The sequence below is a fragment of the Littorina saxatilis genome, linkage group LG12 (genome assembly GCF_037325665.1).
Source record: "Littorina saxatilis isolate snail1 linkage group LG12, US_GU_Lsax_2.0, whole genome shotgun sequence".
NCBI lineage: Eukaryota > Metazoa > Mollusca > Gastropoda > Littorinimorpha > Littorinidae > Littorina > Littorina saxatilis.
In genome coordinates, this window is record NC_090256.1 from 36,833,374 (window position 1) to 36,977,552 (window position 144,179).

Sequence of the window (144,179 nt, forward strand, 5' to 3'; positions counted from 1 at the left end):
GAAGCTTGCTGCACATAAGAAGCTTTGGCACTGAATGTTTGGTATAACGGTTTCGAACATGTCTTCGCGAAGTCCATTTCGGACTCAAAGGACAGCTTTTATAATCATCGCGCAACTTGTGTTTCTTGTACGTTTGCTATCACCAGCGTTGTGAGTTGCCATGTCCCGAGGAAAACGAATGTTCCTGTGGGAAGGTGTGTGTGATGCAGAGCTAAGCCGCCTATCCCCCCTTCGCGTGTTGTCATCCTCGCCACAGGCTTAGCATCTTCTGCTTGCGTGACACAAGTGTTTTTTGGGGTTTTTTTTCAGGGTGTTTGTCCCCATTTGTCTCTGCCTTGCTGTTTATATTCTGCCTGTAGTATAGTGTGTGGACAGAGTGTGGTTGTTTGGGGAAAGGTTGGGAGGAGGGGGACCGGGGGATAAGAGAGAGAGAGAGAGAGAGAGAGAGAGAGAGAGAGAGAGAGAGAGAGAGAGACAAGACAAGACTAGACAAGACAAAATCTTTATTATCGAGGATAATAGATAAGCAAGAATATTGCTTTTTTACATCCAGCCCTCAGAGATATATCAGAGAGAGAGAGAGAGAGAGAGAGAGAGAGAGAGAGAGAGAGAGAGAGAGAGAGAGAGAGAGAGAGAGAGAGCTCAGAACTGTATTACACAAGGATAAAGGTTTAAGGCATAGCCTGGTCTTCCAACCTGTCCTTTTAACATACTGTCATCAGACGACAAGTCTAAAACAAAAACAAACAAAAAACAAAATATGGCAGCAATGCATCGTTATACGGGGCCATGAATAGGCAGTTTAGTTTCAAGAAGAAGGGAGAGGGGGCAATGAAGAGAGAGAGGAAGAGAGAGAGAGAGAGAGAGAGAGAGAGAGAGAGAGAGAGAGAGAGAGAGAGAGAGAGAGAGAGAGAGAGAGAGAGAGAGAGAGAGAGAGAGAGATTTCATTTTAGTGAAACAAATATCGAAACTACTATTATGCACGCGCACTCACAGACATACACAGACAGACACAGACAAGACAGGTACACAGACATAGACAGACACAGACAGACACAAACACAGACACAGACACACATACACACACACACACACACACACACACACACACACATACACACACACACACACACACACACACACACTCTCTCTCTCTCTCTCTCTCTCTCTCTGCCTCCCTCTCTCTCTCTCTCTTTCTCTCTCTGCCTCCCTCTTTCTCTCTCTCTCTTTCTCACACCATCATGCCTACCCCAGCCCCCCCCCCCCCCCCCCTGTGAAAAAAAGCGTCGATCTAAACTGAGAGTTGATATCCGGTTCCTAGCGCGAAGGGTTATTATGAGTTATTTCTAATATGCTGACTGTTAGCAAATGATAACAAGACATGTTGAGAAAAAAGATATCAAGCATAAGCCTTTTAGGCGAATGCTGATATCGTTTGTGAGACATGTCTGTTATCATTTGCTAACAGTCAGCATATTAGAAATAACGGTTTTATTACCGTTTAATTCGACCAAAAGAAATTTCGAAGCGACCCCGCGACAAAACTCGCTTTTCGGTATTTTTTTAGATAAAGAGAGTATTATCTGACAGCATTTGAAGTGTCATTCTTTAGAATAAATCACGCTGATATTGTTGAATTACATTTTTACTTTGTCTTGTTAATTTTTGCGTGATAAACAAAAAGGGTCCCTGCCTGAACGTTATAACATTTAGAGGGTCACCTAGAATCCGTCCTGATTGGTCAAAAAGCCATATGGGGCACTGAATTGGTAATAAAAGTTCATTGTGATTCGCCATGATTACACACTTTCTCATGCATTTGGCAAAATAATCAACTTCCAGCTTCCGTGCCACATACAGCTGAGCAAGTGAGAAATCTGAACAGGTTTCTGTTATGATGAACAAAGCATCGTTCGTGGCTTACAAGTGATTGCTGTTGACAGATTCGTGAAGTACCGTAATACTAAGAAAGGGAAGGAAAACAAATGCGCCGATCAGTTGAGTGACAAATCGTTACCACATGGGTTTGTTCCACATTACATAGCATTACCATTGGATTACAGCTGTCTTGGTCACAAACTCGCGAAAGTAATGATTATGTTTGTCTGTGTATTGCTTTGTGTTGCTTGTTGATTAGATGTCAGTGTGGCGAGACACGCCAGTAGGATTTAGAGAGAGAGAGGAGCATTTAGTCACAGTAATGCAAATCCAAATGACATGGCAATACTCCATTCGTTTCAGGTTACTACTAAGTTCTGTAGATCCGGCCTCAAAGAAGATATTTGTTTTTGTAATTAATAAATAATCAAACATGCTTTTTGTTTGAAAAGTATCAACACACATAACGCTTGGAGACAAAACACAACTGCAGTCGCTTTGTTTGTTTGTTTGTTTGTTTGCTTAACGCCCAGCCGACCACGAAGGGCCATATCAGGGCGGTGTCGCTTTGTATAAGTGGTCTGATAATTTTTTCAGTGTTGCGGAAAAGTTCTTCGATGTATCTCAACGTCCGCATGCCTTCAAAACCAGATCGGCCCACTGTAGGTGACGCCGATGACGGTCATGGTAAGGAGGGGAGATAATCTCAATGAGGCTCTGACTAACATGGTGGAGTTATCACCCGAAGAGCTGCTTAACTCCCGTAGTTGACGCAGTAGCTTGCACATAACTGTTGTGATCCCGTCCCAAAGTATCTCACACATTATGTATTCGTTCCCCAATGTGTCGTCATTAACACATTAACGTAAATCCCTCGAAATCATAGATCTATGTTTAACATAACCTATTCATGATATACATCTGTTGTAATATGCTTCTAATTTTGATCCGTGTCCTCCTAAACTGACGCTAGTTTGTATGCACAGTATGGTTTTGACTGTGCACTGAAAACACTCATTTTTTTCTGCTTCAAAATGGAATTTTAGTTTGCGCACTTCCTGGCATACGCCCTCTAATAGTACTTTATAAATTTATGTAGCGGTGTGTTATTTGTTGGAGTATCATGTGTATACATAAGTGTGTACACACATTTCAGGTGGGTTCTGATGTTCCTGATGTAACCTTGCGGTTTGGGAGCATTTCTGGTTCTCGTATTTTGTTTGAGGTTCAGTTAAAGTTCTGTTTTGTTGTAGGATCACTTCTGGTTCTAAGGAGTTCAACATGATCATATGATCTGAGTGCATGCGGAGCAAACTTAGTTTACCAATTTTTCATCGCTTCAATGACATGCTCTGTTTCAATGCATATATTGGAGTGTAAACGTGTTTGCCGATTGCCTACGTTGTTAACGTTTACCGCTAAATTATTTCCGTGTATGTGTATTGTTCATTTTGTTTTCTTTAATCGATTTTTTTTAATTTCGGTTCTGGCATACTGTTTGGAATTTTCTGGTACATGTATAACATAAAATGCCAGAGTTCAGCAGTATATACTTGTTTAATATTTTGCACACACTAACCTTTTGTTGCTAACGTTTTTGTTCGCATACTCTTTTTTAACACCATTTTCTCTTATTACGTATTTTTACATTTCACTTCTTCCAAAATAGACTCTGCTACTTGACATATACTTATATACATGCATATGCTATTAGAAAACGAAAACAAGAGACACAAAAAACACCAAACAAGTAGGCAAACACACAAACAAACAAACAAACAAGCATATAAATCGCCTGAATAGCTGCAGTTTTCATTGACAAATGATTCCATTACGTCTTATATTCTTCATCTTCATGTTTTTGAAACTACTCTGAGATTGATCACTGCGGATGGTAGGGTGTAGAACCAACAATACTAACATACTTTCTTCTTGATATTGACTGATGTGTACTTCTTTTAGTATTATATTACCTGAGCATTTGTTGTGTATGCCCCTTTTTGAATTTGGTATTAACATTCAACAAATGTCCTAGTCTTGCCCAGATGTGTATGCATAGCATTTATTTGTTATTTTCTTCTTTTCTTTTACTTGGGTATTAACCTGGGTTTTTTTACACAATCACTAACATATCTGGTTCTTACCCAAATGCTTTGTATACATTTTCAGCACACGTGGTGTCAAATATTCACATTTTATTTGCTCTTGTTAGTTGATATTGAACTCCTCTAAGCATTGTGATTTTCAAGTTGCAGCTCGTTTACAACGACGGAGTCTCGCTGTAGCAATTTTGTTTAATCTTAAAAACATTGAGGGAAAAAAAGCGATAATTCGAACTTTGCGACGAATACTAAACGTTTTACAAACTTTAAGCTATCTTTTTTGTATAGAATTTTTTTATGTACGAACGTAGGTTTTACAATAACTAAATGTTTTTGTAAAAATGATTTTTTCCCGATGATGTTCGCTTTTCATGGCAAAAATGAAAAACTAAGCTATAATTGTTCCTAATGATGTTTGCTTTTCATGGCTAAAATGTAAAAGTAACTTTATGTGGCGTAAGATGTATTTGGAGAGAGGTTGTTTTTAATTAGTTATTACGGAATGTTGTTACCTTCATTAGGTTAAATGATTATTGTTCAATGTTCTGTGTCTTCAGATTTGCTTGCCACTCCAATTAGAAGCGCATGCAGCATACTTCTCTTTCTTGTATTTGTATGAACACGTTTAAATCTTGATGTGTGTTACAAACGTGAACATTTGGGATTACATTGAATGACCTTTTTTTTCATAATATCTGGAACTTGGTAAAAGAAACAAGGCTGAATAAAACTTAGTTGAAGATGTGGAGGAGACAACTTTCTGCACTATTTATATTCATATTAGAATAACAACGCGTTTTGATGCTCAGTTGATGTAGTTTGCTTTTTGTGCAATCTGTATTTTGCGATGAACATTCAGAGTTTCAAAATCCAAAGTCCAAATCTGGAGTCAAACATTCTAGCCTTTTTGTTTTAAACTAAACACCAGACTCTTAGGCCTTTATGTATGGTTGCTACTTTGAGAACAATCATTGTGTTCCAGCACTAGTATCCCCCTCCTGTCAATGAGAACGGGATAGTCGGCTGTATAGTTTTGTTTAAACCACCACAGGTAATGCTGTGAAAAGCTGAACACAAACTTAATTCAAGTTGCCGAAAACGTTGCCGTCATGCTGTGAAAAGCAGAATACACATGTATTTCAAGTTTCCCAAAACGTTGCCGTCGATTTCTACACAAAAGCTGAGTAAACGCATATCCTTGAAGAACAAAACTCTTAACTGTGGCTTTCTTGCTATCCGACAGGCTCCATCGGGGACCCTTCCTACGACCCGTCCAAGAACGTGCAGGACCTGATTAGGGGCGTCAAGTCCCCCAAGTACAAGACGCGCCATGTCTTCTGTGAGATGGATCTCCTCAAGGGACGTGGAGAGGCTTTGGAGTGGCGAGAGTGCGCCAGGTTTGTGTGACAAGCAGTCCCAGACTGTTGTTTGGTTTTACTTCTGTGTTCTTGTTCACAGGCATGCTGTTTTATTATCTGGACCCTCAGACGTTTTTTTGGTTTTACTTCTATGTTCTTGTTCACAGGCATGCTGTTTTATTATCTGGACCCTCAGACGTTTGTTTGGTTTTATTTCTGTGTTCTTGTTCACAGGCATGATGTTTTATTATCTGGACCCTCAGACGTTTGTTTGGTTTTATTTCTGTGTTCTTGTTCACAGGCATGATGTTTTATTATCTGGACCCTCAGACGTTTTTTTGGTTTTTCTTCTGTGTTCTTGTTCACAGGCATGATGTTTTATTATCTGGACCCTCAGGCGTGTTTTTGGTTTTACTTCTGTGTTCTTGTTCACAGGCATGATGTTTTATTATCTGGACCCTCAGACGTTTTTTTGGGTTTTTCTTCTGTGTTCTTGTTCACAGGCATGATGTTTTATTATCTGGACCCTCAGACGTGTTTTTGGTTTTACTTCTGTGTTCTTGTTCACAGGCATGATGTTTTATTATCTGGACCCTCAGACGTTTTTTTGGTTTTACTTCTGTGTTCTTGTTCACAGGCATGATGTTTTATTATCTGGACCCTCAGACGTGTTTTTGGTTTTACTTCTATGTTCTTGTTCACGGGCATGATGTTTTATTATCTGGACCCTCAGACGTTTGTTTGGTTTTACTTCTGTGTTCTTGTTCACAGGCATGATGTTTTATTATCTGGACCCTCAGACGTTTGTTTGGTTTTACTTCTATGTTCTTGTTCACAGGCATGCTGTTTTATTATCTGGACCCTCAGACGTTTGTTTGGTTTTACTTCTATGTTCTTGTTCACAGGCATGCTGTTTTATTATCTGGACCCTCAGATGTTTGTTTGGCTTTACTTCTGTGTTCTAGTTTGTTTGTTTGTTTGTTTGCTTAACGAAGTGTGATATCAGGGCGGTGCTGCTTTGACATTTAACGTGCGCCACACACAAGACAGAAGTCGCAGCACAGGCTTCATGTCTCACCCAGTCACATTATTCTGACACCGGACCAACGAGTCCTAGCACTAACCCCATAATGCCAGACGCCAGGCGGAGCAGCCACTAGATTGCCAATTTTAAAGTCTTATGTATGACCCGGCCGGGGTTCGAACCCACGACCTCCCGCTCACTGGGCGGACGCCTTACCACTAGGCCACCGTGTTGCGGTTGTGTTCTTGTTCACAGGCATGATGTTTTATTATCTGGTAGTAACTGTGGCGAGAGTGCGCACTGTTTGTGTGACATACAACCCTCAGACGTTTGTTTGGGCTTACTTCTGTGTTCTTGTTCACAGACACGCTGCATAACAGTGGAATCCCTTTTAAGACCCCCCGAATTTTAAGACCTCCCCCCTCCCCCGTTTATGACCTTGCTTTTTCACACTTCCTGTGGGCGGGGATGTAGCTCAGTCGGTAGCGCGCTGGATTTGTATCCAGTTGGCCGCTGTCAGCGTGAGTTCGTCCCCACGTTCGGCGAGAGATTTATTTCTCAGAGTCAACTTTGTGTGCAGACTGACTCTCCTCGGTGTCCGAACACCCCCGTGTGTACACGCAAGCACAAGACCAAGTGCGCACAAAAAAGATCCTGTAATCCATGTCAGAGTTCGGTGGGTTATAGAAACACGAAAATACCCAGCATGCTTCCTCCGAAAACGGCGTATGGTTGCCTAAATGGCGGGGTAAAAAACGGTCATACACGTAAAATTCCACTCGTGCAAAAAACACGAGTGTACGTGGGAGTTTCAGCCCACGAACGCAGAAGAAGAAGAAGAAGAAGACTTCCTGTTCCTAACCTCTGTAAATGAACCCCCATTTTATGACTCCCTCCTTTTTAAGACCTTAATTTCTAAAATATTTCGAGGTCTTTAAAGGGGGGTTGCACTGTACGCTCGTAGTATCTGAAAGTAACTGTGGCGAGAGCGTGTATTGCCTTTTTGACAAGCAGCCCCACATTGTTCTTCTGTTTAATTTCTGTTATGTGTTTCTACCTACAGGCTTTATAAATAGATAAGAAATAATTGTAGCTGAGTAGTGTTTTCAACTGCAGTGAGATTACTCAGCGATGTTTGGCGTTGGCGTTCTTGCCGTCTCTCGAGATGGATCTCTCATTGGTACAGAGATTGTAACTGTCAAAAGTCAACCGCTGAATTGGCTACACCTTTTATCAGCAAATTAGGATTGTACCCCCGTTGTTGATAACCTTACGTGTGTTATTGCATAAAAGGATGCATATCTTGACGAGCACAACTCCGTCAAACTATCGTCCACTATAGCAGCCTCGTGTTCTTACTGTATGGTGTTTTAGTGGTCATCATTGAGCGTTTCGAAACCATCGTTCTGTGCTCGTGTTTAATGACTAAAGCATTCGTCAGTTTACATCAAGTCAATTAAAACCAGGTTTCCAAGCAGAAACCATTCCTTACGTGGGTGATGGGCGGAGTTTTTAACATACAGGAACCCGTTTTACCGAACTTTGTCAACAGTTCTCCACATGGAACTAACAATTTGATTATCGACTCCTTTATATTTCAGATGGGTGAAGTACGAGGAGGTGGTGGAAGAGGGCGGTAAGCGGTGGTCCAAGCCTCACGTTGCCTCCCTTTCTCTCCATCACATGCTGGAGTTTCGCAAGGCCTTCCAGGAATCTGCCTTCCTCGTTGACCAGGAATGCTACTCCCTGTCCCAAGCCGTCGGTGAGTAGCTTTATCTCACCCCCTTCCTTCCCCTGTTGAATTTATCAAACACTCTATCAACTACTTTGTCTATCTTCTACAGTTTAAAGGGGAACGTTCACAAACCCAATTACCGAAAATGTAGAAGGTGACAATAATGATCAGCTTGCGGACATGTGCGTAAGTGGAAGAAAGGTCAATAAAGCTTTCTGTAAACGGCTAATATCTGTTTTATGTGTTCAGTCTTACGACAGCTGGCCTATTTTATCTGCACTGTTTGCAGACACGTTCATGAAGAGATGGGTGGAGAAGAGACATTAGCCTCCAAAGAAGCTATCTATACACGACTACTACCCGTTTTATACAGGGCCGGATCCAGGGGGGGGGGGGGGGTTCCTGTTGCCAGGACACCCCCCCTGGCCTGACCATGTACCCCCTCCAAGGGTACAAAAAAAAATATATATATTAAAAAAATACTCATGACAAATACTCCCAGAATGCGCCAGATTGCACATATGTGACCCTCCACCACGAAATGAGTCGCATGTCACCTCGCGCGGTTCTGCGCTAGGCTTAATATAAGTCCGGGGAGTGTCTGGTAACAGTGTGACGGTCACCTTAGTCACAGGCTTATAACTCAAACAGTTTTCGCTCTTTTCTAAAACGGGTTTCACCACTGGATAGAGCATAAAAAACTCTATAGGAAAATGTAAAAATATGAAAATCATGCAAAGGTGACATGCGACTCATTTCGTGGTGGAGGGTCACATATTTTAATCTAGATTTCTAAAATGTTACGGGGGGTCATGCCCCCGGACCCCCCTAGTAGGTTCGGGTGCTTTGCACCCTCAACTAATGTACCCCTAACACTTTTGGGAACCACCCCCCCCCCCCCCCCCCTCAACGTACTTAGGTCAGGCCCTGTTATGTGTTGCGTCTTTCGACTTTCGTCTTGCGTCGTTCAAACTAAAAACATTACAATGTTTGAAAGACCAATATGTACAGATGTGGTTTTCCGATTTAAATTACAGTGAGATGTTTTATAATTATCGGCTTTACAAACAGACATTTATGTTCGAAAATTATTTAAGAGTACTACCACACAATTTAGGAATAATATTTTTGCGCTTTAGAACGCTAAACCACAAGACAGGAAGATTTATAAATATAATACAGAAGGAAAGAGTGTGTACAAAGTGCAATAATGGCGATATTGGTGACGAATTCCACTATGTGTTTAACTGCAGCTTCTTTAACGAATTAAGACAAAAATGTATCCCACTCAAGTATCGAAAAAATCCAAATGTAATAAAATTTCAACTTTTATTTTCAACAACAAATAAAAAAATTATTGTTAAATTTAATTCACTTGATAAAAGGTATTTCAAAAGAATTTCAAACAGGTGTTGATAGGGAAAAAAAATTAATAATAATGATTTAGACAGCTGATGGTACGGTTCTTTATTCCCACGTAATGTTACACAGGAATAAACGAGAACGATTATTTTGGAGATTTGATTTCCACATTGTAAAACAAGTTATTTTATTTTTTATTTTTTTCAACGAAACTAGTTTATGTGTATATATTGATGGAACAACCATGCATTCCTCTCTTTATTGTTCTTGTATTTTTTTGTATTTTTGTAAATTTTTTTCATGTACCCCCATGGGGTTTCTAGAAATAAAAAAAAATAAAAATTTGACTTTGACTTGACAGCTGACCTATTTCATCCACACTGTGTGCAGACAAGTTCATCGAGAGCTGGGTGGAGAAGGGGCAGCTGAACCCGATGAAGCGCCAGTACCTGAAGAACGTCATGCTCATCAATCACCGTCATCGCCACGAAAAGGGCCGGCCCGAGGACAAGAGGAAGAACCGTAAGTTGCTTTAATAATAATACTAATAATGAGAGCTTATATAGCGCGAACCACAGTGAACTGTGCTCTCCGCGCTTTACATAAACAAATTATTAACTATGAATAAAAACCATACTATTTAAACATCAAATACATATATATACATTCTAACAAAAATAACGTAACAATAAACGTACAGCAACACATTCTCTTCTTATGGACTATACCATGCAATAGATGCACAACTGAGCAATTTTGTTCAGAAAATTACAGATAACAATGCAGCATACACTCATCCTTCTTCTTCTTCTTCTTCTTCTGCGTTCGTGGGCTGAAACTCCCACGTACACTCGTGTTTTTTGCACGAGTGGAATTTTACGTGTATGACCGTTTTTTACCCCGCCACTTAGGCAGCCATACGCCGTTTTCGGAGGAAGCATGCTGGGTATTTTCGTGTTTCTATAACCCACCGAACTCTGACATGGATTACAGGATCTTTATCGTGCGCACTTGGTCTTGTGCTTGCGTGTACACACGGGGGGGGGGGGGGGGGGGGGGTGGTGTTCGGACACCGAGGAGAGTCTGCACGCAAAGTTGACTCTGAGAAATAAATCTCTCGCCGAACGTGGGGACGAACTCATGCTGGCAGCGGCCAACTGGATACAAATCCAGCGCGCTACCGACTGAGCTACACCCCCGCCCATACAATCATCCAAAACACATCAATAATAAACGTTCCCATTACCTACCCTTCAAGATTTGTGATTTCGCATTATAAACGGAGCACAACAAGCGAAGCTAGCGCATACACGTGGTCTGAAAATGCAATATAATATCTCAGTGATGAGACTTCTCAGTATTTATACTGAATTCCGTATTTTTGAAGGTCCCAGGGGTCATTCTCGAGATTCGTGCAAATCCGTTGAGAAAATATTAGGGTATATATAGATGTTATAAGGTACGGGTCAAATGGAAAGAAGGCACTGACATTGCATGTGACAACTGTAAAGCATGTGACCAAAGTGAAAGACCAGCTTACCAACCAGTCAGTTGGCACATTTGGCTCGATGCTAAGACAATCTCTCTCTCTCTCTCTCTCTCTCTCTCTCTCTTTCTTTCTCTCTCTCATATTTTATTTTTGTTTCTTTTCAGTTTCATTATCGTCTATTTTTCTGCACTGTTTTAATTTTGTTGTTGTTGGAGGGTTGGGTAGGGTGGGTTTTTTTTTTCTCCGAATTTTAAATTTAGGTATGTTTTAACGGTTTTTATTGCATTTTGTTGTTTTTAGTAGAATTTTCATGATTTCAGTATTTTTCAACTTTCTGTTGTCTCATGTCTGATATCTGATTTGGCGGACGATAAGGGGATCTGTAGAAGGGGAAAGGAAGTAAGTTGGGTTTAGTGAGACAGTTGATGGCGCGTTTGCAGTTTGTTGACCGTTTGCTTACCTCGCATCTGACTGTCACCCGTTATTTGTTAGAAAGGAAACGAAATTGTATCGGTCTTGAATAGCCAAATCGGTCGAAGGGACATGAACAACGTATACAACGAACCAACCAACCCACCCTTTTATGTGTCTAACTGCTGTTCCACACACAAACAAACACACACATACACACACACGTAAACACTGACGCATCTACGCACGCACGCTCGCACGCACGCACGCACGCACGCACACACGCACGCACGCACACACACACAACACACACACACACACACTTACTATGTGTGTGACTGTAACTAAGCAAGTGAGACCTGTAAACTGAAGAAACAGCGAGTATCACGTGCATTTTGTGACCTCTATTGTGTTGTGCACTGGACAGAGTTGGGCTCCGAGGCCTCCCTGAACAAGGTGAACAGTGCCATCAGCTTGTCGTCTCACTTTGGTAGCGAGTTGTCTCTGGAGAGCATGGACAGTGACCAGGCAAGCACCAAGAAGGTACGTGCACCCGGTCCTACTGTCAGGAATGACACGCTTTTTATTCATGAATATATAAAGTACTTTGTCTTTTCTTTATATTTGGATCCTGCATCTACTTTGCATCCCGAGCCTTGCACGTCTTCAGGTCTTATCTCTCAAAACTACTTCCGTCTGATCTAAACAATACCGCATGACTACTTTATTTATTTATTTATTTTATTTATTTATTTATTTATTTATGTATTTATGTATGTATGTAAGTATGTATGTATGTATGTATGTATGTATGTATGCATGTATGTATGTATGTATTTATTTATTTTATTTTATTTTTTATTTTTTTATTGATTGATTGATTGATTGATTGATTCATCATTTGCGTAAGCGCGTGTACCCGTGGTTTGTTAGAATGCGCCGTGCGGCCCGGGTCCTCCGTCTTCAGCATTCGGGGTTTTCTGTCGGGGTTACCTCACCCTTAGCTCATGGCCCGTACGTCCTACCCTGAGAGCACAGGGGGGAGGATTTGCCGGGATCCCACCCGGAGCTAGGGTTTTAATGCGCCGTTAATCGCATTAGATGAGTCCCATCAATGGACGATGGAGCATTTCAAAGGGGGAAGCAGTGCCGCCTGCTACCCCACTCCGCCCTGGTAGGAAACACCGCCAGTTTGGTCCGCGGCCGCAAGCGGCTGATCTCCATATCTGAAGACCGTTCCCCTATCCGCCACCCGGACAAACAGAGATGACTACCACACAATGTCCAGAGAGCAGCAAGTCAACCTCATCAGGCTGCGTACTGGCCACAACAGGCTCAATGCTCACATGAACCGAAAGTTCAAGCTGGCGCCATCACCAACCTGTGCCTGCGGTCAAGAAGACCAAACAGCGGAACACATCTTACAGCGATGTCCCTTACTAGATGAGGAACGAAAAGAAGTGTGGCCGTCACCAACTCCCTTGCAGACCAAACTATACGGCAGTCGACAGGAGTTGGAGAAAACGACATTTATCACCAGTGCTGGACTGATCGTGTAACCTCTGCAAACGCCAAGAAGAAGAAGAAGAAGATTGATTGATTGATTGATTGATTGATTGATTGATTTATGTTAACACGAAACACTTTTGTATACGCCTGCTCCATGCTCACATCTCTTTCCACTGCTGGGATTTCCTGAATGGTTTCCAATGTGAAAACGCGTAACTTCTATACATGCATGCGAAAGACTGTCTCTGCTGACGTCTACATTTTAGTTGTGGTGGTTTTTTTCTCAGGGCCGGTATATGCAGGAGTCAAGTTTAGATACTTTTGTCCTGGTTAAACTGCATTGAGGGTATTATAGTTTACCCCGGAATAAAGTCTCCTTCCTCGATTCTTGCATACTGGCCCCTGCCTCCATCGAAACAACTCTGTTCCAGTTGAAAGCTAGCCTTCAGTCTATTATGCTACGTTTTCTCCGTTCTTTTTTTAACGGAATCCCCTACTTTTTGAAATAGTCCTTTGCTGTTCTTTCGTATAGTATGTGATGCATCCTCTCTTTATCTCTCCTAATTGTGCTGTGCAGCAAATATGCAACGTTACATTTTATTTTTATGAACATGACATACAAGAGCTTACCGCCTCGTTGGGTTTCCAGTACACAACTAGCATTACGGAAGTTTTGACTGTTCCATCTTTCTAATGTTGAAATTTGGAACAGCTGAACGAGGGTTTGATCCTCCAAAAATTGCAAGAAGCTCAACACACAAACAAGTTTCGGACAGCGAAGCACAACAACACACACGTAACCGATGTCGTTAGGCCAAAGAACTTGGTATAACGCGCAATGAACACCTCCAAGGAGAAACATCATCCAAGTACTGCGTGACCCATCTTGCTCACATTGACTATTGCAGCAGCTGAACGAACGCTTCCTGAGGAAGATCCCCAAGGGCGCGGAAGCCTGCAACATCATGGTGGGCGAGCTGGAGGACCTTGACGTGGGTCTGGTGGGCTTCATGCGTCTCAACGACGCCCGTGAACTGGGAGGCATCTCCGAGGTGCCCCTACCCACCCGCTTCGTCATCTTCGTCCTGGGACCTAAGGACTCGGAGGTCCATCTGAAGGAGATGGGTCGCTGCATTGCTACCATGATGGTGGATGAGGTGAGTGTTGTGTTTATGGTGGCGGTGTTGATGGTGCTTCCATCATCGTAGTCCTCATCGGTGTTGTTACTGTCGTCGTGGTCTTGTTGGTGTTGGTGGTGGGTCGCTGCATTGCTACCATGATGGTGGATGAGGTGAGTGTTGTGTGTGTTGTGTTTATGGTGGCGGTGTTGATGATGCTTCCATCATCGTAGTCCTCTTCGGTGTTGTTAATGTCGTCGTGGTCTTGTTGGTGTTGGTGGTGGGTCGTTGCATTGCTAACATGATGGTGGATGAAGTGAGTGTTGTGTGTGTTGTGTTGTAGCTGGTGGCGGTGTTCCTGTTGATTTCATCGTTGTTACTGTCGTCGTGGTCTTGTTGTTGTTGGTGGTGGTGGTGGTGGTGGTGAAAGCTGCCAGCGTACAGAAATACTTTTGTTTTTCACTGCATCTCATAATGATTTTGTCCAGGTCCAACTGTCGTGATAGATGGTGTTTGTTGTTGTTGTTGTTGGTGGTGGTGTTGTTGTTGTGAACGACATATTGACAACGGTATCGGTGGCACTATTATTGTTGTTTTGTTGAGGGGGAAGGGGGTAGGGGAGCCGAGACATGCAATACTACCATCCTCCACAACTGCCTCCTCCTCTCCTCCTCCCCTCACCCAGGACAGTTTCCCCCCGTGATTATTGCCCTCCACCCCTCTCTGTTTCATGTGTTACTATACTGTATGTTGCTGTGCATTCAAGACATGCATACCTACGTTAAATGACTAATGACTGAATGACTATTGCCCCCGTACAGATTTTCCGCGAGGTGGCCTACAAGGCGAGGAGTGTTGGCGACATCGTGGCCGGTGTTGATGAGTTCATGGAGCAGACGACAGTGCTGCCCCCTGGCGAGTGGGACCCTAAGATCAGGCTGGAGCCCCCCACCAAGGTTCCCTCCCAGGTAGGTCACATCCCTGTCATCGTGGAAATAGCTCATGCATCGCCTCATGTGTAGTACGTGCTGTTGCTGTAATCAAATTCATTCAATGAAAGTACGTACGTGTGTGCTTAGGCGAGATGAGAAATAAGGACCACTTTGACGGAAAATGTGGACTCATTGAAATCGATTGAACTTACGAGCGTATGCCCTTCGCTACAACTCTGCGTCGGTTTTGCGGGTCGATTTTGAACATCTTCAGTACCAAAATCAATGTATATATTATGTGCGTGTTTACGGGAGATGAGAAAGGGAGTTTTTTTTGGTATGAGTTATACATGTATGTGCTTTGAATTTGTGATTCTTACAATAAATGTTTACTGATTTTTTTTTTAAGTGAGTGTATGGGGTGAAGGTGCGTGAGTACTGGGCTATGATTTGTACGTGATGTTATCTTTGTGTACGAGCCAAATGACAGGTTTCTGTGTGTGTCAAATTCATATAATAATTTTGTTTTCAATAGAATTGAATTGAATTGAATTGAATTGAACAGAATTTAATTTAATTTAATTTGATTTAATTTAATTTAATTTAATCTAATTTAATTTGATTTAATTTAAGTTAAGTAAAGTTGATAATTGAATTAAATCGATTTGAATTGAATGGAATGGAACGGAATGGAATTGAATTAGACTGAATTGAATTGAGTTGAATTATTTTGATTTGAAATGAAATTAATTGAATTGAGTGGAATGGAATGGAATGGAATGGAATGACATGGAATGGAATAGAATTGAATACACTACTAACTCCATTGACAGATAATTCGATTCAACGTACGAACGTTTTACTGCAGTCCTCCGTCAGTTTGGTGTGTCTATTAATTTTGTTCACGTGTAGAGTACCAAAGTCCACGTGTTTATGTGTGTGTTTGCAGGAAATGAGGAAGACAGACTCCATGGCGGACCTGATGAAAAGGAAACACGGCGATGATGACTCTCACGACAATCACGATGACCCTGATCTCCTGATGAGCTGTCGGTAAGTGATTCACACACATCTTGGTCAAGTTTTAAACACAGGTTTTGCGGTGCTAGAGTATGGTTGTGGCACAAATGTTGATAATAATAATAGTAATAGTAATAATACTAATGACAGCTTATATAGCGCGAACCACAGTAATATATGCCCTCCGCGCTTTACATATTAACAATGAATAAAAACATACTATTTAACATAACATCAAATACATATACATTCTAGCAAAATAACGTAACAATAAACGTTTGATGCTTCTTCGATATACCCACAGTTGCCAGGAGACTGGTTTCACAAAAGTCTTACGTGCACTTGTTGTTTTTATTAAGATAGTTTTAACGTCCCTTTGTTTCTCTCTCGGGCATGCATTGGTCAACTAATTTGACTTAGAAAAAAAAGAAGACCAAAAAGCACTGTACTCACGTTAAAATGACGAACACGGAACAAATAACGGCGAGTACAGTGCTTTTTGGACTTTTTGTTGTTCGCTCTCACGTGCAGTCGCCATTGTTTATTTGCTTTAGAAAAAAAATTCAAAACCAGATAGACTGCTAACGTTCCAAAATTCAGAATCAAAAAAACAAGAACGGTAGGTAATCAGAACGTTTGTTTTGTCAATAATAAAGGTTCTAATTTGACTGAAAAACGTACCACCAGCCTAATGCTTCACGTGCTGTTTGTTGCAGGCCTTTAGCCGGGCTGTTTGCGGACATCAAGCGGAAAATCCCTTTCTACGCCAGTGACTTCAAGGACGCCATCCACATCCAGTGTCTTCCCGCCACGCTCTTCATCTTCCTCGCCACCCTCACCAACAACGTCACCTTCGGCGCTCTGCTGGGCCAGGGCACCGGCAACTACATGGTGCGTATCTGCCTCATGATGATAAATGTTGTTTAACGCCCTCACGGTTAAACCATTCGGGGCGTGTTCCCGGGTGTTACCCCCGACTTTAGGACACTTTTTGATTGCAATTTATGTTCCTTTTATGGCCAAGGGCGTCATTTTTAATTTCCCTATATGGTAAAAGGTGGTATAAAGCTTTGAAAAAACCGCAGAAACCATTGTGTAATTTCTATTTAGATGATTTGGCTGGGCTTCGCCTCCGAAGGTGATTGCAGTGCTTCACAGATGCACTTGGCTATACTTATCTTACATATTTAAAACTATGTCGTTGCAGGGTGTGATGGAGTGTGTGTTCGCGGGCGCAGTGTCCAGTATCGTGTTCGCGCTGTTCGCCGGTCAGCCGCTGAACATCCTGGGCAGCACTGGACCCATGTTGGTGCTGGAACAGATCATCTTCGACCTGTGCAAGTATGTTCTTCTTTCTTATTCCGGGATGGGTGTGCGAACGGGTAAAGGAATGTTATGTGAGTTCGAGCGAGAGAGAGAGAGAGAGAGAGAGAGAGAGAGAGAGAGAGAGGGGGGGGGAGGGAAAGAAGGAAGGAGGGAGGGGAGAGAGAGGGGGAGGAAGGGAAGGATAGAGAGATACTGAGAGAGAGGAAAAAAGGGGAGGGAGCGAGCGAGAGAGAGACGAACACAGAGAAAGACAGACAGACAGGTCGATCCTTCACGGCAATCGGTCAAATAGATGACATTGCTTAGTAGCAATTACAGGTATCATTGTAGAAAGAGTCAGTCAAATGGACAAAGAACCGGGAGGTCTGACTGGCTTCGGATATCGCTCGCGGTATTTCCAAATACCAACGGGTAAAATTTGCGGTAATTTCAAACGAACGCTATCCCTGCGTCCCCTTCTTTCAAGGGATATTTAGATTTGACCGATGTTGGGCAAGTTCTTGCGAATTTGACCAATCCGAATAATCTCGGGAATCCACTGTACCTTAATCTAAACGTACACGGCACGATTTGCTTGAACACGCACCACAAATGTGTTAATTAATTAAATCAAAGTGCTCGAAAGCGCTACATAGCTCTACCTCTCTCGGGTGTTGGAAATAACAAGTAGTCAATGATGAGTGGACATCACCAAAACAGAGGGCTTTTTCTTTGCCAATGCCACGACATTTAATAAAGCTTTGAGTTTGATAACACATCTTTTTGCAAAGGGAAAGCAGTCCACCCGCGCGGTAGCATTATTTGTAACGCATAATCTTATGTGATATAACTTTGGAAGCGATCTGAGGGCCTTTTTTCCATTAGGTATTATCCCTTCAAACGCAAAAGCAGAGCAATGGTGACTGCGCGTGAGAGCGAGAGATAATAAGACAAAACAATACTGTACTCACGTGTTTAATGAAAATACGGTACTCACGTGTTAAACGAAGACACACGTTTAGCACGTGAGTACAGTAATTTTATTTATCCGTCAAACACAACTTTTCTATAACCCGCTCTTTCCCCCCACAGGGACAACGGCTGGGACTTTCTGTCCATCCGCTTCTGGGTGGGCATCTGGACCACGGCCATGCTGCTCTTCATGGTGGTTTTTAACCTGAGCGCCCTGGTGAGGTACCTCACCCGCTTCACCGAGGAGAGCTTCGCCTGCCTCATTGCCCTCATCTTCATCGTGGAGGCCTTCAAGAAGCTTGCCGAGATCGCTGACGACCAGCCCATGAGGCTCCATGCGGATGAGAACGTGGTAAGGCAGCGCAAGAGAGAGAGAGAGAGAGAGAGAGAGAGAGAGAGAGAGAGAGGGGGGGAGAGAGAGAGAGGGGGGAGAGAGAGAGGTAAAGAGAGAGAGAGGGGGAGAGAGAGAAAGGGAGACTGCTAGAGAGGGAGAGGTAAAGAGAGAGAGGGAGGGAGAGAGATAAAAAAGGAGGGAGAGAGAAAGGGGTGGGAGATGGAAGGAGCAGGAGCAAGAGAGAGGAGACAGAGACAGAGAGAGAGTGATAGAGAGAAAGTGAGGGAGAGAGAGAGAATGAGAGTGAGAGAGAGAGTGAGTAAAGGAGAGTGTGTGCGAGAGAGTTAGAGAGAGAGAGAGAGAGAGAGAGAGAGAGAGAGAGAGAGAGAGAGAAAATGAGGGAGAGAAACTGAGAGTGAGATAGAGAGAGAGAGCGAGGGAGAGAGAGAGGGAGAGAGAGGTATGGAGAGAAAAAGAGGGAGAGAGAGTGAGGGAGAGAGACAGAGAGACGAAGGGAGAGAGAGGGAGAGGGAAGAGAGAGAAAGAAGGGGAAAGATGGAAGGAGAGAGAGGGGAGAGAGAAACAGAGAGAGAGAGAGAGAGAGAGAGAGAGAGAGAGAGAGAGAGAGAGAGAGAGAGAGAGAGAGAGAGAGAGAGAGAATTCTGCAAACGACGAACGAAATAAATTGAGTTTAACGTGTTGGCACAGCATAGGTAGTCTTCCGCACTCCTGGCATGTTCCTCTGCCAGCTTGACCCATCTTGGCCTTCAGACTTGATTTTCTTCCTGACCCGGCATTCCCTTCTCACCCACCCCCTATCTTTGTTCACCTCCAGGTGTACTTCCCACACTGCTACTGCGCGCCTAACACCACTACCAACGGTAGCACCACCACCATGGCCACAACGACGCTTGCCGCCGGAGTGACCACCACCACGATGGGACCCCTGGTTATTGACGGGGTCAGCTTCGCCAACGCCACTAAGGACAACTGCCAGTCCGTGATGGCGGGACTGTGGGATTGCAGCAACCAGTACATCCCGGACGTCTTCCTCATGTCCTGCATTCTTTTCTTCGTCACCTTCGGCATCGCTCTCTTCCTCGTGCGCTTCAGGAACTGGCCCTGCTTCCCCACCTTTGTGAGTCAAATGAGGGCCCAATCAGGCAATCCTTAAATCAAGGGCAAATAAAACATAGGAAAGCTGTGCGGGGGAGCACGAACCGAAAGTTGTTGCCACCCAAACGGGAGAGAACAAACCGCGGGTTCTGATTGGTTGAAATCACAACACATCTCAGTTTCAACCAATCCAACACTTACGGGTGGCTCCCGTTTAGTTGGAAACTTTGTCGTGCACGTACCTCGGCCCATGTTTTAGTTGTTTCTGTAGATAATATGTACTGAGGAGAATTTCTTGCATTTATGCTTTTTCGTTAAATATTTTAGCGTTTTCAACCGTGAAATCATTTTCTGACTCACAACTCAGAAAATTAGACTGTAACCTGCACAAACACAAAAATCAATACCAGATACAACATAATTGAATATCATTATGTGGCGTCTCCCCTTAAAGGCATAATACTTTCCGTGAACACAGTTCGGATCACCTTCCAAGATCTTGCCATAGCTATTTCATTCCACATCGACTAATATCTAAAAATTAACCTCCCGGGTGCTCTCTGTGCAAAGTGAGGATTTTTTTTTAATGAAATCACTTTCCTTAAAAGTCACCACTGGAATTTTCTAAGTTTATCTCAGATAGTAACGATGATTTGTTTGACATGTGCGTGCAGGTTCGTCAGATCATCGGTGACTTCGCCATTCTCATCGCTATCCTCGTCTGTGTTGGTATCGACGTTGCCGTTGGAATACCTACCCCCAAGCTGACGGTGCCTTCAGAGTTCAAGGTATTGCCTCGGCATTTTCCTTCAGTATCTGTACATAGTTGTTTTATGTTACAGTGGAACTTCTTTTTTTTTTTAGACCGCCCAATTTAAAAAAAATTCCTTTTTAAGACCTTGTTTTTTCAGATTTGTTTATTATCACTTTTTACTCAACCCCTGATTTATAACTCCCTTTTTATATTTAGTCAAGTTTTGACTAAATATTTTAACATCGAGGGGGAATCGAAACGAGGGTCGTGGTGTATGTGCGTGTGTGTGTGCGTGCGTGCGTGTGTGCGTGTGTGTGTGTGTGTGTGTAGAGCGATTCAGACTAAACTACTGGACCGATCTTTATGAAATTTCACATGAGAGTTCCTGGGTATGAAATCCCCGAACGTTTTTTTCATTTTTTTGATAAATGTCTTTGATGACGTCATATCCGGCTTTTCGTGAAAGTTGAGGCGGCACTGTCACGCCCTCATTTTTCAACCAAATTGGTTGAAATTTTCGTCAAGTAATCTTCGACAAAGCCCGGGGTTCGGTATTGCATTTCAGCTTGGTGGCTTAAAAATTAATTAATGACTTTGGTCATTAAAAATCTGAAAATTGTAAAAAAAAATAAAAATTTATAAAACGATCCAAATTTACGTTTATCTTATTCTCCATCATTTGCTGATTCCAAAAACATATAAATATGTTATATTCGGATTAAAAACAAGCTCTGAAAATTAAATATATAAAAATTATTATCAAAATTAAATTGTCCAAATCTATTTAAAAACACTTTCATCTTATTCCTTGTCGGTTCCTGATTCCAAAAACATATAGATATGATATGTTTGGATTAAAAACACGCTCAGAAAGTTAAAACAAAGAGAAGTACAGAAAAGCGTGCTATCCTTCTTAGCGCAACTACTACCCCGCTCTTCTTGTCAATTTCACTGCCTATGCCGTGAGCGGTGGACTACGAGTATACGGTCTTGCTGCGTTGCATTGCGTTCAGTTTCATTCTGTGAGTTCGACAGCTACTTGACTAAATATTGTATTTTCGCCTTACGCGACTTGTTTTACATTTAGTCAAGTTTTAACGTAGAGGGGGGAATCGAGACGAGGGTCGTGGTGTATGTGTGTCTGTGTGTGTGTGTAGAGCGATTCAGACTAAACTACTGGACCGATCTTTATGAAATTTGACATGAGAGTTCCTGGGTATGATATCCTCAGACGTTTTTTTCATTTTTTTGATAAATGTCTTTGATGACGTCATATCCGGCTTTTCGTGAAAGTTGAGGCGGCACTGTCACGCCCTCATTTTTCAACCAAACTGGTTCAAATTTTGGTCGGGTAATGTTTGACGAAGGCCGGACTTCGGTATTGCATTTCAGCTTGGTGGCTTACAAATTAATTAATGACTTTGGTCATTAAAAATCTGAAAATTATAAAAAAACAACTTTTTTTATAAAACGATCCAAATTTACGTTCATCTTATTTTTCATCATTTTCTGATTCCAAAAACATATAAATATGTTATATTCGGATTAAAAACAAGCTCTGAAAATTAAAAATATAAAAATTATTATTAAAATAACATTTCCGAAATCGATTTAAAAACAATTTCATCTTATTCCTTGTGGGTTCCTGATTCCAAAAACATATAGATGTGATATGTTTGGATTAAAAACACGCTCAGAAAGTTAAAAAGAATAGAGATAAAGAAAAGCGTGCTATCCTTCTCAGCGCAACTACTACTCCGCTCTTCTTGTCAATTTCACAGCCTTTGCATCGAGCGGTGGACTGACTGCTAAAAATGCAGTGAGTTCAGTTTCATTCTGTTAGATCAACAACTTGACTAAATGTTGTAATTTCGCCTTACGCGACTTGTTTTTCTTCTGGTTAATTTTATGTTCCCTTATGTTTTGGCCTCCAGTTTTTGTCCTCCTGTAGATGAGAAATGGAACTGGTGTAGTGGTTAGAGTCGAGCTCTCATCTCTTATTAGCTGACGCCATCGTCGCTCAAGGTGTACACAAATCGTGTACCAGTTATTTTTTCTTCTGGACACTGTCCAATCCATCCATCTGTACATTGCTACCTGACCCTGTTAGGGGCTCTGAAAAAAAGCAAAGGCTTTGAGAGGAAGAAGATAAACATTCCCCTCAAAATGTCTAAAAGAGAGAAGTAGAGGGAAACCGACCTAATCTGCTCTGTTGTCCCTCCACCACCGACCTAATCTGCTCTGTTGTCCCTCTACCACCGACCTAATCTGCTCTGTTGTCCCTCTACCACCGACCTAATCTGCTCTGTTGTCCCTCTACCACCGACCTAATCTGCTCTGTTGTCCCTCTACCACCGACCTAATCTGCTCTGTTGTCCCTCTACCACCGAACTAATCTGCTCTGTTGTTCCTCTACCACCGACCTAATCTGCTCTGTTGTTCCTCTACCACCGACCTAATATGCTCTGTTGTCCCTCTACCACCGACCTAATCTGCTCTGTTGTTCCTCTACCACCAACCTAATCTGCCCCTGTTGTCCCTATACCACCGACCTAATCTGCCCCTGTTGTTCCTCTACCACCGACCTAATCTGCTCTGTTGTTCCTCTACCACCGACCTAGTCTGCTCTGTTGTTCCTCTACCACCGACCTAATCTGCTCTGTTGTTCCTCTACCACCGACCTAATCTGCCCCTGTTGTTCCTCTACCACCGACCTAATCTGCCCCTGTTGTTCCTCTACCACCGACCTAATCTGCCCCTGTTGTTCCTCTACCACCAACCTAATCTGCCCCTGTTGTTCCTCTACCACCGACCTAATCTGCCCCTGTTGTCCCTCTACCACCGACCTAATCTGCCCCTGTTGTTCCTCTACCACCGACCTAATCTGCCCCTGTTGTTCCTCTACCACCGACCTAATCTGCCCCTGTTGTTCCCCTACCACCGACCTAATCTGCCCCTGTTGTTCCTCTACCACCGACCTAATCTGCCCCTGTTGTTCCTCTACCACCGACCTAATCTGCCCCTGTTGTCCCTCTACCACCGACCTAATCTGCCCCTGTTGTTCCTCTACCACCGACCTAATCTGCTCTGTTGTTCCTCTACCACCGACCTAATCTGCCCCTGTTGTTCCTCTACCACCGACCTAATCTGCCCCTGTTGTCCCTCTACCACCGACCTAATCTGCTCTGTTGTCCCTCTACCACCGACCTAATCTTCTCTGTTGTTTCTCTACCACCGACCTAATCTGCCCCTGTTGTCCCTCTACCACCGACCTAATCTGCCCCTGTTGTTCCTCTACCACCGACCTAATCTGCTCTGTTGTTTCTCTACCACCGACCTAATCTGCTCTGTTGTTCCTCTACCACTGACCTAATCTGCTCTGGTGTTCCTCTACCACCGACCTAGTCTGCTCTGTTGTTCCTCTACCACCGACCTAATCTGCTCTGTTGTTCCTCTACCACCGACCTAATCTGCTCTCTTGTTCCTCTACCACCGACCTAATCTGCTCTGGTGTTCCTCTACCACCGACCTAATCTGCTCTGTTGTTCCTCTACCACCGACCTAATCTGCTCTTGTGTTCCTCTACCACCGACCTAATCTGCTCTGTTGTCCGTCTACCACCGACCTAATCTGCTCTGTTGTCCGTCTACAGCCAACCCTGTCCGAGGAACGCGGGTGGTTGGTTGAGCCCATCAAGTCCGGCAACCCATGGTGGTTGTACCTGGCTGCTGGATTACCGGCCCTGCTGGCCACCATCCTTATCTTCATGGACCAGCAAATCACCGCCGTCATCGTTAACCGCGCGGAGCATAAGCTTGTGGTGAGCTTGTGAACTTAGCTGTGGATATAGAGTGTTTAAAAGAGGTTTAATATTGGTTTGTGAGTCAGCGGGAGCAAACATATTTGCTTCTGAAAGGTTGCTTTTAACTTGGCTGTGAATGCAGAGTGTTTGATAGTGGTTTGAACGTTAGTGGTGAGTTGCTTTGACCTTAGCTGTGGATATAGAGTGTTTGAAAGAGGTCTGATATTGGTTTGCGCGTCAACGATAGCAAAACTATTTGCTTGTGGTGGGTTGCTTTTAACTAAGCTGTGAATGCAGAGTGTTTGATAGTGGTTGAACGTTAGTGCGAGTTGCGTTGGCCATAGCTGTGGAGTGTAGAGTATTTAAAAAAAGGTTTGATAATGGTTTGCGCGTGAGCGAGAGAATTTGCTGGTGGTGAATTGCTTTTGACTTGGCTTTGAATGCAGAGTGTTTGATAGTGGTTTGAACGTTAGTGAGGGTTAATTTGACCTAAGCTGTGGAGTGTAGCGTGTTTGAAAGAGGTTTGATATTGGTTTGAGCGTCAGCGAGTGCAAACATATTTGCTTGTGGTGGGTTGCTTTTCACTTAGCTGTGAATGCAGAGTGTTTGATGGTTGTTTGAACGTGAGCGAGAGTTGCTGTTTACGTGGCTGTAAATGCAGAGCGTTTGATGGTGGTTTGAACGTTAGCGAGCATTTGCTGGTTTAACTTGGCTGTGAATGCAGAGTGTTTGATGGTGGTTAGAACGTGAACGAGAGTTGCTGTTACCGTGGCTGTGAGTGTAGAGAGTTTGGTAGTGGTTTGAACTTTAGTGAGAGTTGCTGTCGACGTGGTTGTGAATGCTGACTGTTTGATAGTGGTTAAACGTTAGCGAGAGTTGATGTTTACGCGGCTGTGAATGTAGAACGTTTGGTAGTTGTTTGAACGTTAGTGAGAGGTTTTTTTTACGTGGCTGTGAAAGTAGAGTGTTTGATATTGGTTTGAACGTTAGGGAGAGTTGCTGTTTACGCGGCTGTGAATGTAGAACTAGAACGTTTGGTAGTTGTTTGAACGTGAGCAAGAGGTGCTGTGAGTGTAGAGTGTTTAATAGTGGTTAAACGTTGATGAGAGTTGTTGTTTACGTTGCTGTGAATGCAGAGCGTTTGATATTGGTTTGAACGTGAGCAAGAGGTGCTGTTTACGTGGCTGTGAATGCAGAGTGTTTGATGGTGGTTTGAACGTGAGCGAGAGTTGCTGTTTACGTTGCTGTGAATGTAGAGTGTTTGATATTGGTTTGAACGTTAGTGAGAGTTGCTGTTTACGTGGCTGTGAATGCAGAGTATTTGATTGTGGTTTGAACGTTAGCGAGAGTTGCTGTTTACGTGGCTGTGAATGCAGAGTGTTTGATGGTGGTTTGAACGTTAGCGAGAGTTGCTGTTTACGTGGCTGTGAATGCAGAGTGTTTGATATTGGTTTGAACGTTAGTGAGGGTTAATTTGACCTAAGCTGTGGGGTGTAGCGTGTTTGAAAGAGGTTTGATATTGGTTTGAGCGTCAGCGAGTGCAAACATATTTGCTTGTGGTGGGTTGCTTTTCACTTAGCTGTGAATGCAGAGTGTTTGATGGTTGTTTGAACGTGAGCGAGAGTTGCTGTTTACGTGGCTCTAAATGCAGAGCGTTTGATGGTGGTTTGAACGTTAGCGAGCATTTGCTGGTTTAACTTGGCTGTGGCTTGTGGTTTGAACGTTAGCAAGAGTTGCTGTTTACTTGGCTGTGAATTCAGAGTGTTTGATAGTGGTTTGAACGTCAGCAAGAGTTGCTGTTGACGTGGCTGTGAATGCAGAGTGTTTGATAGTGGTTTGAACGTTAGTGAGAGTTGCTGTTTACGTGGCTGTGAATGCAGAGTGTTTGATGGTGGTTTGAACGTGAGCGAGAGTTGCTGTTTACGTGGCTGTGAATGCAGAGTGTTTGATGGTGGTTTGAACGTTAGCGAGAGTTGCTGTTTACTTGGCTGTGAATGCAGAGTGTTTGATGGTGGTTTGAACGTGAGCGAGAGTTGCTGTTTACGTTGCTGTGAATGTAGAGTGTTTGATATTGGTTTGAACGTTAGTGAGAGTTGCTGTTTACGTGGCTGTGAATGCAGAGTGTTTGATGGTGGTTTGAACGTGAGCGAGAGTTGCTGTTTACGTGGCTGTGAATGCAGACGAGTTTGAACGTGAGCGAGAGTTGCTGTTTACGTGGCTGTGAATGCAGAGTGTTTGATAGTTGTTTGAACGTGAGCAAGAGTTGCTGTTTACGTGGCTGTGAATGCAGAGTGTTTAATAGTGGGTTGAACGTTGGTGAGAGTTGCTGTTTACGTGTCTGTGAATGCAGATTTTTTTAGATTTTTTATATATATAGTGGTTTGAACGTTGACTAGAGTTGCTTTTTACGTGGCTGTTAATGTAGAGTGTTTGATAGTGGTTGAACGTAGCGCTTTTTGTTTGTTTTGGCGGGGAATCCCCATGGACCACTCTACATAGCCGGGTTCGCCTTCTGCTAACGGTAACATTAAAGAAAGATACTTGCTGGAATAGTACATGCATTTCTCGTTTTTCTCCACTTGCAGAAAGGTAAAGGGTACCATCTGGACCTGCTGGTCGTGGCAATACTGGTGGCAGTACATTCGCTGCTGGGTCTGCCATGGTACGTGGCCGCCACTGTCAACGCCATTGCTCACGTCAACTCCCTCAAGAAGGAGTCTGAGTGCACCGCCCCTGGCGAGAAACCCACTTTCCTCGGATGCAGGTCTGTGCCTTTTTTGTGTCTGTGTGAAGTCGACTTTGCGAAGCTGGCTGCACGAAACTTTCAAACAGAATTTTTGGTAAAATGACTTAAAGACGCAAAGTCTTTGTGAAATCAACTTTGGGCTCCATTTAGGACCCCTTTAATTCATTTTGTGTGTGTTGTGTTTTGCTTCGGGTTTTTCATTTTGTTTGACGATTTTGTTAATTATGATGTTAATTTCTGTAAATAAGTTTTGTAAATAATTTCTGTAACTAGTTTCTGTAATTAAATTCTGTAATTTATTTCATGTCTTTTTAGTGTGTGTCTTTTTGTTTGTGAACTTTTATTCATTGTTTCTTTACTGGTAATTTTTGGTATTGAGTGAGTTGGATTGGATTGGATGAGGCTGGGTCAGATTGCATTGAATGGGGTTGGATCAGATTGGATGGGGCTTGGCTTGCTGGGATTGGATTGGATTAGATTGGATTGGACTAGATGCGATTCGATTCGATAGGATGAAGTTTATTCTACTGCAAAATGTTTCAAGGAGGACTTAAATGTATTGACCGAATAAAGGACGTAGCTGTACAGTTTTAATTTTATTTATGGTTGTTGTTTTTGGTAAATGTAGTTCATATACTGTGCACCAAAATGTAGAGATGTTTAATAACGTCTGTACACGGAAGAATTACTTTCAGCCTCTAAGATATTGAGTGCACTCTTTTAACCTTTCATTGAGTATAACAGGTGGAGGTCTCATTATTTTGGTCGCTGGGAATGTTAGAGACATCAACTTCACTTTGGCCAGCTTAAAGAGGGTGATGCCCATCTCCCATCCCTCAATTCCTACACATTCCTTAATAGGTCCAGATACCAATTTGCAGCTTTTTGTTCCCTTTGCACAAATGTGACCCTCCACTACGAAATGAGTCGCATGTCACCTCGCGCGGTTCTGCGCTAGGCTTAATATAAGTCCGGGGAGTGTCTGGTAACAGTGTGAGGGTCACCTTAGTCACAGGCTTATATATAACTCAAACAGTTTTCGCTCTTTTTTAAAACGGTTTTCACCACTGAATAGAGCATAAAAAACTCTTTAAGAAAATGTACAAATATGAAAATCATGCAAAGGTGACATGCGACTCATTCCGTGGTGGAGGGTCACAAATGTGTGCCTTTCATGTTGCGGAGAACCAGTCTTGATGATCCGAGTTTCATATTACAGGGAGCAGCGCGTGACCGCCCTGTTTGTTGGAATCCTCAGTGCTGCTGCTGTCTTCATCACCAATGTCCTGCAGGTAACTTCCTCTCCATCACATAACATCTACCTCCCCCCCCCCCCCCCCCATCTCTCTCTGTCTTTGTTTCTGTCTTTGTGTGTGTGTGTGTGTGTGTGTGTGTGTGTGTGTGTGTGTGTGTGTGTGTGTGTGTGTGTGTGTGTGTGTGTGTGTGTGTGTGTGTGTTCTGTTGAAAGTTCTCATTTTACTTTTCGTTTCATGTGTATTTTGTAGATTTTCAAAAATCATCTGTAAGCGAGTACCGTGAGGTCTTAATGCTAACATCGTTAGGTCAAAATGTTTTCCAGTTCGACCCAGTTCGAGAGTTATATTTTCGAACATTGTCTATTATCAAAATGTGATGTTCATGGACAATACCAACACAGCTAGCGCTGCACGTTTATTAAAGCTGTCTTCCTTCTCGTTCAAGCGACATGTACGTCACTGCAAATCGGTCGTCATTTACAAGGGGTGAGACATATTCAAGAAACTCATCAGCCTGGCGACTTTTTATGAAGAGTGGGCACTTTGTTTTTGCTTGATTTATTTTTTTAATGACACCTAGGCTAATCTGCAAAATGAATCCGCCCCCAAGGCAAAAACAAACAAGTCGCGTAAGGCGAAAATACAATATTTAGTCAAGTAGCTGTCGAACTCACAGAATGAAACTGAACGCAATGCCATTTTTCAGCAAGACCGTATACTCGTAGCATCGTCAGTCCACCGCTCATGGCAAAGGCAGTGAAATTGACAAGAAGAGCGGGGTAGTAGTTGCGCTAAGAAGGATAGCACGCTTTTCTGTACCTCTCTTTGTTTTAACTTTCTGAGCGTGTTTTTAATCCAAACATATCATATCTATATGTTTTTGGAATCAGGAACCGACAAGGAATAAGATGAAAGTGTTTTTAAATTGATTTCGACAATTTAATTTTGATAATAATTTTTATATATTTAATTTTCAGAGCTTGTTTTTAATCCGAATATAACATATTTATATGTTTTTGGAATCAGCAAATAATGGAGAATAAGATAAACGTAAATTTGGATCGTTTTATTAAAAAATTTTTTTTTTTACAATTTTCCGATTTTTAATGACCAAAGTCATCAATTAATTTTTAAGCCACCAAGCTGAAATGCAATACCGAAGTCCGGGCTTCGTCGAAGATTACTTGACCAAAATTTCAACCAATTTGGTTGAAAAATGAGAGCGTGACAGTGCCGCCTCAACTTTCACGAAAAGCCGGATATGACGTCATCAAATACATTTATCAAAAAAATGAAAAAAACGTTCGGGGATATCAATCCCAGGAACTCTCATGTAAAATTTCATAAAGATCGGTCCAGTAGTTTGGTCTGAATCGCTCTACACACACACACAGACAGACACACACACACACACATACACACACACACACACACACATACACCACGACCCTCGTCTCGATTCCCCCCTCTACGTTAAAATATTTAGTCAAAACTTGACTAAATATAAAAACAAAAAAACAAAACAAAACAAAACACCCACTCTGTATGACATTGTTTGTGTATGGTTGCAGGTAATTCCCATGCCAGTGCTGTACGGTGTCTTCTTCTACATGGGTTGGTCTGCCTTGGGAGGCATGCAGGTGAGACTTCTTGTCGGACTTCTCAGTGTACAGTGGAATCCCCCTTTGAAGATCCACAATTTAAGACTCCATCCCTTTTAAGACCCTGTTTTCTAAGATGTTCTGTTCATAATGGCTTCCATTTTAAGACTCCGTTCTTTTTAAGACCCGATCTTCTAATATTGTTTGAGGTCTTGAAAGTTTTTTTTCATGTATGCCGTTTCATCTTCAGACACAGTTTTGTCCTAGTACATTAATCTTCCATCGTCAACTGCTGATGGCGGTTTTAATATGACTCATCTTGTACAGTTGGGCGGATGGTCCAACAGGCAGGGTTACGTTTTAAATATTTAAAAGCAATCAAATCATACTTGAGCTAGTGCGTAAGAAGATGAGCTGTTGAGGACAATGAGTACTGTCTTGTGTTAAAACGACTTGTTTCTTGATTTTGCGGTTCGATTCCTGTTCATGTAAAATGTTCGCAAATCAAGTAAAATAATCGTCAAATGTATTCTCTAAAAGAGCCTCACACTGTCTATATATAATTATATATGAGATCGTTTAACAACAAAAAACACACACACAAAAAGACAGATATATATATCTGTCTTTTTGTGTGTGTGTTTTTTGTTGTTGAAAGATCTCATTTTACTTTTCGCTTCACTGATGTGTATTAAAACAAAAAAAATATGTTCTTCTGAACTCCCGTGCTTTACAATTGAAGCAAAGAGCTACTCCGAGACACGACAAATCTGTCATTTTCACCTGACATTCGTTTTACAGTTCATCGACCGCCTGCTCCTGGTCTTTATGCCCGTCAAGTACCAGCCTGACTACATTTACCTGCGTCACGTGCCCCTGTGGCGCGTGCATCTCTACACCTTCATCCAGATGCTGTGTCTGGCTGGACTGTGGGTGGTCAAGTCCATCAAGTCCATCTCCATAGTCTTCCCGCTGCTGGTCAGTCATGGTCGCTTTGTCCTTGTTGTTGGTGGTGGCGTTGGTGGAGATGATGTTGGTGGAGATGATGTTGCTGTGATGATGGTGTTGTCTTTACCATCGCCATCGTCATTCTGGCTTCATGATTTTGTGTTGTTTTTCCTGTTGTTGTTGTTGTAGTCGTTGTTGTTGTTGTTGTTGTTGTTGTTGTTGTTGTCAATTTCATGTTGTTCTCCTTCTTCTTCTTCTTGCTGTTACTTTTGTTGTACAGTCGTTGTGGTTGCTGTTGTTCCTGCTATTATTCATGTTGTTTTTGTCAACTTTTTTTGCTTGTTGTTGGTTGTCTCCCTTAAAGCTGCTCCTGTTGCTTGGTTGATTGATGATCGTGTTTCTGAAAACGGACCTGAATTGGAGAACAATTGTAATGCGTGAAAGAACAGAAGACTTTGTAAATATTGTAAACACTGACCATGTTTATAGCTGTCAATCCAAACCTTTTTTCAGTGATGAACTCTGAAGACTTTATCCTTTGACTGCCGGAAGAAATAACTTTAAAGATTGAGAGAGAAAAACATAGCATGCAAAGTATAACAATTAGACCAAATCTGAGAAAATGACCTCCAGGGGAGGCAGTCATCTTGCTGCACTTCACAAAGCAATATACGGCGGCGGCTTCCCTTTTCAGAGTATTGATTTGTTCCATCATGTCAAAAAACGTACACTTTCTACCCCACCTATGTTGACCAAGTTTTTTTTTAGCCGAGACCAGCTGTGCTGCAGCAGGTCACTCAGAATTGTAGTAACTGTGTAGAAACTGTGTATCAACACGATGGAATGCAGGCGTTAAATCGACGTTTACAGGAAGCGACTGTGTGTACGGATATATCCGTACCAGGTCAGATAGAGCCATGTGAGTGGGTACGGATATATCCGTACCTGGGAGACAATGAGTTAAATGTATTGTGGCAGTCAAGGGGTTATTGCACTTTTGTACCGTCACAGTCTTATTTCATGAACTACCTGTTACATACACGACTCACCTGACTAGGCCTCACAAAGCGTTTTTCCCCTCTATTGCAGGTTGTGTTCACGGGTGTGGTGAGAAAGATCATTGAGTGCATCTTCACCCAGAAGGAGCTGATGTACATTGACGGTCTGCTCCCTGGCAAAACCCCAGACGATCACAAGAAGACAGACAGCACGGTAAGCTATAGATACTACTACAGTCTACACTCTTTCTTATATGACATCGGGTTTCAGGTCTGGACCTTGTGTATGAGAGGGAGGGGCTTTCAAAATAAGGCAGGGGTACAGGGACTGGCCAGGCGGGAGGTCTGCTGGGGGGGGGGGGGGGGGGGCGCTGGAGGGGTGAGGTTAAGTTTGGTTTTGAAATGTAGTTTGAAAGGTTTTTTTTTGTTTGTTTCTTGTAACATAAAAAAAACACCTTAATACGGCTTCCTGTGTGATAACAAACTTACGAGAGTTTGTTTTTCAAACACTGAACACTGATGTAGGTTTTTCAAACACTGAACACTGATGTAGGTGAACAGGTAATACGGTAAGATAAACATTAAACTCTAACTGTGGTTTGTCTACAAGGCTGTGGGTACACCTTGTGAGGGATCAGGGATTAATGCTATCATGTGCTTTTAATGCCAATCATCCTAGAAAGTAAAGTTTCTACGTGAGTGTCAGTGTCTGTGTCTCGGTCTATTTTATTTATGTATGCATATTGTATGCACTCGGCCATCGCCAGATCCTTAAAAGAATGGTGTTGCTGTCTTTTAACTGCAGACTCCAGATGATGACGTCGAGCCCGTAAAATCTGTGGAGAATGGCAAGAACGGGAAGGCATCTTTCTTCCTGCAGGACGAACACAGCGACAACGGCCGCAACACCTACATCAACAGCGGCTTCGACACCAAGCTGTGAAGCGTTGACCAGAACACGTACGGCAGTGACATTGACTTAACAGGCAGATACAAAAACTGCCAGGCCAAAAAAACGCAACTGCTGCAATTTGAATTACAGTCCACTGGTTTATAATTAAGGCGAATCCATGGCTTCCAGAACTGTTTGGGGATTTTTATACAGTCTTGTATGTAAATAAAAACTTGTTTTTATATTTGTGGAATCGGGGTGAAGTGACGACTCTTAACGTTCACTTCACTTCACTTCCGATGTTTATGAATGAACAGTTAACTTTTGTTTGTAACGCACTCACAGTAAAGTAAAAGAAAAGGATCGGTCACTCTTTCAAGCGGTCGTGGGTGCACTTGGGATATGTTATATGCAGTTCTTTCTGAATATGTCAATGTCAGTCAAAGTTCAAGCACTAAGTCTAAGACTCTATTTTAGTCCGGCGCCAGTTGGGCTTGATGGAATAAAAACAAGTTGCGTAAGGCGAAAGTACTACATTTAGTCAAGCTGTGGAACTCACAGAATGAAACTGAACGCACTGCATTTTTTCACAATGACAGTAGTCCGCCACTCGTGCAAAACGCAGTGAAACTGACGAGCCTGTTTAGCGCGGTAGTGGTTTCGCTGTGCTGCATAGCACGCTTTACTGCACCTCTCTTCGTTTGAACTTTCTGAGCGTGTTTTTAATCCAAACATATTATATCTATATGTTTTTGGAATCAGGAACCGACAAGGAATAAGATGGAATTGTTTTTAAATCGATTTCGGAAATTTAATTTTAATCATAATTTTTATATTTTCAGAGCTTGCTTTTAATCCGAATATAACATATTTATATGTTTTTGGAATCAGAAAATGATGAAGAATAAGATGAACGTAGTTTTGGATCGTTTTATAAAAAAATAATTTTAATTACAATTTTCAGATTTTTAATGACCAAAGTCATTAATTAATTTTTAAGTCTCCAAGCTGAAATGCAATACCAAAGTCCGGCCTTCGTCGAAGATTGCTTTGCCAAAATTTCAATCAATTTGATTGAAAAATGAGGGTGTGACAGTGCCGCCTCAACTTTTACAAAAAGCCGGATATGACGTCATCAAAGACATTTATCGAAAAAATGAAAAAAAGTGTCCGGGGATATCATTCCCAGGAACTCTCATGTACAATTTCATAAAGATCGGTCCAGTAGTTTACTCTGAATCGCTCTACACACACACACACGCACAGACAGACAGACAGACACACACACACACACACACACACACACACACACACACACACATACACCACGACCCTCGTCTCGATTCCCCCTCTATGTTAAAACATTTATAGTCAAAACTTGACTAAATGTAAAAACTACCAATAACATTTCTGTGCGGTTAGCGTGATTGTAACGTTGTGTCATAAAACCATTAGCAGAAAAGTTGTCCTTTGTGATTTACTTTTTTGATAAAAATTAGATGCCGAGATTTTACTCGGTTTTTTTGCCATTTGTCTTTAAATGAGATTCCTGGACGGAAAGATGTGAACAGTATGTGCTGTTGATTTCTAGGGGACGTCTTCTGAGCTAATAGCAATTAAGGACATATTTATCTGCTAATCACAAAATAGATATTGTGGGCATTTACAGAAATGGGAATAAGTTTAAAACAAAGTTATTTTCTGTACAAATATTCATGAATAGTTTGGTTATGACTTGAACATTTTGGTCTTTCATTTTTGTATTTTTACTTGTTTATTTTTATGTTTATACAATTTTCTGTATTACAAGTGTACCCCAAACTAAATTGCTCATGCGGTAAAGATTTGCCTGGCTATGTGATATTGAAACGGTTAAATCAGGAAAAGAAATGTTATATCTATGAAAAGTTGACATGTTATATTTGTTTTTGTCTTTTCGGCTGTTGCTGTACATAGAGCTTGAGCTATTATGTTGATCCCGTTTCAAATCTCTTCAAAACATGTTTGAGTAATGCGGAATAACGTGCTTCAAATTGTGCATTAAAGCAGGATTTTTACTCTATGTCAAGCAACATTTTAACAAATGGGTTCCATTGACAAAACCTAAAGTTTGATGGTAATGCAACTACGAGCTTGCCCATTTCGAGACATTTGGAAAAAAAATATAAATTGTTTGCTTTTGACACTATAAGTATTTAAACTGATTTGTCAGTCTGACTTTGTGTTTTTGTGTGTGTCAGAAAACGATAGACGATAGGCGCTGTTACCATGATTTTGAACAAATTCTTAAAAGGGCAGTGTCTACGCACCTGAAATACCATTAATGCATTGTAAATAGCATTTATTCTGTTTGTTCTTCCTTGTGATTTTTTCTCTCGCTTTTTATATAATTGGTAGGTGTTCTCTCTTTTAAAACACAATTGCATTTCAATGTTTTAGCCAAAATGTATGCGAATTTTACCCAGCATATCCTCTGATTATTGCGTCTAAAAACCATGACTCATTGGATTAAAGAAGGCAAAAGTCGTAATTGCCAGCAATGTTCTGTGGCACATTACCGGTGAAGAGAACTCTAGGGACTGCTTTTCTGCAGTTAACTTTTACGAATTTTCACTGACCAAGAGCCAGTTGTAGCTGAGCAATGCGCTCAGGGAAATTCATTTGTCAGATTTTGTTGTTTGTTTGTTGCAATGCTAGTTATCCTTTGAATTACAAAAGATAATTGTGGTTTTGGATTACAATGCAATCTAATAAACGGTGGATACAATGTGATATGTAATATCATCCCATCTCGATCTGTGTTTTACAAATACAGCAATAGTAATATTTCTTCTGCATTTTGTGTGTGCGTTTGTATATTTTTGACAGTGTAACATCCGTCAGCTAAAAAACTATGCACTATCCTTTACTGTCCTTGTTGCTTGTCTTTCTCGAGGCTGTCCTGAATTTGGACGAGACATTCTCTGCATCGTCAAGTTCAGTTAATTAAAGAATAGATTTCATGGCTGGCTCACATATGATGTTGGAAAATCAATTTACTTTGCGCAAGCAGTGTCTGCAACACGTCCAGTTCGTGTTGTTTGTTTAAATTGCAAAACTTGCAGATGCAACAGATCGAGTTACCATAGCTATGAACGGCTTAAATATTCGACGTTTCTAGACCTAACAAAACACGACAGTATATTTGAGTAAACAGTGTTCTTTGCACGCAGATTTGGACTTGTTTTCTGCTGGGCGCCACGTTTTCAACGGGCTGTGCAGACTTTCACATACAGACTAACCCAAGGTCTGAAACTATCACACTGTCTGTATTTGCTTGTGAATCTCTACAGCACGCTTGACGGCATTGGAGGCAAAAGGAACTGCATGTACTATCTTTGATATGATTATGACACTAAGTTCACCGACAGTAAAATAGTTCATGATGTGACAGTTAATTTTGCACCTAGCAAATGAAATACGTAAGCCAATTCCAAAATGAAGAAGTAAATTGATAAATAAAACTCAGTTCAAACGATTTTTGATATGCGGTTTTTTTATTCAGTAACTGTGGTTAAACCTTTGGTTCATAAACGTTCGATCCTGCCTCTCTTTTCTTACAATTGTATATAGTTCTTAATTAACAATGGGTGGGCTAAGTGGGGGACTGTACGGATTATTATGGTTTAGTTTTGTATTCACCATTATTAGCCCATCTTTACTACAAAGGGCATATGAAGGATATATCCTTGGTTTGTATTTGTTATTTGTTATTATTTTGTGTTCTGATGAGAGGAAATGCTTTGCAGATGATGTACAGAAAACTGAAAATGCATGCACTTGTGTGCATGGGCGTGTGTGGAGTGCGTGTGTGTAAGAGTGTATTTTATGTGGATATGTTGTCAATACGAAGCAAGACAATAGAGCAAGGAGCTTGAAGTAATCGTCTACGAAGTATTTACACCCTGATGATAAACTAGCGCTTGTGCAGTCTTGTTCTTAGCAATAAAGAACAGGACTTGAAGACCACACCAACATTCTCAACCCCATCAATTAGGAAAGTCCATTGGCAAAACGTGTCCATGTTTCTACACTGCTTTTAAAGCATTTATGCTATATTGTACCAGATAATTATTACCTGGTGACTTCACTATGAAGTATAGATTATCATTGATCATGCATGCTATATGCATTATAGAACTATAGGGAACTCGTCTTCATACCGCTGATACTCAAGACTATGGTCGATCCTGACAAGGATCATTAATTGTTTCATGGGTGAACTGAGTGTTACAAAACACGAAAAGGAAGAGAAAAAAAGAATTAACCGGGTTTTCACTTCAGAAAAAAAGAAGACGGTGAGAAAATTACGCAATGGAAATGAAAGATTATGTTCCTGGTTTAAAACTTGTCAATTTATGCAACTATCCATTATCGTTTTATTGTCATTTGAATTGAAGTTTAACCATGTCATTTGATGATATTTTGTATTCCGGAAATAAAGACCAATATGTATTAATTTAAGCAAAGTTTGTTTCTGTGGTGGATGGTTTTTTTCTCATTTGCGAATTGACGGAAGAATGAGCACAACAGTCTAAGAGAGAGAGAGAGAGAGAGAGAGAGAGAGAGAGAGAGAGAGAGAGAGATTGTGTGTGTGTGTGTGCGTGCGTGTGTGCGTGTGTGCGTACGTACGTACGTGTGTGTGTGTGTACGCATGTTCGCGCACTTTTGGCTGAAGAAAATGGCACACCATCGACATTCAATCACATAGTGCATGCCGATCTTAGCGAAGGAAGGACATCCGGTCGACTCTTACTCTCTCCGAGACTAGTGCTCTCTCTTTCTGTGTCTTGAAAGCTATAATATAGTGTCTAGTGCCAGTGACAGGGCGTGTGGTTATTGAACTCATTCAGAGGCAGTGGTCGCAAAACGGGTGCACTTTCGCTATTGTTTGACCAGAAAAGACCACAAATAAATCTCTACTGTCTATCAAATCAACGACCAGATTGGGAATTCGTTTTAAAGAAAAATTGCCTGATGTGCGATACTGTTATTACAACCCAAAACAACAGTTGTAACTTTTCTGTTTGTTAAAACAAATCCGAAACCGTTAGACTTCTACCGTAAAAACAAAACAAAAAAACTAATGCTTAATCAATGGAATGTGATAATAACTGACACACCGACACAGGCACTACTTGTTCGCTGATCTTCTTCTTCAGCGTTCCAGAATTTTCTGGTTACGTGCGAGCTCGTTTTCCCATTTTGGGTTCCCCACACTACACTCTGAGAGCATAGTCAGCTTCACTCCGCTTTTGTTGAGTAGGCATGCTGGGTATTTTCGTGTTTCCATAACCCACCGAACTCCGACATGGATTACAGGATCTTCTCCCGTGCACACTTGGTCTTGTGCTTGCGTGATAGGGGGGTTAAGTCACTAGCAGGTCTGCACATAAGTTGACCTGGGAGATCAGAAAAATGTATTTTTTACAAGTAAAATGACTATTTCTAAGAATACTCACCTCAATTTAACTAATAGGAGTTACCTTACTTACGAGTGCTAGACTGAGAAGCGTCCTATGTTACCAGTACTAGACTGTAAACAAGGTCGCTAACTCTAGATTTCCGTCGGTATACCATTTAGGGGAGTAGTCTCCCTTTGTCGGTAGTACCTCTCTGCGCATGTGCCAATGCCCATAATCCCCAGTTTCAATTCGAAGCTATTAAGTCAATAGCGGGGTTGGTGGGAGGGTCTCTGGTTAAATTGAGGTGAGTATTCTTAGAAATAGTCATTTTACTTGTAAAAAATACATATTTCTTTCGAATACATCACCTCAATTTAACTAATAGGAGAATAGATAACAGGCTGGAGGGTTGACTTTCGATCGGTAATCTAGTGTCACCTCACCCGACTCAGCCCATTTGTCCGGAATCCCCCCTGTAAAATCGGGGGAAGAAAAGGATAGATCATCGGACTGAGAAGCAAGAAATCCTGAGTCGGGCGAGTGGCAAGTTGCATTGTTGCCACTGTGTCAACTTGCTCCAGAAAGGGACAATCGAAAGAAAGTCCCACCTGTCAATGTAGAGCTGGTTTCTACTCGATGGTCGTTACTATTCCTCTGATCACTTGTCTTAATCAATGTTGGGTTATGGTTATGACTTGCCATTATGCGCCTTGAGCGACCCAACTCCCCAGCAACGTAAAGTTCTGCAGGTGGATCAGGTGAACGACCTAAAAGATGAGGAATGGTCAGAGATAACAATTCCTCTAATACCTTGAACTTATCACCAAGGTGCGTCTCTGCGACTGATCCTCCATTTAAGGGAGATTGACAGAGTTTCCAGAGATCCTGTAGAATTCTGGTCTGAGGCACCACTTTCCATGGCAAACAATTGTGCCAGTCGCATGAATGAATATATATATCCTCTCTGAATTTACCTCTCTAATGAGGATGGTAGGCACAGATACCAGTGTAAATTCAGGCTGACTTAGCTGTTCCTCCTGCGTGACAGGAAGTAAGCGCAAGTGCGCTCAGCAGTACGGTCACTGTCTGCACCTTTCCTGTGCCTGTCTCAACGCATGTGGGGGCTATAAGCCTACCCTTAATGGTTATAGGTACCATTTGTCCTAGAATAGCCAGTGAAAGACAGCCAGCTGTATTGCCTTTACCCAAGGGGAAAACCTGCTTCTTACTTTGAAATTCCACACTTATAGCGTGAGGGGGTCCCCAGTGACCATGGGCATCTCTGAGCCCTTATTGGCTGAATGACCGCTCTTGTCTTACTCAAGAGGGTGCCATGTCTGGCATGCAACTCACTGAGAGGTCCCATTTGTGATTTCAGCAGGACCGTTTTCTGGCTTGATCAGCCAGGTCCTTGATCTAGGTTTTCTGTAAACATGGTTGTAGGTGGCATCTGCTGGGTTGTCTGCCCAGCATAGGTTTTGTGGGTTCTGGGACACTCCAGATTTCTGTAGAGCTCACAAGTTCTTAGATGACTATGCAGTGATGTTCTCCGGCCTATGGCCGAAGGTGCACTATCTTGGGCTGATGCAAAGTTCTGCCCCCTGGTAGTTGAACTCACAAAGATGTCTTATGTTGTGATCTCAGTAGTACTTCTGCCTAGATCACCCAAGTCCATATCTGGATTATCAGTAGGCGTGGCTGCGGGCGGCAAGTGTTGCATTGTCTGACCAGCATAGCTTTGTGAGCTCTGGGGCACTTCAGCTGTTTGTGGAGCTGAGCTCTAGGGTGACTATGCAGAGTTGTTTTCAGGCCCCTGCCTGAGGCAGGAGGTGTACTCTCTTGGTCTGATGCATAGTTCTGACTTGACAAAGGTCTTAGTCAGCACCCGAGTTGCCACGTTTCTCGCCCAAAAACGACGCGTAGCCGTAGACTGGGAGTGAGTGAGATAGGCTGGTGTGGTATTCCTGGCTCCAGCTAGGATCTCACTGTGTCTCTACCTCAGGCTCTTCGAGCGAGGGAGAAAAGGCTGGTGTGGTATTCCTGGCTCCAGCTAGGATCTCACTGTGTCTCTACCTCAAGCTCTTAGAGTGACACAACTTATACTCACCCAATAACCTTGTGTCACCGTAGACTGGGAGCGAGGGAGATAGCCTTGTGTGGTATTCCTAGCTCCTGCTAGGATCTCACTGTGTCTCTTTCCTCCAGCTCCTTTAGCTTTTGAGTCCAGGCATCTGAGAGTCTACATATGGATGGGATGGACACATTCACCCACTGTCAAAGGTATTGCCGCACTCATTATGCCTTTCGGGGGAGGAATACCTCTAGGTCTTATCTCTGTGGTCCAGGGATCTTAGAGCGCCAGTTGTAAGAGGCAAACGAAGCTTGTCCAATTCAAGGTTCGGTTGGAAGGGGTGGCTGAGCCTTCCCAAATCCAAGTGTGTCTGTGGCCGTACCCAATACCCCTAAAGGTAGAGGAAGCTCTTCTTGTTCCAGGAAAATTTGACTCAATGATGGAGGGATGTATGGTTTACCCAGTCCAAGATGTCTGGCAGCACTAATCAATCCGCATGGGCTGAGAGGTCCTCCTTGATCTATGAAATCTGGCCCATGGATCTCATAGTGCGGATGGCTGGCCAGACCTCAGACTATCTCTCAGTGTCCTTCCTGGAAAGTCCATGGAAAAACGGGCGGAGTCACCTCGGGAGACATTCCCTCTTTAGTCAAGTCTGTCCGTCTCTGAAGCATGACGTAGGTTGAGTGCTGTCCCTGTTGAAGGGTTTTTCCTTGACTTGGTTTGTTTGCTTAACGCCCAGCCGACCACGAAGCGCCATATCAGGGCGGTTCTTGACTTGGTCCAAGGATGATAACCATGAGGTTTTGTAGCCTAAGGACTGCCTACCCTGGGGTAGGTTGTCTTCCAAAAGCTGCTGATCATCTCAGGGGCACCTGCCCAGTGATCTTAAACGGCCCATCCCTTCTCTAGGACGTCTACTGTCGTCTCTCCTGTTGATGCTTCTGCCAGAGTTGTTACCATTATCAGTCGAGATGTGACCTGTTACAGGTGTCGGACATCCTCTGTTGAGTGTCGACTGTACAATCTGACATTTCTATCATCATCCCCTGGCTGATGCGGGTGTCAGATGACATTCAGGAAGAAGGGGCAACTCTTACAAGTTGTTACGCTGAGTCCGTCCACAGGTCATGAAAGCATTCTGTACTTGACGATCTCAGAGCACTTCTTCCCCCGTCTCTGCGTTATCTCCAACAGCTCCCCGCCTTGTGATGTAGCCTGAACATGCTCACCCGTGTTGCCCGACGCTTGTATGGTAAGATTCTTGGGCCTGTTGAACAAGCTCCACTCCAAGTGTGAGTGATCTTCAGAGTCGTTTCCTCAGGCAAATGTCTTGAGACACTTTGATTCCTCTTATCTTGGTACGCAGTGTCTGTCTTGTAGCTGTGTATCCGAAGGAGACATCTAGAGACCTCAAGAGCTTGCAGTATGCATGGAAACTGATGTGACTACTATACCCTGTTCAGTTGTCCACCGCTGTTTGACTGGTGATCTGTATGCAGATTGCAGGTGCCATCTTGTTACTGGTAGGGCGGCTCCCCGGTGTGAAGGTTGTAGCCTCTAACCATTAGCTCTCCATTCCAGGTGATGAAGATAACTAGGAGGCTCTAGGCATTCTCCTCACACTCCCAGACTTCTGTGTAGCCGGGCACTGCTGAATATGGTCAGGCGTGAAGTGTTGGTCTAGTTCCAAGAGCGTTAAACATTAGGTCTTCCTCAGTCCGTCAGGAGGTGGTAGACAGGCAAAGGGGGGCGGGAGCTGTCCTTCCGGTGCTGAAGCATCGCTACAGGCAGTTTGCAGCACTGAATACTGGTAGTCAAAATGCATGAAGCCACCATCATGATGGGGAACCCTGGCAAAGATAGTGGTGGGAGGGGCCCAGTCCTGTCAACAGCCGTGTTTCGGGGTCACCTCAAGGGAGAGGTTGCAGACGAGGCTGTAGCTACCTCAGGGAGATTCTACTCATGTTACGCCCAGTGGACGTCTTGCCTGACAGCTGGAGGGTCTGTCATAAGCTGTCGCAACGATCCTGGGAGTTATCAGGGCGAAAAGGAAGCCTGTCTCTTCCTGTGCTTACTGGAGGTATTCCCCCAGAGCGCCCGACATTGTCTGTTTGGTAATGTCTACGTATATATAAATACATGTCAATATGACTTAATTCCCCCTCGTACTGATAACGGCATGGATGTGCCAAGAGTTTATCCAGTACCTTTCTCATGAGAGTAGCCGCTCTGTCTAGGAGGCATAGTTAATTGTGTGTTGTAACAACATCCGTTTAGCAAATATGTTATATTTTCCATAATATGAAATGATAAACATTGTATCCCTTGTATGAACCTGACTAGAGCCAGTGTTATTTAAGGGCGGCCTCTTATTGTTAGGTCCTGTTGTCTACTTCTGAGAACCTAGTCGTAGGATTAGGTGACAACAGTAGAGATGTGGCCTTGTTAAAGGTCAAAGGCTTAGGTTTTGCCTACGAACCAGGAATAAGTAGAGGCATGACAACATTATAGGAAGCTCCCCTGTGAGTATTATTCAGAGCCTTGCTCGATCTTGCATGTTGTGAAAACTCAGCTGAGTGTAATACTCATGTGTTAACAACCAAGTTTATTCATGCCCCTAAGGCATGGTTTCAACTGTATATTATTCATAACATGTCATTCAAGTGTAATGTACATCAATTGTGCACTGGAACAGAACATAAGTATATATGTGTGCCTGTTCTAATTGAATTTGAAGAGCTGTCTCCTGGCACACAGGTATCAACAGATTTTAGCTGAGTGTAAATCTCAAAGTGTAAACACTTGAGTTTATCCATAAGTTAAATCTTTTACCACTCAGATAGCTGATTTAAACACTCCATGAAAATGGAATTTGTAACATCAACTGACTTCTTTGATACCCTTTGCCAAGAAAAAAGGATTATATCCCAATAAAGATGTCCCATCTGTGTTTGCATACACTTTAATTCTTCCTTGTCAATTAAAAAAAAAAATTTTTTTAATTTTTTTTTAATATATATTTATATATATATATAATGTGTATGTATGCACGCATACAAGTTTACAAGTTAATCAAGTTAAGTTGGCAAGGAAAGTATTCTTTATCCAATTTGAAGAAGTACCACCACGTGGTCTCTGTGAGTCCACCATGATCATCTGATAAAAATACCAAAACCATAATCTGCCAACCGCAGAAAACATCGTTTCCCAGAAACATAGGAGAGAGAATTACTTGCCTTTCTCTGAGAGTAAAGGAAGTTCCCTCCGTAATATTCCCGGAGGCGCATATCTCAATCTCAGTGTTTGGTTTTCTTTCCAAGCGGGCGAGGTTTGTTGTTGTTATTCTTCGATACAACCCGCTTTCAGTTCTATCAGCGTTCAAGCGTACTGCGGTCCGTATCTACGCTGCCCGCAAAAGTCATCGCAGTTTGTAATGACCGAAGTATTCATACGCCATATGTAACATTCGCGGGCGCTCTGTGCCTTCAGTTCAATCAGCGTTCAAGCGTACTGCGTTCCGTATCTACGCTGCCCGCAAGAGTCATCGCAGTTTGTAATTCATACGCCGTATGTAACCTTCGCGGGCGCTCGGTACTTTGTACGCCTAAAAATTCGGATCAGAAATGCGCTTCCGGTCGGGATAACGCGCATGGTAAACCTCGCTGTAGTTGATAAAAAGCTGTTAAAACGCAAAAAACTTCCGGGTAATTTCGAAGTTGAAGGTCTTGTTCGTATTCCTACATTGATGTGTAGGGTGACCTGCCGTTGCTTTCCATTGAAAGCGGCAAGGTAAGTTATCGTTCGCGGAGTTCTATTGCGCCAATGAAACCGGTCCAACCGCTGTAAATATCTGTTCGACATTCGTAACGACTGAGTAAAGAATAGTTGTCGTTCAATTGCATGTTCACTAGTTAAAAAAGACAAGTAACGGAGCCTGTTAGGCTCTGTGTGTCAACAAGGTATCATTGATGATTGAAGTACCTTCTACTTATGACCAAGTAACTTTGTTACATTTTTAAGCCGTTTCACTTTCATTTTCACGGTTCGTTACGTTGTTCAACGTGATGAATCATTGAATGTATACGGGCGTAGTAATCGCCCTTAAAAAGGAAAGCCCAAACCGTGATTGAAGGTGAATGTTGTAGTTCCTGTGAAGGAAGTCTTCTTAGACGGGAAAGGTCTAAATACACGTCTAGCTCCCCGTAGCAAGAAATTGAAACTGGGGATTATGGGCATTGGCACATGCGCAGAGAGGTACTACCGACAAAGGGAGACTACTCCCCTAAATGGTATACCGACGGAAATCTAGAGTTAGCGACCTTGTTTACAGTCTAGTACTGGTAACATAGGACGCTTCTCAGTCTAGCACTCGTAAGTAAGGTAACTCCTATTAGTTAAATTGAGGTGATGTATTCGAAAGAAAAATCGCCACTCTTAGCCCACCAGGCGGCAGCGACCGGGATTCGAACTCCCGACCTCCCGTCTTACCACCACGCCACTGAGCCCGTCGTTCGCTCATCAAAGAGGACCGACAAACAAACGTGAAAAAATGTTTTGGTGCCCAGTTTTTCCATTAGTTTGTGCTAAAATGTATTTTTAAAATGGTACAGGCATGGCCGGGGAGGTCGCGTTCAAGGCATAACGAGGAAAATCCTCAAGGTCCATCGAGTATTTTTTTGAATCAGTGCATAGAGATTATTCCTTACGACTTTTCCCACCTTCTCACAGAGAAGTCAACAAATGTAAGAACCTGTTTTTTGATGCCAAGTTTTTCGTTAGTTTGTTATTTATTTTTAAATTGGTACAGACGTGCACAGACGGGTTTGTGGCTGGGGAGGTTCTTTTTCAAGACATAACGAGGAATATCTTCTTGGTTCATTGAATCCCTACACAAAGATTGCATTTCTTTAGATTCTCCCCATCTTGATGTAGAGAAGTAAATGCCAACTGAGCCCCTTTTTTCCAGTCACATATTCATTGTCTCATTATTATCGGTCTGTCTGTCCACTGCAAGGTTATAAGGTTGACGTACTCGCGATTGCTTCATTTTGTCTATTAATTCACTGTGTTCCATAAACCAACATTTCTTGTTTTCTTTTTTAAATCGCTACAATATGTGTTACTCTGCGTGTGTGCGGAGAGAGAGAGAGAGAGAGAGAGAGAGAGAGAGAGAGAGAGAGAGAGAGAGATTATACTGTATTAAAAGATGTTTGAACAAAATTGTTGTGCCTGAACTATGAACAGGCAGAAAGAAAAACAAGTCGCGTAAGGCAAAAATACAACATTTAGTCAAGCTCAGTCGAACTCACAGAATGAAACTGAACGCGCTGCATTTTCGTGAAATTGACAATCCAGAAAAGCGCGGTAGCGGTAGCGCTGAGGAGGATAGCACGCATTTCTATATCTCTATTCTTTTTAACTTTCTGAACGTGTTTTTAATCCAAACATATCATATCTATATGTTTTTGGAATCAGGAACGGACAAGGAATAAGATTTCAATCGATTTCGGAAATTTAATTTTAATCATAATTGTTATATTTTTAATTTTCAGAGTTTGTTTTTAATCCGAATATAAAATATTTATATGTTTTTGGAATCAAAAAATGATGAAGAATAAGATAAACGTAATTTTGGATCGTTTTATAAAAAAATATTTTTAATTACAATTTTCAGATTTTTAATGACCAAAGTCATAAATTAATTTTTAAGCCTCCAAGCTGAAATTCAATACCAAAGTCCGGCCTTCGTCGAAGATTGCTTGGCCAAAATTTCAATCAATTTTATTGAAAAATGAGGGTGTGACAGTGCCGCCTCAACTTTTACAAAATGCCGGATATGACGTCATCAGACATTTATCGAAAAAATAAAAAAAACGTCTGGGGATATCATATCCAAGAACTCTCATGAAAAATTTCATAAAGATCGGTCCAGTAGTTTACTCTGAATCGCTCTACACACACACACAGACAGACAGACAGACAGACACACACACACACATACACCACAACCCTCGTCTCGATTCCCCCTCTATGTTAAAACATTTAGTCAAAACTTGACTGAATGTAAAAACAAGATATGCTCAAGTCACAAACACACACACAATTACCTCCCTTACACCGAAGAAGTATTCACACAAGAATAAAACATTTACCATTTATTCAAACTCACATAAGTTTTATACATCAGAAGATACACACTTCAACAGCAATTATAACAAGTTACAAGGACAGTTTGAAGTACATGTAAGCTGGATTTTTGTTCATTTCAGCAAAGTAACTGTGGTTCTAACAATTAAGCCTAAAACAGCAGTCATGAAAATAAAAAAAATCATTTTTGTTTATGAAAGTCAATGCTACTGCTCAACAGTCTACAACCTTCTGAATGTATTTTCAGGTGAGTAGAATCACTCTTCACAAAATTTACAATAAAAAATAGGTTTAAACTTGATGAGTTGTCATTTAGATGTTTCTGTGATATCCACCTTTATCAGTCAAAATGTTGAGAAAGGAGGAATTACATCAGATCGAGACATAACCCGAGAACATGCAGAAAGAAAAAATAATGTTTATGGAAGTCTATTTTTTCCATACAGATATTTCATTCACAGATAATTGTTTTCAGGGAGGAATTACAGACATTTCTGGATTAAAAAGCAACAACTTACTATTGCTTTTATTCTCCTTTATGTTCAAAATGTTATGCACACAAAAAGGAAAGTCATATTAACAATTCAAATGCAGGAATTTTACCGAAAATGTCACCTACCAAACACAATTCATGTCAAGTCCATGGGGTACATGAATTAAAGTACACATGTTCTATCTGAAACAAGGAGTTCATATACATTTTATGTTTTGACATGAATTCCATCAATGTTTACAATACATGTTCCATTTGAAATAATGACTTATCATACAGATTTCATTTTGTCTCAATCAAAACCCAGCCTAAACACATCATCCAACACAGCACAGGACACATGATGTCCTTGCCCACAAGACACTTCCTGTCATCCACTCACAAGCTTGTACTCAATAAATGTAGCTCATAAATTCGCCATGGCTGACTGCCAGGCAGTGGAACCTGCTATTTTAATAGCAGGTTCTGCTCGTCAATCTGTGTTTCTTAACGTCATGCAGTGATCTGTGAAAGGGGCAACACTGGAAACAGACTCAACAATTAAGGCATCCAGGTAGACACACACCAGTTGCTGCCCCTTATTAAAGCATTCTTACACTCTTCCTATGACACATTTAAAAAAGTAGATACAAATCCTGCGCAGGCATACAATTACCGTATTTAACGGATTACAAGACGCACCGTTTTATAAGCTGCACCCCCGACTTTAACAAAAAAAATTGGGACGAGCCACGTATAGGCCGCGTCACTATATTAGCCGCCGTCGAAAAAAATATAATCACATCGTGTGAATCAATCAAAACAACCAGGCAAACGAAAGTATGGCCGTTATTTGGCAAAATCGGCTCCGAGAATAAACAAGTGAAACAAAGAAGAAAAGTGAAAAAGTTTGAAGAAAAATATCACACACACAATTTGTAACCAACACACACATGTAGTCCCGCCCGGAATAAGCTTTTTTGGGATGATTTACGACTTTTGCGCACATTTCGAGCAGGCGAAAACACAACATGGCGGCTCTCGCTCCTCCAACTACTGCGAGACACAAAAAAACAAAATCTCGAGCGCGCGAGATCCTGATACATCCGGTGTTTCTCTGTACGCTATCTTGTCACGACGACTTGTTCACAAACGAAGATTCGCGAAAGAAAGAGAAAAGCGCCGAGTCTTGAGTAGAGAGCTAATAAAGTACCGGTAATTGCTAATCGAGCGAAATAAAAATCCGCGGCGACTTCCATTAGGTGAATGCTATTCAAGTTTAGGTAACGTTTTAGCCGCATCTTTTTATAAGCCGCAATGCGATTTTTTTTTTAAAAAGGCGCGGCTTGTAGTCCGTCAAATACGGTAAGTTTATTTATTGGCACGAAAATTAAGGAAAGAATCAAGTTTAAGAAAAATAGCATGTTTTTTCCAGGAGTGGTCCTAATGATTTGTTTGTTTGTTTGTTTGTTTGCTTAACGCCCAGCCGACCACGAAGGGCCATATCAGGGCGGTGCTGCTTTGACATATACAAGACAGAAGTCGCAGCACAGGCTTCATGTCTCACCCAGTCACATTATTCTGACACCGGACCAACCAGTCCTAGCACTAACCCCATAATGCCAGATGCCAGGCGGAGCAGCCACTAGATTGCCAATTTTAAAGTCTTAGGTATGACCCAGCCGGGGTTCGAACCCGCGACCTCCCGATCACGGGGCGGACGCCTTACCACTAGGCCAACCGTGCCGGCGGTCCTAATGATAATCTATGACCATGCTAGTACTTCTTCAAAGACAGAATTACATAAGAATATGACAAGAACAATAAAACAAGTAAAAAGAGAGAAAAAAACAGCAACAAAACCACAGAAAATTCTCACTGATTTTAAGATTTTTACAATGAGATTTCTTTTACTTTGCTGATCAACTTTTTCAATACACAAAAGAATATCTTATTCACACAAAGCTAAATCCAGAACAAAAAGAAGAAATAGAAGACCAAAGACAAAAACACATTTTTACAAACATTCACTTTATCTGTGCACACAATCAACCTTTACAAAGTACTGGCATAGGTTTGTCAACGTGTTCATGGACATGCATACAGACATAACAATGTTAAGCACACGTCCGCATTCAGTCAATTCGTCATCTTACTTACATTACTACATTACATTACCCTTCACCTTCTAGTATATCTATATAACATATTGTTTGTCTATACAGAAAACAGGGCAACTTTAACACGCAATCCACATGAGCATCATTAATCTATTGTAAATATAAAACTCTATGACCAGCCACCCATAACATCACACCTGTACACTAATAGCTAACGCATGATTTACATCTAAAGTGAACAAAAATAATCATTTCATCAACAAATCATCACTAAAGTTTAATTTTGTATAAATTCAGAAAAATCTTAGTAGATCATGATTCTCATTTATGGTCAAATTTTTTTAGTGTGGTCATGCACATCATACTTACAAAAGCATGAAGAAATTACAAGCAGCGCACATTCAAGAAGTGAAATGATGTACTTTTAGAGGAGTTTACACTATGATCCAGTAACTATCAAGAGCTTCCGATTCTCCCTGAAAACGAACACAAGAAATGCAATTATCTTCAGCACCTGCAGATTCGCAATATGGTCGACAGGCATGAACAAATCACAGAAAGACTGTGACGGTACTCTTAACACCACCAATTTTTTTTTATGTGCATGCATGTTTTTTTTCAGTAATAATTGATACAGCATGAACATTCAATAAACTCCAAAAGATTGCAGAGCACATCATCACTTAATCAAAAAAATTTCATGAATTCATACAAGGTCATTTAGCCTGAACACTATGTAATCAAAGTCACGTTATTCTACAATTGAAATTCAATCAAGTTGGCATTTTAATGAAACAGATCCTGTGATTGGTCAGAATGCCCCAACTCACTAAAAATGACTGGTCATGAATTGTCGATAACCACTCGCTAAAAAAGCCATTAACCACCTGCTGGCAAGGCGCATTGATACAACCTCAGCTAGTCTCGGTTAGCTTTGAGGGTCATTTTACAAGCAGGAAATATGAAGGCCAACGAAATACCGAGACCATAAGGTATGACGTCGAATAAGTGACGTAAGTTGATGCATGAATTCTTCCGGACTACGTCAGTCAATTCCAAAGATCGCTTTTGTGATGACAAGAATTTGTTTTAAAGTTTGCTGTCCAGAAACCCGTCAAAAAAGAAGGGAAAATGTATGTGAAAGAAATCAAAACAGGAACAGAGTGATACGATAGGAATACAGAGACATATTTCTTGACCTTTGCAGGTAGGTGGACTGAAAGTAGTGTGTGAACAGAACAGAACCAATTCTGTCTGTTTACCATCGCATGAAAGCAGGACAGAGATCGTTGTCAGATTGAATTACTATAACATTAACATGCTTCCATTTGAAACTTCTCTGTCTTCATCGTGAATTGACGACCTCTCAAAGTCTAATTGAAGCCCTCCGTCGCTTCGCTCCGTCGGGCTTCAATTAGCTTTGGTCGGGCGTCAATCCACGATGACGAACTCGAAGTTTCAAATGGAAGCATGTTAATGTGTAAATGTACAATGATTTCCTAATCGACCTCCTAAACCAACCCTGCCACCTCTAAGAAACATCAAACAATTTTGTACACAAACTTTTTGAAAGAAAACTTGTTGAAATATAGAGCTTACTATTTTTCCAATATGTTTATAGACATACATGTATTAATAATTTTTATGCCAAGGAATACTTTTTGAGCATCAATTAAATGTGCTATCAGTAATCATGTGTCTGTGATAAGACAAATTGAAACAAAAAAGAATTATCTGTCAGTGCAACTTACATACATGAGCAAAAATACTGGAAAAGGGAGATCACTCATTCTCTTTGAACCTAAATACATGAATGTTATTTGAAGCCAGCATAATAGTTTCAGCCAACCAATGGGATGTCAAAATCATGAAAATGTGATGTCAAGAATTATTTCACAAACAATGATCGAGCAGCTAAGGCCTAGTATCTAATCCAATGTTGTGCGCCTGCACTCTGACCCAAACGACAGATTACGCTTTCTCAATCACTTGTATTATTCCACTTCACTTCTAGTCTCGAATGAATGATCTCCCCTTTATAGTATGCAAACTATAGACTCCACAATCAGTTACACACAACAAAATGAAACTCTTTCAATTTAATGTCATCAAATCTGAAGAAACAACATGACTAGCCAAGCATGTATTTTCTTTTATAATATTTTTGGCTCATCAAATATTTTCCTTCGTAAAAAAAATCTAAAAACAAGGTCATTATCACAAACTTTCTCTCCTATTCATGACTTGCAGGACCCCGTGACCCAGCATAATTAACAGACCCAAGGTGAAGGTTTGTTGGGTGCAAATGAACTTCCAGTTAAAAACATGTGGACAACACATGTGGAAACCTAACTACAAGATGGATTGCTTCACAGGACTGATCAGCACATAGAAGGCCAATTCGCCGTAACTTAGCTGCAGCTACTCATTTTGCGAAAAGAAATCCTCGTGAAAACGTTCTCTCACAAAATTCTCACATCCTACACTGCGTGGGAAACATTTTACCTGTTCCGATTTTTCTTTCCGCAGAGACAATGAGAGTTTCACAATCACTTTCAGCAATTACGTCCCTTTGTTTAAAAACATGATGTAATGATTAATTTGACGCGGTCGTGCTACACTTTTCTGAATTCTTGTAAAAAACACGGAAGTTTGTTTTCCCCCAACAAAGGGGAAAGCCGAGACAAATAATGGCGAGAACCATGCGCTAAGTCCGATACCCTCCTGCAAGTCATGAATTCTCTTGCACTGGTGAAGAGAAACACATCTATCCCTGCCCACCATTCTTGCACATAAACGACTAACATTTGATTTGCAGATTGTACGTAACAAATGTTCTCACAGAAATATCTCTGAACTTTTTATGCAAAAATAGATTTCAAATTTCAATCACCCACTATTCATACCAATGGAGAAAAAAAGCAATCGAAATCGGATATTGTTCTCAAACTCTACTCTATTCCTCACAGAATCTGCTTCCACTGGTAATAACTCAGAATCAATCAGTATACAAACTGAAGTTATATTAAACAATAAATCTCTGACCATAATTTCATCACAAACAATAGCCACCACAGTCACCGTCCAGCATGTACACACACACAGATCATGAACCAGTGTCACTGTCAGACAAGAATTCTCTCACACCACCAGACAATGGAACACACACGAACGCCCCGACTTAAAGGCGCTGCACAACGTCAATTCATTGTGGAATAATATCATCAGGCATCGTCACCTCCTGCGTATATGGCTTGTGATCCACTCCAGGCCCTGATACAGCCTGCACACAAAAGAGAGACAAAAACTTCAATCAATCAATCAATATGAGGCTTATATCGCGCGTATTCCGTGGGTACAGTTCTAAGCGCAGGGATTTATTTTTTTATTTTTTACATTTTTATTTTATGCAATTTATATCGCGCACATATTCAAGACGCAGGGATTTATTTATGCCGTGTGAGATGGAATTTTTTTACACAATACATCACGCATTCACATCGGCCAGCAGATCGCAGCCATTTTGGCGCATATCCTACTTTTCACGGCCAATTATTCCAAGTCACACGGGTATTTTGGTGGACATTTTTATCTATGCCTATACAATTTTGCCAGGAAAGACCCTTTTGTCAATCGTGGGATCTTTAACGTGCACACCCCAATGTAGTGTAAACGAAGGGACCTCGGTTTTTCCTCTCATCCGAAAGACTAGCACTTGAACCCACCACCTAGGTTAGGAAAGGGGGGAGAAAATTGCTAACGCCCTGACGCAGGGTTGAACTTGCAACCTCTCGCTTCCGAGCGCAAGTCAAAGGCAAGTACAGTGGAACCACCCAACATTTAAGACCTTGCTTCTAATGTTCTGCTCATAACGTCTTTAACTTTGGCTCCCTTTTGAGACCTTATCTTCACAATTTCTTTTCCAGGGATCTCTACAACTACCAGACAAACGGGGACCCCAACGTACTCACAAACCAGGAATCTTCAAATGAGGACAACTTCCCAATCCTGTGAGAAGAAGTTTGTTTTTGTTTGTTCGTTCATGGGCTGAAACTCCCACGGCTTTTACGTGTATGACCGTTTTTACCCCGCCATTTAGGCAGCCATACGCCACTTTCGGAGGAAGCATGCTGGGTATTTTCGTGTTTCTATAACCCACCGAACTCTGACATGGATTACAGGATCTTTTTCGTGCGCACTTGGTCTTGTGCTTGTGTGTACACACAGGGGTGTTCGGACACCGAGGAGAGTCTGCACACAAAGTTGACTCTGAGAAATAAATCTCTCGCCGAACGTGGGGACGAACTGGATACAAATCCAGCACGCTACCGACTGAGCTACATCCCCGCCCGTGAGAAGAAGTTAAAGCAGCAATACGATCCATCAAGGAAGGGAAAGCTCCAGGAGTAGACAACATCCCTGCTGAGCTGATAAAACATGGAGGAGAGACAGTTATTGATATCCTTACAAGAATCTGCAACTCGATCTGGCAGACTGGAGAGTGGCCAACAACTTGGACTTATTGTCACTCTTCCAAAGAAAGGCAATCTACAGCAATGCCAGAATTATAGAACCATCAGTCTCATCAGCCATGCCAGCAAAGTAATGCTGAAAGTGCTGCTGAACAGGTTGAAACCACAAGCAGGAGAAATCATAGCTGAAGAACAAGCTGGTGTCCACAGCGGAAGAAGCACCACAGAACAGATATTCAATCTGAGTGTTCTGTGCGAAAAATACAGCCAACACCAACAAAACGTCTACCACGTCTTTAATGACTACAAAAAGGCGTTTGACAGGGTGTGGCATGACGCACGATGGGCCACAATAAAGAAGTACAACATGGGCCAGAGGCTGGTTCAAACCATCAAACATCTGTACGAAAAATCCAGCAGCGCAGTACTTGTACAAGGCACAGTGGGAGACTGGTTCTGCACATCGGTTGGAGTCCGACAAGGCTGTCTCCTGTCACCAACACTGTTCAACATCTTCCTCGAGCGTATCATGACGGATGCTCTTGAAGACCACTCTGGCACAGTCAGTATCGGAGGTCAGGTCATCACAAACCTTTGGTTCGCCGACGACATTGAAGAAGTGAGTGAAGAAGAACTTGCTAACCTGGTAAGCACCCTGGACGCAACATCCACCGAATGCGGGATGGAGATCAGCGCAGATAAAACAAAGCTGATGACAAACAACAAAGAGCCAATTAAGGTGAAAATCACAGTCGGCGCAGAAGAACTAGCAACTGTGGAGCTAGCGGTTTACTAATCTCTGGGCCATCATCAGCGAAGAAGGATCGAAGACCGAAATCCTGGCAAGAACTGCACAAACAGCAGCAGCAATGACAAAATTAAAACTAATCTGGGAGAGACAAGAACATCAGTCTATCATCCAAACTGAAGCTACTCCGTGCGCTGGTTCTTTTGATTTTCCTGTATGCATGCGAGTCATGGACCCTCACAGCAGAACTGCAAAAGAAGATCCAAGCTGTGGAAATGAGATGCTTCCGAAAAATCCTTGGCATCTCCTACAAAGAACACATAACCAACGAGGAAGTCCGCAGACGTTGATCACTTTGAAGACCTGTTGATCACCGTAAAGAGGAGGAAACTGAGATGGTATGGCCATGTTACAAGAACAGACAGGCTCTCCAAGACCATCCTCCAGGGCACGGTTCGCGGGAAGAGGAGACAGGGAAGACAGAAGAAAAGATGGACAGACAACATTACAGAATGGACAGGGAAAAGTTTCGCGACAACCCAGAACATCGCTCACAACCGGCACAGGTAGAAACAGCTGGTGCAGCGCTCGTCAGTGCAGTGCCCCTACGACCCCGGCGGGTTACAGGATCAGTGAGCAGTGAGTGAGATCTCCTTTGTAAGCATCTTTACGATCAACTTAATTTCTGTCTGCAGAATCAAATCCTTACCCTTCTCCAGTAAGGCCGCAGCAGGCCTGTATGTGCCAGACGTGATCCTTGACGGACGTGAGGTTGAGCTGCTGGGAGATTTCTGCGGCAGACATGCAGCCCTTGATGTCCTGCTTGTTGGCAAACACCAGCAGCGCAGCTTTACGCAGTTCCTGAAATCACACAATGCCGTCTGTTATACCAGAGAAATGCACCAGGGTCATTAAAACCAAACCTGAGGCCATAATCAAGATAGCTGTGCGGAAGAGACATCACATACTGAAAGAAGAATGACAAATTTCAGCTTCATTCTGTTTGAAGTTGAAGCTCACATGGGGCCAAATGCAAACATTGTTAATCACAGAAGCTGGACATGAATAAAATCTTTAATACCGGCACAGAAATAACATCCAGGTACATCCAGTGTAGAAAAGTTCAGATACTACACTTCCTCTTTCTTTATTTGGTGTTTAACGTAGTTTTCAACCACGAAGGTTATATCGCGACGGGGAAAGGGGGGGAGATGGGATAGAGCCACTTGTTAATTGTTTCTTGTTCACAAAAGCATTAATCAAAAAATTGCTCCAGGGGCTTGCAACGTAGTACAATATATGACCTTACTGGGAGAATGCAAGTTTCCAGTACAAAGGACTTAACATTTACTTCCTCTTTACTAACCTTCGCTGGGCAAGATGGATTCATTGTTAGACCTAACAAGAAATTATTACTGCATTCACAAAACATGCCAGTGGCAGGATTGAATGATTTTTGAATGCATGGAGATAAGTACAGCAGACTTCCACTAACTCGCGGTCCACTAAATCGCAAAGACCTCTTGGACCCCGAAAAAAACAGGACCGACCTTTTTAAAAAAAATTACAAAATTAGTGACGTGAAGGCCAAAAAATAGTACAGATCATAAAAAAATTGTCTATTATAACCATGCTATCTCTCTCTGGGTCTGATGGCCTTTGATCATGCAGTAAATTGTCATTTCATCTTATCAGTCTCTCTCTCTTTCTCTCCCTCAGTCTCTCCAAATAGTGTTCTACGTCTGTGTGTGTTTTCAGGTTGTGTACATTACGGGTTGATCGAGACCTGCGAACAAAAGAAAAACAAACCTTTCACGCGCACGTGCCCCACTCAGTCAAGAAATTCCATGCCACGATCGGTATTGTCAAATTGGCCACGTGCCTATAGAGGTTAAGTGTCTGACCAGTCAGTATGGCCAGTCAGACGTGCAGTTGAACACTCGAGTCCAGCTAATTGCGATCTCTGCTAGACGGTCCGGGAGGCCACAGGCACCAATCAAGTGCTTAAACTGCGCTTCAGTCTTCTGCAATCTAGTCAGGCATGCAATTAAACACTCGAGTCCCGCTAATCGCGATCTCAGCTAGACGCCCCGGATTTTCTACAGGCGCCATGAAGTGCTTCAGCTTCTTGCGTTTCCAAACGAAATAAAATAATGTGGTAATTCACCATGGCTTGCGTTCTGTTCATTGTCGGTTAGTGTGTGTGTGTGCAGCAGTGAGTCGCTATACAGCCTGTTCCAAAAGAAACGCAACCAACCTGTTTGCAAAATCAAAGTGCAAAATTTATTTTGCAAATAATATTTCATGAAGTTACATACGTGACGACATAGGGACAACTCAAGTTTCAACTGAGCTGGCAATACAGTAGAAAATAGCAGTGACTTCTTCAGCTGGACTGACGGCAGAATGCCTCGTTTGTCTAAAAACGAAAGAGAGCGTGCTATTGGCATGCTTGCCGCTGGCCAAACGGGCCAAGCAGTCAGTCAGGTCATGAAAAGATTTGGAAATGTACCAAAAATGAAATATGTAACTTCATGAAATATTATTTGCAAAAGAAACGCTGGTGGAGGACACATCCGTTATTAAACGCAGAAAAGACAGCTGCGTCAGAAAAGGGACATAAATTGTGCTTCAATTGTCATTGTTTTCCACTTTTATTGTTAAACCTGTTTTGTTCCACATGTTGTGATTTGGAAATGTACCAAAAATGAAATATGTAACTTCATGAAATATTATTTGCGGAATAAATTTTGCACTTTGATTTTGGAAACAGGTTGGTTGCGTTTCTTTTGGAACAGGCTGTACACGTACGGTGTACGTCTGTGTCTGATTAACTTGTAAGTTTGTGACGACGTATGAGTCGGAGAAAAAAGAAAACAAATCGTCATCTGCTGATAAAAGAAAAAGTGTCATCGCAGTTAATCTTTTGAGAACTTAGATGACAACAGAAGCGTCACACTTGCGAGAAACGCAGTAACACATACACACACGCACATACACACATGCACGCACTCACACGGCAAACGCACACACGCCAACGTGACGCTCACAGGCTTTTTGTGACCAACAAGGGAAATAACCGCGTTTTTTTCTGACTCAGAAGAGAACGTGGTTTCTTCCCTTTAATTGGACCCCAAACTGCATCGCGAATCGGATATATCGCGATCAAAAATCTTTGGACCCCAAGTTAGTGGAAGTCTGCTGTACTGGCTTTATCGGCATGGTCCAGATGCTAGTACTGTTACTTGTGAAAACAAAATGAAAAAGACCTTTGCTGTTGAAAATAAAAATATGTCTGGGAATTCATTTCAAGAAAAATGTTGATTCTTCTGATTCTTCCTCACAACACCCCATGGTTTTCTTTGGAAACAGCAGAGTAATTCTAACAGAGAACAGCTGCATCCCACTTACCTCTGTCGCCAGCATTTTGCACAGTTCCTCTTTGGTAATGGAGAGTCTCTCCCTGTCTGTACTGTCAATGACTAGGATGATGAACTGTAAAAGAAAAGTGATAACACTAACAGTCGAAGCAGCCGACAATCTCTGACCGAAACGATACAGAACAATCTCTGTCAAAATGAAAGGCTTACTTTTGTCCTTTTTTGTGTGTGCAAAAGCTGTCTTTCAGTAAAGTTAAGTCTGCTTCTTACCCAGCCATCAAGTACACAATCCAATCAAACCTTATCACAAGTGAATGAAATACTACAAGTTAACATCACTGTTCATTGGCTCTATCGATGCCTGTTTTTAACTGCTTCCTTCCCTTCATATGATAAACCGTCCATAGATCGTCGTTCTCCAGAACTAACTCCTCAGTATGTTATCGAGAATAGAGGATTTTGGGAAATCCTTTCATGCAATGACGTCAGCGCCTTTCGGCAATTGGTCAATGCATTTTATATCAATAATGTCAGTCTCGCTTGAAATTATCGCTACTTGATATTGCAGTGTTGTTGCCAGGCCTCGGTCTTCGGTCTCTGATGCATTCTTTTCTGATTTGACGCATTGGACCTAGACTTGTCCGGTCGATGGACCAAAAGTTTTTACGTTTCGGTGGTCAACTGACCGATACATATTCGTACAAGGCAGACAAGGTCTGCAATGAATGGAATGGGAGTTGCAAAGTTGGAAAACAAACCCCGATCGAAATGCTCATGTTCGCTACAAGTGAAAATGCACTTGGTGCCGAGTCCGTGTTTGTCGTCATTGACACTCGAGGCTGCGCTTATGGAAATACCCGATCCAGCCAGTGTACCTATTTACCGAAAACGACGCAAACAGCGGAAAGTTCATCAATATAATACTACAGCATGGTAATGCGAAGATCAGGCAGAATCCCTACATTCGCACACAGGGCACTGTATTGGAAAGGGTAGGCCAGGAATGCCAGGCTCTTTTTCCTCGCAAAGTTTATGAACAATTAAAACTAGGAAGCAACATCAGATAATAAAGTGTTATCATTGTTCAATGGCTTTGTCATTTTTACGTAAAAAGATAGATTTAACTCCGGACTGTAAGTTATTTTGCATTGCATGTATCAAAGGTATGGCGGTACAATTTGGACCTATTGTTTTTTAAAAGCCAGGACATTTGGACCTATTGTTTTTTTTTAGGGAGGTCCAAATGACCTATTGTCTTCTTAGGCTGGCAACAACACTGATATTGCTTTCCAAACTTATACGAAGTGACCGGGAGCGTACGGTCAGTTACTGAACTAGCCCCGAACAGTGAGATATAGAGAACAGTACACAAATACGAATGGAGAGACTCGGAAACTCGAGTCACTAAGTCGTTGCCACGCTCGAGAACTGAAGTGTAATATTTCAAGTTAAAATCTCCCTCGACTACAGTGCGACAAAATAGCTCAGATGGTAGAGTGCCCGATTGACGGTGCGCTAAACCTTACTTTTGTGGTCCAGGGTTCGATCCGCTTCGACGGCAATAATATATTTTTGGGGGTGGGAACTCGTAATTCTTGTATTTTATTCATTTGCTTCATTCCAAACGTTTTAGATGATGTAATGGATTGAAATAGTCAAAAAGTTGCATAATTATTGAGTACTTCCAACGCGACAATTTCCCCAGACTGAATTTCCCATTATGTTTTATTTTAGTAACCTCAGCTTTGGTGAAAATGTAATGCCCTATAGGTAACACTGCAACTACATGTAAATGATGAGACTGACAAGAAAACGTACAAATCCCAAATACGAACGGGGAACCGACTAGTCAACAAATGCCGCTCGTTCGATAACCCCGGCAGGCACATGGAAGATATGGTTGCAGTTCAAGTATTTGTTTTCACAGGTTGAGGTCAAGAGCCTTCGTGCCGGGTTGGTATACTACGTTTGCTTGCAGATCCGGGGTCTTTAGTTCGAGTTCTATACTTGGCAAGTCTTTTGTAAAACATCTTTTCTCAGTTTTTCAAATTTTTCTTAACTCTATATACTTGAATTTGTTTTTGTTATCTCAAAGATTTTGAGTGGTGTATTGAAAATCGAATATAGGGCATGAGTGCCATTAAACAGCTTTCCCACAATTACCATATTCTATTTTCAGTGAGGGATATCCCCAAAGAAAGGTCAAAGGGTGTTTTTTATAGCCCCATGAAATCTGCGGAACGCATGCCAGGGCAAAAGGTTGTGATGCACGTGTTACAACAGGGTCCTGGCTATGAACATCGCTCACTAGCTTGTGTTTAAAGGTTGACACTCTGACATAATTATGCACAGTAGCAACATGCCCCCACGAAGAAAACTGAGCAATTTGAATAGAGGAAGGGCTATAGGATGGCTACAAGACGGTGTTGCTGCCATGCAAGTGGCCCAGAGGCTTGCAGTGGCTCCCTCTGTCATCATCAGACTAAAACAGAGATTCCACGCACCTGTAAGAGTGCAGGAGCGACAACGTTCTGGTCGGCCCAGAGTCACCACACAAAGAGAGAATCGCTTCATTCAGAGGCAGGCCATGCAACAAAGAATGGCCACGGCAAACAACATTAGGCAACGCCTACAAGCTACCACCAACACTGTTGTTAGTGGTCAGACGATCCGAAACCGCTTACACAACTTTGGCTTGCGTGCAAGGCGTCCAGTCCGAGGAACAACCCTGACTGCTAATCACCGAGCAGCTCACCGATTCTGGTGCACTCAACATGTGAGGTGGTAACGTCAGCAGTGGGCTCAGGTGTTGTTTACAGATGAGTCCCACTTTTGCTTGGAACCTGCTGATGGTCGCATCCGAGTGTGGAGGCATCGCGGAGAGCGCTTCCCAGAAGGCGCTGTGCTGGAACGGCAGCGTTTTGGCGGAGGCTCTGTGATGGTCTGGGGAGGGATCAGCACACGTCTAAGGACACCTCTGTACCATGTAGTGGGCAACTTGACCGGTGTCCGCTACCAGAATGAGATCCTCCAACCCCTGGTCGTTCCAGCCCTCCAAGCGATCGGCCCTCGTGCGATTCTTCAGGATGACAACGCACCTCCCCATCGCTCTGCAGCTGTAAACACCTTCATCCAGCAGGCCAGGGTCAACAGGATGCTGTGGCCAGCCAACAGCCCGGACCTGAACCCCATAGAGCACATGTGGGACGAGCTTTGTCGTCGGGTACAGCAACATCACCCTCCTCCTGCCAATCTGGGTCAACTGCTGCAATGGCTCCAGCTCCTAGGAGTGGAATGGAGTTCCCAGAGCATTCATATGCAATCTGATCCACTCCATGCGCCAACGATGTGTTGAATGCCGGGCACACAACGGAGGGCACATGCGTTATTGACACCGATTCACATTGTTGTGAATTCCATTTTCGAGGGTTGTCACGTTTGACACACTCTAGCTAAATTGTCGCTGCCGCGTTCGATCTTTGCTTTGTTTGTCAGTACTCCTTGGTTGTTCAATTATATAATTTAAAAAAAATGAAAGAATTCGGTTTTGTGTGGCATACTTGTAAAAAAGTGATCCTTAACTTATTTTGAAGAGTGTATGGCTGGATTGAAATTTTTCTTAACCGCAATGTCATCACAAATTCCCAACCTTGGGCAATTAAAGATTCTGTATATATATATATATATATCAGTCAACGTGTGTACAGACCAGCTCAGTGCCTGAGCCCTCTTTGTGTAATCACACCCACAGGTGTTCAAATACAGCTGTAACAAAAATCTGTGATGCATCATTGCAGGTCAGAATATGGTGACTCACGCAAACATGAAACTACCTAATACCCCCCACCTAGAACCGATTATGGCTGTTTGAAGTTTATGGCAGGGAAGAAAAGTGTCATATAAAATTTTACAATTCACAAAAAACTCCACTAGCGTGAAATTCAAGAGCATGCATGCGGAAGTTGTTTCCCACAAACATAGCAGAAAAAGGCAGGTGAAACTGAAAGGAGATGGTGAGACTGAGAAGGGGAATAAGCAACATGGCGAAAGAAAACACACACACACACACACACAATGACATAGTTTTGACACACAAACCAAGTATTTACCTCAGAATTGGAGTAGTAAGTATTCCAGGAGGCTCGGAGGGACTCTTGCCCCCCTATGTCCCACATGAAAAAATGGATGTTTTTCCATACCACCTCTTCAACATTACTGCCAATTGTCGGCGAGGTGTGGACGACTTCATTCATCAAACTGCCAAAATCAAGGAGGAGACAATCAGTAAATGCGGAGTCTACTTCCAGTCTCTACTGAATATATTTGTAACTGAAAGTAATTTATCCACCAATTGCATGACCAAATCACCAGGCATAATTTAATTGACAAGCGATTTATTCTTGTGATACATGTACTACCATTATACCTTACTTCACGCTCATTTCAAATTTCAATTTGGTTTTGATGAACAATAAAGGTACATGACAACACAGTTGACTCAACAACAAAAAAGTACAATATTTTATCTAGATTTCTTGCAAAAATGAATGAGATTGGCTCTTATTCTGAATCTAAATGCAACAAAGGGAAAATCCAGCAAATGTACCAATTGATGCTTGTTTTTTGTGTTACTGTTAGTTTTAAACCTAAATAAAATAAAATGTGAAATTCCCTTCAAAACTTCTGGTCTTTCAGTTTCACTTGTTGTACAGTTGTAGCTGAAAGAGTTCAAACTTTTGACTCATATTTCAAGGTCAAATTGAAAAACACCCTGAAGTAAATCAAACCAAAACAAGCTAAATCCCTTATTTGCACAGACTTAGGTCCTCCCAGTGCAACTAGTGAACTACCCAGAAAAAATACATATATATTGCCTAAAAAGCAGCACATTGTAAGTTTTTCCTTTTTGATTTTAGTTTTAGCTCAAATTATGTAAATTGTAACAGTTTCATGTGTTCATTAAATGGTTATCATTAATCAAGCTTGCATACAAACTTATGCAATTACATGAACAAATACTAGCGTTAAGTCTAACAATAACATAACTATGTATACCATAATATGGTCACAGGCACAAAATGGCGTCGAGTCAGAAAAAGTGATACAACCTCCGGAAAAGGTCTCTTGTTGATGCTTCTTTTTTATTTAAAATCGTGAACATGAAGAGCATTGACGAAGAAGGTATTTTTCTCGGCTCGGACATGACTCCGTAGTGTGTGGTTCACGTGTGCGGAATATAATCGATGTTTTGTTGGTGATTATTGACGGTGATCTGTTGCAATTCTGTGACACCTAGAACAGTGTGCTCGGCAAACTTTCCCATACTGTCAGATCACTGTCCAAAATATAGAAAAAATACGGAGATTCTATTCTGAAATGGTCGGTCTTTCCCTTGCAAAGTTTGAAGTGCCCCGAAATTTGCCGAGTCGAGCTTACCGGAAGATTACCATAGGCTAGAATGTACGTCATTCTCTGTCGTGATTTTCCGGCCGAGTGTATTAATGAGCCGACATTCATTCTCAACTTTTAGAACAACAAAGTTTCTGTTGATTTTCGATGAAAAATCATTCTTCTGTGTGAAAATAAGTTTAAAACACGAATCCGATGATAAACAGCTGTACGGGAAAGGTTTTTCGGCCAACTGCGTGATGCGTCGTGACGCGTTAGTTATGTACTATATTTTCTTCCGCGCATGGACTCGTTTCTACAAGGGGTGTGAACAAACTTTGTTTACTGACTTCCAGCCATGCGATCGTAGTTTCATTTGAAGAAGTCTGCGTTTGAAACGAACGAGAAATAAGAGAACACAGGAGGTAAGTGTTTTGTCGTGATTCTTTGAAATGTGTTATGTACACAATGATGGTAAGTTTTATCAATTTTGTAAGTCATATTGCTGTTTGAAACGTGTTTTGTTTGTTTGTAACGATGGTTGAGTGCAAGTCGAAAATATCGCGCGCTAAACGAAGTCTCCGATCTGACGCACAATGAAGAAATTTTATTTTGATTGTTCAGATACGAAGCTGTTGTCGTGACGGATAACGTACGATGCATGGTTAAGCTAATACAAATAGAATCTTTGTACAAATAGGTGGAAAACATTACTATGTTGATTTCTTTTGTTCCTGCGTTGAAAGGGACTTTCTGACGGGCTAGGAAATCGGTTGAGAAAGTACGGTGCGATGTTCATAACGTCACATCATGAGATTACTGTCTTCGGGCTAGGCGCGGAATATTTACCATTTTTATCAATGATTTTCTTTGATTTTCGTTCTTTCAGACTTGTGGTTCATTTTTTTGTTGTTCTTTGTAAATGACCGAGTTATGAGATTCAGACTTTTCTCTGTGGGATTCGTGTTTTCTTCCATGACTGCGTGTACATAACTTCACACGCCTTTAGTTCGAGATAGCTTGTCTGGGTGACGTGTGACATTATGTACACGTTATTGAAATCTTGTTCTGAAGGCTGTGCAGTAGAGAGTTCTCTACTACGATAAAATCTTGTTCTTTTTTGCTAAAAGAATTAAAAGCTGAGCAGTAGATGACTGCATTCAGCTGTTTTTATGACCCTGAAAATGTTCATAACGTCACATCATATCGTTTTGCTGTGATGATAGCAGATAGTGTAAAATCCAAACATTATATTTATAGCAAGCATTTCAGAAACTATACATGCATCTATAATTGCACATCGTTTTTTCTTTCAGATCACAAAAGCTACTGCTGAGGGAGCCTGGAAGGTCTTCCTGAGGAATTGGGCTGTGGGAAGAGAATTTTTTTTGTTTGTTTTGTTTTGTTTTTTTTGTTTGTATACCGGTGTGCAACATCCTGCGAGTCTTCAAGGAGGACGGCTACATGATGTCCCTTGAACACTGGGCTTTTATTTACATGTTTGCTGCTAAATCTTTCTGGGGGCATAGCCCTACATGAGACTTATGGCTGAGACCAGACTTTTTTTGTGAGCTTCAAGATTTTTATTTACACATCCTGTTTTAACCATCTTCAGAATTGATAACTTATTTCACAATCATATTACACTTATATACTTTTTCATGTATTCTTGTTCCTATGTCTGTTGATAAACAGTGATCATTTCCCAACTGACAAAATCTAAGTGAGCAGTACTCACCAGCACTCAATGCATGAAAGATAATCTCCTGTTGTAATGTTATGTACATATTCTCATTTTTCTTGCATTTTCTGATGATGATCTGAATTTATGTTCCAGGGCTGCTAGTTGCTTTTTTATTTGTACCTTCTGTGTGTCATTTGTTTTCTTATAATTTCTGCCTTTGTAGGTGTGCATCTGTTTAAGATACATCACTCAGAATCCTAGGTGTCTCAGTGTGGCGTTATGTACAATGTATTTTTCCCTCTTATCTCTTACCTGCTACATATGTTATCTTGTTTTTTGATTTAAAATGGTAACTGTGTCCCTTTGCTACTAATTTCTTTCTCAGATTTGTTGATTGCAGTTATTTTGGCACCATTTTTAGCTGATATGGGCACTTTCATCCTCTGACTTTGCGTGCCGTTATGTACACATAGGTTTCTTTTGCTGTATAGTGGATTTATGGTGGTTTCATCCACAACTTTTACTTCTTAAGGGTTCTTCTCATTTATTTGGAGATGTCCATACATTTGTTTGCCTGTTGGGTCAGAATGTTCTTGTTTTAATGTATCTGTTTTGGTTATGTCACGCTGTGATGTTATGAACAAAGTTTGACTGCTGCTGTTTATTTTTAATTGTCTAGCTCCTATAACCGGATTTTGCTTGTTTGCCACTTTAACTTCATAGTTGTAAGCATTTCTAACTATATTTGATGTTGGTTTCATTCTGTGTGGTTAAATTGTTGTTTTAATCTCGATTTTTTAGCAATTATTTACGGATGAAGTGAAAAAGGATGTTATTCCTTTCATCCTCTGTGATTACATTTCTCCTTGCAGTGGCTGTCTGGTGTCTATCTCTTTTACATGTATTTTGTACTGAGGGGTCAGAAATCGTCTTTTGTCACCTTTTTTGTTGCATTTTTGTGATATGATGTGACGGTTATGTACACAATGCTCTAGTCGGGTGTAATAATGTTAGATTTTTGTTTTTGGTGTTGTTTTGATATTTAAAGTCATTTAATGTGGGTTTTTTGCTTGGGTTATGTTTATTTTCTGTCATAGTGCACTTGTAAGGTTAAATGAAGTTTGTGACGTTGTGACAAGTTATGTACATATGCCGGGATTTAAATTTACTAGTTTGTTAAAAATAAACTACTTTTTGAACTTATAGTGTGTTTATGAGCTTATAAGTGTGACTGGATTTGTCTAGCCTTTCTTTGTGTGTCTCCTTTTTAGGTTAAAAGTTTTCCTGAGCATGTCACAGTTTTAGACTCCTTTTCATGCCTATATATGATTAGGTGCAAGATAGCACACAGGATGTAAATCTACATGAAGCTAATTACAAAAAAGCAGTAGTTCACTGGTAGTGGTACTCACAACTGATACAAAATCGTTGTTTTCCCAGCATTATCAAGCCCCACAATGATGACTTTGTGCTCTGAAAAAGAAATTAATATATTGTGAGCAAATGATCATTATAAATTATGTAAATGAAAATTCACAAAAATACCAACACAACGCCAATTCTTGAAAAAACATTCATTCTTGTGTTGGACCAGCAATCAATCATGTACACCACCTTAGAGTCTGAGTCAGACTCGGAGCTGTGAAAGGGTCTAAGGTGACCCAAAGTGGGCGCATTTCTAGTGTAGGTGCACTTCCTGAGTGCATTTCCTGGTGATTTTCTCAGAATCACATATTGATGGGGGTCAAGTGACACTCTGCTACAAGTACAAGTACAACCTGAAACACAGTCATGGTAACCTAAAGTTTGTTGATCTACAAAAGTTCTGACACAAACATGTAAGTGCAAAGGAAGATGGCATTTTCTCTAGATAGTTAAAATAAATTAACATTAATATCAATAACAACATGGCTACAGTACATGCAGCAAATCATACTGCAGCTTTAATGTCAAAATAGCGACATCCCCTTTTCTGACGACTGACCACCTTGTAGCCAGTGTCAACATTTGTCATCACCCAGCACATGCCCTAAAGCTGTAGTCGTCATGTATTACCGATAGACCATCAGGAGCTGTAGTCAGTAGTGCTTGTAAAGTAAGTTTTGGGCTACTGGTCAGTCTAATTCAGTAATTGCTTAAAATCTCCCCTGCAGGGCTTTTTTGTTAATGGCCTGTGCATTAGTTGTGACATAGTTAATAAATATAGTGGCCTTCAGCTGATCCCGCCTACCCTTAACTTTCACTATTGTTGGACCGCCCTCACCAAGACAGATGGGGAGGGAGTGAGAGGGTAGCGCAGTTCAACAAATTAACTCAAAAAAAGTGTTGCTGCCTGCAGACCTGCTATCATTATTTTCCCCGTGTTGTAATTTTGTACACATTCTATAGGTGTGACCGTGTGCGTTCACGAACGGAGTGGGTGAATTATGCTTAATAAACATACAGACATGTATTTATGTAAAACTACAAGCATAAAACATTAACAGTTAACAATAACACTTCTCTTGACTTGAGTTCATGAGCTGTTTTCTGTCACTGTCAGAGCGCTCTTTATTAGCTCATGTGCAATCGTTGAGAAATGGAGGACGGCGAAACCATGATCAGATTCAGATTAAGAACCACAGTTTGTGAAAATTCAGATTCAGGCAAATATCAAACAATTCAAAGACCAGGAGTATGTTCTGCAAAGCGAAGAGAGCTCTGACACGGAACATTGCAAGAGAAGAAAAACAAAGTTTTCAAAAGTGAATGAAATTGAAAAAGTATGGGAGTGTTTTGTTCTTCTTCTTCTTCGCTCATGGGCTTAGACTCCCACGTTCACTCATGATTTTAGCACAAGTGGAACTTTACGTGTATGGCCGTTTTTACCCCGCCATTCAGGCAGCATACGCCGATTTCGGGGGAGGCATGCTGGGTATTTTCGTGTTTCTATAACCCACCGAACTCTGACATAGATTACAGGATCTTTTCCGTGCGCACTTGGTCTTGTGTTTGCGTGTACACACGAAGGGGGTTATGTCACTAGCAGGTCTGCACATAAGTTGACCTTGGAGATCGGAAAAATCTCCACTCTTAACCCACCAGGCTGCAGCGACCGGGATTCGAACTCACGACCTCCCGATCAGGAGGCCGATGTCTTACTACCACGCCACTGCGCCCATCGGAGTGTTTTGTTGATGTGATTGGCAAACTAACTCATGCAGTAAATAAGAAAGAGAATGAACACTGCTCAACAGCCAACCTCTCTAGTACCCTGTCATGAAACTTGACAAGCAAATTGTTGATAAAGACTCCTCCATGTTATTTTTTACGACCGAGTTGTCCGAACAATTTCAAGGTCGTTAATTGGAGGTTTTACTTAACATGCGAAACCATTTCAAAGCTGAAAAACTGACCATTGTGTAAATAAGACAGAACTAACATGCATGAAGGTCAGCAAAATCGAATGACTGACTTATTTGAATTGAAACTAAAAGAATGTAACTTGTAAATGTACTAGTAGTAGTAGGGCCTAACAAAACAAGAAGAGCAAACGCTCGATCGAGTCACTTTCGCAGTTCTGAATATTATATGAGGCATCAGATGGACAGGAAGAAATTGCTATTCACAACACAATACAGATGTAAATAATTTGATGTAAAGAATAATCCTATAAAGTTTGAATCAAATCCGATGAATAGTTTCAGAGATATGATATTTCAATTTTTTTCCTTCAAGACATACCTGTGACCTTGAAAAAGGTCAAAGGTCACCAAAGCAGACGTCAAAGTGTAGAGGTCACTGGGAGTCACGTTCACATAAAATTTGAGCCCGGTCACTTTTATAGTTTCCGAGAAAAGCCCAACGTTAAGTTGTGTGTTGCCGAACAGAAAAGGCTAGTTATCTCCCTTGTTTTTCTGATAACGTTCGTAAAAGGCTACAGATGTAAATACTTTGATGTAAAGAATAATCCTACAAAGTTTCAATCACATCCGATGAACTTTGTCAAAGATATAAAATGTCTAATTTTTCCTTTGACGCTGACCTGTGACCTTGAAAAAGGTCAAAGGTCAATGAAACCATCGTTAAAGTGTAGAGGTCATTGGAGGTCACGACTAAACAAAATATGAGCCGGATCGCTTTGATAGTTTCCGAGAAAAGTCCAACGTTAAGGTGGTGTCTACGGACGGCCGGCCGGCCGGACGGCCGGCCGGACAGACTAACACTGACCGATTACATAGAGTCACTTTTTCTCAAGTGACTCAAAAATAGGTGTGGTTACGGTAACCCGACCTACCCTATTTTTAGGGGCCGACCCTATAACTTTTTATTACATTTGTCAAAACAAAACAAAAAACCCACAAGAAAACGAGTGCAGAAAACGAAATGAATGCGAAAGCGCCTGAGTCGCACACTTATTTCCCTGTCAAGTAGGTTTAATTTGTACACATTAGAAAAAAAAGGTAAAAAAAAAAAGTGATTGCCTACCTTCCTACCCTATTTTTTTTGGGGGGGGGGGCTATGTTACCGTACGTAACCACACCTAATTTTTTTTTTTGTGCCTAGTCTACTAACAGTAGCTTACTAATAGTAATACTAACTACCAATTTCTACAAAAAGCAAATATGATTTTTAAAAATAAGTACATCCTCTATGCAATAATAACGTGTGTTTTTTCTCTCAGGAATGCCAAGATAATCATCATTGCCATCATGTTGACAATGAATGAATGATACTTGAAAGTCTAACTCGAGTCCCTTTGTTAAAGGTTTTAACTTTTTTTCTTGAATAGACTTCTTAGGAACTGGAAACTTACATCAGCTACAATATGATCGACATACATATCAACAGACGACATGACCGACATACAATTACACACAACAAAAACTGTAGGTCGACTCACCTTCGTTGTTGAAAAGACTCCACAGTTTGGAAAAGAGATAGCCCATTGTAAATCTACAGGATTGATGAGAGTAAAATTGGGTCAAATGATGACCATTCTAGCCGTCTACACAAATACACATAAACACTGACTTAATCCAGAACACGACGATACATCCTACGAATTTATATCAGATCAATAAACGAAGGGGAAAGCCCATAAACTAAATTTTTCACAGCTGTTCCCACAGTGAATCAGAACCGGAAGTTGATGATCTCTGACCTCTACGCATGCGCGAGTTTTGACAACCTTATACCGCAAACTGTGCAAATACTGTCACTCCGAAAACTAATTCTTCGCTTTCCCCATGAACTTCTTGCTGCAGTTACTACCAATCATTTCAGAACGTTTGAATACGCTTATTTCAATGGTGATGAATGTCATGCTTTCTTTATTTTTAAGAAGTATTATTTTCCTTTTTTTGTTTAGTTTTATGTTTGAATGTGCTCGATGACGTACACAATCCAAGGGACACAACTATTACGATACCAAAATGGGATCCACGACAGAACAGAGTGTGTATCCTTTCACTTTCAGTTTCGCGTGCGCGATAGCAAACGCACTAAAAAAAACCTGTATTATTAGTATGATGATTGTCTCCGCATGTAATTTTAGTGGCTGTAGTGACAGTTTTTAGTGCTGACGTAATGGTGAGATTATCCCCGTCAAAACTGTTATAACTTATACTCGATTTCTGCACATAAATAAGTAAAATGTTGGAAGTGTTGGTGGGCACCATAAGCACCTTATTGGGCTTTGTCGTTTGTTATTAGTATTACATGCGGTGCTCGTGTTGAAGTAGCAGCTCAACAGAGAGACATTAATTGTATGTTCGTCTGGCGTACACTATACATAAATGATAAAAAGTATTAATAACTGAAACCACTCAGGGCAGTTTATGTGACATGCAGTACAATGAACTTGTAATTTACTGTGCAACCCAATGGTAGTAGCGAGTAGTAGTACCAAAGACAAACTGGAATTATGAATTACAGTGTCTAGGGGTACAGTGACACTCTTAATTATTCTTAACGTAACAGATTAATTGTAACACTTGTATATTAATTACTATATAACTTAAGAGATATATACCAGTCCCCTGTTTCTCAGCGGCGAGATTTGGCTAGTGAAGCAACGTGAGAAAACATTGCGGCTGCAAGGCTGATTGGCTGTTCACTGCTGTTTACCAACTCGATCGTGCAGAGGACTTTTTCAGTATCAACAAATTGTGTTGTCTTCTTGCTGATCGAGCTAGCTTGCCCCCAAAGTGAAATCTTACTCTTAGGACTGGCTAGCGAGTTGTTCAGACAATACGGTGTGTCGTGTACCATCCCTGAGTTTTCCTTGACAGGCACATAGTCTCCTAGAGGTGTCCTTTCCTTATGCCCGCTACGCAGAAATAGCGGCCAACACACTGAGTGTCGACAAGGAACCTCGACGTGGTGGTGTCTCCAAAATCATTTCACATGAAGGCAATGTTTTGAAAGTGTGAGTATTTAAAACAGCAGGAAGCAGTGCTTTGGAAAAGAAAATTTCTGTTTTGTCATGTACAGTTCACATTAATCACACCGTGTGAGCATGTGCGTGTTCAGATTTTCGTAATACTAAGGTTTTTTTCTTCTATCTGTGTATTTCTTATTACAGTGTATTCTGAATCTCCTAGTTATATCTTTTGAAGTTTTTCTGTTTTAAAGGGAAAGAAGGTTTAAATGCATACATGTGTTTTCTAGTGCTGAGCTACACTTGAAGGTGTATGTAATATAATTGTATTCAGAGGGTGCTTCCTGGTTCTGGTTCTGGTATAGTACGTCGCAGGAGCCAAGTTGGCTATATATGCGACGGGACTGGTGGGCGCAGCGGCCTAAAAAGAGGAGGGGGGAGGAGGGAGGTTTCCTACGGCAGTAGAAAAGGCTTTTGCTGATGTGCAGCCTATCACCTCCTCGCTTAGATGGTTCCACTCCTGAGCTGTCTTTACAAAAAATGAGTGTCTGAACAGTTCAGTTCGGCAGTGTGGTATGATTAGGCCTTTAGAGTTGTTGATGGCCTGCCTCTCGATCACATTGTTGGAACTGTAGTCGCTAAACTGTGTTGGCTTCACCCTCCTGCGGGTCTGTTTTGCAGGGGTGATGAAGTTTTCGGGGGGGAGTGCTGGTATCTGCCCTGTGGATATTTTGAACAGTGTTGTGAGTCTATGTTGGCGCCGTCGTTCTTGGAGTGTTGTGAGCTCGAGGTCCTTTAGCATCTTGGTGACAGAGCCAGGCTCTCTAGACTTATAGTCCTTGGTGATGAACCTGGCTGCTCTGTGTTGTACGCGCTCCAGTCGTTCGATGTCTTGCTTCAGGTGGGGATCCCATACAACTGCAGCATACTCTAGGGTTGATCGTACCAGGGCAATGTATGCTGTGCGTCTGCAGGTCTGTGGGCAGTTCCGTAGATTTCGGCGGAGGAATCCAAGAGTTGATGATGCTCTGTTGCTGGTGGTCGTCACATGTGGTGACCACTTTAGGTCGGATGAGATTTGGACACCGAGATAGGGGCTCTTGTCAACTTGCTTGAGGATTGTTCCATCAAGGTTGTAGAAGAAGTTGGAAGTGGGCTTTGAACTAAGGATGTAGCACTTCTTTGCGTTGAATTTCATCCCCCATTTATGTGCCCACTGCTCCAGTTGTCTGAGGTCCTCTTGGAGAGTAAGGTGGTCCTGGAAGGTGCGTATCTCTCTGTATAGTAGGCAGTCGTCTGCGAAAAGTCGTACCGTTGATTTCACAGACTGTGGTAGGTCATTGATGTGGCACAGGAACAGCAAAGGGCCGAGCACTGTGCCCTGTGGGACCCCTGACATGACTGTCACTTCCTCGGACTCCGTACCCTCCAGGACCACCCTCATACTGCGTTGGGTGAGGAAGCAAGTTATCCACTGGTGGACCGGACCCCTAACTCCATAGTGGTGGAGTTTGCTCAGTAGCCTCCCATGGGGCACGGTATCAAAGGCCTTACTAAAATCCAGGATTGCCACATCAACTTGTCTACCAGCGTCATGGGACTTCATGATGTCGTGCATGGTAGTTAGGAGCTGGGTTTCACAGGAGTATCCGCTTCGGAAGCCATGGTTGTTGTTGGTGAGGATGCTGTGCTTTTCCATGTGGGTCAGGAGGTGGCGGCAGATAATGTGCTCCAGTATTTTGCAACAGACTGAGGTAAGGGAGACTGGCCTGTAGTTCTCTGCTTTGTTTCGATCCCCTTTCTTAAATACCGAGGAGATATTAGCGGAGAGCCAGTCCGACGGCAGTTTCCCAGTGGTGAGGGAACGTTGGAAGATGAGGGTGAGGGGTGGGGCGATTGTATTGGCACATGTCTTTAGTACTTGGTTGGGGATGCTGTCTGGGCCTGATGCTTTCTTGGGGTCAAGGTTCCGGAGTAGCTTCGCTACACCATTGGGGTTGAGGCTCAGTTCCTCAAGGGCAGGATAGGGGTGTCCCTCCATTGCAGGTGGTTCTGTTCCAGTGTCCTTCGTAAAGACGGACTGGAACTGTCTTAGGAGGATCCTGGCCTTTTCCTTGCTGTCGCTTTGTAGGGTGCATCCATCTTTCAGGGGGGCGACTCCTATGTTGTCTTGGCGCTTGGCTTTAACATACCTCCAGAAGGGTTTGCTGTTGTTGTCTTTCAGCCCTTCCTCTATGGTGTTGTTGAGGTAGTCTGATTCTGCTTTCCTTATTTGTCGTCTGCATTCTTTTTGTGCGAATCTGTAGTTCTGCCAGTTCTTGGTCTTCTTGGCTTTGTTGTATAGTCTTTTTTTCCTTTTTAGCAATTTCTTGATTGTCCTATTGATCCAGGGTACGCTGTTGTTTTGCCGCCGAAGTTTTGATGGTATGTGGGATTCAATGGCTGTCATGAGTGCTGTCTTCAAGGTTATCCACATAGTGTTGGCGTCCACTTGCTTCTGTGACATCTCACTTATGTCTGCTGCTGATCTAGTCAGGTCGGCCTCTAGGTCTGTCCAGTTGGCCTTGGAGAATAAGTGGTGCTTCCTGGGTTTTTCCTTGTTCCTGTGTGGTTGTGTGTCGATGTCAGTGACTACCATTGCATGGTCGGCAATACCAGGGATTGAAGTTGATGCCCTAACAAGTGTCGGGTTTGATGTAAACACCAGGTCGAGTAGGTGGTCTTCTCGTGTCGTCTCCTCGTGGATCTGTGATCCATTTCTTACAAGATTCGGAACTGATACTGCTGTACTGCCATCAAACAGTGATTTTTTTTTTCTACTTCCCCGAAATTGATGATTTAACATTGAATATGCCTGGTGCCATAATTTTCAAAAAACATAGCTCTGGAAGAAAATTTACTTCATATTTTCAATGCTGATCGAGAATAAACTGTGAAAGCTATGTCAACTCTGACAATGAATGATAAAGCAGTTGTTAAAAAATCTGCTTTTGCCTCTTCCATGTTGTTGTTAATCCCTGTCTATTATATTGAAATGTTTAAAATTTCATAGATGCATTCTCACATTACCCCCCGTGGGTTAGGGGGAAGAATTTACCCGATGCTCCCCAGCATGTCGTAAGAGGCGACTAACGGATTCTGTTTCTCCTTTTACCCTTGTTAAGTGTTTCTTGTATAGAATATAGTCAATGTTTGTAAAGATTTTAGTCAAGCAGTATGACTGTATGTAAGAAATGTTAAGTCCTTTGTACTGGAAACTTGCATTCTCCCAATAAGGTTGTACTACGTTGCAAGCCCCTGGAGCAATTTTTTGATTAGTGCTTTTGTGAACAAGAAACAATTAACAAGTGGCTCTATCCCATCTCCCCCCCTTTCCCCGTCGCGATATAACCTTCGTGGTTGAAAACGACGTTAAACACCAAATAAAGAAATAAAGAAAGAATTCTCACATTCAGTGATTCACGTATACCCAAAAATGTCAGTTTATTAATATTAGACTAGGGGAATGAACTCTTCAAAAAAATATGAAAGCATTGATTTGCAAAGTTTGCTCCCTTGTCATTTTATGTAGTAGTAGTAGTAGTACATGTAGTAGTAGTAGGGACTGGAAATTGGTTTCCATAAGCTTTGGGCTTATTATGCGTCACATCTCATTTTTAAATTTATTGTAGGTCAATCATATTTTACATGCTCAAAATCCTAAATCTCAGTATCAATCATCATAAATAAAGTGACTCAATAATAAGTTTTTCTTTGTCTAGTAGATTTTTGAAGGTATTAGTGTCTTGTGCACTTTAAACAACATCAGATGGTGCAACTCTGTCAGAAAAGAAATGTTTCCGAATACAGTATTAGTTTCAATAAAAAACAAATTGTCCGTATTATTCCTTGTTGCATCAGTGGTAGACTTCTTAAAAAATGACTTGACTTTGACATTATTAATACCCTGAACATTTGTATAAGTCTGTATCAAATCACCTCTGAGCCTTCTCGATTTAAGAGTCGGGAGATTGAGTGTGCCCATTCTTTCAACATATGTCATGTTTTTTAAAGCTTTTACTAGTTTTGTGGCTCTCCTTTGCACCCTTTCAATGCCTGCTGACTGACCCTTCATGTTAATGATTTAATGTTTTCTGTCTTTCTCCTGTGTGTTTCAGAGTGTTGCAGTCAACAGAAGCAAGGCTACTGAGGGTCAGTGCCAATTCTTTCCTGGAACATCTTCGGCTTGTGACAGAAACAATGGAAAAGTTTGGACCACCTGTGTAGCTGTGCATTGCTGGTACATTATGTTGCTGTCCTGGACTGACTGACAGACTGTTCAGAAATGCTTCACTCGTAAAAGCTGTTTGCAAGTGCACTGTAGTGGAAAGAGAGACAGGCATGATGCGTGCAGTTAAGGGGGTGGGGTGAGGAATAAATGGGGTTTGTGTATGTGAGAGAGAGAGAGAGAGAGAGAGAGAGAGAGAGAGAGAGAGAGAGAGAGAGAGATTAACGATTAACGAGTTTATTGCATTTAGGCAACATGCCCCTTGCAATGGGGGGAAAAACGTGGCAAAAACAACGTCAAGGACAAACATAAATGTAATACTGGTGGACTATCTAGTCCATCAGAAAAAGTAATTGTGATATTATATAATATGTACATTACAATGACGGCCATAGCCGGTTAAATAGTGTAGTTAAGTTGTCGCCTTTTCTGCTATTGTTCAGGATTTGCAATCAGCTCTTGTCTAAGTTTTAAACAATCAAAAATAAATGATGCCAGCATTTCCTGATTTTCAATATTCATTAAGTTGACAAAATTTCTAGCTCTCAAACAATTATTGAATAGAATGTTTAAAGAAAACGGTTGTCTTATATTTGAATAGGCTTGGCAGGCGAAGATGAAATGAATTTCATCCTCCTCCGCCAGACCACACAAGGGACATAATTCCAATCGTCTATTTACATTGTATCTGTGCCTGTTGCAATATAAGTCGTTTATGCCAACTCTAAATCGGACCAGAACGTCTCTATAACGTCTAATATGCAAACTTGATAAGTAATGTTCATACTGTAAAATAGTTTTGAAGCTTCGATAGGTCACAAATCGTTCACTATCCAATAACTTTGCATGCCAGTCTTGTTGATAGCAATCGAGCAAACGCTGCTTAAGCATCTTCAAAAAGCCAGTTTTATTACCGACCTGCTGCTCAATCCAAGAATAGCCAAAACCCAGGCGAAACACATGGTTTTTAATGTCACTAGCCCAAGTCTTAACCCCTCTTTCCTCTAAAAGTTTAAGATGATCGTAAATTGCTCTTGGAATTCTATGGGAAGGCATTTCTAATAGTTTTAGCCAGTATTTAATTGCTTTCATAAGGGAATTAATAAAAAGTGGGTGTCTGCCCAATTCACCATATATCATGGTATTAGGCGTTTTCTGACTCACTGATAAGAGTTTCTTGCATGCATACATTTGGACCCGTTCAATTTCCGCAATTTCTTTTACACCCCATATTTCGGACGCATACAAAAGAGCAGGCTGAACTTGGAGGTCGAACAAACGCAAAAATACTTTTATATCAATGTTACATTCTATTCTCCATAATGCCCGTAAAATATCCATCACTTTTTTCTTTGCTCGTGCAGCGATTTGCTCCATTGCTGTACATATTGAAAGTTTAGTTGTCAGTGTAAAGCCTAAGTAAGTGTAAGAGTTAACCACTTCTAGTAGATCACCGTTTAAATACCATTTCTCACGCGCTGCTAGGTAGCCTCCCTTGCGGAATACCATCACTTTAGTCTTACTAAGGTTGACTGACAGTCCCAGTCTACCGGAGGCCCTAGCAAGCACATTTAACTGGTTCTGCAGGCCAACAACCGTGTGTGAAACAAGGGCTAAATCATCTGCAAATAGTAAAGCGAAAATTTCTTCTATTAGGTTAGATATAGTGATGCCATGTCTTCCGTCTCTTTTTAATTCTTCAGCAACCTCGTTAACAAATAGGGCAAAAATTTTCGGTGACAATAAACAGCCTTGTTTCAGACCGATTGGTGATCCAAAGAACTCTGTATAGTCCTGACCAGCTCTGACGCAGCAGAGAACATTTTCATACATGCTCTTTAAAATTTTAAGCATTTTTCTAGACAATCCTTTCCGGCATAAGCAAGCCCATAGCTTGTTTCTATTAATAGAATCGAATGCCCGACGGTAATCTATGAAAGCAACAAAAACCTTTTTATTTTGCGCTAAACTTTTCTGGATTATAGTGTAAAGTGAGAAAATGTGATCAACAGTCGAGTATCCGGCTCTAAAGCCTGCTTGTTCTTCTACAATTTGTTCAGTTTCTTCCATCCACTGCGTCAGCCGCTTGTTCAAAATGTGCGTGAATATTTTACTGACAACACTAACAAGAGAAACACCTCTATAATTTCCCGGATCGTCTGTGTCCCCTTTTTTGAAAATAGGCACAATGATGGACTTGGACCAGAATTCCGGGAAATACCCTGTTTCAAGAAGAGCATTGAGGTAGTCATGTAAAAAAGGCATTACATTAATAGTCTTTATTACTTCAGCAGGTATTCCGTCCCAACCACTAGCTTTGTTTCGTTTGAGGTGTCCTATAGCATCCTTAATTTCTTCAGAAACAATAGGTCTGTCTGTTATGTGACAATAGTCTGTCGGCTCTGCATTTATAATTATATCTTCTTGGTCGCTTTGGTTTTCATCATTCGCGTTTAACAGAGTTTCAAAATGTTCCTGCCATTGGTCTAAACTAATGTTAGCTTTAGGTTGGGATTTTCTCAACATTGTGCGTACAGTACTCCAGAATTGGAGACCATCACCAGAAGAATCGACTAAAGCATTAACTTGTCTTTTTTTGAAGCACTCCTTTTTTTCTTTCAGTAATTCTTTATATTCTTTCCTATAATGACAATATACTAACCTATTCAAATCCGTTTTCGCTTTTCTATACTCTCTCAAAGCTCCTCTTGCTCCAGTTTTTTTCAACCTACAATCATTATCAAACCAAGATGGGTCTTTATAAGAATCAAATGGCCTAATGACCCTTGTCATACACTGGGACACGCGAGACAAATAGCAGGTAAACGCTTCAATTGCATTATTCAAATTAGCAGAATTAAGTGATGTCCTCGCTTGGTTAAGTAGGGATACAGCCTCGTCAGATTCCGCTGCCTCCATCAGCAAGGTTCTCTTGTCTTCCTGCCAGACGATTTTCGTTGTCTGCTTTTGTCGCGCCTGCCCCGGTGTCTGCACTGGCCCCGGCTTGCTCGATATGTTGAGTTCCACCGGTAAGTGCTGTGACAAGATTTCTTGGCCAACGGTCAGGTGGAGATTCAACTGTAACAATTCATGAGAACACAGAAATAATCAATTACACTGCTTCCAGTAGGGGAAATGTATGTAAATTTACCCTCTCTATCCCCGTTACAAAAACCATTCAAAATCGCCAAGTCGAAAATTTCACAAAAGGTTAACAAATAACTTCCAAACTGGTTCGGGGTTTTATCCTCGGACTGTCTTTGAGGGCCGGTTTCAATGGTGTTGTTTTCCCAAGGGCGACTATCCGGTTCTACATCTGATAAGTATGGATTCGCATCACCCACCCTACTGTTCAAATCCCCGCATACAATAAAGTGCACATCTTTATATTCCTGTATCATATTTGATACACAAGTATCCACCGTAATAATGTCACAATTAATCTCTGCTTGTTGATACCACTTCGAGTTCTGTGGGTGCACGTATGTAAAGATAATTACCACATCAGATAACGTGTTCAGTAATTTCTTCGAAAATTTGCAGCATACTATGTTAGGCAGCTGAGTATCAATGTGCATAAAGTGTACAGACAAATGTTTCTTTATGAGTACAACTACACCACCAGACTTTCGACCAAGTCCTATCTGGTGTGCTGGTGCACAAAAACAGTTATATCCAGTGAAAACATCATTTAGAAAAGAAATAGTGTCCACAAATGTTTCCACTAAACAAATAATGTCAAAATTGCATACGTAACTTATAAACCCTGGTTCCCCGAGGCGAGCACACAGTCCCCCCACGTTCCAGGTTATCATTCGTAGCTCGACTGCTGCTGGTGTTGTCGTCGTGGCGACGTCGTCGACATCATTCGGCCGGCCACTTCCCTATCTGCCACCTCTGCTGTGTTGCCCACCGCGAAGAGGGCTAGCCCGTCCTCTGGCCGGTCGTCTGTTTGGCGGCCCCTGGTTGTGTGCGTCAGTCTCCTGTCGTTCCCTGTTCGGTGGTGTGGTTCCTCGCCCGAACCCACGCAGCGAGAACATGCTGCTGTTGACGTCGTTGCCCTGGCCATCTTCTGCATGTTGTTGTCGTGGTTGGTGGGGGTCATGTTGAGAGACGAACAGCCTTGTCATCGGTCGCGTGCTCTGCTGTGTCAGTGGCGAGGTTCTCAGTGGCGAAGCTCTCAGTGGTGTGACAGAGTCAACGCCCCCATGTCGCTCAACCGAGCGGCTCGCTGATTGGCTGAGCCCGTCTTGCTGTGTCACGTAGTCTGCCATCGTGTTGTTTGTTTCGCCGTTGTTGCTTCTCGAGGGAGGCTTACCCTCACCTTTCCCTCGTGATTGACCTATTTTCTTGATCTCTCGGGTGTCAGGGTCAGCAACAATAAACACACCATCGGGTGTGTACAACTTGTCAAACACGAGCTTCGCCTTTTGATCTTTTGCCCTATATTCGTTCATCAGGCCTACCAACACTTTCCTCTTGTTTCTCACTGATTTTGAATAGTCCTCCGATATTCCAATTTTGGTATTCTGTTCTTTCAGCTTGTATGCATTTTTCAGCACCTGATCTTTATCTTTGAAATTTTGAAAGCGTGCGACAATCTGTCTACCTACTCTATGCGCCCTATCAATCAACACTTCTCTGTCGATCTGAAGAAAGTCCTTAATCACTTTTTGTACCAGCCTTTCACAATCCTCCCATGTCTCGTTTTGTTTTTCTTTGGGGATATTGAAGAACATGAGATTCTGTCGGCGACTTTGATTTTCCATATAGTCTAGTTTTTCGTCCTGTTTATCCATCTTCTCGGTCTGACTGCTAATTTCTTCCCTCAGCCTACTATTTTCTTCTGACAGTTGCTCAACCGTTTCACACAGCTTAACTACCTCACTGTTTGTTTTTTCCATTGTATCTTCAATCTCACGTAGTCTACCCGACAGCTTTTCTTCTATCGACATGAATCGATCTTCCATGGTCTGTCTCATCACTGACTGTTCTCTGATCATTGCGCGGATGTCCGACAAAATGTCTTCGTTACTCACTGTGTTTTTTTTGTTTTGGCTGTCGTTGCCGTTTTCCATCGTGGGGGGTGGTCCAGGGTTGGACTCCACATCGCCGGCTAACTGCAGAAGCAATGCGATAATGGTTTTGGGGGTAGGCAATTCACAGTTTTGTCGTATGCACCACAGCACAAGGAGAAAGCAGTTCACTGACATTAGCAGTCCGTTAGGAATGTTCAACACCGCTGACTGCCAAGCCTGCCACATCATGACGTCACCGTGTACTGGCACATCGAAGAATGTTTTGTTTTCAGTCAAAATTCCAGTACCACAACAAATATCTTGGCTGCAAGGGGGTACTTTCACTGAGGCTACTATAGTGTTTCCAAGACAAAACCCTACAGCTACCAAGAACCATAGACTGAAGTAGAAAATCAAGACATCACCTGTCCCTAAGCCTACTGTCTCTGACACCTCGGTCGCCATATCTGTCATAGACCGGTTTGCCGAACCACCTCCAAACAGTCCAATTCTCGCACGCCATAAGTCTAGCGATATCATTTTAGTCGTTTTTTGAGAGATGCACTACTTACAGAAGTTCTGGCCAGAAAATGTTTAGTCCGCCGTCACTAAATTCAATGAAATTCTGCAAAACTCTGCCACCGACATTCAGTCACGTCATGCTCGGCGCCATGTTGCCACGCCCCCCCAAATGAGAGAGAGAGAGAGAGAGAGAGAGAGAGAGAGAGAGAGAGAGAGAGAGAGAGAGAGAGAGAGAGAGAGAGAGAGAGAGAGAGAGAGAGAGAGAGAGAGAGAGAGAGAAAAAACTGAAACTGAAACTGAACTTTATTACCAAAGGATAGAGGTTTTAGGCAAAGCCTAATCTTAGAGAGAGAGAGAGAGAGATTTTATATTACCGTATTTGACGGACTACAAGCCGCGACTTTTTAAAAAAAAAAATCGCATTGCGGCTTATTAAAGGATGCGGCTAAAACGTTACCTAAACTTGAATAGCATTCACCTAATGGAAGTCGCCGCGGATTTTCATTTCGCTCGATTAGTGATTACCGGTACTTTATTAGCTCTCTACTCAAGACTCGGCGCTTTTCTCTTTCTTTCGCGAATCTTCGTTTGTCAACAAGTCGTCGTGACAAGATAGTGTACAGAGAAACACCGGCATGTATCAGGATCTCGCGCGCGCGAGATTTCGTTTTTTTGTGTGTCGCGATAGTTGGAGGAGCGAGAGCCGCCATGTTGTGTTTTCGTCTGCTCGAAATGTGCGCAAAAGTCATAAATCATCCCAAAAAAGCTTATTCTGGGCGGGACTACATGTGTGTGTTGGTTACAAATTGTGTGTGTGATATTTTTCTTCAAAATTTTTCACTTTTCTTCTTTGTTTCACTTGTTTATTCTCGGAGCTGATTTCGCCAATTACCGTACTTTCGTTTGCCTGGTTGTTTTGATTGATTGACACGATCTGATTATATTTTTTTCGACGGCGGCTAATATAGTGACGCGGCCTATACATGGCTCGTCCCAATTTTTTTGTTAAAAGTCGGGGGTGCGGCTTATAAAACGGTGCGTCTTGTAATCCGTCAAATACGGTAGTCATTGGGCTTTCATGAAGAAAGTGTGAAAGAATCCAAGAGTGTTCATGATGTGTGTTATTGTTATGTAGTTTTCCAGAAGACTTGTTTATTCTCAACAGAAGCTGCATTTTTTGGTTGCGTATTTTGCTGTTTTACATAATAAATACTTTGAACCTTTTTACATACCAGTTCTCTGATTTGTGAAGTGAATGCATGTGTTTTCAGGACAGGTAAATTTCACACAGACATACTATCTCTCTTTTTTTCTCTTGATTTGTGTAAACATGTGACTGAATGTAAAAACTGGGATAATGTGACAGGGCGACACAGTGGTCCCCCTTTGTCACGGGCATTGTTTCTCTGCATTGATGGAGTAGCTAGTGTCCCAAAGTGTGAACTAATTAAAGAAGCTTGACGTTTCTGGTACGTTTGAAGACATCATATTAGTGAAATGTGGCGCAGAGGCCATATAGTAGGTGTTTGTGATGGGGTCTTGCTGTTATTGTCACAGACCGTGTATGCCCTTGGGAACCTTTGCGTGCGTATTCATAGTAGGTGTAACCAACTGTTTTTTTCAAGTTCTTAGTACAATGATTTTTTTTAATCTGCACTCTAAAATAATGATTTTGAAAGTTGAAATTCATTCAAATAAAGAGAAATTATGGCCATTGTGTATTTTTTTTAATTTAAAAAAACTCATAGGTAGTGCACCACGAAAACGGTGTTAGCTCAAAACAAGAGACACGCCCAGAAAATTATTCACTCTTCACAATGATTTGTGATCAGGAAAACTGTTTTGTGCACCAAATTTCTTACAAAGTGTCTAGTTTTCTCAATTTATAATTTTGAAAAAGACGAGTGTATTTTTAGAATTATGAACAATTATGTAAGATGCAAGATATGGCTTTCCCGATCTTACATATAAAAGAACCTACTGTTATTCTGCGTATTAAAGGCACAGTAAGCCTCCCGTAAACCATCACTGAGCTCCCCGAGCCTCTACATACTGTGCAAGCATAATTCCATTTGAACACTCACCGAACGGGGGAACATCCTGGCTGCTTTCTGTCGAGAGTGAGACATTTTCAAAGAATTTATTTTCGTGGACTATCCGAACAAACTATCAGGCAAAGACTTTTTACCTTCGCTGCAATTGTACGGATTAAGCCCTACATGCATGTTGAGATGAGCCCCAAAGTCGATCTTCTTCATGAATGGCTTGATGCTAGACTATACTTTTAAAATCTAAATAATAAATTGACAGCTTGTTGCGCAAATATTCTTAAATCATAAAAGAATTATTTTTTCATCAAGACAAGATCAGTACAATTCGAAGTTTTGAAACTTGAAAAAAGAAAAGCCCGGAAACGTGTCATGCAAAACGTCTTTCTCGTAGCAGATGACGGTTAAGCATAGTGCCAGTTTCTCTGAACGGTCAACCGCCACCGCTCTAGTTCATGTGACTTGCAGCCGTTTGTTGCGTTTTAGATTCAGAGGTACACAATAACGTGCTATTGCAGATACGCTTACAACGAGTCGCATTGAAATCACAAACTGACGACTAAATTGCGAAAAAAAGGAAACTGGTTCACACAGGTTCACGATGACTCAGGGGCAAGCAAAAATAAATTCTTTGAAAATTGCTCGCTCTTTACGGAGGGCACCTAGGATGTTCTCAAGCGGTGAGTGTTTAAATGAAAGGGTGTTTGTACTGTGTGTAAAAGCCTGACAGTGTCTGTGATGGTTTACGGGAGGCTTATACTGTGCCTTTAAGCATAATTAATTAATTTGGTTGTTCAATCGACGAAAATGCATCAAAAATGGCGTACATTGTCAACCATGGGACATAATTTACACGAAAGAGTTGTCTCCCTTGTCCGCTCATACGGATAATTCCTTCTTTGACCCATGTAAACGAAATGCATTCGTACAGTTCATCGGAGTTCATTCCGTAACTTCAAAGGGATCTAAAATGACCTGTTATGATTACAAGTGCAGGTTCTACAAATTTGGAGACTTAAATGCCTCTGAATTCTGAACTATGAATTTAACTCGCTGAAGTTCAAAAATCGGGTTTTTTCATTTGCAACACTATTGTTTAAATATATTCAATAAAATAAGGCCACGAATTCTTCAAAATTGAGTTGCAGTTCAAGGCCGATGCATGTCTGCTCTTTAATCGTAGGTCAGTGTGCTACACCAAAAAACAACGCAAAAGACACGTTCGAATTGCGTATCTGCACAGGGTGAAAATGTATATTGGTCTCCCTAGTTCGGGACTTTCGATTTTCCGTGAGAGTTACGTTTTCTTAGCATGGTCATGCAGTTTAAATCCACCCAGTTTGACTGGTGTTGCCTCTTAAGTTGATTGCTGTACTTCGTGCACTCGGCAGTTACAATAAGATACAAGTTCAACAACTTGTATAACAAGAGCAAGACCTGAGATAAGGCATATTTATTTCCGCGAAAACTGTTCAGGTTATCAACCAATCACCAAACAGCAGCATTCCGCGCGGAGTTCTTCATACGTCATCAACGGGTTGTTATTTCTCCGCTTCCGTCGCTTTCTCTGCGCTGTGTTGTCCATACTCCTGCTGCCAGTGCGATGACAGGTAGGAAAACCTCTTTCGGAAGGAGAAAAATCAAAAACAATCCATTTCCAAATGTGTGAAACAGATCCGTTTAATCAGGGATCTAATATAGGTCTATGGTAAAACATAGTACCAAACTGAGTTACTCAATTTCAGTCACAGTGTTTGCCATTTCATCCACAGACTCCCGCCTTCCCCCTGCTTCAGCAGCTGCACGGTACCCCCCGCGGGTTAGGGGGAAGAATTTACCCGATGCTCCCCAGCATGTCGTAAGAGGCGACTAACGGATTCTGTTTCTCTTTTTACCCTTGTTAAGTGTTTCTTGTATAGAATATAGTCAATTTTTGTAAAGATTTTAGTCAAGCAGTATGTAAGAAATGTTAAGACCTTTGTACTGGAAACTTGCATTCTAAGGTAATATATTGTACTACGTTGCAAGCCCCTGGAGCAAATTTTTGACTAGTGCTTTTGTGAACAAGAAACAATTGACAAGTGGCTCTAACCCATCTTCCCCCTTTCCCCGTCGCGATATAACCCTTCGTGGTTGAAAACGACGTTTAACACCAAATAAATAAAGAAAGTTACCAGGTTTGGTACATTCTTAATCAATATTTCGACAGCTTGTCGCTTTCTTCTTCAGGATTGTAAAAAGTAAGAAATGTAGTGCAGTCTCTGAAAAAGGGGGGCGACAGCTGAGAACGATCCAGCTAGTCCTTGGAGTTGAGTCCAAGGGGATAGATCGTTCTCAGCTTCGTCATTCAGAAGAATGTTCGCTTTCTGCATCGTGGTGCATCGTCAGGATGAGACAGGATTTGATCGATCACCATGCATCTCAGACCGTCCAACCCATGACCCGGCTGATTAAAGTGCTGTGTGTCCGTCGCGATATAACCTTGAACGGTTGAAAACGACGTTAAACACCAAATAAAGAAAGAAAGAAAGTGCTGTGTACCCGTGTTTTGTCGAATGTCAGCAAAGTGTTTGTAAAATCGCTGCTTCAGTGGTGTTTTTGTTTCTCCGACGTACTGCGTGTTCGCACACTTTTCACACCAGAGAATGTAGATGATGTTGCTGCTCTGACAAGAAAAAGTGTGTCTTATTTGTACAGTCACCATAGACCTAAATGTAAATAGTTTCGAACATCGGTCTGGAATAGCAGCTAGCATCTGCTGAAGGGACATTAAAACCCCAAAACCAACTAGTTTCGAACATGAGGCTTCCGCGTGAACTGAAAAACGATACAAACTTACATCGGTCCCGTATCGCCATATCGGTTGAATGGATGTGCCCGCTGGCTTATGCTGAAAACATAGCTTTATATTTAGCTCCCCCCCAAAAAATATTTAGGTTGGTGGATGTCGAATGTGTGTTTAGTTACGATAGTGCTTTTTTGGTTTCTTTGTCGGGCCAATTTTGAAAGATACGTCTTTAAATGTAAATTGTTTTTGAAGAGTAGACCGAGAACAAAACTGAATTAAAAAAAAAACAACAAGAATGGTAAGTTAATCAACTTAATGGTAGGTTGGCAGTCTTTCTGTTTTTGGATTTCAAGAACAAAACAGAGATTGAGATCGATGCGAATTAAATCAGTCTCGCATGACCTCCTGGGTTCTCGAGAGAAAAAAATTCAACAAGGAACAAACAAACAATTACGCTTGCCTGTCTGAGATCAGTTATGGTGATGCAGCGCACGTGTACTGTGACTTGACTGCATCAAGCTAAATACCTCATGACGGAATGGCTTGTATGGATTCACGGCCAGTTTCCTTATGAAATGGCACACACACACACTCACACTCACACACACTCACATGTGCGCGCGCGCACACACACGCACGCACATATTCACTGAATTACACTTACATGCGCTCACGACACGAGACAAACACATTAACACAGAATTAAAAGAAAACACCAACTGCATCGAACAAAAAAACATCGTATGTGATCGAACACAAGACATATGCAGTCTCTTGAGGCGAGCTGACATGTGCTATGTTGAATTGATCCTACCCTTTTTATATTTAGTCAAGTTTTGACTAAATATTTTAACGTAGAGGGGGGAATCGAGACGAGGGTCGTGGTGTATGTGTGTGTGTGTGTGTGTGTGTGTCTGTGTGTGTGTGTGTAGAGCGATTCAGACTAAACTACTGGACCGATCTTTATGAAATTTGACATGAGAGTTCCTGGGTATGAAATCCCCGAACGTTTTTTTCATTTTTTTGATAAATGTCTTTGATGACGTCATATCCGGCTTTTCGTGAAAGTTGAGGCGGCACTGTCACGCCCTCATTTTTCAACCAAATTGGTTGAAATTTTGGTCAAGTAATCTTCGACGAAGCCCGGGGTTCGGTATTGCATTTCAGCTTGGTGGCTTAAAAATTAATTAATGACTTTGGTCATTAAAAATCGGAAAATTGTAAAAAAAAATAAAAATTTATAAAACGATCCAAATTTACGTTTATCTTATTCTCCATCATTTGCTGATTCCAAAAACATATCAATATGTTATATTCGGATTAAAAACAAGCTCTGAAAATTAAATATATAAAAATTATTATCAAAATTAAATTGTCCAAATCAATTTAAAAATACTTTCATCTTATTCCTTGTCGGTTCCTCATTCCAAAAACATATAGATATGATATGTTTGGATTAAAAACACGCTCAGAAAGTTAAAACAAAGAGAGGTACAGAAAAGCGTGCTATCCTTCTTAGCGCAACTACTACCCCGCTCTTCTTGTCAATTTCACTGCCTTTGCCATGAGCGGTGGCCTGACGATGCTACGAGTAAAATGGCATTGCGTTCAGTTTCATTCTGTGAGTTCGACAGCTACTTGACTAAATATTGTATTTTCGCCTTACGCGACTTGTTTTCTGTTGTAAACAATTATTATTAGTTCTCTCTCTCTCTCTCTTTCTCTCTCTCTCTCTCTCTCTCTCTCTCTCTCTCTCTCTCTCTCTCTCTCTCTCTCTCTCTCTCTCTCTCTCTCTCTCTCTCTCTCTCCCCCAAGGACAGATTGTAAGAAAAGGCGTAGCCTTAAATCTTAATCCTTGTTAAATTCAATTCAATTCAATTCTCTCTCTCTCTCTCTCTCTCTCTCTCTCTCTCTCTCTCTCTCTCTCTCTCTCTCTCTCACAAACACACACATAAACACATGCAAACGTTAAACCCACACACGCACACCTTTGTCAAATGCTGGTGATTTTTTCCTGTGCAAGGGTCTGACATCTGCCAAAGGCCAGTCATCACGGCCGTCAGACCATGAACCTGATAGGTTCCCAGCTGTGAAACACACCAATCATTTGTGTTTTTAATTATTTCAATCATGATTTTACATCAAACATTGTGTAATACTGACATGATGACGATCGAAGCAAAATCTTTTGATATTGTAAAAAAACGGTATGCAACAAGTGCTTCGGCGAACAGGTTTTCTATAAACCTACAACGTCGCACAAGTACAAGTACATACAAGTAAGTGTGTATTGAAAAGATAAACTGTTGTTGCACGATAAAAAGTCGAAACTGCATGTTAGACAATTCAGGCAACAAGTGCATAGCACTGAGTTAAACAGTTGTTGCATGAAATGAAATGCAGATAAACTGTTGTTAAAATAGGGCCCAGATTAATTGAATGCAACAAGTGTTTTTGTTCAATAACTTTTTAACAAATTGAGTCTGAATTTTGACAGGTGATAGACATTGATACGCTTATATCGTCAGGTGCAAATATCGCAAAAAGTGTTTATTTCGAGTTAAACACTTGTTGCTCCAATAGGACGATGTGGGCAAACCTTCGTGACGTCTTCTGTAAATGTGTGATGACCTTGATTGGAGACGTATCACAAAAATTCTCGATCTTTTCTGCCCTTTGTTCCTGGAAGGGTTTTCAGGGTGGTTTTCACACCTCATAATTATTATTGCGTTTGTCGGGAATCGTCACGTCTGAGCCATAAAACATACCCTCGGGTGCCCAGTTGGCCATGGTTAATTATCAAGATATAATACTTTCTCCCATTGGTTGACCTTTTGGTGGTGTAAGAGTTTTATATTGAACTGCTCTTGTTGATTTGAACTGGTTTGCGTGGGCTGGGACGAATAAGGAGTCAATTAACCATTGGGCAATATACCTGCGATCGGTGGTCTTTATTTGCTTTCGTAATAGTCCTTTTCTTTTTCTTGAAAAGAATTTTCTAAACTGCACTCGTGTTCGGTGAAAGTAGTCTGTTCTTAAAAACATAGCACGCACAACGCACGAAAAGTACTGACTTACAGACAGATAAGACAGGCAGAACAATAACAGGATACGGATAACGAGACAGACAGGAGGACTCGTGGTCGGCTGGGCGTTAAGCAAACAAACAAACCAAACCAAACCAAAGACAGACAGGAGGACGCGCAGACGGACGACAGATACAATCACAAACAGAACGGTAGACTCGGATACTTAAAGATACAATACGATAAGGCACAGCAATGAAAGTTGAGGCTATAACTTGTAGAGAAAGAGAGAAACAGCAGTGTAAAAAGGACCGTTACGGTGTGACCGCATGTCCGTAGGGGGAGAAAAAGCTTACTCGTAGAGAAAATCAACCTGCAATATACTGTTTCCTTTGTTTTTATTGTTCTGTCACTTCTGATTCTTTGCACGCAAGTGGTGCAGTGGTGATTTGTACAGTAAGCACCAAATCGGACGTTACGGCTCCCCGAGATGCGTGCATCAACAGCAATATGGTGGCGAGACGAACTGGTACAGGTTTTGCAGCGAATAGTGTTGTTGTTGCTATTACTATCTGTTTTGCAGAGAGACAAAGAACGAATTGTTAGTATTAGATATCGATACATGTCTGATTTTTTTGCATCCACGTGTGTGTGTGTGTGTGCGCGCGTGTGTGTGTGTGCTTGACTGCTTCCTTTCCGATTACAATATGTCCTCTTTTTGTGCTGCTTCAGATTCTTTCCTATTGTTCAATTAACTTCGATCTGTATTCTTGTATGTCTGTAAGCATGAGAACATATACACGCACAAGAGTTCATCGGACAAACAGACATATCGCGTTTTGTCATGCAAATGGGATTAGGGCCCAAAACCTCTCGTGACTCAAGTGGAGTGGATAGCAATACTGCAAGTGCGTGTAATACAGTCTTGAGTAAGGGAATTACCCGACTGTTAATAACAGGCTGCGATTTGCCAAGCCAGACTAACACGAGAAGGCAAACCCGGCTCAACCTCTAAAGTGTAGCCGTAGCCTCACCGTCAATCGTTGCAGACTAGGCCAAAACTACTGCATCTCGATGACTTCACTTTGACAAACGCACAGCATGGGTGTTTATTTTTCTACCCGCGTCGATCCTCTCTAGTGGTAGTCAAGGTTCACATTGGAATAAATAAACTACTTTTGCTCCCAGCTGCTAAGCGTGGGTGAGTGATCGACTTGGACTGACCGGAATTGTGTTTGTCTTTCAGCATTCCGCTAGACAGAACGTGCCAAGTGTTCTGACAAGTGTTGACATTAAAGCTTTGTGTTGTCAAACCTATTGGCTGACCAGTAGTGTGTATTGTTTTATGTTGTGTGGTCGCCGGACAGTGGTCAGTAGCACCCACAATGGCCAACAGTGCTGAGTTTCTGCGAATACAATGAGGAGGGACCCAAGTTAATTGTGGACTTCTCTGGATCATACCATCACTTCACTGATACTTGCTGACGGTAAGCAAAGCTACATGTACTTTCGTTTCGAAAAGGTAGACCATTTTTATATTTAGTCAAGTTTTGACTAAATATTTTAACATCGAGGGGGAATCGAAACGAGGGTCGTGGTGTATGTGCGTCTGTGTGTGTGCGTGTGTGTGTGTAGAGCGATTGAGAGTAAACTACTGGACCGATCTTTATTAAATTTGACATGAGAGTTCCTGGGTTATCCCCAGACGTGTTTTTTCATTGTTTCGATAAATGTCTTTGATGACGTCATATCCGGCTTTTTTGTAAAAGTTGAGGCGGCACTGTCACACCCTCATTTTTCAATCAAATTGATTGAAATTTTGGCCAAGCAATCTTCGACGAAGGCCGGACTTCGGCATTGCATTTCAGCTTGGTGGCTTAAAAATTAATTGATGACTTTGGTCATTAAAAATCTGAAAATTGTAATTAAATTTTTTTTTTATAAAACGATCCAAATTTACGTTCATCTTATTCTTCATCATATTCTGATTCCAAAAAACATATAAATATGTTATATTCGGATTAAAAACAAGCTCTGAAAATTAAAAATATAAAAATTATTATCAAAATCAAATTTCCGAAATCGATTTAAAAACAATTTCATCTTATTCCTTGTCGGTTCCTGATTCCAAAAACATATAGATATGATATGTTTGGATTAAAAACACGCTCAGAAAGTTAAAACGAAGAGAGGTACAGAAAAGCGTGCTATGCAGCACAGCGAAACCACTACCGCGCTGAACAGGCTCGTCAGTTTCACTCCGTTTTGCACAAGCGGCGGACTACGGTCATGGTGAAAAAATGCAGTGCGTTCAGTTTCATTCTGTGAGTTCGACAGCTACTTGACTAAATATTGTATTTTCGCCTTACGCGACTTGTTGTTAATGTTATAGTCGCTTATAATTTAGAGTTGTTTTTGCGTCTGAAGAAGTATATATGTTACAGTTAATCTGTGAAACCAGGGAATACGTGTATTAACTAAACTATTTTAGGTAATACATGAATTAACTGTGGCCACTAGTCAATACATGTATTATCTGAACATTTCAGTTAATACATGAATTAACTAAAAATAAGCGACAGTCAATACATGTATTACCTGAACATGTCTCTTCATCACATAATTACTCACTCCTAGCACGTACATACACATTCAAACGCCTTGTGATTAATTTTACAAGCTTATGGAGATAACACAATTTATTCATATAATCCATACATATTTAATATGTAGTTTTAAAACATCAAAAGAGTATGAAATTAAATCTTAGACGAATACATAAAATGATGTGGTGGTGGAAAAGACGTGCGTGTGTTTTGACTTTCACGCAATCTAATTATGTATTAAGAAATGTTTGCCTAGTGTTTGTTTTTGCAGATTAAACTGCCATGGCATCTGCTGTTACAGAGTACTTTGTTCTTATGGCATTTGCACCTGTTTGTTGCGCATCTCTTTCTACTCATCGAACAATTGCATTTTACGAACCCCTGTCCACCCCCTAGCGACTCTGCAATAACTGCTTGTCTCACTGAGATTGCCTTGGTCAAGTCAACAGAGTCCTCTGTGAGAAACCTTTCTTTTGAAACATCGAATTGATTTCTCGAGAAGCGACCTTTCAGGAGGCCATTTCTTACAGCAATCTTATAAAGGTCCTCACTAGTGTTTCTGTCTATAATGACCCCTATCAGGTTTCTATGGTCACCTTTACCTCTGTCAACAAGTGGGATGGGGATCATCACATTGTCACCTTTGTCGGCACTCATTAAGCAAGTCCTGCTCCTTTTGAGCATTCGCTCCGCTTGTCAAAGCTGGCCTTCTTTTGTTCTTTTCCGCGCCTCTGTTATTTTTGCGAGCCTACTGTTCGTAACACTTGGTGACTGTGCGTCAGATACTGAGTCAGGAAGGTCTTCAGTTTCCGACATGTTCTCAACTTCCCTGTCATGCTGCTCGGGCAAAACAAGAGTATGAACTGAGAGACTAGAGTGGTCTGATGGAATGGGAACAATGAAAGTGTGAACAGTCTCCTGGGTTGACACAGCTTCTACGGATAAAATTGTTTCTAGGGATGACACATCTTCTTCAGATGAAACAGTTTCATGGGATGACACAGCTTCTACGGATACAATTGTTTCTAGGGATGACACATCTTCTTCAGATGAAACAGTTTCTTGGGATGACACAGTCTCCTGCGATGACTTAATCTCATTTGATGACACTGGTTCTTGGTTACACAATGTTATTTGGGATGACACTGTTTCTTGGGATGACACACTGTTTGGGGAGGGGTCATTTTCAAGCTCGCTGTCAAAGACAGGAGACTGCTCTTGTTCAGCTAGACGCAGCAGGTCCTCTTCTGTGTGAACTAGTTCCATTATTTCAGGTGGCAATGTGGTGGATTCAAGCCCAACTTGCGCATCCTGTCCAAACATCGCCTTGAAGGGAGTGAGACCAATTCCTGCATTGAGACTGGAATTTTTGAAAAACTGAACAAACCTCAAACTATGGGTCCAGTTGTTTGTGTTGTTGTCTAACATCCATGCTATTACCATTGTCTTCGCATCATCATTGGCGCGCTCTACAGAACCTTGGGACTGGGGCACTCTTGGTTTTCCGTGCACAATTTTCAATCTTGGGTACAGCTTGGCTACTTCTTCAATGACACTGGCGGTGAACTCCCCTCCATTGTCGCTTTGCAATATGGCAGGGGCTCCAAAAGTCAGGAAAATATCAAGCAGATGGAAAGCAACTTCTGAGGCGCGTTTGGACGTGAGAGCACGCAAGATTGTGAATTTTGTGAAATGGTCCTGGTAGGAGAGAATCCACTTGAACCGTCCGCCTGGAAGAATCTGCATGTCAATCATGTCCACTTGGGATCGCGCCAATGCGTAGGAAGTGAGCATTGGCTTAACAACAACACCTTTTACCTTGGGGCGCTTTTTCTTTTTTTGGCATGTCAGGGACTTGTAGATTCCCGAGGGCTGACTGTGTAATGTTTGCGTACTTTTTGTTTATCTCAGCCGCCATCCGATCCCGCCCGCTGTGACCAGTTGCCATGTGGGCACGGTGAATGATGCCGAAAATATCTTTAACGAAGTAGAGTGGGGGATCAGTTGGGTTTAGACGACGCCTGACGAGTTTCTCCATATCACCACACTGTAGGATCTCGTATCTGAAAGGCAACATTAATTTGAGTTATACATTGTACCATCATAATAAATGGACTGACAGTCACAGACACGGACGGAAAGAGAGAGAGAGAGAGAGAGAGAGAGAGAGAGGGAAAGAGAGAGAGAGAAAGAGAGAGAAAGATAGACAGAGAGAGAAAGAGAGAGAGTTGTTGAGCGCACGCAGAAACACACACACACACACACGCACACACACACACACGCACACACACACACACACACACACACCCGCCCGCCGTGACCAGAGAGAGAGAAAGAGAGAGAGAGAGAGTTATTGAGCGCACGCAGAAACACACAAACACACACACACACACACACACACACACACAGTGGGGGATCAGTTGGGTTTAGACGACGCCTGACGAGTTTCTCCACATCACCACACTGTAAATTGTACCATCATAATAAATGGACTGACAGTCACAGACACGGACGGAGAGAGAGAGAATTGAATTGAACTTTATTTAACAAGGATTAAGATTTAAGGCTACGCCTTTTCTTACAATCTGTCCTTGGGACGCATAGACATACAATTAAAAAATTAAAAATTAAAAAGTTAACCAACAAAAGGAGGTCAGAAAGAGAGAGAAAGAGACAGAGAGACACACACAGATATAAACAGACACAGAAACTGCCACTTACGTTTTCAAAAGGTAAAATTCCCGCCGGCTGCGGCCTGATGTCTTCTCACTAGCAAACTTCACCTCTTCAACTGTCTGAAAATAGGAGTTTCTTGGCAAAACATTTAAGTTCGATTCTCACACCCTGTTAGCTATGGTACTGGAGTTCTGGTCCTTGATCCTTTTCTAAACTTCCGGTGCGGCACGACGCGATAAGTTTTCTGCTTTTTTCTCAAAGTATACTCTGTTTTACACCCTGTAAGCCTTCGATGCAGTTGTAGACATATGTCAGGTAATACCTCACCAAGTTGTATGGTGTCTGAGGCTGTCGTTGTGGCACAAACTTGCAATGAAATCTTCGATCGGGAGGTAACGTCCCAGGTCTTCTTAGATTTGATGTGGTAATGTCCTTGATGTTTACCTTTCGGGAGCATTATCGTCCGTTTTCTATACATATTTTACAGTCTAACACATTCACGCATTAAGTCAGCTGCTCTTCCCACCTTTCTTATCAACAGAAGGTCCATGCTCCGTGCTCAGACGTCAGTAGTCACTCCATTCATTGTCCTATGTATTCATGGGTAACGTCCTTGTCTTTTTCGCCAAGCAAGGCACAAAAGATAACGTCCTTGTTCATTTTTGGCAAGAACAATTGCATTACTGTTTTGGCCAGTTTACAGTTGATTGATCTGTTCTAAATTCCCAACAGCGATATGCACATGATGTCAGTTGAAAAAAAGATAAAGTAGAGAAAACAATGAAAATTCTGTGCATTGTTTTTGCAGACTAGGAGGGGGGATTGAGCCTACATTTGTTTGATTCAAACAAAATGTTAATGGTGTGCGAGGTGATGCTTGTTTCATTTTAGTGACGGTACAATGAAATTTACCTTTGCCTCAGATGAGAGGCATCTACCTGAAGATTCAGCAGACCCTTCAACAACTTGACCTAATCCTTTTGGGCCACCCATAAATCTGAGAAGCTTCCCACCAAAAAGCTTGTAAGCTGTTTGCCAAAACGTTTTGGTCTGACTTGCATATCTCATTGCACATGTTTCCTTTGTAGAATAGAAAGTCACAACATCTAGAAAGAGAAGGAGCGCAATATTATCCATTGGCAATATGCCATTTGCAATAATTTCGTGAAGGGTGATCCAGTGTGACAACAGACCTTGTTTTTTTAGACGGGCTGCAGCTGCAGCTGCAGCCCGTAGAAATTGTTTTTTTTCTTCTTCTTCTTCTTCTTCTTCTTCTTCTTCTTCTTCTTCTTCTTCTTCTTCTTCTTTTTCTTCTTCTTCTTTTTCTCTGGGTCCTGCGGTTTCATGTTTGAATAACTTGCTTACTAGCACTTGTTTTCCTGTAGCATGATCAATTGTTAACTGACGGAACTTGAGTGGTTTGCCAGAATGCGTTGACTCAAGGTGCTCTTTAGTGGCGCGGAGTGAGTCAAATTTAGCTTCACAGTGATAACACCTGAAGTCCATCAGCTGAAACAAGGAACAACGAATTCATAACAGAGAAATACTCATGCTATTGTGTATTGTAGGGGAAGGGGTATTCAGTTTGAATGCCACCCTTTGAACTGTTGGCTTCATGATGAAATGCGAAAACACCCCAAAACACGTTAGTAGACTTGAGGAAACACTTGTAGTACCCCTAGAAGCAATTCAACGCTTGAGAGATTTTAGAACACATAATATCAACTGTAAACTGGCCACAACAGTGTTGCAATTGTTCTTTCAAAAAGTGAACAAAGACGTTATCTTTTGTGCCTTGCTTGGCGAAAAAGACAAGGACGTTACCCATGAATACATAGGACAATGAATGGAGTGACTACTGACGTCTGAGCACGGAGCATGGACCTTCTGTTGATAAGAAAGGTGGGAAGAGCAGCTGACTTAATGCGTGAATGTGTTAGACTGTAAAATATGTATAGAAAACGGACGATAATGCTCCCGAAAGGTAAACATCAAGGACATTACCACATCAAATCTAAGAAGACCTGGGACGTTACCTCCCGATCGAAGATTTCATTGCAAGTTTGTGCCACAACGACAGCCTCATACACCATACAACTTGGTGAGGTATTACCTGACATATGTCTACAACTGCATCGAAGGCTTACAGGGTGTAAAACAGAGTATACTTTGAGAAAAAAGCAGAAAACTTACCGCGTCGTGCCGCACCGGAAGTTTAGAAAAGGATCAAGGACCAGAACTCCAGTACCATAGCTAACAGGGTGTGATTCTTGTGCACGCAGTCTCTCTAAAAATGTCTGCTCCATCTTCTCAAGCGCATCAACTGCGGGACCGGCACGGTTGGCCTAGTGGTAAGGCGTCCGCCCCGTGATCGGGAGGTCGTGGGTTGGAACCCCGGCCGGGTCATACCTAAGACTTTAAAATTGGCAATCTAGTGGCTGCTCCGCCTGGCGTCTGGCATTATGGGGTTAGTGCTAGGACTGGTTGGTCCGGTGTCAGAATAATGTGACTGGGTGAGACATGAAGCCTGTGCTGCGACTTCTGTCTTGTGTGTGGCGCACGTAAAATGTCAAAGCAGCACCGCCCTGACATGATATGGCCCTTCGTGGTCGGCTGGGCGTTAAGCAAACAAACAAACAAAAACTGGACATTGATTTGGAGGTAGGCTTACCTACTAACTCTTGTGACTAGCGCTCTGACCTCGTTCCATTGCGTAACAAGTATTGACAAAAAGAGATACTCTACGCAGCGTCATTTTCTGTAATGTAATGTACCCTTTCGTTAAACCCGTGGACATAATATTGATTTGGCTGACCATGCCACCGTGCGGACCCAAGACATGTTACAGCATGTATGTTCCGTACTGACCAAAATACTCAACAAGAAAACACTGGTTTGCCACCTACTGCCTGTAAAGTTACGTGTTCACAAACTACTGTCTGGGAATAGATTGAGATTCCAGATACGCCATTGACTAAGGCTACCACGCTACCGTTTGTACTCTGACCTTTTATAGCCCGTACACTGATGCCATACTGACCGAATTACTTGAACAAAAAACAGTGGCTTATCGTCTACTTCCTGAGGAGTTACCGATCAACAAAGTATTGTTCAGGACTAAGTGAGATTCAGAATCCAGATACGACATTTGACTAAGGCTACCACACTAGGATTTTTACTGAGACTTATTGCAGCATGCACAACATACTCACCAACTCACTCAAGAAGAAAACACTGTAGTGTACCTCCTACTGTCGGTATCGTTACGGGTCAACAGACTATTATCCACGAAGGGAGTGGGATTCCAGAGACGTCATTTGACTGAGGCTACTTGCGCTACTACAATACAATACAAGATACAAGAAGTTTTATTGTCCTCATCAATACAAGGAAATTTGGCATGTGTGTGGCAAGACATGATACACTGATACATAGACATTTACAAAACACAACTGAAGTTCAATATCAGCACACCCTTACGCAACATACCCACTACTTCATACACACAGGCTACATATGCCCCTCGGACGTACGCAACCCACAATTCACCCAGTCATACAGCTCCACATGTACTTACTCATTCATGTAGCACTCTAGCACCCGGCCATGTACAACTCACACACTGGAACCCTCATACGGCTACATATTGCATTATAACACCCGCACAAACATTACAACCTCAAACATCGTACTAGATCTACAACTAACAAGCATACATCCACTATCATGCACCGAATACATCATCATACAAGATACAAGATACAAGATACATACATTACATCATAACATATTGCATTATAACACACGCACAAACATTACAACATCAGACATTGCACTATATCTACAACTAACAAACAATCATTCACTATCAAACACCAAGTACATCATCGTTCATTAAATTACATCGTACCCCCCCCCCCCCCCACCCCACCATACATTCACAATCGACACAGAATACATCATCATGCATATACATTACATCTTAACCCCCATACATTATCACAAATTACATTACATCATACCCCCCCCCCCCCCTATACGTACCACAGTTCACAGCACTCATTGTCCTTCCGCAGTCACAGTTCACATCACCCATAGTCCTCACAGCACAGTTCACATCACCCATAGTCCTCACAGTAACATTTCACAGCACTCAAGTCTATCTAGTATACTACATGTATCACATTCACAGGGACTGGTTGTAGAGTCGTACAGCCATCGGGAGGAACGAGTCCCTCATCCGGTTCGTCCTGGCCCGCCAGCACCTCAAACGGCGTGATGACTCATGCACGCGTGGGCTCGCACGATGCGAGCGCCTGGTGCAGAGGGTGGCGGTCGTCAGAGCGGATCATGCTCAGCTTCTTCAGCGCCACACTCGGAAATTGAGTGCTGAGAGGCTGAAGCTCAGAGTCAATGATGGAGCCTGCTCTCTTCACGATCTTCTCCAACCTTCTCATGTCGCCCTTCTTTGCACTGCTCTGGTAGCAGAGCTGGTTGAAGGAGACGACACTCTGAATAGTCGCCTGGTAGAAGAGGTGGAGGATCTGTGGGTCGACGTGGAACTGCCGCAGCTTCCTCAGGAAGAAGAGCCTCTGGTTTGCCCGCGTGCACACGGCGTCCACGTTTGGCGACCAGTCGAGCTGGTTGTCGATGATGGTGCCCAGATACTTGTAGGTATCCACCATCTCGACTGGTTCGCCCTTGATGATGATGGGGTCGACGGCGGACTTGGTTCGTCGGAAGTCCATGATGAGTTCCTTCGTCTTGCTCACGTTGAGCTCCAGGAAGTTGTCGTCGCACCACTGCACCAGCTCCTCCGCGGCGAGTCTGTACGCCGATTCGTCGTTCTTCAGGATGAGACCTGACAGGGATGTGTCGTCTGCAAACTTCAGCAGCAGGTTGACAAGATCCCTGAGGCAACAGTCGGCTGTGTACAGCGTGAAGAGCGTGGGAGACAGCACGCAGCCTTGAGGGGCGCCTGTTTGAACCTCAGACCAATTACAGCATGCTGATTATGTGCTGACAAGTTACTCAACAAGAAACGCAGTGGGATACTTTCTGCTTCGTGTCAACAAAAGTTTTATCCAGCTCGGGGCACAATGAGATTCCAGAAACGTAGGGACGAAACGTACGTAACACGTTCTTCAATGAAAACTTGTTTTTGTACAGTGCTGCAAGGACCGCAAATGTTCTTGTGCCAAAGGAACAAACAGCATGTTGTGGTCAGTGTGTAGAGGAGTGCGAGACAGAAGCCAAACAGTGTCGTGACTACTGAATGTGCATGTGTGTGTTAACAGGTAAGCACGTTTCTCTTGAAATTATGGACTAAGCACAGTCTTGTATTATTTTCCCAAAATGCCGAACTTTAAACACGAAGTATTTCACATTCCTTTTGGCTGTATAGGAGCGATATATTTGGGCGTGTTGTGTTTCAAAAATGACCCATTTAAAAAAAAAACCACACACGACGCATTGAATAGTAATAGCTGTCTTGTTCATGTTGTCCCGGGTGGAAAGAGTTGTAACATATTGACCACTGTCCACGTTTTTGTTTGACAGGAAACGACTAAATGTGTACAGTATGTGATTGTTGTCAAAGGTTTGACCACCAGGCTTGTCATTATGGAACAGGACATTTTAAAAGACACATTCCGATACATCTTGTGCGAAGAAAGTCTAGACAGGTCGAACATGGATAGTTTATTTGTCATAGACCATCTTTCTTTTAGCAGGCATGAAAACTTCATTTTTAGAGAAAATTCCTCTTTTTTTATTATTTCACATTTCCTCTTTTTGATTTGAAAGCTATATTTGCCCTCATAGAAACTCGCATATATATAGAACAGTGCATTAAAGTTTTTATTCAAGTTTCTGAAAAGATATAAAAAAAAATGCTATATCTGTTTAATACCCTTGCTGGCTCGCCGCGTTGGTGTCTTGTATCGACAAAATACGTGTAACTATAATTGTTCTCGCAATAACATTCCACAAATGGTAATCATAATGGTTTGGATCGAGCGAATTTCAAACCTACGATAAAACGTGTGTTTTTCTCTTCATACTAGGGAGATTTAATAAACGAAACGTCGGGACGTTTCGTTTTGAAGTTGTGGTAAACGTCATCATTTCGGGTGTCTCTCGCTGGAAAGGTGAAGGTCAACTGAAACGGAACGTGGAACGTCAAAACGCAGTCACGTTTTCCACCCCCAAAAAACGAACAATATTTCGTCAACTTTTGTGAGTATTTTTGCACACTAACAGTTTTATTTGTTGGCCATTTTATGCATTGCTAGATTCATCAACCCTTTCACAGTCTTTCAGCGCTGAGAATGTGTTCATTGGAGGTAGACAACTGTTGTGAACTGAAATATTTTGAAGGGTGCTGATCCTGGTACATTTATCCAACTTCATGGTGAGAAAGCAAATGGCGAAGCAGAAGTAGGTCATCGCATCGAATTTTTATTCTGGCTTCGTATGTGATTTTGTATAAACAAAGTCTGTGCGATTTATTTGGACTGAAAATAATCAAAGTATGCCCGATTCTGGACCACCTCCTGGGGTGTTTTTTTCCATTCTGATCGAGGACAGACGTGATAATTTCACTTGAAGATTTATCGCCCTTCCTTCATTCCGAAACGAAACGTGAATACATCTAAATCTTGTCTGCCGCCTATGCCGTCTCGTTTCACGTTCCGTTTCGCGGGGTGACTCATTCACCAAACGAAACGAGCTGCAAAACGAAACGTGCTGTCTCTTGAATCTCCCTAATACCTGGTCAACTCTCGTCTTCGCGACAAAACGAACCATAGACGTTTTGGACAATAATTTTAAAACAACAACAACAACAAAAGAAGAAATGTTAGTTTTTGGAAACTTTGATTATAGACAAAAAGGAACATTCACAAGTACGTCCCTAAAGACCTGTGTAGTGTACGGGCGTGCATATACCGGTACAATACCTATGAAACCTATGGTACAATACCTATCTAGGCAAAAGGGAAACACTTATCAGAGTAGCAAGTCAAGTATAGTCAAGTCAAGTATTTTATTGTTTTGGGCCCAGAGGGCTTTGAAACAAAGATATAATTTTAACCAAAAAAAAGGTAACAAATCAGACAGTTAATAAATGTATACAAATTGAGCGGACAAATACAACAATACTATACAACCAAACAAAATAAATTGGCAATATACACTTCCATACATACAAACAAAAATAAAAGAAAAATAGGTTTAACAAAATCAGGTAAGAGATCAGACAGATAATATATATACATTAAGCGGACAACGATAATATACAGCCGAAATAAATTAGCAATACCATTATGCCATGCATCTTTTGTAAAAACACAAAACAAAACAAAAGCATATATTACATACATATACATACCAATAAAGAAACTAGATATAACGCTAACATACTAAAATCATAACGTGGGCTACAAATCTTGCTAGCTTCATTAGTTTTATCTTAGATTTACAATTCATTAACTGTTCATATTTTAAACAATTTGGGTGAGATCGGTAATAAGGACTAATTAATTTTCTTCTTTCAGACACTATACTTTCGTCGGTACAAATGAACAAATAGTGAAACTCATCACCTAATTCATTTTTATCGCACATATCACACAATCTTTCATTTCTAGGAGCATTAAAAAATCTAAGCTGATGTATTGGCAACTTATGATTGCTTGTTCTAAATTTTGCTAATTTAACTTGGAATTTCCTAGGCAAACAAAGCAAATACCTTTCCAGACAAAAATCCTTTTTATACATTCTGTAATTAAAACACAAGCTGTTGGCGTTCACATCAGTGTTCCATTCCTGCAGGAATTGATCTCTTAGCCTTTGCTTTACAACGTTTTTAAAACCTGAGACGGCAAGACTCTGAGTTGTCCATAAATATGATAGACCCAACTTATTTAACATAGTATTGACATGCGACAACCAGGGCAATTTAACGTTTTGTACATGGTACAACTTCAAATGTAGCTTTAACATTAAACAGGACATCTTATTCGCACCATCGTTCATTTCTTTCATCAGTTTATACCAATAAACCAGTAACTGACATTGTACCTCAATTCTAATTGGATAACGACCAAGCTCTCCGTAAACCATACAGGTGGGTGTAGTTTTATATACATCAAGAAGCATTTTTAAAAATCGCAATTGAAACCTTGATAATATGTCTAATGAATCATTTCCCCACACCTCACAACCATACAGCAAAATTGGATGTACACACTTCTCAAAAAGATCCAATTGCACGTCAATTGGTAAATTTAGTTTTCTACATTTTCGAATTAACGAGAACATTGCACGGTTACCAATCAAACATTGACGTTTCATGGCATTATGAAATTTGTTATTATAGTTAAATAGTACACCTAAGTACACATAGTCCCAAACTACTTGGACAGGTACTCCATTCAAGACAAAATTTGGGATATTCCGTATTTTCCCCCGCGAAAAAACAACTATTTTTGTCTTTTCAATATTTATGCTTAGTCCCCAGTTTTTACAATAACGATCTAGTCCATCCAGGGCTTTTTGCATTTCGCCAGGCGTTTCGGCGAGTATAGCAGTATCATCAGCATATATTAACAGGAACAAATACATATAGTCATTAACAGCAAGCAGATTCCTATCCAAATCGCAAGTTGTACGTGGTTGTCGTGTGTGTCACGCTTGGTTTGGCAGGTCACGAATCCAGAACAATTCAGGAGGAAAATCATTCGATCGACGACGTTATCGGTACTCTTTGTTGGGAGTTATCGCTCGAGTTTTAATTCCTTGATCATTTTAGGCCCTTGTAACCACATGCCAGCCTAAATCCAGATCCAAATCTCATTGCTTTTTTAAAATGCACTGATAATCTATACATATAATACAAGAGAGTGTCTGTCTGTGTGTCTGTCTGTCTGTCTGTCTGTGGTCGCCATACCTCTGAGATGGCAAGAGGCAGGAACAAGATAGTGTGCACGTACACTCCCTAGGTGCCGCAGATGTGCACCTGGGTTTTAGTTTCTTGATTCACTGTTTCCTTTCTCAGATTATGGACCTCCCATTTATTGAATACAGCCTATATGGTGCAAGACCAGTTCAGTGCCTACTGTTCACCTGTAGCAAGCACATCATGCCAGTGATATTAGAGACTCGCTGTTGCTCCTATGAGGGGAAGAAATGAAGAATGAAAAATTAACTGGACAGTTCCGGAAATTTCTAGAAGGTAAGGGAGATAACTGTTCACCTGTAGCAAGCACATCATGCCAGTGATATTAGAGACTTGCTATTGCTCCTATGAGGGGAAGAAATGAAGAATGAAAAATTAACTGGACAGTTCCGGAAATTTCTAGAAGGTAAGGGAGATAACTCTTTTTTGTCTGTGGTCGCCATACCTCTGAGATGGCAAGAGGCAGGAACAAGATAGTGTGCACGTACACTCCCTAGGTGCCGCAGATGTGCACCTGGGTTTTAGTTTCTTGATTCATTGTTTCCTTTCTCAGATTATGGACCTCCCATTTATTGAATACAGCCTATATGGTGCAAGACCAGTTCAGTGCCTACTGTTCACCTGTAGCAAGCACATCATGCCAGTGATATTAGAGACTCGCTGTTGCTCCTATGAGGGGAAGAAATGAAGAATGAAAAATTAACTGGACAGTTCCGGAAATTTCTAGAAGGTAAGGGAGATAACTCTTTTTTGTCTGTGGTCGCCATACCTCTGAGATGGCAAGAGGCAGGAACAAGATAGTGTGCACGTACACTCCCTAGGTGCCGCAGATGTGCACCTGGGTTTTAGTTTCTTGATTCATTGTTTCCTTTCTCAGATTATGGACCTCCCATTTATTGAATACAGCCTATATGGTGCAAGACCAGTTCAGTGCCCACTGTTCACCTGTAGCAAGCACATCATGCCAGTGATATTAGAGACTCGCTATTGCTCCTATGAGGGGAAGAAATGAAGAAAGAAAAATTAACTGGACAGTTCCGGAAATTTCTAGAAGGTAAGGGAGATAACTCTTTTTTTGTATCCAAACAAAGGAGGTAAAGCTAATGATAATGGGATAGCGAGCGTCTTAAATTGCTACAGGACTCCGCTTACTCCCGGGCGAAGCCGGGCTTAACTGCTAGTAATAATAATAACAATGGACATTTATATAGCGCTAAATCAAAAACTTTCGTTAAAAAGGCTTGCTCTAAGCGCTTGACATCTAAACTAAAACGTCATTCACACTCTTTACAATGATGTGCAAGAACTTCATGTCACAGTCTTTCATTCAGTATAGCACCATTCACACAGTTGTTATTCTGTACAAGACAATAAGTTAGTCTAACATTTAGAATGTTCATAAGATGAAAACAAGAGAAAACCAGACTGATTAAAACAACTGCTTAGTGCTAACAAAGCATGAATCTTAAAGATAACGTAATACATGTTTAACTGTTTAAGACCATAAAAAAAAAACCTATATGCTAAAATAACTTCGAACTTTTAAGAACTTCTTATAAGATACACAGCACATCTAGATAAACACCAGAATGATAAAACAAAAGGCAACTCGTTAAAACTATTAAATGCATCAATGTCTAAAACACGAAAGACTCAAATATAAGATACACAATTCTCTAGAATTGTTTATTAAAACTGAAACCGACCTGCTCAAAGTAAACCATACCCACCCCCTCCCTACCCACCCCCCAACCCTCCTCCTACACTAAATACTAATTATTTCTACTCTTAACTTCCCAACTACACGTTATCCATAAACTATGCACAGGAACATGTGTGTCAGCATTATGTGGCACCGACATGACTTGTGCATATCTAGCTTACAGCTAAGGGTTAAAGTTAAAGGACTACTGCAGTGAAAAATTATATTTATAATAATTTAAAACAAAAGACAAAAATAACAAGCTGAATAGAGATGGAACCGTTACAGAACAGGATGGCAAAATGTTGCGACTTTAGGAGTTGTGTTTCTGGAAGAGGTGAGTTTTGAGTGCTCGCTTGAATGACTGTACTGACTGAGAGTGGCGAATGTGAGAGGGAAGAGAGTTCCATTGAGTAGATGCGCAAAATGCAAAAGTGCGTTGTCCATATGCTTTTGATTTTGTGTGTGGGATGACTAGGGTGCGGCTATCAGAAGAGGAGCGGAGTTGTCTAGCAGGAGTGTATACAGTGAGAAGTTCAGAGAAATAAGCAGGAGACGAGGCAGAGAAGAAGTGAAAGCAGAGAGTGGACAGTTTGTATTCAATGCGGGCTTGGATGGGTAACCAGTGGAGTGTGCGGCGAAGTGGTGTGACATGATCATATTTTCGTGCTTTGAGGATCAGGCGTGCTGCAGAATTTTGAACTTTCTGTAGTTTGTGCAGGAGGTAGAGTGGACAGCCAGAGAGAAGAGAGTTACAGTAGTCAAGTTTAGAAAGAACAAGAGAGCAGACTAGAGTGTTTGTAGTTTGAACGGACAGAGTATGGCGGATGATACCAACTGCCACAACAGTACCAGTGCAAGTTTGATGGTCATTGCGTCTGACAATAGCCTATAGTCTCTTTCACAAAAACTTGCTACATTGTGCATATAGTTTCCTTAGTCAGTTTATGAGTGTGTATTAGTTGTGGTTTTTTTGTTACACTTGTACGATTCTACAGTATATTTTATATTATAAACACATTTTGGAAATTTATAGATATCAAGGATTTATAGACTAATGTTACAACTTTATTTCCAAAACGTGGTAACTAAAGAATAGTTTCTCGCTCGCTCTCTCTCACACTTGTTTTGTTTTGTTTTGTTGATGGTGGGTCTGTCTCATTGAGTCTGTCTGTGACAGGAGGACGGAGCCGAAGAAACTGACAGGAAAGCGAGAAGGGTGAGGTTTATCCACAACAGGAATACATATCGAAATGTGTACGCGTCTGCACCTCTTCAGTCTGAGGTCGTTGTCTTCGCACTCTCTTGCGTAGCCTGGGAAAAGGTCAAAGTAGGCATCGAACACTTGTAGAGGGAGAGAAAAGTGGTGAAGGGGAATTGATAAGAGCTGCCAGCAAGGACAAATACACATAACCCTACGTTTTATTGACACACACGGCCTTGCAATGTTGACTAACCCACAGTATTGCTTCTCGTCTGTCACTGCTATTGTCTATATCGCGTGATATCATGACTAACGGTAGACTCCCACCCGGCACCCGACTGTAATTTACCCGGATAGTGTAAAAATTGCTCATTTTTTCAACACTCCCACAGGGTACTTAACGCAAGTTGGCGTGTGACGTCACATAATGTTCTAGAGTCGCCTTCTGAGTGACCTTAAAGGCACAGTGCAGCTCACAGCCTTCGTTTTGCGTTTTTGTTGCAGCTGAGTGCATTTACAGTTCAAAAATCCTCCTATGGTAGTAAAACAAACCCAAAACGACCCAACGACGACATCTGTGAAGCTCGACAGTTTCTTGTTCACGCGAGTGCATAAATTAACCTAGTTATTACGTGGTGTTTGGTCGGAGCAGGGACCTATTATTAGGTCTAATATAGGTCTATGGTCGGAGTTCGATTCAACCCAGTGATTCCGGCCTCCATTTTGTTTTACACAAACTCATGATGACGTCTGACATAGTTTGCAAGTGACGTGTCTTTTTGTGCATGATGTGGTGATCTACCTGATCTAAATTTAGATCCGAAAATAGGCCAAGACCAGCCGGGTCCGAGTACGAAATTAATTCGTAAAAAAATCGCAGTTCTTGACTCTTTGGGTGCAAGTCAATGAAACTTGGTAGTTCTTCTAACGGATAGCTGCCTGAGGTATGACTAAAAGCCCCAGGGGCTCCGTGCACCTGGATTTGACAAGTTCAGTACCTTTAAGAATATTTCAATTTATTCTATGGGATATTCTAGCACCGGCTTACATCGGTCCCCTTTATAAATCGCTTCACAAAATTAATGTTCCCATACAACTTGCAATGAATGTACAGTTCCATTATTTAAAAAGTCGATCTTCGCAAGCGAAATGCAAACACATGATGTATACATAAAAAAAAATCTGGTTCCAAAATAACTGCTCAGAGTTGTTCTAAAATAGTTCAAAAACACTTTCCTTTTTTTACTCAAAAACCTAGCGGTGAGTGTCTTTTGTTTTGTTGTCTTGTGCGCATTTTGACGACTGGTCTATCCACAACGACATTATTGACACAAGTTTCCAGGTATACCATATCAGCAATGTCATCGGACATTTTGTCGCAGGCCTTTTTGGTTTGCTGAAGCGGAATTATCGATACCATCGAGGGAAAATAATTATGTTCACAGCATGCTCACGCCCTGGATCGTGGAACGCCTATTTATGTCCACCGCAGGCGCTACACACGATTATGTCCCCCGCACGCGGAAGCAGAGTTGATATATCGCAAACGAATTGCCCTGTGAAGGTATTTTATGGCAGATCACATTATTTATTATAGATATTCCGAAGCAGAATTGCCTAGGCTATAAGTACTCAAGTCTTGTTGTGTACTCGTGAACAGTGGTGTTCGATTTTCTGCCGAAGTCCGTGAAAATTACGCAGAGAGGTCTCAATTTCGTACAAATTAACCCAGAACTACCATTTGAATCACTATTCTAATATAATACTCACAGTTCAATCTTCGATACCTTGCAGACTTGTATGCGCGTTTTGGGGCACCAGCATCGCGGATAAGCTGCTCTAATCTAGCGTTATTTTGTGGTACTCGATTCAGTCTCAGTGGGTAAGGTCCCCCGCAGACACCAGATAAGGTCCCCCGCATTTTTGACCAAGCTGCGGGGTATCTTACCCCGTCAAATTTCACTGTTGATCTTTGTACCCATCGTGAGTCTAAACTTAAACTAAGCTAAAACTTAAAAATGGAAAGCAGTATCCACAAGTAGTTAGACTTTGACAAGCAAGAAGATTTAAGCCCTTCTGTTGACCGTGCTTTGTGTTATTTTATCATTTGTAACGTGGGGGACAGTATTTCTGACCTGTCCGCAGGGTGAAATGTCGTCTCTTATGTAGTACACGAGAGTATAAATGGTAAGAAAACTGGCTGATCCAATGCAAAAAAAAAGTACCGGGCAGTATGATATAAACTTCAATACAAGAAAGACTGGTTATCTCCTATTTTAAGGCATTAATTTGGAGACACCTACCATGTGATTGGTCTTGCGGGGGACATAATCGTGTGTAGCGCCTGCGGTGGACACAACTAGGCGTTCCACGATCCAGGGCGTGATGCTTAGCCATTGTTTCAGTTCTGGCACTTTATTAACTTTATTAATACAGCTGCATGTCACGCAATGGTATGTGTGTGTGTGTGTGTGTGTGTAAGAGAGAGAGAGAGAGAGAGAGAGAGAGAGAGAGAGAGAGAGAGAGAGAGAGAGGAGAGAGAGAGAGAGAGAGAGAGAGAGAGAGAGAGACGGCATGATATGGTGAGAGTAGAAAGGGAGAGAAAAAAAAGACGAGAGAAGTAGGTAGAGAAAAAAGGGAAATGAAGACACTAAAACAAAGGGAGAGAAAGTGTGTGTGCGTATGCGTGCGTGTGTGTTCGTGGTTTTGCCTCTCCGCGTGTGCGACTGAGTACGTGTGTTCTTCAGCTTGTGTTTTTATGCTCGCGTGCGTGCGTTCTTGTATTTTTGTGTGTGTCCATGTATGTTTCCTTGATTGATTGGCATCCTAATCGGGTTGTTGATCACTGAATACCTGCTCACAATCGCCACGCACGATAAGGGTGTGCCTTCTCGCTAAATTCTTTTGTCAGAGCAATAACTGATACCCGGACACAATAACAAAGCCCGCTGACATTGTCAAAGTATTGATTCTAATTCACGTGCCTGCTACAGGAGATAAGTCGCCACAACCTTTAAAAGTAGGAAGCTGTAATTTATGTTTAAATGAAAATAAAAATACCTTCGCTTTCAATGTGTCCAAGTAGTCAAACGTACAGACCGTAAATTAAAATATATTATGTGTTCAGTGTTAGTTCTAAATCTGTAGAAACGAATTAAAATCGTGTGCGAGTAAAATGACGTCGAGAAGTTCAAGGCGGAACCTGTTTTGTTGTACACGATTAACTCTGTACACGGTTGCCATTTATACCCCGTGTATGGTTGGGGGAAATGTATATATGAGAAAAACGAAAGTGAAGAGTCTGTGTCTGGCATAAAAGAATACATACTCGCACACGACTCGGACCCTAGCCCTAACCTTGAAGCCGAGAGACAGGTGGAAAGTCCATTTGTTACATCAAGACAGAAAAACCTACAATGTTTAAAGTAAAACATGGATTTTCATCCGCTACGAATACGCGCGTACCAGCGGTTTGCTTCTGCTGAAACGGACCCATTGTGATGGTCAATCATGAAGCAGACAATACGTCTCATTACATTTAGTCACGTTTTGACTAAATGTTTTAACATAGAGAGGGAATCGAGACGAGGGTCGTGGTGTATGTGTGTGTGTGTGCGTGTGTGTGTCTGTGTGTGTGTATAGAGCGATTCAGACTAAACTACTTGACCGATCTTTATGACATTTGACATGAGAGTTCCTGGAAATGATATCCCCGGAATTTTTTTGTTTCGATAAATGTCTTTGATGACGTCATATCCGGCTTTTTGTAAAAGTTGAGGCGGCACTGTCACACCCTCATTTTTCAATCAAATTGATTGAAATTTTGGCCAAGCAATCTTCGACGAAGGCCGGACTTCGGTATTGCATTTCAGCTTGGTGGCTTAAAAATTAATTAATGACTTTGGTCATTAAAAATCTGAAAATTGTAAAAAAAAAATTAAAAAAAATTATAAAACGATCCAAATTTACGTTCATCTTATTCTTCATCATTTCCTGATTCCAAAAACATATAAATATGTTATATTCGGATTAAAAACAAGCTCTGAAAATTAAAAATATAAAAATTATGATCAAAATTAAATTTCCGAAATCGATTTAAAAACATTTTCATCTTATTCCTTGTCGGTTCCTGATTCCAAAAACATATAGATATGATATGTTTGGATTAAAAACACGCTCAGAAAGTTAAAACGAAGAGAGGTACAGTAAAGCGTGCTATGAAGCACAGCGCAACCGTTACCGCGCCAAACAGGCTCGTCACTTTTACTGCCTTTTGCACTAGTGGCGGACTACGTTCAGCCGTTTCATTCTGTGAGTTCCACAGCTTGACTTACGCGACTTGTTTTGTTTTCAAAGAAAGACCAACAGAAATGCAAGAACCAAACTGATTTAGCAATTAAAATATGTGCTGCAGCGAAGACGGAAAACTAATGCCTCCTAGAGACAAATACACACGAAGAATAACGCACACCGTATAGTTTCCAGCGCAGGAACCGGTAGGATATTGTTATCGGTGTCTCTAAGCACAGGTGAATAATGCATTTTCCAGCGACTGGCTCCGAAGAAAGCCCCGCCTGAAAGAGTTACACAAACGAATAAATTACGCCTTAGTCCTGTGAATGGAAAAAGGTGGGTGTATTGTTACTGGCCTCACCAAGGACAGGTGAAATAATGCTAGTTCTGCTGCCTGGCTGATTGAAAGCTACTCCCTCTACACAAGTCTAAGGTAATGTATAATAATGAACGTCTAAGTTTTTAGACGGGAGAGCGAGTTGCCTGTAGCCCGAAAAGCTGGATTAATTTAAACCAGCAGCACACGCTGTTGGGTGCTTTTCGGTCGCAAAATCGACATTTCGATCTAGCGGCTAAAATCGCGAAGATCAAATTAGTAATAATAATCGAACAAGAGTATTGAACAGCCGCATGGCACGGTTTTAGAACTGCAGTTATGTCTTTATCATATGAATTAGTTACTGTCTCAAACGACCGTGGCTTTTAACCCGTACAAGAAAGGGAGGAGTTAAAATTAATATTAAAAGTCCTACGGTTTTGAGCCATTAAGGACTTGAGTGTTTGTCCGCTTTCAAGGGAGGAGTTCGTTCGTGAGTTCCTTTTAACCTCCTGTTTTTCCGTGTTTGTTTTGGTCGTTACTCAGAAGATGTGCAGTCAATACAGTCTACCCTTCCGCTGCAACATGCGAAACTGGGCACTGCTGCAAGGACCGTGCCTACTTCCATAATTCAGGTAGAGGCCTAATTAATGTAAGTGGCAAGTCTTCGCTTCGTGATCAACACTACCGTATAGGCTACAGTGCAGAAACTCTGAAGGCTTTATTCCGGGACGTCCCCCCGGGCAAGATGTTTAACTTTTTATTGGAGACCAAGATTTTGTTAACAAGATATGAAGTAACAAGAGTGAAAAGACATGAGCTTTTTATAACATTCTTCACTTTACTGTGATCGACGTAAATCTAAATAGTAACAAACCCGGAGACCATCATGTTAACTGAAGAAGGAATCAAAATTGAAACGGCCCCGCACAGCCAAATAGATTGAAGGGACATACAAACCAACCGCACCAACTACAAAACCAACCAAGACTCGGGGGGGGGGGGGGGGGGGGGGGGGAGTGGAGCTGATGCGTTGCTCTTTAGAGTCAGCGCTACTTATCTAAAACTGCGAACTTTGTGAAGTTTTTTTTCTATAATACGTATGTCAATAGCAAGAGGACTTTTCACGTCTCCATGGCAGAAGAGCGTGTTCGTGAGACCAACTAATTTAAAAAGAGATAAACGCTCAAGGCAATTTAGACAGCACTTTACTCCTCGGGCGGTGAATTCCAGTCAAAATACTTTTTTTTCGTTATACTGGTCTGTACTTCTCTGGCATGAAGCAACAGATTTAAATGAAAAAGCAACGAAAGGAAAAAAATTAGTTAAAGAAAACTTGGTTGGCATCAGGTAGCCACTTCTCCCCTCAAAGCAACAGTTGTCAATGTCCATAGCCGAAGTCAACCCATACACAATTGTCGTTCACAGGTAGGCAGGCGGGTACTCTCCATTTAAAACCCTCCAGGTGAATAATGCATTTTCTGCCCATTGACTCGCGATCATTGCCTGACTGAGCGAGCAGCAGGGCAAGGAAGGAGAGCAAACGATAAACATTGTCTGCCGATCGCCGTGGAAGGGACAGAAAAAAGACTGGCCGAGCTCCGGCGTCGCTGGCAGAACCGTTATGACAACGGGTGCGACTGATGATACCCGGGTAGATTTTCTCTCTGTGACAACGGGTGCGATGATACCCGGGCTGGAATTCCTTTGTTATGACAACTACTACAAAGCGGAGCCTGCGCGTGCATAGGCACTGTCTTCAAGAGATTTTGTCCGAAGGTAGGCGAGTAACCTTACACATATATTTCAAAGAGTTTTGAGCGCAACTGGGTCGAGCGTGTATATCTTTTAAATCGAACCACGTGTCTTTTTGTTTGTTAGAATACGTCAAGATACATGTAGTAGGTTCTTTCCGTGATTTTTCCCCAGCGGAGACATATTTCAAAGAACTACAGAAGCAAAGATTTTCCTTTTGCCTGCGTTTTTTCATTTCTTCAAGTTTTATTTAATTTTTAAGAATCAAAAAACAATAAAGGTTAGTTATTTGAACGGGTAATTGTTGACAAAACAAGACATTCACAAATACGTCGACCTAATAGTCTTTATAGCGGACAGAAAGACAAATAAATATGAGTCAATTGGAAAAAAAGAATTAGCAGTGTATTGCCAGAGTCGAAAGGAATCAATGCATTTTCAGGTAAGTCTTTTATTTATTCTTTTATCTCATAATTATTTGTCTGTCTCTCCACAACAAAGACCATTGGGTCGATGTACTTGTGAATGTCTTGTTTTGTCAAACAACATTCTGAAAACCAAACTGTACGGTATTTTGCTATGTGAACAGACAGTCAACCAGAGCACGTTATTTTGGTTTAGGTTCTCAAGTTAGTCTCCACCTGTAAGACCTTACAGAGATACGGAGCAGGGTTCCCCACGGACGCCCCTCCTAGTGCGTCCCGGGACACCCACTTTCAATTTTTAGAGGGTCCATGGACCCCCACAGCAGAATTTTTAGATGGTCCTAAGGGTCCAAAAGCCGAAAAGTTCCAGTGTACTTATACACAATTCTGGTCACGTATTGTGTACTGTGAAGTGTCTTTTTTATATTTAGTCAAGTTTTGACTAAATATTTTAACATCGAGGGGGAATCGAAACGAGGGTCGTGGTGTATGTGCGTGTGTGTGTGTGTGCGTGCGTGTGTGCGTGTGTGTGTGTGTGTGTAGAGCGATTCAGACTAAACTACTGGACCGATCTTTATGAAATTTGACATGAGAGTTCCTGGGTATGAAATCCCCGAACGTTTTTTTCATTTTTTTGATAAATGTCTTTGATGACGTCATATCCGGCTTTTCGTGAAAGTTGAGTCGGCACTGTCACGCCCTCATTTTTCAACCAAATTGGTTGCAATTTTGGTCAAGTAATCTTCGACGAAGCCCGGGGTTCGGTATTGCATTTCAGCTTGGTGGCTTAAAAATTAATTAATGACTTTGGTCATTAAAAATCTGAAAATTGTAAAAAAAAAATAAAAATTTATAAAACGATCCAAATTTACGTTTATCTTATTCTCCATCATTTGCTGATTCCAAAAACATATAAATATGTTATATTCGGATTAAAAACAAGCTCTGAAAATTAAATATATAAAAATTATTATCAAAATTAAATTGTCCAAATCAATTTAAAAACACTTTCATCTTATTCCTTGTCGGTTCCTGATTCCAAAAACATATAGATATGATATGTTTGGATTAAAAACACGCTCAGAAAGTTAAAACAAAGAGAGGTACAGAAAAGCGTGCTATCCTTCTTAGCGCAACTACTACCCCGCTCTTCTTGTCAATTTCACTGCCTTTGCCATGAGCGCTGGACTGACGATGCTACGAGTATACGGTCTTGCTGAAAAATGGCATTGCGTTCAGTTTCATTCTGTCAGTTCGACAGCTATTTGACTAAATATTGTATTTTTGTCTGACGCGACTTGTTATTGGAATATTCTAGGTGGACATGACAATCCAGGACCCGCTCTTTTAAAGTCTAGTGCGTCCCGGGACCCCCTCCATTCATTTCTAGTACGTGATTTTGGCTTCTAGTGCGTATATATGACGCAGGGACGCGCTCTATGGGGAGCCCTGCGAAGCATACGCTCTTTCGTACGTTGTTGGTTTCTCGTTTCCCTTCAACCCATTTGGCTATTCGGGACCGATTTAATGCTGTTTCTTTCCCCAGTTTACATGGGTGCGATCTGCTGGCCGATGTGAATGCGTGATGTATTGTGTAAAACAAATTCCATCTCACACGGCATAAATAAATCCCTGCGCCTTGATTATGTGCGCGATATAAATTGCATAAAATTAAAAAATTAAAAAAGATTAAAAAATAAAAATTTAAAAATTTAAAATAAATAAATCCCTGCGCTTAGAACTGTACCCACGGAATACGCGCGATATAAGCCTCATATTGATTGATTGATTGACATGGTGGTCTCCACGTTTTGTTTTTACTGTGATGTCGTAATAGTTTTAAGCACTGAGATCACCCTGTAAACTGAGAAAGGAAACACGCTTGTGTTAGGCACAGCAAAATAGGTTGAAAGGTCGTTAAAAAAACAGCCAGTCACAGGTGAAACCAATAAAGTTGGTTGGCTGCTTTTGGTTTTTAACGACCCTTCAACCTATTTTGCTGTATGAATGTGTGGAGTAGTCCCTCATCGGGATAGGGCTGGATGTAATAAAGCACTTTTGTGTATGTTTACTACATTACTCTAGAAAAGAAACATGTATCGTATCGTATCGATCTTATCCGTGTTAACGACCGTAAGCGCATAAAAATCGTTACCTTACCGTAGTGAACATTTACCAGTCAATATTTTCGTGTGTAGTTTGGATACAGATGATAGAACACACGAGGGAAGTCGATCATTTCTCTTGTTTAACATTATAGTACCGAATACACAGACTAAAGCGTTCAATATTTCCAATAGTTCCACCTTACTGCATTGAGCACAATAGGTAAATGTTCAACCTGGGTGCATCGTGCATTTACAGTGGACTCCCCTTTTAAGACCTTTAAAAATCTGAGAAAATCAAGTATTAACAAGTCGCGTAAGGCGAAATTACTACATTTAGTCAAGCTGTGGAACTCACAGAATGAAACTGAACGCAATGCAATTTTTCAGCAAGACCGTATACTCGTAGCATCGTCAGTCCACCGCTCGTGGCAAAGGCAGTGAAATTGACAAGAAGAGCGGGGTAGTAGTTGCGCTGAGGAGGATAGCACGCTTTTCTGTACCTCTCTTCGTTTTAACTTTCTGAGCGTGTTTTTAATCCAAACATATCATATCTATATGTTTTTGGAATCAGGAACCGACAAGGAATAAGATGAAAGTGTTTTTAAATTGATTTCGAAAATTTAATTTTGATCATAATTTTTATATTTTTAATTTTCAGAGCTTGTTTTTAATCCAAATATAACATATTTATATGTTTTTGGAATCAGAAAATGATGAAGAATACGATAAACGTAATTTGTTTTACAATTTTCAGATTTTTAATGACCAAAGTCATTAATTAATTTTTAAGCCACCAAGCTGAAATGCAATACCGAAGTCCGGCCTTCGTCGAAGATTGCTTGGCCAAAATTTCAATCAATTTGATTGAAAAATGAGGGTGTGACAGTGCCGACTCAACTTTTACAAAAAGCCGGATATGACGTCATCAAAGGTATTTATCGAAAAAATAAAAACAAATCCGGGGATATCATTCCCAGGAACTCTCATGTCAAATTTCATAAAGATCGGTCCAGTAGTTTGGTCTGAATCGCTCTACACACACACGCGCACAGACAGCCTACACACACACACACACCCACACCCACACACACACACACACACACACACACACACACACACACACACACACACACACACACACACACATACACCACGACCCTCGTCTCGATTCCCACTCTATGTTAAAACATTTAGTCAAAACTTGACTAAATGTAAAAAGGATGGAATCTCAAATGGAGGTAAATTTACAGAGGTTATTAACAGAACATCATGTGAGAGAACAGGGTCTTAAAAAAGGGAGTAAGTATTAAATTGGGGGATCTTAAAAGGGGGCTTGGGAGCTGTATTGTTAAAAGACACTATCCTTCCCGTGCCAATGGTCATATAAACCACCATAGCTATGTTCAAGTTGCAGTCGGGACGAAGCACACCTTTCTGTCCTCCTACACAAGTTCACATGACCTTCCATGTTCCTCTATCTTTGCGACAGGCATTACAATAAAACCCTAACTAATTTCTCATTCATTCTGACATAAAACAAACACATCCGCACCTAGTCTCTCTTAAAGTCAAACCGGCACGGTTGGCCTAGTGGTAAGGCGTCCGCCCCGTGATCGGGAGGTCGTGGGTTCGAACCCCGGCCGGGTCATTCCTAAGACTTTAAAATTGGCAATCTAGTGGCTGCTCCGCCTGGCGTCTGGCATTATGGGGTTAGTGCTAGGACTGGTTGGTCCGGTATCAGAATAATGTGACTGGGTGAGACATGAAGCCTGTGCTGCGACTTCTGCATGTCTTGTGTGTGGCGCACGTTATATGTCAAAGCAACACCGCCCTGATATGGCCCTTCGTGGTTGGCTGGGCGTTAAACAAACAAACAAGCAAACAAAATCTCTTAAAGTCGCTCTCTGACGTCACAGCTATCTTGCAAGGTCAGCCTGGACTACTGAATTCATACACCGGGGTGACAGCATACGACCCATCACACAGTACTACCGCCCGTCTCTAAATCCAAACCGCTAATAATATTAATACCAATGCAGATAGGTAAGTCGGCTCTTCCGCCAGACCATTTGACTAAGGAATTTAAGTCTCCTTGCAGTCACACCGTTATTACACAATGAAATGTTCCCTTCGCAGTGTGTGTGTAGAGCGATTCCATGAAAACTGCCGAACATAATTATGTTTATGAAATGTACATTTGATCTCTGCAAGGTATCATCCCCAGACAGGTGTTCCCTAACACTTAGATAAAAGTGTGTTAAAGACGTCATATCCGGGTTTTCACAAAAGTTGAAGGCGCACTTATAGGTGACCTCATTTTTCAATTAAATGGATCGAAGTTTCGGTCAAGCAATGTTACAATAGGTCCAGACTATTGGATAGCATTTAACCCGGAAGCTTTAATAATAATGAATTGTTGATTACTTTTTTTTAATTCTAATTAAAATTAAAAATCTTTATATCAGATTTCTAAATGATCACATTGTATTCTGTATCGTTCCCTGGATCAAAAATAAATAAATAGATTGTCATGTTTACTCTTAGATATGCACACAATTTAAGAGAATCTGTATTTGCAAATTAGGTCCTGTGTTTTAATGTCTCACCAACACCGACTCGGCCTTCAGGTTTCGGCTAGTCAAGCCTTGCCAGTCGCGATGATGACTGATCCCGGGTTTTCAGTTTGTGTTTTTTGATTGAAGAAAAATTATTCGCTGATCATTTGTAGAACGTATGGCTTGCAGAAACTGCATTCTTTCTATTCCTGACTCATGTAGTAAGCAAGTCGTTCAGCCTTTCAGTCAGTCGTTTAGATAGTTAGTTTAGAAGTTAATTAATTCGTTCATTAGTTAACTCATTTTAGCCGTTCCTTATATCATCAATTCAAAACGAATCAAAATTAAACAAATTAGAAGAAATATGACAGAGTCGCGTTAACTTTGCGTTAGCTTTGTAGCTCACAGGCTAAGGCATTATATTGAAATTCAAAGTGTTGCAGTGCTTGAGGTATTGTCATCGTAGAAAATGCATTGTGGTGTTTTCTATTTCTCTTTACATTTAGTCAAGTTTTGACTAAATGTTTTAACGTAGGGAGGGGAATCGAGACGATACGAGGGTCGTGGTGTATGTGTGTCTGTGTAGAGCGATTCAGAGAAAACTACTGGACCGATCTTCATGAAACTTGACATGAGAGATCCTGAGTATGGCATCTCCAGACTTTTTTTTCCTTTTTTTTCCTTTTTTTGGATAAATGTCTTTGATGACGTCATATCCGGCTTTTTGTGAATGTTGAGGCGGCACTGTCACGCTCTCATTTTCCAACCGATTTGATTGATATTTTGGCCAAGTAATCTTCGACGAATGCCGGACCTTGGTATTGCATTTCAGCTTGGAGACCTAAAAATAATTAATGAGTTTGATCATTAAAGTTGTCATTAAAATCGATTTTTCGCAAACAGATTTAAAATTGATTACATCGTATTCTTCATCACATTCTGAATCTAAAAATATATACATAATGTTTACTCTTAAAATGTGATCACAATTAACGAAAATAGATTAATTAGTCTTACGATTAAAATTTAAGTAATCGATTCAAAAAAGATTTCATCTTATTCTTTATCATTTCCTGGTCCAAAAACATATAGATATGATGGGTTGTATTCAAAACAAGCTCAGAAAGTTAACAAGAATACAGAAAAGCGCGCTTTCCTGCTTAGCACAATACCCTACCGCGCTATTCTGGCGTGTCAATTTCACTGCGTTTTTCACGTGGGAGGTGAGCAATTTTCTTCTCGTGGGGATTGACGAAGCTGCACTGTCTTGGTGAAAAAATACAGTGCGTTCAGTTTCATTCCGTGAGTTCGACACCTTGACTAAATGTAGTAATTTCGCCTTACGCGACTTGTTTGTATACTATTGTTATATTGAACGCCAGATACGCCATGTCCCCGCGGAATTCAAATTCCGCGCGGACTTTCGAGCTATTCTCGTCGTTGATTGGTCACAAATTCCGCCCGGACTTTTAATGTCCTCGCGCAATTACGCGAGGAATTCCGCGAGGACTTTCGAGCTATACTCGTCTTTGATTGGTTCAAATGTCCTCGCGTAATTCCGCCCGGACTTTTATCGGGAACGTTCGTATGGGTTCGGCACTTTCTGCCCGGAGTTTTAGATCGAGAAATTTAAAAAAGTTGGAACGGAATAGAATCGGATCGAGGTTAAAATGTCCTCGCGCAATTCCGCCCGGACTTTTATCGCAAACGTTCGGCACTCGTTTTGCACGGACTTTTAGATAGAGACATCAGAACAGTGGGATTGGAAGAGAGTCGGATCAAAGAAACCAACATTAACCGCGCGTGTGAGTGTGAACACAGCCATTTCGTGGAAGCGGTTCTTGCAAACAGTACACACTTCAGAAAAGTGCCCATGAGTTGTTTCCCTTGATTCAAAGAAAGGATTTTGACTGACTGAACACAGAGATTCTGACCGTTTTGCATCGGTTTGATTTGTCCACTATCCTTTTTTTCTGTGAGCGTGTATCATAATCACACACACACACACACACACACACACACACACACACACATCTGAAACCCTGCCTCATCCCCCACCTCACCCTCTCCCCGATTTGGAAAAAGAAAAAAATATAATTTGAAACAGTATTATCTGACGCCTGAGCAAATATTCTCGGAACAGTGTAGTTCTTTGTGACCTTGGTCTTCAGGGCCGGACTAGGCGAAGAGGAGGGGGGGGTGGGGTTGCCAGTGGTGGCCCAGGGGGATGTCCCCCCTGGCGGCAGGGGCGGATCAGTTCATTTTATGACTGTTTTTTTTCAAAAGTATATTGTGAAGATATGGGTGTGAAGGCGCGAAGCGCCGAGCCGACGGCGCGAAGCGCCTAGCTTGCTAGGGGGGTCCGGGGGCATGCCCCCCCCGGAAAATTTTGAAAAAAAGGATGCAAAATGGTGCAATCTGGTGCATTCTAAGGATGATCATTGCCAGTTTCAGGCAGCAGATTTTGTCACTGATTAATACCCCAAAAATTGAAACTCAATGTAAAATAAAGAAATGCATACCTCATTCAATATTTTTATTTTTGGGCTGGGGGGGGGGGGGGTCCGGAAACCCGAGAACCCACCCCCCCCCCCCCCTCGTTGTGGGGGTCAGGGGGCGAAGCCCCCTGAAGCTGACGGGTAGGTCATATTCTGAGATAGGAAAATGGTCGCTCCTTGCATGAAACAGCATAAAATAAGCAATAATAATAAAAAAATTAAATAAGTAAGGTACATGTTTAGGCTAGGGGGGGGGGGGGGTTGCGCAACCCCCATAACCCCCCCGGTAGTCCGGCCCTGGTCTTAACGAAAAATCTAGCAGTCTGATGAGTAACGGGTGGCGCATGAAATGAGTCATTTGTGTCGTTTTACGCCTCTTTTTACAGTTCTACTTTGAAAGGAAGCCGCACACACATAACAACAGTTCTTCCTTTACGCTCTTTTAAGTCAAAGTAAATCTGACAAGGAGTGTACGTCGAATGACAATTATACATGCCTCTACTTGAAAAATAGCTCTAACAGCCAAAAATAAAAAATAAAATCTACCTCTGACAACAACAACTACAACACAATTCATGTCTGCAAAGGAAGTAGGACAGTTGCTGATTTCAGTACGTATTTAAAGAAGTAGATGCCCATATAGCGAGCACAATTCCATACAGATCAGTCTAAAATCTGTATTTTTCTGTTTAATTTAACATTCTGCCTGTAAGAAAATGTCTTCTTCAAGCACCTATGATACATGGGTCTTGGCAATGATCGCATTCACATCTTGCACCATTAACAGCGCAACATCAATTGCTATTTGTAATCCTGCGTTTTGAAGAATTTGAGTGATCGCCCTTGATTTCAAAGCAATAACATATGAGTGTCGGGTAAATTCCCATTCCATGTTTTTAGTGAGTAGAGAATATCTCGAAAGTATCTCGAAAGTCCGAGGAATTCCGCGAGGAATTGCGCGAGGACATTAAAAGTCCAGGCGGAATTTCTGACCAATCAACGACGAGAATAGCTCGAAAGTCCGCGCGGTATTCCGCGAGGAATTCCGCGGGGACATGGCGTATCTGGCGTTCCATATTGTTAAAAACTTACTGTTAGAAATTTGATGAGCTGTCCAAAGCTGGGTAAGATTTGCAACTCAACGATTTGCTCTTGGGAAATGCACCCCGTCTTTCAACCAGAGCGGAAATTTGACTTTCAAATAGCCTACTTCAAGACAGTATCTGAATACTTGGGAATTATCACGCTACAAAGGAAAGCACTAACCGCCAGCGAGATAACATCTGAATTAATGACAGACACGTTTGTTGAATGGATTCTTGACTTTTAACACACTCGACCGGAGAACACCGGTGACCCTGTTATCAGTGTTTAGTTTAGGCAGCGGCTGAAGGGAGAGAATAAATTGCCTTCAAATTGAAGTCATTATGTTTCGTGGACGTCCGATATTGTTCAGATAGCCGTTGATTTCAGCAAGCATTTTATTCACCTTAGTCAACTTTTTGTCACACGAATGTTGACAAGGCGACGCAGTGGTCCCCCTTGTCGCCACAGCTCAGCAGAAGTTGTTTCCCTTGCTTTCAATACTCCCGGTGTAACTGGGGCTTTGTTGAACACGTGTGCGTTTTGGAGAGCTTTCGTTGACCCCACAGTCCCTCTGTAAATGTCTAAGTATCTTGTCAACTTTTCCGTTTAGCAAAGCGGATTTCATATGCTTTTTAATTAGCTTAACTGACTCCCGCTTGACTGTCTTTGCTTCCAAGAATAGTTTGAGTGTTTCGCGCGCCCTGTTACACAGAGCAATAATCAATTTGCTAACAAACACGTTCTTGGTCCACAGGAAACAATCATTCAGTCGCGATCATTGAAGCGAATATTGTAAGGCAATTAGCGTTGGGTCTCGTATTACATAGTGTAGATATTTATGTCAGCGTCTCCTCGACAAACGTGACAACCCACGTGCCATGAAGGAAATTCCGAATGATCGCCGTCACAGACAAGTAACGGCCAAAATCATGGCAAACGCAAGTTTACACATTTAGCAAATTTCCGTTAAACACCTGACTTATTTTATTTGATGATTGTTTTAAAACATGAAAGTTAACCGAAATTCTTCGCTGAATTTTGTCTATAGTCTTTCCTTGTTTTTTACATTTAGTCAAGTTTTGTGTGTAGAGCGAATCAGAGAAAACTATTGGACCGATATTCATAAAACTTCACATAAAAGTTCCTGGGTATGATATCCCCACACAGTTTTTCTTTTTTTCGATACATTTCTTTGATGACGTCATATCCGGTTTTTTGTGAAAGTTGAGGGGCCACTGTCACGCCTTCATTTTTTAAGCAAATGGATTGAAATTTTGGTCAAGCAATTCTTCGACGGAGGCCGGACTTTGGTATTGCATTTGAGCTTGGAGGCTTAAAAATTAATTAGTGAGTTTGGTTATTAAAAATCTGAAAATTGTAATTGAATTTTTTATGAAACGATCCAAAAATAATTTCATCTTATTTTTCATCATTTTCTGATTCCAAAAGCATATACCGTAAAATCCCTAGCATAAGCCCACCCCCCCCCCCCCCCCCCCCTGTGCACAGATTTAGGGCACAATTGGGGGGTGGGCGTTTGCTAGGGATAGACCCCTTTGCACAAAGTAAGTTTTGTGCTCAACCGTGTAATTGAGTGAATACAAACCCCGAAAGCATGTAAGTTAGGTCGTGTGAGTAGAAGTGAAGGAAAAAAGAAAGAAAAAGGACTTTGAGGCAAAGAAGGCCAACCATGAGAGAGAGAGAGAGAGAGAGAGAGAGAGAGAGAGAGAGAGAGAGAGAGAGAGAGAGAGAGAGAGAGAGAGAGAGAAAAGGACTGACTCTTCTGAAAACAACCCGAGCATAGTCATTCATATAAATTTATAAAGTAAAAAGAAAATCGCCAGACCTTTGCAAGGACAAACAATAACAACACAATTCCGGGAAAAAGAAACTTGATGAAATGTCGAAATGTCAACACCAATGAAGCCCTTTCTTTCTGTACAGGGAAGAAATTACACGATCGTCTTTGGAAATGAAACGTTAACTGAACTTGGATTTTGTCTTCAAAAGGCCCAATCTTTCTGAGAAAGAAAAACCCACAAACTTAGGAAAAAAAAGAGAAGAGAAACTCGAAAAAACATGAACGATGGGTGGGAGTGAGGAGAGGGGACAAAGAATAAGAAAAAAGGAAAGAAACACGAAAAGGTAAAGAAGGGGAAAAAGATGACTTTTAGAACAGTCTGCACAAATCCTAGTGAAAGTGAGCCTATAGTCTCTTTGAAAAAAGCAGGGTGGGCGTTTGCTAGGTAGTTACCCCTGTGCACAACTTTTGGCCCAAAGTGGGGGGTGGGCGTTTGCTAGATGGTGGGCTTATGCTAGGGATTTTACGGTACATATGTTATATTTGGATTAAAAACAAGCTCTGAAAATTAAAAATATAAAAATTATGATCAAAATTAAATTTCCGAAATCGTTTTAAAAACTATTTCATCTTATTCCTTGTCGGTTCCTGATTCCAAAAACGTATAGATATGTTATGTTTTGATTAAAAACAAGCTCAGAAAGTTAAAAGAATAGAGGTACAGAAAAGCGAGCTATTCCGCTCAGCGCAACCACTACCGCACAATACTGGCTTGTCGATTTCACTGGCTTTTCCACGAGCGGTAGGTGACTGACGATGCTATACGGTCTTGGTGAAAAAATGCAGTGCGTTCAGTTTCATTCTGTGAGTTCCACAGCTTGACTAAATGTAGTAATTTTGCCTTTCGCGACTTGTTTTATTTTAGTGGCGTTAAATGGTTGTTGTTTTTACGATGTCGACGCTGATTGCTGTTTCTGCGTCAAATAAAGACACACAACCACAAACAACCAAACACACCAGCGCGCACACACACACACACACACACACACACACACGAACACACACACGAACACACACACTTTTGTTTGTTTGTTTGCTTAACGCCCAGCCGACCACGAAGGGCCATATCAGGGCGGTGCTGCTTTGACATTTAACGTGCGCCACACACAAGACAGAAGTCGCAGCACAGGCTTCAACACACACACTGACAAACACACATACACACATAGCTTATAATCATAATAAAAATGTCTTGGAGAAAATATTTCATAATTGACACCCATGTCAACATGCGAATTTAATTCAGCAACAATTGTCATCGTGCCCTTAAAAAACAGCCATGGTGTTGATACTTGTGAGTGTCCAGTTAGACGGATGTTCGTATCCGATGTAAAAGCCGTGACATATTTTTACATTTTCGTTTACACGGGGAGTTAGGTGTTGCCGGATTTTCATCGCCCTCAGTTCCTGTCTCTTGGCCAGTCCCCCCTCCCCACCCAACGTCGGGCACTCCGACGTCAACTCGCATGAAAAGAGCCACTCGAGTATTGGGCTTGCTTATACCGGTCTTAACGTGGTATTTAGCCCACCGTTTATCTCATCCCGTTGTCTGTGGTTGAGCGGATACTATAAATGTACGACACTTGTATATGTTCTTTAATCATAAATATGATTGCCCATCCTAGCATATAACTACGTCATGTCCCAAATAGACGCTAGTTCTGGGGACAGAATTATTAAGTTAGCATAGCATGATTGCCTTACATGTTATTGAAGTTGTTTAGACTTGTTACATCGTCTTGACTTTCGCTTAAGTTACAGTTTACTCACAGGCGCAGATTCGGTTGTCGGGGTCTCCTTAAGCTCATCGGATAAGGAAAATGCACAATACTTGCAATTGTTATTGTTACCTTACACATGATCTCAACTGTTAAGTCTTGTAAACATTATCTTGACTTTCAACACATGCTTTGTCTGTTCACTTACAGGGCAAGATCCAGTTATCGTGGTCCCCTAAAGCTCAGCGGATTAATAGCAGCCAGTGATAAAGGACTTGGCAGCGGACAGCAGACGACTTGGCAGGAAAAATCGCAGCGCTGATTAACACACAAATCACCTGGAGCAGTCGACTGAACGCCAGTCAAAGACAGCTCTCGTGAAATAAACGGCTTTACTGCCGCGCGGCGCCTTGTCGGGTTTGCTTTCAGGTTGACCTCCTCCTGTTTAAATTGACTAAGTCCCCTCTGCACTGATTAGCGTAACCGTTGCCTTTTTGTGGTCTCTGTTTCTTTCTCAGACAAGGCTCCAATCACGACCCGACTGATCACACCTAGGCTCCTTGACTTATGCAGAAACAGTGTAGCTTGCACCTCTTACTCTTATCCAGAGTGAAAGAACAGTCTTTATATCCCTGGTTATGTGTGCAGGAAAGGAGGTCTGCAAAGAAATAACACAATTAGGCTGCAGCAGAGACAGTGTAGCCAAACGGTTAGCTTTTCTCTGACTAAAGTCCCAGAGGAGAAGAACGGGAGTTTATATGCGAGGGTGTGTAGGGGAATTTCTGTGTGAAGAAAAAGACCTTACCTCCAAGAGTGAAATATGGCTTTGAAAAAGGCCAAAGACCTCTCACTCAAAGAGAGTTCCGCCTTCCGTCGGTTGCTCCATTGTGCATTGCCGTGACTGGATTTTGATGTTGATTTTTTTTTTCTTCTTCAAAGATCGACTTTCCTTTCAAAGCCCTGAGCGGTGGGAGGTTATTTCTGCTTATACACACACAAGCACGGTGTTCAGTAAAAATTCTGCGTCGGCGTTTTACTTGGAAGTGTGTTTAGACGAAATGTTTTTGAGTCTGCGAATAAGACAGTGAATTTTGTGTGTGCAGTTCGACTACATCTTTTTGACGTTGGATGGTTTTGACGACTGAAGTCAAATCAGAGACTTGAATATACCTCAGTGTACTACTAGTTTTAACGAAGCACTATTCTTGAAGCTTTTGTACAACGGCAGGCAATAATCTTTGACAAATTTGACAGTTTGAAAGACATTTCTCTTAGTACTTAGTTCTTATAATGTACAGAGTGCAGGTGGTCAAGTGATATTTCTCTGGAGACTATGACGAGAGATAAAGGTACCCTTTGTGAAACGAAAGAACACGTCAAAGCAATCGTTCATTACGTAGATAAACGCTACCCGTGAAGTGAAACGAGGTTGAGCACTTAGTAAAAGCAAGCGGCCGTTATGTAGATAAGGTCAAACCTGTCAGGTAAAATGTGACTATTTTTGAGGCGACTACGTCCATATCGGAGGGCCGAAGCTGCTATGTTCAGCTTATAAATAGATAAAGTCAAACCTGCCAGGTGAAAGGAGACTATGGCTGAAGATTTGATGATTTCAGCCGTTATGTTCAGCTTTTGTTGATAAATTCAACCTGCATGGTTAAAATGGGACCATTTTTGAACAGTTCGCTGGCTGTACAATATCTTCCAAGCTGCGTGGATAAAGTCAAACCTGCGATGTGAAACGAGACTATTTCTGAGGAGACCACTTATATATATATCAGAGGGGCTGAGCCGTTTTGTGCAGCATTATCTATAGATAAACAATACACGCTCGGTAAAATGAGAACCTTTGAACAGTTTGTTGATTAAGAGCGCGCGGCTGTACAAATATATTCTAAGTTGTGGAGATAAAGTCAACCTGACAAGTAAAATGAGACGATTTTGGGGGGAGCTTGCCGTATCACTGCGCTCTTACCGTTACGTTCAACGCCAGGTGAAATGAAAAACTAATGCACCTGTGCCTGCATAAGGCGACACGACACGGAATGACTGACGGGGGCCCGATAGCGCGGCTGATAATGGGACAATACGCAGCGTAGCAGGTGACAGTTTCAAGCGAGCCCTGCCAATCAACGGCACTTGGCTTTTAATCATGAAGCCCCTACCCGGCCGCCCACCCCTCTCCACGCGGAGGAGCCGAGGGGAGGGAGGGGGGACAGGGGTGGGGAGCAGCAGGGACCTGGGTGTGGCTGTGGGAGGAAGCAGCAACAGTAACAGCGGGGTGAACACAGCGCAGAGGGGACAGGAACCGGCGGTGCAGAGCAGTAGGGGAGTTAACCCCACATGGATGAAGAAGCTTGAGGTTGGTAACTCGTAGTTTATAACATCTTCAAAGGAGACAATAAAATTACCCTGTATCTTACCGCATTTTTTTTAACGACATATTAATATCAACAAAGTCCTTTGTCTTCAGCGCCGTTTTTTAACGACATAATGATGACAACGATGTAATGTGTCTGTGATTCGTTGATTTCATCACGTTTTGACCAAATTTCTGAACAAATATTTCACAAAGAATGTATGTTTAAATATGGTTAAAACCAGGTTGGTGTAGGTGCGTCAAAACAACCTTCCATTTTGATGTACTTATTTAAATGGATAAGAAGGTAGTAATTGTTATTTGTATTACCTATATCTAACCACATCGGCTTATTGTATAACACTCGATATAATTTATGGAGTATGTATGCATGTAAGAATGCTTGAACCCATACCAGCAGCATAATCACTTGGGTGACTTTTATCTTGCATTACGTAATACATTCTTGTATTTGGTTTGAACATTGTGTTATTCAGCAATTAATTGGTGCATTGTATAATGAACATGTTTAGAATCAACAACAAGCCATGACCCTAAAGAGAACAGAAAACAAATGGTGATACCTCGCGGCGAGGCTTTTGCCACAGTGCTCTTTAAACCAGCATTCTTGCTCATTAAACCAACATTATTGCTCTTTAAACCAGCATTCTTGCTCATTAAACCAACATTATTGCTCTCTAAACCAACATTCCTACTCTTTGAACCAAAATTCTTGTTCTTTAAACCAAAATTGTAGAATTTCTTGCTCTTGTTGTTTCGCAGGACAAGTACCAGAAGCTTCACCACAAGATCGCCAACATCCCATCGTGCAACACCGCGGCCTCACGCTTCAACTTCCTCACGCGCAAGATCCTCAACGAGCGTCTAGCGAAGGCCAGCAAGAACAACTCCACCGCAAAGAGCAGTAAGAGCAACAACGACGACGGTGACGGTAGGGGTGGGGGTGAGAGCAGAAGATGTAGCAGCACCGACCCAATCACCGTCAGCTACCGGAACAGCCTGCTGACGGAAGAGCTCATCAGTCAGCCTCCGCTCCGTCGCCTGGGCGCTGACGACAGCGACGACGACCTGGACGATGAGAACTTCCCCCCGACGGAGGGCTTTCTGACGCGGCCCGTGACGGCGCTGAACTGTGAAGGCGGGGACCTGGCGTCACTGTCTGACGGTTCCCATTCACACCACTTTCCCCACCACCAACACCACTCACACAGCGCCCCTCGCACACACCCCTCTCAGCACAGCGCTGGTGGGGGTGCTATACCCTGGCATGACGCTGACGCCTGTAGCGGTGGTGGTGGTGGCGGTGGTTGTAAAGGTGGGGGAGGAGGGCCCTCGCACGGTGCCGTAGAAAATCTCAGTGGCTCAGCACTGCCAGCGCCGCTGAAGCGTGACGGCGAGGCAGCAGAGTTGAACAATAACATGGGTACGGATCTGGCAGGCAGGACGGGCCCCTTGGCACACCACACCTCGCTCGGCACTAACCTACACGGCCAGCAGGCCAACGCTGTTAGCGCGAGCACCACCACAACACGCCGCTTTGCCTCGGCCTCCGAGCTGTTAGCAGGGGCTGACCTCAACAACACTACCACTTCGTCTTCTGCTGCGGTTGATGGCAGTGGTGGTATGGTCACTGCTAGCAGGGACCACGTTGTGGATGGTGGTGGTGTAGTCCCAGGAGGTCGCGGGTGGGTGAGCGAGAATATGGGGGAAGCCTCAGCCCGGGGCGTGAGGACGTTACACCCCGTCACAAGCGGGGGGAGCAAGCATGGCGGCATGGTTCTTACGCCGCAGACCGGCGTCAGCCACTACAGCCACACCACCACCAAGTCCTGCCCGGCGGCCTTCAGCAGCAACGAGCTCCCTGCCCAGTCCAGGCAGAGACCTTATCAGCAGCACAAGAAGGACCCGGCGGCCCGAGGAGGACCGCCCAACATGCGTGTGTTCGCCCAGATGTCTGTGGAGGCGCGTCACGCCGTGACCGAGACACTCAAAGAGATGGGGGCCTCGCATGAGGAGGAGGGGGGCAAAGACAGTAACGAAGGCGAAGAGGATGGGGAGGAGGAGTACGAGGGAATGGAGGGGAAAGAAGAAGAGGAGGAGGATGGCTATGATAAAGAGGACGTTGACGATAATAACAATAATAACAACAACGGCAGTCGCAGCAACACCAGCCTTCCCTCCATCACAGACCACCCTCCTATCTTGTCAGCGCATCAGCAAAAGCGCCTTCAACAGCAGCAACAACAGCATTTACAACAACAACAACACTTACAACAACAACAACAGTCTCATCCCAAAGCACGTCGCGGTAAGCCACCACGACACCAGTCGGAATCGTCCACTACGCACCAGCAGCAACACTACGGGAGTCGAGAGGACGTGAGTCACAAGACGACGACCACACGGCAACACTCTTGGCGGACAAACCGCAACACGGACACCACTAGCTCTGTCAACGCCACGGTGAGGGGAGGGGCCGGGAGGTCGCCCAGGCGGTTGCACAGGAAGCCCCCCTCCACCACCCACAACAGCATCAACATGAGGGTTCGCCCTAAAAGTGACAGGACGATGGAGACGACGTACCTGGACCTCCCCACCGAGGACGTTGCGTGGCGAGGCTATGAGGACAACCTGGACATGCTCAGCATGGCCTCTGTGGGCAGCGCCTCGTCCAATCGCTCGTCGCTCGAGTTGCGCAGGGAGGCTCTCACTCAGCGCATGCATCTTCCCGCCATCACCAGTCGCACGGAGCCCAACGCACTGGCCCCCATGAGGCACATGAACTATCGCATCCGCGGGGTAGGGTCTTACAGGGTGGCTCGTGAGACCACATTTGAGATCACCGCCCCGGACTTTGACATCCGTTATCGTGACGTCATCACCTGTCGGAGAGGAGACAGAGACACTCCACCTCCGGAGATTTTTGAGAAATCTGTGAGTAAGGTGCGCGACTGGTTGAACAAGTACTGCACATCCTGATACACGTGTAGCAGGTCATGGGTATGCGTGAGAGTGAGCGACTTCAACTGTGTGATTGTGATGATGAAATACGTTTGATTCCGCACAATGAAAATGTGTGGCGATAGTACGTTGGAATATTTATGACTCTGGAATCTTACATTCTGTGGAAGTGATGCTTTAAATAAGCACGATTATGGCATCAAGGGATGAGCATTTGTGTTAAGCGAGATTGTTCAGAGTAGTTCAGACAAGAGTTACAGCACAAGAGTTGCATCTTGTGATGCAGAGATTTCAGTAGTGAACGTGCTTCACCTGGATGTTACGATATGTGATACTGTGATACTGTGATACTGTGTCGTAGCAGACTTTGATCCGTGTCCGAAAAAAAACATAAAGTGGCTTGGACGTGTGTTACTCCTCTGTCTCAAATACTGTGAAGTTCAGGTGCATGACTGAACAAGAACGGACACCATCGGATCCTTACAGCACAGGTACATACAGATTTGTAGTGGCTTTGTGTATGCGCCCGTGTGTGAGAAATGTGCGTGAATGCTTGAACACAATCATTTAGTCCCCTGTGAAAATAAGGTTTTTTGGGGGTCAAAGCGAATGGCAATCTTGACAAAAGTGAATGTATCGATTGGAGATTGGATTTCCCTTCTTTGAGTCATGTGACGTCAGAGGCCGACAAAACTTTATAATTTGGCTTTTCAGGTTGACCGAAACTTCAAAGGAACTCAACAAAAAAAACGTCATGTGTTTGATTGCATGTGTGTGTGCTGTTCAATGTCAAAACAACAACAAAGTGAGTACATGACGTGTATTTTGTAGTTCCTTTGAAGTTTCGGTCAACCTGAAACGCCCAAATATGAAGCTTATGAAGTTATGTGTTTGTAGAGGTTACATGCCGAGTCTCAGTGATTATTAAAAATAATGGTCGAAGTTGGCGGATCATGAAAAATGCGAGCTTCAGCGAGCTTTTTCATGACCGCGAACTGAGACCATTATTTTTAATAATCACTGAGACGAGGTGTGTAACCTCTTTATTCCTCCTTTCTTCAGTTATTCAAAGAAAACAGGAGTTTTTGTGCGAAAGTTTGATCGAATCCGAATCACTCAACCAGTCAACCTGCGCAGGCGATCGATTAATGCGCGGTTGTATAGTTCCGTGCAAATCATTCCATTCTGTTAACACTTCTTGTCAGTTTCCCTGTTTTAGACTAAAATCAAGTACACAGATATGCTGTTATTCTGCTGTGGCGGTAAAGGCAGATATTGTGTGTTCTGTTTATGTTTTAGTATCGTGTTAGGATAATGTTCTTTCGTCAAATGGGACTAGCAGACGAACTTTTGCACCCGTGTTCGAACGTTAATTACTGTATGAAGTTCAGTTTTCTGGGGAAAATAGTGTATGAAACCGCTTTATGTTGTTTAAATTGATGAGATGTGTGCATTTTGTTGCGTGTGATCTTTTTATAAAATGAAATATTGTTGAAAACTGACCGTCGGATTGCAGTCAGTGTTGTCGAAGAAACTGCGTTAAAAGAAGGGGAACTACTCTTGTCGGCAAGAGTATGAGTTACTTGCCTTGGGAATTTGCTTGTGATGAACGGTGTGTGCACGGCAGATCTAGATTCAGAAAACAACCTAACTCATGGATTTTATATGGAGATTCATGTGTTCAGGCCTGTAGTTGTTAATTTAAATGCGGTATGTTTGTATTGTTTGCTCCAGAGATGTATATTTCGTACGTATAGAGCGTTCGGAACTTTTCAGTCGCAAAAGTAGTACCAAAACAGAACAGCTTCTCAACCCATTGCGCTATCGAGGATTCAGGCTGTTGCTGGCTCGTTATTTGTTTGGTTGCTGGGTCATTATCGAAAAATAACTAGCTCTACAAGTTTACAGAGGTAAAGAAGCAGAGGGGGGAATAAGATTGCGTATTCAAACATCATATCAGTGTCACATGGAGAACTTAACAATGCCTTACAAAGCCTGTCTTGTTTGAAAACATGCTAGCTAATGTTTTGTCCTAGTGTGAAAAGTGGAACGTGACTGCTTGAATGAACTGAGCATGGACTCATTACACACGTCGTTCAGATAAGATACGAAATAGCTTCAACGCGTCAAACTCAAAGAGACGTGACTGCCTGAATGATTGTGACACCAAATCGTTGAATACAGGGGTGGTTCAGTTACGTGATTTCTTGGATCAGTTAAACGCCGAATCATTTGGGTATGCAGGCAAAACGTGTGGCATTTTCAAACCACAGGAGAACAAATCGTTTAAGATATGTTTCAGTATTCGCAATGTTCGTGACTGGCTGAAAGAGTGTCATGTTCAATTGAGGATCTCCTTTTTATATTTAGTCAAGTTTTGACTAAATATTTTAACATCGAGGGGGAATCGAAACGAGGGTCGTGGTGTATGTGCGTGTGTGTGTGCGTGCGTGCGTGTGTGTGTGTGTGTGTGTGTGTGTGTAGAGCGATTCAGACTAAACTACTGGACCGATCTTTATGAAATTTGACATGAGAGTTCCTGGGTATGAAATCCCCGAACGTTTTTTTCATTTTTTTGATAAATGTCTTTGATGACGTCATATCCGGCTTTTCGTGAAAGTTGAGGCGGCACTGTCACGCCCTCATTTTTCAACCAAATTGGTTCAAATTTTGGTCAAGTAATCTTCGACGAAGCCCGGGGTTCGGTATTGCATTTCAGCTTGGTGGCTTAAAAATTAATTAATGACTTTGGTCATTAAAAATCGGAAAATTGTAAATAAAAATAAAAATTTATAAAACGATCCAAATTTACGTTTATCTTATTCTCCATCATTTGCTGATTCCAAAAACATATAAATATGTTATATTCGGATTAAAAACAAGCAAATCAATTTAAAAACACTTTCATCTTATTCCTTGTCGGTTCCTGATTCCAAAAACATATAGATATGATATGTTTGGATTAAAAACACGCTCAGAAAGTTAAAACAAAGAGAGGTACAGAAAAGCGTGCTATCCTTCTTAGCGCAACTACTACCCCGCTCTTCTTGTCAATTTCACTGCCTTTGCCATGAGCGGTGGCCTGACGATGCTACGAGTAAAATGGCATTGCGTTCAGTTTCATTCTGTGAGTTCGACAGCTACTTGACTAAATATTGTATTTTCGCCTTACGCGACTTGTTCAAACATGTTCTCGTCACTGGTGTTGTGTAACTTTAAAATCTGATGAAAAGGTGCTTCACTATTCTTGTCGTTTTCGAAAGATCATAAAATGCATACTGATAAGGATGACTGGCATCTTTTGGTTGGGTTTTAAACGAAACTGCGTCAAACGATCTCAGTGTTATTTTATTACGATTGAAATCTCACAGTCCTCGAGTTCGAACTTTTTATTCGTCATTGCAACAAAATTCAGCCGGCCACCTATATTTACCTAGAAGAAAATAAATGGGTTTTTTTCTTTTTTCTTTAGCTAACCCTTTTTTCAAACTTAGCAAGCACTCTTATTGCATATATATTTTATCACTCATTTCAATCTTCATGCGCACATTTATGTTCAAGCAAGGTCATGCATGATCTCTGAGAGGGACAATCACAGTGAAATTACCTGGCTTTGCTGGGTCATATACGCACTCGTTTGGAATGGACGATTGCGAGAATCTAGTAATGACTGTGTATCACAATGCTCATACTCCCTTTGGTCTGTGATATTAGAGTTAGAGCAGCAGAGAAAGGCTTCAAAAAGGGCTTCAAAGGATCTCATTTGAAGATATTGGTAGACTGTGATATATGCAAGTCATTGATGTATGATTTGATTTGCGGTAATCTGGAAAGTTTCACGAAAAATATTTCTCAGCATAAGTGTGTGTGTGTGTGTGTGTGTGTGTGTGTGTGTGTGTGTGTGTGTGCTTTCCGTGTAAACCATCTTGTACTCACCAAATACCCTTCTAGATTCGTATAGCGGATAAGAGCATTCTTCCACTTGGACACATACCCAAGAACAACACCCTGGTTATGTTTGTGCAAAGTGGGACTTTTGTTGTTGCTTAATTACGTAACTGACAAATATGTCAATGTGGTTGTGACCAAGTTGGAAGATGTGCGTAACCAAAGTAAAGGTCTAGATGTATCGATTATGATTTTCAAGATGGTTCACACGGAATGGAAGGTCTTGATATGTGCTAGAGTGTTGAGTGGTCACACTGTTCGACAGTGGATGTATCATACTGCAAATAACATGCTGTTTGTCTGAAAAGTGTTCGCAGGCGAAGTGAACAAGATGATGGATGAAATTGTGTATGCCTTAGATGAAATCTATTCCCAAACAATCTCGTTGATCCTAGTTTGAGAAGAGGATTGACCCAAAAAAAAACACTTTCAGGTGAAAAAAGTGATATCGATGTGTGAGACATTTTCATATATGACTGGTGAGTGGTATTTCGGAGTTCATGTGAAGTGATATTGCTGCTAAACAATCAGTTGCTAACGAAACACAGCTTTGCAAAGAGAACAGCTACGCCTTGCTATTTCTGTTAACTTAAAGATACCTTCCTTCATTGTACCCTTTCATATAAGCCATCACAGATCACTAAGCATAGGCTTTAACATACATGCCATGACCTCCCATTCATTTGAATGCATACGAAATGTTTGCATGCTGTGGAGAATGAAAATTTCTACCGAATTAATCATTTTATTGTGGTTGCTTCAGGTAACTTCGACATTTTATTAGCTCTAACTGCCACACATACATACTTCATTTGAAATGAAATGAAATTTCTTTAAAACAAAAACCGGTCGTACCAAATATCATACCAGACTTGCGCTGATATTTTTTCCACACATATCCAGTTCTCGCTTGTAGAAACAAACGCTGGAACCGTCCTCTTAACAACGTCTCAGAAGGAGGGTATCTTTAAGAGCGACTGTATTTTATAGATCCACGCAAAGCCACAGTTACTTGAATTTTAAACCTCATTTTACCTTATCATTAGTGACACCGACTGTCGTAAAAAGTCGTGAACCAAATGAGAAAACGTGCACACGAGGGCATTGCTTTTATGCGTTCTTTCCCGTGTAAACTCTCTTGTCAGTCACTTCAGATGTGTCCAGATTTCGCTGTTATCAGGTTCATTTTTTCAATTGGACACATACCAAAAACCTGCAGTCTGGCTGGGGTGGAGTTTTTTCCCACACAAAGTGAGAAAAAAGGGACATTATTTTTGCGACTGAAACTTGCACAGAAAACACAGGATACGTCCAGGTTTGTGTCCAGGTAGAATTATCCCATGTAAAAGCCTCGGCAGGTCTGTGGTGGTTTACATGATGGTTTATGTAGGCCTCCTGCATCTTTATGACACGGTCTCATCTGATATGTTCATTAACGAATCTCTCATAATTATGATGCAGGGTAAATGTACCACGGAAACAACGAATAATAGACAAAGCAAAACAAGTCTCAATTCAGTGCCTGTTTGTGCTATTTGAAATTGTTGTGTTTATTGACAAATTATTTTGAAAAGAAGCTTTCTTATCTATTTTCTTGCAGCAAAGAGGATGATCATCCTACTCACGCACACTGAATTTAAATGTTTTCATTGGTGTTTGTTGTACAAAATCCAACAGTATTACACATTCTTAAATTTGGCACATGCTTTGTTGTACAGTGTGTGTGTGTGTGTGTGTGTGTGTGTGTGTGTGTGTGTGTGTTTGCGTGCGTGCGTGCGTGCGTGCGTGCGTGCGTGCGTGCGCGCTTCCTGTATAGCTGTACAATAATATTACTGAAAAGTATTTGAGCTAAGATGAAATGTGCAGCGCATAACGATACAGATTCGACAGAAAGTTTTGATATTTTTTTAAATAATCTGCATTGCATGAAATTGTAAATCGGGATAAGAAAAGAAAGAGAAACATTTCACGAATTCTTGCGAGTTATGGGGTGAAAACTGCGTTTTCTTGTGCCTCTTATGGAAGAAATATTAAAGATAGAAGATAACAGTATGATTGTAGTAGTGACGCAAAACCACGCAGTCTCACAGACCCAGAAAAAAAAGAACAAGTTCGAAACAGGTTCGTATTGAACAAGCAAACCTCGTTATTTACGTCATAGCCAAATCCTTATATTGAAGCAATGCCAGTGACGTCAGTCTAGTTGATTCCCTGAATTCTTACCGACTAGCAAACACCTTTATAACGAGTCTCAAATTAGGTACGGCGGGGATGTAGCTCAGTCGGTAGCGCGCTGGATTTGTATCCAGTTGGCCGCTGTCAGCGTGAGTTCGTCCCCACGTTCGGCGAGAGATTTATTTCTCAGAGTCAACTTTGTGTGCAGACTCTCCTCGGTGTCCGAACACCCCCGTGTGTACACGCAAGCACAAGACCAAGTGCGCACGAAAAAGATCCTGTAATCCATGTCAAAGTTCGGTGGGTTATAGAAACACGAAAATACCCAGCATGCTTCCTCCGAAAACGGCGTATGGCTGCCTAAATGGCGGGGTAAAAAACGGTCATACGCGTAAAATTCCACTCGTGCAAAAAACACGAGTGTACGTGGGAGTTTCAGCCCACGAACGCAGAAGAAGAAGAAGAAGAAAATTAGGCACTAATTCAAAGAGACTAAATAGAGTTGTTAAGCGAAGAGTGTTTAGATTGCTGCGATAGTCAAGAGTACGGCCCGAGGGAATTGTTCTTACTGTGAGTTGTGGATCAGGGTGTTATGAATTATTTACTGTGTGTTTTCTCTGCCTGTCTCCTTACCAGATTAGCTCTCCGCTCGAAACATGCCTTGAATTATGCACTGACGCAAACCTAATCCTAGAGGGTTTACCTCGCCCAGGTCAGCTAAACGTATACCTGCTTTATGGTGATTAAAATATACATCATTTACATGCTGGAAATGCACACAGAAACAGACGGACAGGCTGTCAGATGGGCGGACAGACAGACAAACAGACGGACTGGCAGAGAGACCCGCAGTTACGCAGAAAAACAAGAAGACAGACAGACAACAGAAACAAAAACTCTGTCTCTGCCTGCCTTTCTCTGTTTCTCTGTCTCTGTCTCTGTCTGTCTCTCTCTCTCTCTCTTTCTCTCTCTCTCACTCTCTCACTCTCTCGCTCTCTGTCTCTCTCTCTCTCTGTCTCTCTCTCTCTCACACACACACACACACACACACACACACACACACACACACACACACATACAAGCACACACATTACTTCCCTCTCTCTCTCTCTCACTGCCCCCCTCCTTCTTCCCCGACAAATAGTAACTGTTTATGTAAGCTAATGCAACGCGCCGAATATTCCGAGTCTCTGGGACCAGGCAATGTTAGTCTTTCTGATTTCAAGCAGTTTACGTCCTAATCCGATAAAACGTTTAGCCATCGATCAGAAAAGTGTGCCGTATTGTTTAAGATTATAACAGCCAAGTCCAGAGAGCATAATATTTACATAATTACGCAGGAAGCTGGTCGTCGGGATCACTAAATGACATGTTTTGGTAGACACCAAGCTAAACTTGAGCTGGAACGGCTGTTCGTCTTTAGTATTTGGGAGCTTTTTGAGTATACCTGAGGGTGTCGGTTTTGCTCGAATTACAGGAATAGCCGCGGGGGGTCCGGCGTTAGGTTTGCTTTTTATTAGATTCGCAAATGTTACAGTGTACAGCCGGTGTGCCAGGTGTCTTCCAGGTGACCGCTTCGTTAATACAAAAGGAATTGTCTTCGAAATGAATTATAGCACTTGTAGTCGACGTCTTGTGAATAAAGATTGTTCGAAGACCTGGAAAAAAATAGGACGCTTTATGTATAGCTAAGGAGGGTACCACGATAAGCCTATATATTTTTTCAGTCGTCTGTACTTGCAAACTGTGTTAATCGTAATACACCAAACACATCTCTGCACTAACGTTCATTTAATCTTGATTCATGCGGCCTCAAGTAATCTGCCCTGTCTGCGTGTGTGTCTCTCGCTGTCACTGTATGTCAATTTGTGTGTTTGTCTGTCGCTGTCTCTCCATCTCTCTCTCTCTCTCTCTCTCTCTCTCTCTCTCTCTCTCTCTCTCTCTCTCTCTCTCTCAAGTCTCTCTCTCTCTCTCTCAAGTCTCTCTCTCTCTCTCTCTCTCCTTCTCAGTCTCATTCTCTCTCTCTCAAGTCTCTCTCTCTCTCTCAAGTCTCTCTCTTTCTCTCCGTCTCAGTCTCATTCTCTCTCAAGTCTCTCTCTCTCTCTCTCTCTCTCTCTCTCTCTCTCTCTCTCTCTCTCTCCTTCTCAGTCTCATTCTCTCTCTCAAGTCTCTCTCTCTCTCTCTCTCTCTCTCTCTCTCTCTCTCTCTCTCTCTCTCTCTCAGGCGTATTGCCCTTTAATTTGACCGAGAACACAAACCAAGGCACAGTCCTGTCATTTGTAGCACCGCAGAGTTAAAGATACCATAGGTCGTTCACGTGTACACCCCCGGAGAACTGTGCAGGTTCAGTTTTGCTTGGAGTAAAACTTGTATAATCATTGCTTTCACTTGGACAAACCGAAAATAAACAGCCTGGCTGCCATATGTGCAACACGGGCATTTGTTTTGTTTAATAATTTGGCAGATTGAAATAGGTGCCATTTACAAAATCAATTCAGCAAAAAATTCTCCCTCTGCCCAGAAGCGGCCAGTTTGTGTGTGCGTCCAACTGCGGGAGGGATATGTTTGTGTTAGGGCAAAAGGCTTGGGGGAAAATTCATGAACCACTTGACATTTGGTGTCTTGTAAAGTCCTGCCTGCCTGGTAACCACCGCCCGGTAACTTTTCGAGTTTTGGACGGATCTGTGGTGATATGCAGAATGGTCTAAAAGGGAAGGACAGTACCTTTAAATACAAACAGCGGTCGCAGGTGCAAAACTGCTTTATTGGTGGTTCGCACAGGCACAATCCATTTCTTGACCCTCCACTGGGTGTACAAATTCCTCCCAAGGCTGACAAACATGTGGAACATTAAACGTCCACACGGTCAGGTTGTTCCTGTCTGGTTATAAACATACACTTCAAGGTTGACAAACAAGTAGAACATTAAATGCCTACACGGTCAGTTTGTCCACAAGTTAACAGGCAGGCGGACATTCCGGTCTGACGAAAACGAGTTTTCAAACACTTAAGAGAGTTAAAACGGTCACCTGAACCTTACTTGGACTTTTGTACAAGGCCCGATGATCTGAAGCGAATTAATTACGAAACCGCCTGCGTGTGCTGAGTTGATCGGTCGATTGAAAGTCTTATGGCGAAAAGAATGAAGCATTTTCGCTTTTGTGTGTGTTTTATGAGGAATTTTCTCTGCCGAAGTAGTCGTCTTTGCTGTGTTCAAGATCATATTTTGCTTTGCTTTTGAATATTTCTTGTTAATTGTTTTGACCTTAATGTATTAGCCATGTCGTCATAGGTAAACATAAGGTCGTTTGACATAAAGTTGGCCAAAAAATTATTGCAACAAATTTCAAACCCAAATTAAAGCATTAATTCCTGTGTCATTTCATTAAAACTGAATATGCCAGTTAAGACTTGACTTACTTGACTTATTCCTGTAGACTCCCTGTGGAGCATAGGGCCGCATTTGTTGCGGTTTCTGTAGCAAGTTGTTTTTTGGCGGGATGGAGTTGCTAACCCCACGCCCAACCCTCCTCCTTTATCCGGGCTTGGGACCGGCTGAAAGACCTTTAGGGTGCATCCAGGCGGAGTTATGCCAGTTAAGACCGTTCACTTAACCTTCAGGATCACCTTTTGGATTAAATATTTCTTTTACAGGGATCACGTGACCGCCGCTCAAGTAAGGGTACCCTCAAAATCGACCAGACAAAAACGGAAGAGCCGAATGAAAAATTGACAAGAAATCACAATTGGCAAATCTTTGCAACTTTGACATGTATACGAGAAGAAAGTCAAACCAATTATCTACCCTAAACAGATTGTTTTGTTTTGCTACCTTGCGTATTTCGCGTGCTATGCTATTCCTACTGATGCAGGTGTCGATCGCAAGAGCGGTCAAAAACGGAACGTTTTACGTCAATTTTTATGGGTATCATGTCAAAAAGCGCTACATTTTAGCAATGACTTGGTGGATTTCTTTGAAACTTTCGGAATATTTTACCAACATACTAGAGATACTTCGTGCGAAAGTTTGGATCGTTACGGTTGTTTATCCAGATGTGACGCAATGTTTCGGAAAATGTTGTTAAACTTGTCATAGGATTGTTCACTTGTCTTAAAAAAATTCATGACTTTGTATATCCACAGATAAATGATTGATACAGATTCTGTCTAAGTGTAGCCGCTGGCGTTAATTTGCTAGTCATGCAAACACATGAGAAAAAAATGGAACGTTCACGCTGTTTCGCGCTTATAGCTGTTATCGCTGGGTGCCTCTTAAAACATGCTACGGTCACGCTTGGCTGGGCATCGCTTAAATATGTAGCGTGTTTACAGGCCCAGCAAATTTGCGTCAGTGCTTACACGCATATACAACTGTCGCAGTGTGTGTATCAATCATTTTTCTAAAGACATGCAAAGTCATGAATTTTTTGGACCCAAGTGAACAATCCTATGACGAGATTAAAAACTTCTTTCGTAACATTGCATAACATTTTAACAAACACCTGTAACAATCCCTAGTTTCGCTCGAAGTATCTCTAGTAGTATGTTGGTAAAGCATTCTAAAGGTTTCAAAGCAATCCACCAAGTCATTGCTAAAGTGCAGCCTTTTTTGTCACGATACCCTTAAAAAATGACGCAAAAAGTCCCGTTTTTGACCGCTCTTGCGATCGACACCTGCATTAGTAGGAATAGCATAGCACGCGAAATACGCAAGGTAGCAAAACAGAACAATCTGTTCAGGGTAGATCATTGGTTTGACTTTCTTCTCATATGTCAAAGTTGCAAAGTTTTGCCTATTGTGATTTTTTGTCAATTTTTCATTCGGCTCTTCCGTTTTTGTCTGGTCGATTTTGAGGGTACCCTTACTGGTCACGTGATCCCCGTAAAAGAAATATTTAGTCCAAAAGGTGATCCTGAAGGTTAAGTGAACGGCCTTAACTGGCATATACAGTTTTAATGAAATGACACGAGGATTAATGCTTTAATTTTGGTTTGAAATTTGTTGCAATAATTTTTGGCCAAGTTTAGTATATCAAACCGAAGGTCAGCGTCGACATCGGACTGAAGACTTTCTTTCAAAGCCACAGTCAGCCTCTCGTAAACCATCACACATACTGTCAGGCTTTTACACACAGTACAAACACCCTTTCATTTACACACTCATCGCTTTTGATCATCCTAGGTGCCCTACGTAAAGACCGAGCAATTTTCAAAGAATTAATTTTTGCGTGGTTTATCTTACCCCTGAGCCATCGCGCGCGAACCCGTGTGATCCAGTTTCCTTTTTTCACAATGTAGTCGTCAGTTTGTGATTTCATTGGAACTCGCTGTAAACTCATCTGCAATAGCACGTTAGTGTGTACCTCTGAATCTAAACGCAACAAACGGCTGCGATTCACACAAAATAGAGCGATGACAGTTGACTGTTCAGAGGAACGGGCGCTAGGCAGAACCGTCGTCTGCTACGAGAAAGACGGTTTGCGTGACACGTTTCCGGACTTTTCTTTTTTCAAACTTTCAAAACTTCGAATTGTACTGATGAAAAAATAATTCTTTTATGATTTAAGAATGTTTGTGTAACAAGCTGTCAAGTTATTATCTAGATTTTAAAAGTTAGTTCTAGCGCCAAAACGAGGCGCCTGATTTGCTGATCAGAGTGTCCACGAAAATAAATTCTTTGAAAATTGCTCGCTCTTTACGTAGGGCACCTAGGATGTTATCAAGCGGCGAGTGTTTAAAGGGTGTTTGTACTGTATGTAAAAGCCGGACAGTATCTGTGATGGTTTACGGGAGGCTTACTGTGCCTTTAACCTCTGCGCCGCTAAAACATCAAAACCCGACCGACTTGACTCTACGTGTGGTTGCTATGGGTGATGCCACGAACGCCCGCTATGTGTATTTGACTGTGTGTACATTCGCAACGTCTATTACGGTACCGATATTCAGAACGACTTTCATTGCGGGCTTTATTCATACACAATTACGCGCACGGAGGGTAGTCTACGGATACCCAGTAATGTCTGCTTTTTGTTGACGTGTATTTGGAAATAACTAGACTGACTTTATCAATAAACTTTGATTTTATTGCCGTTCATGACGTGCGGCCAGGCTTATATTTAAAAGTTGGTATTTGTTATTTAGAAGTCAACAAAAGCCACGTTCTTGCCTGCCTTGAGCAGATTATTTTAAATTATAGTTTATTCACGAATTCTGTAATGAAAAGGCAACAGGATATTAGAGAAAATAAATTTATCAAATCAAAATGATTGAGGTTATGAGTATCTAGAAGCAGTACACCTAAAGAATCCGATAATGTAAGAAAGTAAAATTGTATTTATATTTATATCTTTAAAAAAGCAAAAAAACATGTCGCGTGAAGCGATGTGAAAACATTTTGTCAATTTGTCAGCCTAAAAGTAAACAATCAACACTGATAACCCAGGATCAGTCATCAACAATTGAAGTGAGGCTTGGCCAGCCGAAACCCGAAGACTGGGAAGAATCGCGCTGGTATTCGCAAAGCATTTAAACAGGGCTCGATTTTCTCTAATTTTGAGCACATTTCTAGAGTAAACATGAAATATCTCTATATTTGTGGATTCGGGAAATGATAAAGAATACAATACAATCTCTTTTGTATATGTGTTTGAAATGTAATGAACATTAATTTTTGATAATGTTACTGAACAAATTAATTAAGTAATCAACCTTAAGATTCCAAGCTGAAAAATAATCCCTTGGTCCGCATTGGGGCAAAAAAAATGTGACCAAAATTCTAATCAATTTGATTGAAACAAACATGAGATTGCAACAGTGACGCCTCAACTTTTGTGATAAACCGAATATGATGTCATCAAAGAAATGTATCAAAAAAGGGGGGAACATGTCTGGGGATTTCATCATGAAGAATTTGTCAAATTTCATGAAGATACTGTCTCAGAACTAGAGACACGCTTTTTGTTTTGTTTTAATTGTCCTAGAAATGGAGACACACTATTCACACTGCCCCAAAGGTAGAGTCACACCATTCATACTATCCCAGAAATGGAGACAGAGAATTCCCACTGCCAGAGAACTGCACGGCGACACACTATTCCTTCTATCCCAGAAGTGGAAACAAATAATTCAAACTGCTCCAGACCTAGAGACACAGGGCCGGACTAGGTAAGTACTAGGAGGGGGGGGGGGTTACAGATGGGGGTACATGCTTTGGGAGGTACATGCTTAAGCCAGGGGGGGTGCGCAACCCCTGTAACACCCCCCCCCCCCCCCTAGTACGGCCCTGAGACACACTATTCATTCTATCCCAGAACTGGAGACACACCATTCGTTCAATCCCAGGAGTGAAGACAAATAATTCCACCCGTCCCAGACCTAGAGATAAAGTTCATACTGCCCCTGTCCCCCGAAATCGGCGTGTGGCTGCCCGAATGGCTGGGTAAAAACGGTCATACACGTACAAACCAACTCGTGCAAAACAAAACAAAATACACACACATACACACACATACACACACACACACACACACACACACACACACACACACACACATACACACACAAACACTAGTATACGCGGGAGTTTCAGTCTATGAACGCAGAAAAAGAAGATAATTATTGCCTCTAAACTATAGAGGTAACTGATTCATACATTTTCCAAAACACTCAATTTTTTTTAATTGTTAATTTTGGAACGTTAGCAGTCTGTTTCGGGTTACAACTGAAAACCAGAGTAATGACATGCGGAGGAATTTCAGCTTACAAAACAGTACACCAAGACCAAAAGCCAAACGTTGGCACCAGCAATACAGCAATATTCTACTTTTATCAGCGATTAAAAGATTAAGTAGGTATGAAAAGCTCTTTCTTATAGCCAAATTTTAGCTCAGGCCGCAAAGCAAGTATTACAATTTCATAGCGTTTAAAAGACTTATTACGCATGAACAACTCTTTCGTGTGGAGAAAAAGAAAGAAACAAAAGCTAACAACAACGACAACGACATTAGGACTAAAACATTTTTTCGCATACAAAGCTCTGCTGACAAAAAAATAAAATAAAAAAAAGAGAGAGAGAGAAAGGATAGCAAATGTTCAAATATTTTTTATGATATTTTGCGACTTTGTCAAACGAACACATAAAGAAAGAAACACAGGACGAACAAATATCCGATAGCGGCACGAAGGACGAGAAATAGGAGGAGCAAGATTGTAGGAACAGGATTAACTCAAGCAGCAGATCAACTTTCGACTATTGTACGTAGTAAATGTGGGCATTCAAGTAAATGTTGAACAGCAGAGTGAAATAGTCAAGGGGTCAAAATACAGACTTGAC

General features: G+C 41.8%; 5 protein-coding genes across 6 annotated transcripts; 3 read left to right on the plus strand and 2 right to left on the minus strand.

Moving 5' to 3' along the window:
• The first annotated feature begins 2,478 nt into the window (after nucleotides 1-2,478).
• LOC138981842 (electrogenic sodium bicarbonate cotransporter 1-like) lies at nucleotides 2,479-37,160 on the plus strand. Of its 2 annotated transcripts, none has more exons than XM_070354943.1 (20): nucleotides 2,479-2,565; nucleotides 5,224-5,377; nucleotides 7,964-8,124; nucleotides 9,850-9,981; nucleotides 11,787-11,902; nucleotides 13,777-14,025; nucleotides 14,808-14,954; nucleotides 15,868-15,971; nucleotides 16,655-16,829; nucleotides 17,146-17,279; nucleotides 18,336-18,567; nucleotides 19,385-19,687; nucleotides 20,340-20,453; nucleotides 24,072-24,239; nucleotides 26,807-26,985; nucleotides 28,187-28,259; nucleotides 29,795-29,863; nucleotides 30,626-30,802; nucleotides 31,862-31,984; nucleotides 32,576-37,160. In XM_070354943.1, the coding sequence occupies exons 1-20, from the start codon at nucleotides 2,496-2,498 to the stop codon at nucleotides 32,711-32,713; spliced, it is 3,018 nt and encodes a 1,005-aa protein (XP_070211044.1). In that variant the 5' UTR covers nucleotides 2,479-2,495; the 3' UTR covers nucleotides 32,714-37,160. The 2 variants fall into 2 exon arrangements, with proteins under 2 accessions (XP_070211044.1, XP_070211045.1); XM_070354944.1 differs by having other exon boundaries at nucleotides 13,780-14,025.
• LOC138981295 (involucrin-like) lies at nucleotides 23,058-23,587 on the minus strand (the record flags this gene model as incomplete). Its single annotated transcript, XM_070354158.1, has 2 exons — nucleotides 23,058-23,353; nucleotides 23,497-23,587. Coding segments are annotated over 2 exons (387 nt in total), but the record flags the coding sequence as incomplete, so codon positions are not given.
• Nucleotides 37,161-46,320: 9,160 nt separating the features above from the next.
• Nucleotides 46,321-69,726, minus strand: LOC138981841 (ADP-ribosylation factor-like protein 5B). Its single transcript, XM_070354942.1, has 6 exons — nucleotides 69,474-69,726; nucleotides 66,004-66,064; nucleotides 61,629-61,776; nucleotides 57,551-57,634; nucleotides 54,849-55,000; nucleotides 46,321-52,202 (listed from the first exon to the last, which is right to left on the minus strand). The coding sequence occupies exons 1-6, from the start codon at nucleotides 69,517-69,519 to the stop codon at nucleotides 52,154-52,156; spliced, it is 540 nt and encodes a 179-aa protein (XP_070211043.1). The 5' UTR covers nucleotides 69,520-69,726; the 3' UTR covers nucleotides 46,321-52,153.
• Nucleotides 69,727-69,890: 164 nt separating this feature from the next.
• Nucleotides 69,891-81,988, plus strand: LOC138981843 (EKC/KEOPS complex subunit LAGE3-like). The gene is made up of 3 exons (XM_070354945.1): nucleotides 69,891-70,031; nucleotides 70,872-71,000; nucleotides 75,110-81,988. Exons 1-3 carry the CDS (start codon nucleotides 70,006-70,008, stop codon nucleotides 75,216-75,218), a joined length of 264 nt encoding a protein of 87 aa, XP_070211046.1. The 5' UTR covers nucleotides 69,891-70,005; the 3' UTR covers nucleotides 75,219-81,988.
• Nucleotides 81,989-126,498: 44,510 nt separating this feature from the next.
• LOC138983082 (homeotic protein female sterile-like) lies at nucleotides 126,499-132,603 on the plus strand. The gene is made up of 2 exons (XM_070356489.1): nucleotides 126,499-126,745; nucleotides 127,526-132,603. The coding sequence occupies exons 1-2, from the start codon at nucleotides 126,536-126,538 to the stop codon at nucleotides 129,740-129,742; spliced, it is 2,427 nt and encodes an 808-aa protein (XP_070212590.1). The 5' UTR covers nucleotides 126,499-126,535; the 3' UTR covers nucleotides 129,743-132,603.
• The last annotated feature ends 11,576 nt before the right edge of the window (nucleotides 132,604-144,179 follow it).

Excerpts from the sequence above, each read along its gene's own strand:
- LOC138981842 (XM_070354943.1), top strand. The coding sequence starts at position 2,496 with ATGTATCTCAACGTCCGCATGCCTTCAAAACCAGATCGGCCCACTGTA. Across the intron at positions 14,955-15,867 it reads CCACCAAGGTTCCCTCCCAG|GAAATGAGGAAGACAGACTC; the intron begins GTAGGTCACATC and ends GTGTGTTTGCAG. Across the intron at positions 20,454-24,071 it reads CGGTGCCTTCAGAGTTCAAG|CCAACCCTGTCCGAGGAACG; the intron begins GTATTGCCTCGG and ends GTCCGTCTACAG.
- LOC138981841 (XM_070354942.1), bottom strand. The coding sequence starts at position 69,519 with ATGGGCTATCTCTTTTCCAAACTGTGGAGTCTTTTCAACAACGAAG. Across the intron at positions 66,065-69,473 it reads GAGTCTTTTCAACAACGAAG|AGCACAAAGTCATCATTGTG; the intron begins GTGAGTCGACCT and ends TTTCTTTTTCAG. Across the intron at positions 57,635-61,628 it reads CTTACTACTCCAATTCTGAG|TTCATCATCCTAGTCATTGA; the intron begins GTAAATACTTGG and ends TTTCTTTTACAG.
- LOC138981843 (XM_070354945.1), top strand. The coding sequence starts at position 70,006 with ATGGGATCCACGACAGAACAGAGTGT. Across the intron at positions 70,032-70,871 it reads TCCACGACAGAACAGAGTGT|TCTCCTAGAGGTGTCCTTTC; the intron begins GTATCCTTTCAC and ends ACAGGCACATAG. Across the intron at positions 71,001-75,109 it reads GAAGGCAATGTTTTGAAAGT|AGTGTTGCAGTCAACAGAAG; the intron begins GTGAGTATTTAA and ends TGTGTGTTTCAG.
- LOC138983082 (XM_070356489.1), top strand. The coding sequence starts at position 126,536 with ATGAAGCCCCTACCCGGCCGCCCACCCCTCTCCACGCGGAGGAGCCGA. Across the intron at positions 126,746-127,525 it reads CATGGATGAAGAAGCTTGAG|GACAAGTACCAGAAGCTTCA; the intron begins GTTGGTAACTCG and ends GTTGTTTCGCAG.